Source organism: Cololabis saira, chromosome 17 (genome assembly GCF_033807715.1).
Source record: "Cololabis saira isolate AMF1-May2022 chromosome 17, fColSai1.1, whole genome shotgun sequence".
Taxonomy (NCBI): domain Eukaryota; kingdom Metazoa; phylum Chordata; class Actinopteri; order Beloniformes; family Belonidae; genus Cololabis; species Cololabis saira.
Genome location: NC_084603.1, coordinates 11,461,568 through 11,605,746, shown reverse-complemented (window position 1 = coordinate 11,605,746; position 144,179 = coordinate 11,461,568). Strand labels below are relative to the sequence as shown.

Below are 144,179 nucleotides of genomic sequence, written 5' to 3'. Positions count from 1 at the left end.
TTTTACTTTCGCACTTTGAACGCCACGGTCTCTGAACGTATGAGACACTGGTTTTGTCCCAGTGTGAAGACTGAACCAGGATGAATCTGTCCATTCCGGGTTGAACTTCCCTTTCCACCTGTTAGGCTTCTCATCTCTGTAAGAGTCAAGCTAATTACTTACTAAGTAACTTACTAAGTTTTATTTACATTAATAAGTTGTCAGGACTGCGCGTGTCGGATTTCATCCGAGCCTGATCAGCTGAGCCGGGCAGAACCCGCAGCTCTCTGGCCGCTGCAGCAGAGTCACTTTCCGATGCTTTTGCGAGCCCGAACAACAGTCCAGTCCAGACGACACATCTACATGTAATCCTTCAGCAGTAACGATGGAGCCCACCGCCCGAGCGGCACCGACCTCCCCGGCCGCGCGGACGAGTCAGGATAAATGAGCACGCCGCGCTCGCTCGCTCTGGGCGCAGACCCAAGTAATCGATCCCCGATCCTGGCGGATCTAAACCTACTCTGTGCAAAATGAAGGATTTTCTCTATAAATACACACCATTTCTCTTACTATTACACCTAGAGCTAGCTGAGGGTCTTCTTCTCCTCATTTGGTTGGGAGTTGCTATGCAGTCCCGCGGCCCCCGCGGCCCACATGTACAAAACTGATTTTTTTTCGCGGCCCACTAGATGGCGCTCGCGGCCCAAGTGTGGGCCGCGGCCCTATGGTTAAGAATCACTGAACTAGAGGAATTGTTGATCTCAAACACTAAGGAAACAAATCAAAATACTAAGGCTGCTTTGTAACTGTCCAGGAAATGCAAACTTTTTCGATTGACTCTTGTTTTGATTCTAATTTCTAAATATGCTGTACATAATAGATAATATGCACAAAACCAACCTTCAAGTTTCAGAATCTGCTGCTCTTAAGCTGCTCTTTTACTTTTGTACTCTCAATCTCTGTTGTAATATACTCCAAACGTAAATAAAAGAGGAAGGAGACATCACTCTACACACCGGGATGAGGAATGTTTAAATAAGTCTGTTTTTTACATTTGCCCTTGTGACGTTATTAGTTGAAACAAGTAGCAGAGTCAGGGGATGACTGAGTGGTGCATTCCTAGAAAGCAAACAACAACATGACACTTAGTTGAACTGTAAGATTGCCAGATGCTGAAAGACTGCTTAAAGGCATAAAAGTGTCCTGTCAGGCTGTGAGCAAAGGAGACAAAACGACAGTGTCAGAGAAGAAAGGCATCAACAGTAATGATGTGACACCTGCAGCACGCAGCCAGATTCACCGATTTCACTGGTGCTTTACAAACCGGTGAAGGTTTCCATGAGGGATGCACAAGATTAAGAATCATAGCTTAAAAGGACACGGTTAATTTCCACGTAGTCCCCAAATACCAAAAGAAGGACTGTCCTTTATCATCTGAGCTATGATCACTGCTATAATGATTCAGTCATTCTCAGTATTGTGATTTTTCAGCTTTCATTGTCCCAGGATGTTGATGTGTGATGTCACATGTATTGTTAACACAACCAAAGAAGTGATGTGGATTAAAATGGTTAAAAATCATAGCGTAGCCGATTTTAAACACCAGAAACACTGATTTAAATATCTGTACGAAAGCAAAGAAAAAAACGCATCTTCATTTATCATGAGAAGATTGGGTCCATCAATATCAAGAAGTGTGCTACTGTTCAACCCTGCGTGGTGAAATGAAAAGAAAAACAACATCAGCAATGTTACAAACTACACTTTGCAAGTTGCAGGTTTGGTCCACAGAAAATGACGTGTGGTATGTTGAGCAAGTCAAAGCAATCTGTAGACATTTAGATCCAAAAAACAATAAGCTTCTCAATCAAAAGCCACTGACGCACTGAGGGGCAGGATCCCACCAAACTGCCAATTTGTTACGACGTGTAAAGGAGGTATGAACAAAGATGATACCTATGCCAAGGTGACTTTTCAACAGAAACATTCAAACTAAATGAATAAATCTACTATTTAAAGCTTTTATCTGTCATCATGAGATTTTCACTCACAAATCTGGTTTCCAGGTATAAGCTCATCAAACTTCAGCTTCAAAGATTCAGCTATTTCAGGAATGTTTGAATCCACTTTAAGGCCCCTGGATGTCTTTTAGCATCACGATTCTGAGGAAACGTACAGAAACCTGAAACGTACTGGCAGGACTGAGATGTAATCTGTTCCATCTGAACGGACCCAGCAGCATTAGATGCCATCAGATTGCCTGTTTGGGTATGTGAAGCACACTTTTAAATGCATTCACATGTTTGGATGAGTGAGGGCTCGTTTATAATCCTGTGTGGCAGCCCCTGCCACTTATAAGAAGACATGTTAAAAATTCAACATGTAAAATCATTTATTGCATGATACAAACCTCCATTTCTGTATTTATGATGGCTTAACACCAGCTGACCCTGGTATTTTCACGTCGCTTTCAGTCACAACATCCAGCAAACGAGATCATATTCCTTTTTCCCAATTACCTCTGCAGACCTTGTATCACAGCCCTGATCTTAATTCACAAGGCAAAATATTGCACCCTAGAAAAACCTTAGATGTGGGTGTTTTCTAAAATGGCAATTTCTTAGATTACATGTGGGGTCAATATGTGCAGTGAAAATGCATGAAGACGTAGTCGTGACCACGTATTCCAACACCTGTCATAGGAAGGGTGAAATGGTATGAACTCGCAGATATATAGCGCTACCCACATGTCAGCGTCTGAAAAAGCTTGAGATGAGCTATTTTCTGCAACACTTCTGGCCTGTGGAAAAGACAGTAAAGCAGAGCTGAATTTGTCACGTTTTCTCAAATGCTTTACTGGACTTATTCTTATATTTTCATATGTCTGACAATCTGATTTTGATGCTTTATCTATGTTTTTGTGCTGTTTGTTAGCTTGTATCACTGTTTTCCCACCCTCATTTGATTTCATCTTTGAATCACTGAAGTGTCGTTCCGGATGTGAAGTTGTAGGAGTTGTGGTATGAGACCCGTTTTTGACTTGGATCAAGACACAATCGTCTCAAAATGTTAGGTTGATTACAAGAGTAAAGCTTGATTCTTTTATTTTTGTAAAATTTTGTTTTTGTTTGAGTGAATTGCACCTGATATTCCCAGAAAATGTGCAGAGAATTACTCTTAAAATTAAAAAGTGTTTCTCAGGTAAGTATATACAACAGTGATACATTTATTCTTTATCTTAATCTTTCTTCTTTGATGGAGTTGTAGAAGTATATTTCATGATTATAATTTTTTTAATATTAAGTATAAATAAACTTCATTTGAAGCATTCATTAAATGTGAGCAGAGACTTTGTGCATAAGCAATTCAGTTAAATTTTTCAGCTTTCATTAAAATGTTCTACAAAGCACCAAACATAATCTACTCCAGCCCCAAACCACGCACAGAGTTCGTTTAAGAAAAGAGCCCAGTTAAATATTACTTGTTAATATCATCAGACTTTACAACGTTACGGTCTGTTGCTTTCTCAAAATAGGCAAATGCCTTTAAAACAAATACCTTTTTGAAGATTAGAATACATCAGGAATAAAACACATTTCTCTTAATTGATTGATATTTTGCGTATTTTTTGCTTCGTTTAAAGCAAAACATCCCCTGTCACCATGCATGGTTATATAAGACATAATAAACTCAAGTACAATCTTACTTTTTACTCTTTTTTTCTTTATGCATCTATCTTCATGTCCTTTCACCTCTTGAATGCTTCATTGGACACAGGACACGGCATTAACTGCATTAGTCACCTCTCTCCAGGCCTGTGTCCTGCTGGTCCAGTCACGCCTGCTCAACGGAGAAAGATAAAATATTTTTAGATGCTCCACTTGAGTTGAAAATACCTAAATGTGACCGTTTCTTCTATCTCAGGCACCATGTCCACAGGTAGACGTGCAGTACACGTTAAGGATGGACATGTGGCTCACGTGTTGGTCCCTGAGTTTAACTAAGGAGGGACAGGAGTGCCCTGCCTCTTTTTTCTGTTCAGATGTACTAACACATATTTACGAAGATTTCATGAAAGAGGCCAAGTACCAACAGTTTAGATCATACAGCTGAACACCATTTCCCAAGCTAAAACATCTATAGTTTTAGTCATGTGAGGGTTTTTTAACACTTCCTCCAAGCGTTCTTATATTTATACGACTCTCCCATCACAAAGGGTGACTCAAGTTTTACTTTTCTTTTTCTTTTTTTGTTTGTTTGCTCATTTATAATCTACAAATGTGTTAAATTGCAAAGCAAAGGCATGGATATTTAGCATAAATGGCATAGCCAGGCACATGAATTTCAAGTTCAAGAGCAGGATTTAGAGGTTGTCATAGACTGAGTCAAGTTTTGCTGTTGTTTAAATGCATTACTAATTGTATTTGCAGCGCTCTGAGTCACTACGTTTACCCCCAAACAAGCCTGATACAATTCTCCAGCATGAATGATGTAGATACTATTTTTTTTCTCTTCAAATCCACTGTTATAGTGATGATTATTGTGTGGAAAGGCTAATAAAAGGTTAATTAAAGGGGCAAAGAGAGTATATAGTTATCTTTAATTCAAATTTTAATTTGAGATTTCTATTAGCCTGGCCAGCCATCCCTATTCTGTTCATCTTCAATGCAAATAATCAGTCAATCCCCTGTGGATTCATTTTTGGTTTCAATTCAAAACACTTTATTAATCCCCAAAGGGTAATTACTTAAAGGGACAAGGGGGGGGTCAATTAATTTCCAGGGGACAGTACCATTACCCCCAGACAAATATTACTTAACTCCTCAGAAGATCATGTTTTTGTTTAAATTCAATTACTGTAAGGTTTATGTGATGTCAAGTGCGCCAATTCACTCAGTAACTAATTGCATTTTACGGAGAATGGTGAATAAAAGCCCATTTGTATGCAGTCTCACTATTATCCAGTTCAGTTCAGTTAATAATGTTTGTTTTTAGCTCTTTTATCTGCATGCCAGTGTTAAACTGAAAAACATATGACTAGTTAACTCAAGACAAACATAACTGGTGATGTTAAGTGTGTGTATCTGCAGACTGTCGCTGATAACGTTAAATAGTTTGTACAGTGTCATGAGTATTATTCCAAGGGAATTAAGTAACAGTAAGGCTACTGGGAATACAGTAAGCCTACGGTATATTTGTAGCCATCATGTCCCCAGAGTTGTTAAGTGTGGAGTGTAAATATTTTTATAAAGACACACCGCTTCATGTAACCTCACCCGGCCATTTTGCTGCTTTTTAACCGATTGACCAAATACTTTTAAGCCTCTGAAAATGGACGTTATTTGTTTAAAATGTGTAAATGGTATTAAACATATATTTGAAACGTATTAAATGAAAGCTGAGAGTCTACACTTTACTAACATCTTGATTGTTTAATTTCAAATCCATTGATTGTGAATGTGAGTGTACCCACAAATAACATGATAACTTTCTGTTATCATCCTTTTATCAAAAATAAATAAATAAATAAAATATTCTGCTTGCAAAAAATCAGAGAGAAAACATTTCAAGAACAACCAGAAGAAACTTGGATGTGCAGAGACGGGTTAGGGTCAAGCTGGAAAGCAACACTGAATCCGAGTGCGGTTATTATGGGTCAGGCAGAGCGCATGGATTTGCATGTAGGGACTGAGTGTGAGTTTTGAGGGAGAGCAATACAATACCGGACAGTGAAAACAAGGAATCCTGCTTTCGAAACAGATTAATACTTCCATAAAAGCCCCAAACCTGATCCAGCAAAGCTACCACAAATTTCATTATTCCAAAAGCTCTGCTCTCTTTCTCACAGAACAAGTTCAAACTTGTAACAAACTTAGTTCAGTTAATATTCTATTTGAACTACAAAGGCTTCTTCTGGGGCACATCTCATGTGGGTCAAATGTGTCTTTTCAATGATTCACCAGACTTGCAGGCATCTGCAAACTCTTCTGAATACCACGGATAACACTACACACTCCGGTGGCGACGAGAAGATGAGGTGTTTCCATGTAAGAGCGTAAAAGAAAACTTCATGACGGGGTTGTAATCACTGGTGCATCAACAAGGACCTGTGGTGGGAATAGATCGAAAGAAAATAACATTCATCCATTATCTACACTATCTATCTTACAAAGTGTTCATTTGATGAATAATTCCAGTTGTTATAAGGAGCGTCAAAAGTTTTTACTTTCACACAAATGTTGCAAATATGAACTATTTAACAGGCGATATTTATCTGACAGTAGCTTCAATTATTGTGCCACAACCTCCTAAACTCCCACGGGAGCCGAGGCAGCAGAAATGATTATTTGTTTTCGACAAAGAGTTGATTTGTGCAACGTCAAAACGAGCACTGTTGCATCATTTAGATTACGATGATCGCTGCAGCAGCTCCTTTCACCAAAGTCAGCCAGATTTATGCTCACCAATGCACACAGAGATCATTCACTATTCATGCATTCGACAGTAACTGTCACCATTTCTTTCACATAGCGTTTTTTCAGGGCCGCGAGGCTGATGGAAAGTTTAGTCATTCTAGGAAACTGTTAGGCTGCAAAAAAAAAAAAAATCAAGAAGAATATTGTGTCTGTAATGGCTCTCGCTCACAAAGAATTCGAATTAGATGAAACAGGGATTTCTTTTGACTTGTGCTGTATTTTGATGAGCCCACTACAAAGCCTCATCTTGCCCGAGGCGCAGCTATCTGCCCCTCGAAGAAAAACATCCTGTTCCCTTTCCAAGCGGCAGCTCCAGCGCCCCGAGGCCTCCAGAAGCTCGCTAACCCCCTCAGCAAACACATCCACTGTAACTCCTACAAAGTTAAGGTAAACACCATAAATCCATCTGCCGCTGTTATGATGAATTATAGATAATTGCTGTTTGTTTCTGCTTGTTGTTATTGAAGACCTTTCCAAAATAAAGCGGTAAAGGGAAAACAGCCACAATGGAATCCATTAAACGTTCCCCAGTGGAAACCACACAGCTGCTCTCAACATAGATGTGCTGAGCTAAGGAGACAGGATGGATATTTAAGCTGGCCTACTTTGGTTCTTATCATTTCGGTTTGTCAATTTTAATTGGCTTTCAGCCTGTTTTCTTTGCTGCCGTTGATGGATCGCAAAAAAAAACTTGCAGTCTCTACTTTTCCTTTGTTCTTGAAAGAATTTACCGTATTTTCTTGGCGCTACGGAGGCCGAGCTTTCGTTTTTATCTGGCGTAGGAAAACTTCTGACAGCATCCGAGGAGATTTTTATCATGTCTTCCCAGCAGATATTGTGATTTGCTGTTTATTTTCACCGTGACATTACCTCATTTTGAGCAAATGTGAACTGAGAACTGAGATTTGCTCTAAATGAAATTAGCATTTTTTTGGTGAGTCAGTCAGGTGGTGTATTTTATGAACCGACAGGCATTTCACAGAGTAAGTCCACGCGTCTCAACTACATTATTCATGCGCAGGAATTGTATCAGGTTTGTTTGTATAAAACCCCTTTCATGCAAAAATGATATTCATGAAACTTCTAACTGCCTTAGTTAGTTAATGTTATGCACACACAAACATACACAAATGCACGAGGAGTTGGACGGCCCTCTGAAGTGGAGATGATGTGTGAATCTGGGGCATGCTGTGTGTGATGTTCAGCGCTGATGGGCATTGGCACCACCACCCTCCTAAACCCTTGAGGCATCCCGCAGAGGAGAGAGGAGCTGGCCTGGATAAAATTCACCGTCGAGAGCGACAGTGTTCTGGCTTTAATGTGCATGGGAACACGAGCCATTCAGAAATATCTGGGGGATTTCAGATGTTGGTGTTGTCTTCAAGATTTTCAAATACTTTGGAAAAAATGGGGATAAGCGTATGGGGACTAAGCAAGACCATAGTTAACAAAGACTCGTTTATGACAAAATACATGTAAACTTTTGAAACATGAAAAACTCCATCCATCAATTCATGTACATTTAAATGTATTCTGTTAGTTTATGAGCAAGCATGAGCCCCTCTACAAAACCAGAACTTTGCCGGTCTGGAGCGTTCAGATACATGTAATATAATGACATTAAGGAAAGCCATCAGCAGTGATCGTAGAGAATCAATTGCTGTTGCCCAGCAATGTAGGAAGTACCGTATTTTCTGGACTATAAGCCGCTACTTTTTTCATAGGTTTTGAACTATGCGGCTTATACAAAGGTTGGGCTATTCTGTGGATTTTTCTTCCACCGCTCGGGTCTCCTCCCGGTGGGACATGCCTGGAACACCTCCCTAGGGAGGCGTCCAGGAGGATCCGGTACAGATGCCCAAGCCACCTCGGCTGACTCCTCTCAATGTGGAGGAGCAGCGGCTCGACTCCGAGCTCCTCCCGGGTGACCGAACTCCTCACCCTATCTCTAAGGGAGCGTCCAGCCACCCTGCGGAGGAAACTCATCTCGGCCGCTTGTATCCGCAATCTTGTCCTTTCGGTCACTACCCAAAGTTCATGACCATAGGTGAGGGTAGGGGCGTAGATTGGCCGGTAAATCGAGAGCTTCACCTTTCGACTCAGCTCCTTCTTCACCACGACGGTCCAGTACATCGACCGCATAACTGCGGACGCTGCACCGATCCGCCTGTCAATCTCACGCTCCATTGTTCCCTCACTCGTGAACAAGATCCCGAGATACTTGAACTCCTCCACCTGAGGCAGGACTTCTCCACCCACCCGGAGAAGGCACGCCACCCTTTCCCGGTGGAGAACCATGGCCTCGGTTTTGGAGGTGCTGATTCTCATCCCTGCCGCATCGCACTCGGCCTCAAAACGCCCCAGCACATGCTGAAGGTCCCGGTCCGATGAAGCCAACAGGACAACATCATCTGCAAAAAGCAGAGATGAAATCCCAAACCGAATCCCCTCCGGCCCCTGGCTGCGCCTAGAAATCCTGTCCATAAAAATGATGAACAGGACCGGTGACAAAGGGCAGCCCTGCCGGAGTCCAACATGCACCGGGAACAAGTCTGACTTACTGCCGGCAATGCGAACCAGACTCCTGCGCGGGAAATTCGGGCCCGAATTGCAGCACATTTTGCAGCACACAGCCTGTTCAAGGCAACAGAGAGATACACTAGAGGGCTCATTCTTTTGGGTTTGGAACGCTTCATCTGACATTATTACTAGAAAATTTAAAACGTATACGGATTTTCTTCATAAATTCTGCCTCAATCCGGCCTCAAGCTCCTTTAAGGGAAATTGAAAATCCAGAGAGCTATATCTCAGATTCAACGGGGCTCTGAACTATAGATTTTAAAGTTCAAGACAAGAAGGTAAGAAATAAGGTCAAATAAGGTGAAAATCTCTTCAGGCTAAGAAGAACATGGCAGCATGACGTCAGTTCGGGGAAGTTGCACCTGGACAAACCACAGCACTGGATCAATGTGTTTGTACAAACACCACGTCGAGTTGTTGAGCACATTGATGGAGGGCTGATGATTAGTAGCCTTAGTAAATCAGTAGGTGGATTTGAACTTGTTTGCATACCCCAGTATTTAAACTCAATATGAGGCTCACAGCTATGTTAGAAGCTAAAGAGATGCAGTGAAAACTTATTAAATAAAGTTGGGGGAAGCATTTTCAGCTGCAGAAAATGGGTATCAGCAAAATCGATGTACTGTATTTCTGAGCTAAGTCAAACTGCACCAGGGCTTTCCTGTGAAGTCACAGGCACATTAATGTCTTGTATTTTCTTTAACTGTTGGTATATTGCTTATTTAGTAACTTAACAGTTTTGCAATGAGTCTATTCATCAGTAGTCAAGAGCTGTGTTCTGGTAATGGTCGGGGGAATTTGCCTTTTATCTAAGATTTTTGTTAAATTTGCACAAATGTTACCGCATGGAGGTGATTAACGGATATGAATATTTAATACTGTTTTGACTGATGTGGTTGGGATTTTTAAAGTCAGCTATAATTATGAATTTTCTGACCTTAGCTTCAAGAACAGGGAGTTGCATCGTAGATGGTGATTTGTTTTTTGTTTCTAATTCAGTGTTTTCCCCCTAAGCTTTACTAATCTTTTGCATGTCTGATTTTTCCTGAGAGGTACTGTCACCGATGTCTCTATTGTCATTACAAAATACTCAAATGTACCAGCAAAGTTGCTGCCGGTGAATGACCCTTCCCTAGACCATAACAGATTCATCTGGGAATGAAACATCTGCCTTTAGGCTATATCACAGGTCTGGACAACGGTTTCACCCAAATCTTTAAAGGAAATGCTGCTCGGAAATATTATAATTGATCATTCTGTCCCATTTAGTGCCTTTAGTGACTGCAATGATTTATTATTCAAAATTCTCAGTGTATAATTGTTTCATATTTAAAACTATGACATTTTAAGATCTGTATATTCCTCTGAGTAGTGGTTATGTATCTCTGATGACCTGAGCTGCTGCCCCTCTTCACCGTGACATTTAAGACATTTTAATTTTTAATAAAGTTTTTATTTCCTGGTTAAATTTAAATAACAAAGTCATGCTCTAAAGAAAGTTAGATGGCCATGTGGTTGTAGAATAGAGTTAAAAATGACTTTGTCTGTTTGACGGGCTGACTTGACCTACACTCTGTCAAAGTCTGCAGGAATATTGCATCTTAATAAATAAAAAGTTGCACCGCTCCATCTGCTGCAATCACATAGTTAACAAGAAAAAAATGTTAAAAAAAACCCCATAAATAACAAGCTGTGGCTCTCATGCTGCAAGTCCATTTGGCATAAACTCTGAAAGCTGGTGGAAGCTGTACTTGCTCAATAAATCTGCCCGCAATACACATGGTACCTTCCTCTTTGCTTTCACATTGATTTACGCACATACACGTGTCGTGACACCCTACTATAATTACATACCCTAAGACAAAGCCTTTGGGGATGTTTTTGCAAAGTGTTTGTCTATATGACATCAAATTCTCCCTGAATGAAATTCTCTTCATTTGCTTGTTTTGGTCCTTTTCCAAGCAGAGGGGGCTTTGTTAGCCGTAACAAAACAAAAGATACTCGCAAAAAGAGACAGGTTCGTTTATCCATGCAAGCAATTTAGGCTTGCATGTCTGTCATCCACTTCTGATAGACTTTGTGAGAGACAAGTGAAAGATGATGCCTGCAGGCTGGCCGATGAGGTGCTGGCTGCTCAAAGTACCTGCATGTTCATTATCATATAAAGCAGCAGAAGCCTTGGCTCTACATTCAGGCTCAAGGTTTTTATTGTTTGTGAGGCATCATTAAATATGCATGAATCATAACAGTGATTTACAGATTATTTCCTCTCCATGAATCTTTAATACTTCTTACCATGTCATCTGGCAAGTGATTCACCCCCTCTGTTAATCAGTACAAAAAAAACATGTTGCTTTTTTATCAGCAGCCTGTAGCTTGACTCTGCTCTTTGTAACTTATAAGAGGCCCCTTCTAAGTAGCCTGCTTTAGACACGCTGGATGGTTTTGTCCTTTAAAATAAAAGAACAATTCCTGAATACACATTCTTCATATCAACATAACACACTGAAACATGTCAAGCTGAGGAAGGAAGCAGTTCAGGATTATCCAAATGTTGCTATCTTCAAACCTGCTCTCATGCAAAGATTAACTTGGCAAAGACTGCTCAGCAATATTTCTTGGGAATTCACACTCATCGGTAAGTATTGCTAATCTTCTTATTCCACAGCCAAACTTATTACCTGACTGCTGATATGCTGAATAAACCTCTGCCTGTGTCTCCGCTCGTCTTTCCCCTGAGCATGCATTGGCAGAAGATGCAGTCAGTAATCATTCAGCTGCAGCTGGTGGCACACCATACTGTGCTGTATCCAGGGATTCAATCTCCTACCTGCCATGAATACGCCATCTGAGGCCAGCCACATTCATGCTTTTTACTCTTGTGTCCAGGAGAAGCTTTAGTTGTCTGTTGAAGAAAATATACCTGCAAAAAGGGATAATCCCTCACAGATCAAATATTGAAGGGGAAAAATGCTGAATAAGCTTTTACATCTTACAGTTTTTGTTGGTCATTTAAAATTAGTGTGCAATGCATTGTTTTTTAATTGGGGTATTTTTTTAGTGACTGTTCTGGTATAACGATGGGGACACATTCATCATAAGCATCCTGAGTCAGTGACCCTGGTGAGTCTTCCTCTCATCTGTTATGATGAATGTTCACCGGTGTGTCGCCTGTCTCCTCAACACGTTCAGGATGGATTCAGATCTGATCACTTCAGAATCATACAGCAGTGGTGGACTTGGAGGGCGCCTAATAAATTAATGTTAGCAACCAAGGTGATGACTCATATCATTTTGCATCAGATTCAACAACATAAAGCTATTTCTGTTACAGGTTTATTCTTTTTCCTGTTGTATACACGCTGATTTGTATTCAAGATACTGTACCCTTTGTTATATAAAGTAAAAAAAAAAGGTTTGTGCCTTATCTTCTGAGTCGTGTTATTTTTATTTTTTTCCTGCAAATTACACTGAGGTTCCAGCTACTGCCTGTGGTGACCTTGCTGTTTGCAAGGCATAGTAATGCATTTATGTCACCATAAAGCAGGAGGTTTGGATCCACTCATCCAAAACGCAAATTTGTGTTCTCATTTCGAAGCCAGTTGGGAATGGGCGCTAAATGCTTTACCACTTGTGTTGAGATTTCTCAGGACGCATTTCCATCTAAGCTCTGACTTGCGCCTTTTAGGCCAGCCAGGAGCGCCATATCATTTTTTAAATGTATTTATTTATTTATTAACATACAGGGCAAACAACGACAAAAGACGACATCAGTTTGTGTGTGTGTGTGTGTGTGTGTGTGTGTGTGTGTGTGTGTGTGTGTGTGTGTGTGTGTGTGTGTGTGTGTGTGTGTGTGTGTGTGTGTGTGTGTGTGTGTGTGTGTGTGTGTGTAAATAAGCTGATTAAAGTAGATACATAAATTGAGAATATTAATTCGAGAGTAAATAATTTAAACAAATAAATAATTATCATATAGAGTGGTGTAGCACGATATAATATAAATATAGCATAATAATATAGTAATATCCTAATATAAACTATTTTTTATAAAATATTATAACATATAACCAAATGATATCACCATACTATAATATATAACAATATAATAATACTATAGTTTAACATCCCATGAGATTTCATAACTTAATATAATAATACACTATGAAACAATATATCATGATAATGCCAGGAATGATTATTGGAGTTAGAATTGGTAATTTATGTATTGAAATGAGGGGTGAGGTCAGACCGGGGCGTCAAGGAGCGCCATATCAGTAGTTGAAGTCCCATTTCCCCCCAGTAGAAGTCAACGAAATGTCAGACTGATTTTGAAAGTAAAGCTTTAAAGTGAAAATGTTATGGAGTGTTGCTTGACAAAGCCCACAGTGAATACAGCCCAAAAACTCATCGACTGCCCTCTCCCCTCACTGGAGGACTTACACAACGGCCGCTGTATTAAAAAGGCAAAACATGTCACAAAAGACACTTCTCACCCCAGACACTCACTGTTTATACTGTTGCCCTGAGGTAGACAGTACAGAGCAATAAAAAGAACAACCCATTTAAGAGAGTTTTTATCCTACAGCTGTAACAAAACTTAATCTGCTCAAAAACAAACTGTAACTGATATGAGGGATTGTGTGCATTTGTAGGCTATTGTTAATTATTTATTGGTTTTAATCAGTCATTTGTTTTATTTTATGTTGGGTGTAAATGTTTTATATACTATAGAATTTATCTATTTATTTTTTAGCACCGACTGATGGCACTTTTAATTTCGTTGTTATATAACAATGACAATAAAGATATAATCTAATCTAAAAAAAAAATCTTAAAGGCCCATCTGTGCCTCTCTTTCGTTCAAAATATGAAAATATGGTGATTTGGCGCTGAACGCAGCATCTGCAAAACAAAGTATTTTTTCTTTTCTTTTCCTTTTTGCCCCTGATAATTTAGACGGTTCTCTTCCCAACGGTACATGGCCAAAGTTGTGATGATGAAAAGAGATGCAGCGACACAGGCATCCCTGGTCCGTTTTGTTCCCCTTTGGAAAACAACCGAGCCACTGAAAGCAAAGGCATGAAGAGTGGCCATTAGTAAGCGGACAGCGGAGACACACAGAAGCAAAATAGCATCACACATTCTGCCACTGGGACAGAATTTCAACACTACATTATTCTGTAGAGCTTTTGGATAGCAATAATGTACGTTTGTTTTTCGCTGAGGGTCTCCAGCTGTATCACAGATTTTATGAAAGGGCGGACATAAAAACCATATGCAAAACTCACATTTTAAAAGTACAAAGATAAGATGTTGAAACAGAGAACTTTCATTATTTTAAAATTTGAAAAGACTTGAACTGGAACAGAGTTAACCGTGAACCTAAAACACGTTCTTTCACTGTGATCACTGGTATTAAATACTCAAAGAATCTGAAAGAAAGAAACAGACTAAAAATATCTTTAGAATTCAGACAAAAAGGTGAAAACCATTGCCGAATGGGTCCAACCTTCCTGGCCGCTATAGGCAGCTCATCAACAACAAATCTTGGTGAAAATGACTGCAAGGGCTGAAGGACCCCTCTGAAAACGAGTCTCAGGGATCAGAGTGTTGCTGCGTTCACAAATACGCCACATTTGCTGCAATTCAATTCACGCATCGCTCCTGTCGTGACGTCACAACAGGAGCAGAATCTGAACGGCTCGTAGATCCACATCACACTGGATGGCTCATCCGGGCGGCTGTACAGACACTGCAGAATTTGGTTGCTTTCCTCCTTCTCTGAGTTGGCAGGCTGAGAGGAGACCACTTTATATATGTTAAAGCAAGAAAAAACATGTTTTTCATAATAGGTCCCCTTTAAGCAAAACAATGCCAAACCACATTCTGCAATCTGGATGTCCACACTGGATGTCACTTTGACAAAGTAATGGGATCATTGAAAACATGTAAAATATGTAATATTGCAAGTGTGTATGTTCATGTGAGGTTGGATTAACCTAATTTAATATAAAAATGACCACGTTATTATTATTACTACATAGGACTTTTGAACTGACAGTGCTGGCACTTTCTTTCTCACAGGATTGTGAGACTGCAGCCCTTTTTCCCGGCTGCAGTGAGGGAAGATTCGGATTTTCATCTGAACTTTTAAAAGAGCTCCTCCACCCACTGAGCAGCTCAAAGGTCAGTGTTGCTTCTCCCATCAACACCAGTTTTATATCTGACTCAACTGGGGCTGCGATGGAACCATGCAGCTGTGAAATAATCACTCTGTTGAGATGAGACAAACCACATAAGTGCAGACAGAATCGGGGAAAAAATTGCTTTTTGCCTGGAGCTTCACAGGTTACAATCGGTACTAGTGGCCATGTACAGGTTAAAAGCTGTGCTTCACATCTGTCCATCTACAGTACAGACAGTTATTTTCTTTCCAGATAGCTCCTCCAGATAGCTTTTAAAAACCTGTCAACCTGTAAAATGTATTTTACAATTAAAATACATATAGAAGCAATAAAATGAGCTCCTTATGTTAGTCATGCATATAATTCCTTGGAGGGACTCATTATTTATTCTTTAGTAATAATTTTTACATGACAAGATTCTGACAGAACAGATGGCGGTGACTCTTTCAAAAGCACGTAGCAAAAAAGTGTGCCTACATATAGCAAACTGTACGGAAAGAAAATTGGCAAACCAGCCAAGTTGGGCATCATGTTTTATTCAGTAATACTGAAAAAAGAGAAAGAAAAAAAAAAGCGACCTTGGAATGAAAACATTTTAGTTGAAGAGACAGGGAAACGAGAGGGAGGCGTCTGCAGACACTCTCCTCTTTAAGTCAGCGCAGGGCTGAAGTGCGAGGCACTGATACTGTTCACCCTTCATGTCCAGTAGCCTCCTCCCCCGAGGAGGAGGAGGTTTGGGTGAAGTTGACAGTCCAAGTTGTAAACAAAATGACTTATTTTGCATTTTTCTTCAGCCTTTTCACCATCGGTTTGCCAGCTGAGTGTCTGGTACAACTGAACCGCAGAGACACGGCTCGAAGACTGTACCGTGCAAACCACAGATTTATTGTGTACGGTCAACTTTTTCATGAATTATTCAAGCCACCTTCCTAATCACAGGGTAATCGTGATCCCAACGTCTGACAAGTAATGAATAGCTCCAGGGAGGAAATGACTTCCTGAATAGCTGCAGGTGACACAAGCTGTAATCAAACTGTTTGCTAATAAAATCCAGCACCTATCAGGCACACCCCACTCTTTCTGCTGGGGCTGTAACTTTGTTAAGGGGGAGGATAAAACATCTCCTTTTCATTTTCAATTAAGTATCTGAGACGGTATTGAAGATTAGTAGTAGTGTTTAATTTAATTTGATTTATTTTATTTAATAGGGACAATGCAGGTTTACATGTGATCACATTCACTCATTACAAACAAGCCAATGTGACTGATGTTCTGCATACAGAGAGTATAGCTATTGCTAGTTTCCATCTCCTGTCCCTAGTTAGGCTTTTAGTAAAAGAAAATGAAAGAAAGGAGAAAAAGAATACAAAAATACATTCAATTTTCAACATGCAAAGCTATATCCTATTTACAATTCTCAGCTTGCAAGAGAGCACCCTATTAGCGGTTACAGGTGATTAAAAATGCGTACATTTCTGATTTTGCTTCAACCAGTCTTTGACATTTTTAGTAAAAACCTTAAAATCTTGAGTTGTTTTTATCTCAGTTGGCAGTGTGTTCCACATTTGAGAGCCCTTTATGGAGAACGCTGACTGCCCAAAGGAGGTCTTACGGCGTTCAACCTTACAGTTACCACTTGTTGTTCCCCTGGTGATCCTACCACTATTCTGCCTGCTAACTAACTTACATAAAACATCTGGTGCTAGGTTCTGTAGACACTTAAAAACCAGTTTGAGTGTAGAAAACTTTAAGAAATTATCAAAACTAAGCATGTTGTACTGTTTCAATATGTGACAGTGATGCCATCTCATCGGTTTTTTATCCATTATTTTTAAGGCTTGATTATATAGAGATGAGATAGGCTTAATCACAGTTACACAAGTTTGGCTCCACACTGTAACACAATATGACATATGGGAGAAAATCATTCCATGCATATAAAGCTGTGCTGCTTTATATGAGATCTGATGTCTGATCAATTTAAAACAGTTTAGATTACTTTTTATTGTTTTTGATATTTTTCTTTACATGTTTGAGATTTAAAATGACGTTTGAAGCACGGCTCCATGTGTGATGACATTCCTCCCCCTTTCAGTCCTCCCCTTCTGTGTGGCTCTGGTCTCAGCTCCCATCCTGCTAGGGATGTGCTCAAACTTTGTCTTTTACACTCTGTTGCACTTTATCTGACTAACCTGTATTCTTCTGACACACCGGTGTCTCCCCCTTGCCCTCCATCTCCGTCTGCCTGGGGATCACTGCAGTGGAACCTGCTTTCATCACAGCAGCAAGGGTGATTGATCACCATCCCCGTGACTCCTCTGCTCTTGCTTTCACAGCTTGTTTTTCAGGAGCTGGCATTACGCAGCGCAAAGGCATGACAGACTTTGATTTCATCCCGCTGTTATAATCAAATCTCAGTTGTTACTGGTTACAGGTTTCAACTTGCTCCCTTTGAGGTGAATGACCTTCGCACACCTGTTAATATGAAAGATGAAAGTCAGCTCTTATCGACTGTGACGGCCAGCGAAGTCATCCTTTAGACATAACTGAACCTGTGGATGGATTGATTTTCCTAGAGCATTTCCAGGAGGGAATTTTGACGATATTAACGCACATGCCGCTTCATTAAGGGACATGTTTGGAATATATTGATGGATATATTTATGATCCACAGCAGAGTTTGGACTATCCAGGAGGGCTTCTGGGACGATACCTGGTCTTGACTTCATCAGCGGTGGCCTACTTTCCATCACATAATTGCAGCATGTAAACAAATTGCATCTTGCTCTGACTAACAGGCTGACACTATGAATGATTAGTTAGTTTTGGGAATATAAATGTACCTTAGTAGGTTTAAGGACTTAAGGAGTAAAAATATAATGAGGAGCTATGACTTTAATTAAGGAGGCTGTATTTTGAAGCTTTATCATCAGTTTAGTGATTAAAATTACTGTTTCAACAACATACAGTATGAGGAAAGGCAGAGGTGTCAAGTAACGAAGTACAAATACTTCGTTACCTTACTTAAGTAGAAATTTTGGTTATCTATACTTCACTGGAGTAATTATTTTTCAGACGACTTTTTACTTTTACTCCTTACATTTTCACGCAATTATCTGTACTTTTTACTCCTTACATTTTAAAAACAGCCTTGTTACTCTATTTCATTTCGGCCTTTAAAACAAAACTATCCAGTTAAATTGCTCCATCCAGATAGAGTGAATTTGGTTGTGGTTGTTTCAGATGTTCTTGTCCAGTTTTGTTCTTACATCCGTTCCCTCAGATTCCTGCAACTAAACTTGGATGTACATTCCAATAAAGGTTAGGATAAATGATAACATGCCTCTGAAGTTTGACTTTTTGCACCATTACAATACTTATAGGCAACTAGTCATCATATCTCCTGCTCTCTGAAACACATGTTAATGTTCAATAGTACACATATATGGTTCTTTAATATATTTGCATTATACTAAGATGCATTCATTTTCAATGGCTTTTGTCCTTAATGGCTTTTTTCCCCCTTACATTACTTTTACTTTTATACTTTAAGTAGTTTTGAAACCAGTACTTTTATACTTTTACTTGAGTAAAAAACTTGAGTTGATACTTCAACTTCTACAGGAGTATTTTTAAACTCTAGTATCTATACTTCTACCTGAGTAATGAATGTGAATACTTTTGACACCTCTGAAGAAAGGTATTAATAGTAGGAAAAACTATTTTGGTCTGGTTATATCATCCATGTTAGAACTATAGTAACAGTTTTGGCATCTAAAACTCAGTAAAAGAAAGATGAACGTTTGAAAAAAGCATCTGTAAAAGTGCTTTTATTTCAGCTGATACCCAAAGATTTTTTGCTTCCCCACAAAGTGAAGAAGTGATGGCTGCATACAGTTCGCACATACCTCCACACTTACACAGTTTTGATGTGAAATCCTTTCCACGAGTGTCAGTTTTGGGACTGAAGCATTAAATAATACTCAAGCACTGATGAAATTTCACCTGAGGCAAAGAAATCCATCACAACGTAGTGGTTTGTTTCTTTGGAAATCAATTATACATACAACACTTTTTTTTTCTTTTTTTGTATTGATTTGTTCCCAGGAGTGGCAGCATCATGCAACTACTACTGGCGATTGAGATAATATGTGTGAAGCAGAGGCTTCACATCAGAAATACCAGTATTTGGGTCAGATATTGATGGTGTTGTGTCACTGCAGATTTTAAGGTCTGAAAATAAAATGTGCAGTTATAAAGAAAATCTTCCATTTTCCACCTGCTTCTGATTATATTCATTCAGTTAGCTTCAAGTTCCTCTGACCAGAGACACACTTCTGGGAAGATTAAACATTTTGCCTTTCAAAGAATAATTCTGATTGACTAAATCTGCATTTTTGATCAAATAACGTATCAAAGGTCTGAAATGGAGCACCTCTATTTAAGTATATTTATGTACAAAAATGCACATAAAGGGGTCTTGGACAGGAATATACAGTGCTTGCAATATTGTAAAAGGTGCACAGGTTGGCTGTTATTCTGTAGGCTGGGTGGATTTATGCTGAAAGAGACTGCAGAGTGTGCAACGGCGCTAACTGTGCAGCTAAGCTGTGATAACGAGCATCGGAGATTTGTGTGGATTTCTGGCATTTTTTTCCTCCGTCTTTAAAATAATCAAGCTGCAGCTTCTTGCGCTTTCTGCCAGCTTCTCCTTTCTTGCTTTCCCTTCAGTCTCAATTTCATTGCCTCCATTACAAACACATTCACAGTTCAGTTTAAACATGTTTTATGAAGACTAAATGACTAATGCTGTCAAAACATTAGATTGCAGTGTGATTACTTCTTTCTGTCTTTCATTGCGTACCTTTTTCATTTTCATCATTTTGTTTCCATACCACCAGATCTGACAACGTGTAAATGCCGGTTACTACACGGTTACACAACGCCTGGCAACACATGAACACATTAACAACAAATGTGTGTTCCCAAAGCTGTTAATAAATGCATGACTGCTGTATGCGCATCCACATGACATATGGGCAATAAAAAGAGAAATATGCATGTGCAGTGATTAATAAGATGGATGGTGTTAGAGATTCATAGGCTTCATCGTCACGCTGGCCAGTGAAATATTTTCAGAGGGGCTTTAATGTCTGCTCTTCCTCCGTGTAAAAGCCTATGAAGCCTTGTCTGCTCAGCCTGCTGATTACAATAATAACGTTTTATTGAAGCAGGATACATCTGAGGTTTAATTCTCTGTGCTTACAGACCTCTTGGGAAAGGGTTGTTTTTTCTTTAACAGCTTTTCATGTCACACCGTCTGTCGCCTTGTCATTTATTAGATGCTAATAAACATCAAGGGGGAGGCCACAGCAAGAATGTAATAGTTCATCCTGACAGCTGCATCAGTGTACACAGTTTATGTTGATGAGACGTTAAGTGTTGCCAGGAGAGCAGCAGCAACACTTGTGGTCCTGTCAGGGTCGGGTTTATGTGACACTGTTTTACCAGCACATAAACATTCCTCTCACACCCCTAGAAAATAACTATACTTAACTCAGTATAAGCCTTTTTGTCTCTTACTGTATATCCTGGAAACTTTATATGAATGCATTTTCAACATTTACTTTCTAATGTTTCTTTCTTTGCTGTTTTTTGCAAAGTACGTCTTGACTTTTTGTGTAATGTTTGAATAGCTGGAATCTAGATGATTGCCTGCATAACACTGAGTTAATGTGCGATCTAAAGCACAGATGAGTGTAGCTCCTTCTCACTCATATTAGGAAGAGAACGGGCGCTAAGATACATAAACAAATATTCTATTGATCCCATGAGGGAGATGACAGTGACAGTAATCTTAACAATGTAAGATTTGCAATAAAAAGGATAATTAAAGCTGCAAGCAGCGATGAACGGGCCCTCGCACTCACGGCCACCGCCCCCCATAAGCATATCAGAAATGACACCACCCACGACTTCCTATGTCAAACCATTCAAAAGTTATAGTAGAAAATTGGGACAACCAATCAGAAGAAGGGGCGGGGCTAATTCAGGCCAATGAAGGTCAAGGACTCCATACAGAATCTCATGACACCAACCACGACTCTCTATGTCAAACCATTGAAAAGTTATAGCAGAAAAAAGGGACAACCAATCAGAAGAAGGGGCGGGGCTAATTAAGGCCAACGAAGCTTAAGAACTCATTACAGAGTCCCATGATACCACCCACGACTTCCTATGTCAAACCATTCAAAAGTTATAGCAGAAAAAAGGGACAACCAATCAGAAGAAGGGGTGGGGCTAATTAAGGCCAACGAAGCTTAAGGACTCATTACAGAGTCCCATGACACCACCCACAACTCTCTATGTCAAACCATTCAAAAGTTATGGCAGAGAAAAGTATTCTAGGGGGCGCTGTTGAGCCGTTAGGCCACGCCCATTAATGCAAACCATGAAATATCAAATGTATCGCCAAGTCTGGCTTGCATGCAAAATTTGGTGACTTTTGGAGAACAATCAAATATGGACCAATCACATGAAGGGGGGGGCGCGCCTTTTGGCGTCTAGCGTCGCCACGGTAACAATTTTGAAAGAGAAAAGTAATGCGTGGTGTCGCAGGATGTAGACGCACATTTTGATGTATAACACACCTGGGTGCACGTTACGGTTCGGACTGAATTAACTGCCGAAGGAATGGCATAAATTTCGCCAAAATGACACAATATATTCAAAATGGCCGACATCCTGTTCGGTTTGGGCCATGGCTCCAAGAGACTTTTCTTTAAGTTGTGCCATGATACAGGTGTGTAGCGATTTTCGTGCATGTATGTCAAACCGTATTGTGGGGCTTGAGGCCCAAAGTTTTCCGGGGGGCGCTGTTGAGCCATTTTGCCACGCCCATTAATGCAAACCATGAAATATCAAATTTATCGCCAGGCCTGGCTTGCATGCCAAATTTGGTGCCTTTTGGGGAACTATCAAATATGGACCAATCAGATGAAGGGGGGGAGGGCTTGTTGGCGTCTAGCGTCGCCGCGGTAACACTTTTGAAAGAGAAAAGTAATGCGTGTAGTCGCAGGATGGAGACGCACATTTTGATGTATAACACACCTGGGTGCACGATACGGTTCGGGCTGAATTAATTCTCGAAGGAATGGCATATATTGCTTCAAAATTATGCGATTAATTCAGAATGTTTAAAATGGCCGACTTCCTGTTCGGTTTCGGCCATGGCGCCAAGAGACTTTTCTTTTAGTTGCGACATGATACAGGTGTGTACCTATTTTCGTTCATGTACGTCAAAGCGTATTCTGGGGCTTGAGGCACAACGTTTTTTCTGTCTGAACCAATCAGATGAAGGGTGGGCACGCTTTTTGGCGTCTACCGTCGCCACGGTAACGCTTTTGAAAGAGAAAAGTAATGCGTGTTGTCGCAGGATGGAGACGCACATTTTGATGTATAACACACCTGGGTGCACGTTACGGTTCGGGCTGAATTAACTTTCGAAGGAATGGCATAAATTTCGCCAAAATGACACGACTAATTCAAAATGGCCGACATCCTGTTCGGTTTCGGGCATGACCCCAAGAGACTTTTGTTTAAGTTGTCCCATGATACAGGTGTGTACCGATTTTCGTGCATGTACGTCAAACCGTATCGTGGGGCTTGAGGTACAAAGTTTTCAAGGGGGCGCTGTTGAGCCATTTTACCACGCCCATTAATGCAAACCATTAAATGTGAAATTTTTCGCCAGGCCTGACTTGGGTGCAAAATTTGGTGACTTTTTGGGCACGTTTAGGGGGGCAAAAAGGCCTTCCTTTTGTCAGGAAAATAATAATAATAATTAAAGCTGCAAGCAGCGATGAACGGGCCCTCGCACTCACGGCCGCCGCCCCCCATAAGCATATCAGAAATGACACCACCCACGACTTCCTATGTCAAACCATTCAAAAGTTCTAGCAGAAAAAAGGGACAACCAATCACAAGAAGGGGCGGGGCTAATTCAGGCCAATGAAGGTCAAGGACTCCATACAGAGTCTGATGACACCACCCACGACTCTCCATGTCAAACCATTCAAAAGTTATAGCAGGAAATAGGGACAACCAATCAAAAGAAGGGGCGGGGCTAATTTTCACCAATTATGGTCAAGGACTCAATACCGAGTCCCATGACACCACCCATGACTCTTTATGTCAAACCATTCAAAAGTTATGGCAGAGAAAAGTTTTCCGGGGGGTGCTGTTGAGCCATTTTGCCACGCCCATTAATGCAAACCATGAAATATCAAATTTATCACCAGGCCTGGCTTGCATGCAAAATTTGGTGACTTTTGGAGAACTATCAAATATGGACCAATCAGATTAAGGGGGCACGCTTTTTGGCGTCTAGCATCGCCACAATAACACTTTTGAAAGAGAAAAGTAATGCGCGTAGTCGCAAGATGGAGACGCACATTTTGAGGTATAAGTCACCTGGATGCACGTTACGGTTCGGGCCATATTAATTGCCGAAGGAATGGCATTAATTGCGCCAAAATTACACAATTAATTCAAAATGGCCGACTTCCTGTTCAATTTCGGCCATGGCGCCAAGAGACTTTTCTTTAAGTTGCGACATGATACAGGTGTGTACCGATTTTCGTTCATGTACGTCAAACCGTATTATGGGGCTTGAGGCTCAATGTTTTTTCCCTCTGAACCAATCAGATGAAGGGTGGGCGCACTTTTTGGTGTCTAGCGTTGCCACGGTAACGCTTTTAAATGAGAAAAGTAATGTGCGTCGTTGCAGGACAGGGACGCACATATTGATGTAGAAAAAAAAAAATTGCTGACAAAAAAGTCTGGATAGTGCGGGAATCGAACTCTGATCTCTGACTCCAAAGACGGGAACGCTCTGGCTGAGGTAAGACTCAGCTTCTCATTTCTATTTGACCTACTGACTTAGGAGAGACCAACATATCGATATTTAGTAATGTAAGTCTGGAGCTGTTTTTTCTAATTTTTTTAAATATTTGTAAGTTATAAATATTAGTAAAACCCTACTATTTTAATTATTACTTTTTCTGTAACCATTCTGCCAAGGTTGTAACCGGGCTGAGCTGGGAATATTTCTGACGTCACCACATTACAGGGAGCTGATTGGTCGGGGGGCGGGGCCGTCATCACCCTACTCGCCACTGATTGGTCGGGGGGCGGGGCCGTCATCACCCTACTCGCCACCGTTTGGTCGGGGGGCGGGGCCGTCATCACCCTCCGCGCCACTGATTGGTCGGGAGGCGGGGCCGTCATCACCCTACTCGCCATCGATTGGTCGGGGGGCGGGGCCGGCAGACGTTTGAATCAGGAAGCGGGAGTCAGCGCGAGAGCGACTGGCGGCTCGTGGCGATTTTATTATAAAAAAGGGACAACCAATCAGAAGAAGGGGCGGGCCTAATTCAGGCCAAAGAAGCTCAAGGACTCATTGCAGAGTCCCTTGACACCACCTACGACTTCCTATGTCAAACCATTCAAAGTTTATAGCAGAAAAAAGGGACAACCAATCAGAAGAAGGGGCGGGGCTAATTCAGGCCAATGAAGGTCAAGGACTCCATACAGAATCTGATGACACCACCCACGACTCTCTATGTCAAACCATTCAAAAGTTATGGCAGAGAAAAGTATTCAAGGTGGCGCTGTTGAGCCGTTAGGCCACGCCCATTAATGCAAACCATGAAATATAAAATTTATCACCAGGCCTGGCTTGCATGCAAAATTTGGTGACTTTTGGAGAACTATCAAATATGGACCAATCACATGAAGGGGGGGCGCGCCTTTTGGCGTCTAGCGTCGCCACGGTAACACTTTTGAAAGAGAAAAGTAATGCGTGGTGTCGCAGGATGTAGACGCATATTTTGATGTATAACACACCTGGGTGCACGATACGGTTCGGGCTGAATTAACTCTCGAAGGAATGGCATAAATTTCGCCAAAATGACACAATTTATTCATAATGGCCGACATCCTGTTCGGTTTTGGCCATGGCTCCAAGAGACTTTTCTTTAAGTTGTGCCATGATACAGGTGTGTAGCGATTTTCGTGCATGTACGTCAAACCGTATTGTGGGGCTTGAGGCACAAAGTTTTCCGGGGGGCGCTGTTGAGACATTTTGCCACGCCCATTAATGCAAACCATGAAATATCAAATTTATCTCCAGGCCTGGCTTGCGTGCCAAATTTGGTGCCTTTTGGGGAACTATCAAATATGGACCAATCAGATGAAGGGGGGGTGCGCTTGTTGGCGTCTAGCGTCGCCACGGTAACACTTTCGAAAGAGAAAAGTAATGCGTGTAGTCGCAGGATGGAGACGCACATTTTGATGTATAACACATCTGGGTTCACGATACGGTTCGGGCTGAATTAACTCTCGAAGAATGGCATATATTGCTCCAAAATTACGCAATTAATTCAGAATGTTCAAAATGGCCGACTTCCTGTTCGGTTTCGGCCATGGCGCCAAGAGACTTTTCTTTTAGTTGCGACATAATACAGGAGTGTACCGATTTTCGTTCATGTACGTCAAACCGTATTATGGGGCTTGAGGCACAAAGTTTTTTCTGTCGAACCAATCAGATGAAGGGTGGGCGCGCTTTTTGGCGTCTAGCGTCGCCACGGTAACGCTTTTGAAAGAGAAAAGTAATGCGTGTTGTCGCAGGATGGAGACGCACATTTTGATGTATAACACACTTGGGGGCACGTTACGGTTCGGGCTGAATTAACTTTCGAAGGAATGGCATAAATTTCGCCAAAATGACACGACTAATTCAAAATGGCCTACTTCCTGTTCGGTTTCGGGCATGACGCCAAGAGACTTTTCTTTCAGTTGCGCCATGATACAGGTGTGTACCGATTTTCGTGCATGTACGTCAAACCGTATCGTGGGGCTTGAGGCACAAAGTTTTCAAGGGGGCGCTGTTGAGCCATTTTGCCACGCCCATTAATGGAAACCATTAAATATCAAATTTTTCGCCAGGCCTGACTAGGGTGCAAAATTTGGTGACTTTTTGGGCATGTTAAGGGGGGCAAAAAGGCCTTCACTTTGTCAGGAAAATAATAATAATAATTAAAGCTGCAAGCAGCAATGAACGGGCCCTCGCACTCACGTCAACCGCCCCCCATAAGCATATCAGAAATGACACCACCCACGACTTCCTATGTCAAACCCTTCAAAAGTTATAGCAGAAAAAAGGGACGACCAGTCAGAAGAAGGGGCGGGGCTAATTCAGGGCAAAGAAGATCAAGGACTCATTACAGAGTCCCATGACACCACCCACGACTCTCTATGTCAAAACATTCAAAAGTGATAGCAGAAAATAGGGACAACCAATCAGAAAAAGGGACTGGGCTAATTGTCACCAATTATGGTCAAGGACTCAATGCCGAGTCCCATGACACCACCCACGACTCTCTATGTCAAACCTTTCAAAAGTTATGGCAGAAAAAAGTATTCTAGGGGGCGCTGTTGAGCCGTGAGGACACGCCCATTAATGCAAACCATGAAAAAAAAAATCAGATCACTCAAATGAACGACGATCATACAGTACAGCTGTATCTCATGGTCCAGAATGTATGATATTATATTAATCTATTATACCATATTATATTACATGTTGTTATTTCATATTAGCGTACCCAGTAATATAGCATATTGTATTATTGCATTGTATGTTGCTTCATTTCATATATTTTTGACTGTATTATATTGTAAAATGATATATCATAGCGATTGCATTATTATATAATTTCAATTTATAACACTAATATACAATTCCTCACACACACACTCCTTCCAAATGTTTCTTTTTTTTCTCCATTATGACAATTGTATGCTGTCATCCGTTATGTTTTTTGTTTTTAAGCTTGTTATGTCTGTTATTCAAATATATTAATACATTCATTAATATGCTATACTGTATTTTGTATTGTGTATATTGTGTGTGTGTGTGTGTGTGTATATATATATATATATATATATATATATATATATATATATATATATATATATATATATATATAGTGTGTGTGTGTGTGTGTGTGTGTGTGTGTGTGTGTGTGTATACCTGAAGTGTGACTACCTGCAGAACGTATTTTAGCATGAAAGCTTGCATATTTAACGTACATCAAGCATCCTGTATCATAGCTACATGTCTGCCGTTTGTAACAAAGCAAACCGCGTGAAAATCGGTTGAAAATCAAGTGAGTTATAGTTATTTTACTTATGCAGACACCTCCTTCCACAATAGAAGTGAACGCTCTAGAGTTAAAGCGATACCGATCCAAGATGGCGGCCACGCCCGACGTTCTCAGGCAGTCAATGCGGCGCCTCGACCAAGATGGCGGCCGCGCTGAACATCAGCCCCTCCCCCCGCGGGAGCTGCGCGCGCAAACTCCACTCAAATTCAAAAGTTATGGCAGAAAATCGGGACAACCAATCAGAAGAAGGGGAAAGAGAAAAGTAATGTGCGTCGTCACAGGACAGAGACGAACATTTTGATGTAAAAAAAACACAAAAATTGCTGACAAAAATTTTGGCATATCAAGCCAGGCTTGAACTCTCGACCTCTGGCAGCAAAGACCGCAATAATCTGGCTGAGCTAAGTCTCAGCTTATCCTTTTATTTGACCTACTGGGTTAGGACAGACCAACATAGCGATAAAATGTCTGGAACTTTTTTTTCCTAATTTTTTAAATATTTGTAAGTTATAAATATTAGTAAAACCCTACTATTTAAATTATTACTTTTTTTGTAACCATTCTGCCAAGGTTGTAACCGGGCTGAGCCGGGAATATTTCTGAAGTCACCACATTACAGGGAGCTGATTGGTCGGGGGGCGGGGCCGTCATCACCCTACTCGCCACTGATTGGTCGGGGGGCGGGGCCGTCATCACCCTACTCGCCACTGATTGGTCGGGGGGCGGGGCCGCCATCACCCTACTCGCCACTGATTGGTCAGGGGGCGGGGCCGGCAGACGTTTGAATCAGGAAGCGGGAGTCAGCGCGAGAGCGACTGGCGGCTCGCGGCAATTTTATTATAAAAAAAGGACAACCAATCAGAAGAAGGGGCGGGGCTAATTCAGGCCAATGAAGTTCAAGGACTCCATAAAGAATCTGATGACACCACCCACGACTCTCTATGTCAAACCATTCAAAAGTTATAGCAGAAAATCGGGACAACCAATCAGAAGAAGGGGCGGGGCTAATTAAGGCCAACTAAGCTTAAGGACTCATTACAGAATCCCATGACACCACCCACGACTTCCTATGTCAAACCATTCAAAAGTTATGGCAGATAAAAGTATTCTAGGGGGGGCTGTTGAGCCGTTAGGCCACGCCCATTAATGCAAACCAAGAAATATCAAATTTATCGCCAAGTCTGTCTTGCATGCAAAATTTGGTGACTTTTGGAGAACTATCAAATATGGACCAATCACATGAAGGGGGGGGCGCGCCTTTTGGCGTCTAGCGTCGCCACGGTAACACTTTTGAAAGAGAAAAGTAATGCGTGGTGTCGCAGGATGTAGATGCACATTTTGATGTATAACACACCTGGGTGCACGTTACGGTTCGGGCTGAATTAACTGCCGAAGGAATGGCATAAATTTCGCCAAAATTACACAATTTATTCAAAATGGCCGACATCCTGTTCGGTTTCGGCCATGGCTCCAAGAGACTTTTCTTTAAGTTGTGCCATGATACAGGTGTGTAGCGATTTTCGTGCATGTACGTCTAACCGTATTGTGGGGCTTGAGGCACAAAGTTTTCTGGGGGGCGCTGTTGAGCCATTTTGCCACGCCCATTAATGCAAACCATGAAATATCAAATTTATCACCAGGCCTGGCTTGCATGCCAAATTTGGTGCCTTTTGGGGAACTATCAAATATGGACCAATCAGATGAAGGGGGGGTGCGCTTGTTGGCGTCTAGCGTCGCCACGGTAACACTTTCGAAAGAGAAAAGTAATGCGTGTAGTCGCAGGATGGAGACGCACATTTTGATGTATAACACATCTGGGTTCACGATACGGTTCGGGCTGAATTAACTCTCGAAGGAATGGCATATATTGCTCCAAAATTACGCAATTAATTCAGAATGTTCAAAATGGCCGACTTCCTGTTCGGTTTCGGCCATGGCGCCAAGAGACTTTTCTTTTAGTTGCGACATGATACAGGTGTGTACCGATTTTCGTTCATGTACGTCAAACCGTATTATGGGGCTTGAGGCACAAAGTTTTTTCTGTCGAACCAATCAGATGAAGGGTGGACGCGCTTTTTGGCGTCTAGCACCGCCACGGTAACGCTTTTGAAAGAGAAAAGTAATGCGTGTTGTCGCAGGATGGAGACGCACATTTTTATGTATAACACACTTGGGGGCACGTTACGGTTCGGGCTGAATTAACTTTCGAAGGAATGGCATAAATTTCGCCAAAATGACACGACTAATTCAAAATGGCCGACATCCTGTTCGGTTTCGGGCATGACCCCAAGAGACTTTTGTTTAAGTTGTCCCATGATACAGGTGTGTACTGATTTTCGTGCATGTACGTCAAACCGTATCGTGGGGCTTGAGGCACAAAGTTTTCCGGGGGGCGCTGTTGAGCCATTTTGCCACGCCCATTAATGCAAACCTTTAAATATCAAATTTTTCGCCAGGCCTGACTAGGGTGCAAAATTTGGTGACTTTTTGGGCATGTTAAGGGGGGCAAAAAGGCCTTCACTTTGTCAGGAAAATAATAATAATAATAATAATAATAATAAAAATTCCTGCAAATACAATAGGGCCTTCGCACTGAAGGTGCTCGGGCCCTAATAATAATTAAAGCTGCAAGCAGCAATGAACGGGCCCTCGCACTCACGTCAACCGCCCCCCATAAGCATATCAGAAATGACACCACCCACGACTTCCTATGTCAAACCCTTCAAAAGTTATAGCAGAAAAAAGGGACGACCAGTCAGAAGAAGGGGCGGGGCTAATTCAGGGCAAAGAAGATCAAGGACTCATTACAGAGTCCCATGACACCACCCACGACTCTCTATGTCAAAACATTCAAAAGTGATAGCAGAAAATAGGGACAACCAATCAGAAAAAGGGACTGGGCTAATTGTCACCAATTATGGTCAAGGACTCAATGCCGAGTCCCATGACACCACCCACGACTCTCTATGTCAAACCTTTCAAAAGTTATGGCAGAAAAAAGTATTCTAGGGGGCGCTGTTGAGCCGTGAGGACACGCCCATTAATGCAAACCATGAAAAAAAAAATCAGATCACTCAAATGAACGACGATCATACAGTACAGCTGTATCTCATGGTCCAGAATGTATGATATTATATTAATCTATTATACCATATTATATTACATGTTGTTATTTCATATTAGCGTACCCAGTAATATAGCATATTGTATTATTGCATTGTATGTTGCTTCATTTCATATATTTTTGACTGTATTATATTGTAAAATGATATATCATAGCGATTGCATTATTATATAATTTCAATTTATAACACTAATATACAATTCCTCACACACACACTCCTTCCAAATGTTTCTTTTTTTTCTCCATTATGACAATTGTATGCTGTCATCCGTTATGTTTTTTGTTTTTAAGCTTGTTATGTCTGTTATTCAAATATATTAATACATTCATTAATATGCTATACTGTATTTTGTATTGTGTATATTGTGTGTGTGTGTGTGTGTGTATATATATATATATATATATATATATATATATATATATATATATATATATATATATATATATATAGTGTGTGTGTGTGTGTGTGTGTGTGTGTGTGTGTGTGTGTGTGTATACCTGAAGTGTGACTACCTGCAGAACGTATTTTAGCATGAAAGCTTGCATATTTAACGTACATCAAGCATCCTGTATCATAGCTACATGTCTGCCGTTTGTAACAAAGCAAACCGCGTGAAAATCGGTTGAAAATCAAGTGAGTTATAGTTATTTTACTTATGCAGACACCTCCTTCCACAATAGAAGTGAACGCTCTAGAGTTAAAGCGATACCGATCCAAGATGGCGGCCACGCCCGACGTTCTCAGGCAGTCAATGCGGCGCCTCGACCAAGATGGCGGCCGCGCTGAACATCAGCCCCTCCCCCCGCGGGAGCTGCGCGCGCAAACTCCACTCAAATTCAAAAGTTATGGCAGAAAATCGGGACAACCAATCAGAAGAAGGGGAAAGAGAAAAGTAATGTGCGTCGTCACAGGACAGAGACGAACATTTTGATGTAAAAAAAACACAAAAATTGCTGACAAAAATTTTGGCATATCAAGCCAGGCTTGAACTCTCGACCTCTGGCAGCAAAGACCGCAATAATCTGGCTGAGCTAAGTCTCAGCTTATCCTTTTATTTGACCTACTGGGTTAGGACAGACCAACATAGCGATAAAATGTCTGGAACTTTTTTTTCCTAATTTTTTAAATATTTGTAAGTTATAAATATTAGTAAAACCCTACTATTTAAATTATTACTTTTTTTGTAACCATTCTGCCAAGGTTGTAACCGGGCTGAGCCGGGAATATTTCTGAAGTCACCACATTACAGGGAGCTGATTGGTCGGGGGGCGGGGCCGTCATCACCCTACTCGCCACTGATTGGTCGGGGGGCGGGGCCGTCATCACCCTACTCGCCACTGATTGGTCGGGGGGCGGGGCCGCCATCACCCTACTCGCCACTGATTGGTCAGGGGGCGGGGCCGGCAGACGTTTGAATCAGGAAGCGGGAGTCAGCGCGAGAGCGACTGGCGGCTCGCGGCAATTTTATTATAAAAAAAGGACAACCAATCAGAAGAAGGGGCGGGGCTAATTCAGGCCAATGAAGTTCAAGGACTCCATAAAGAATCTGATGACACCACCCACGACTCTCTATGTCAAACCATTCAAAAGTTATAGCAGAAAATCGGGACAACCAATCAGAAGAAGGGGCGGGGCTAATTAAGGCCAACTAAGCTTAAGGACTCATTACAGAATCCCATGACACCACCCACGACTTCCTATGTCAAACCATTCAAAAGTTATGGCAGATAAAAGTATTCTAGGGGGGGCTGTTGAGCCGTTAGGCCACGCCCATTAATGCAAACCAAGAAATATCAAATTTATCGCCAAGTCTGTCTTGCATGCAAAATTTGGTGACTTTTGGAGAACTATCAAATATGGACCAATCACATGAAGGGGGGGGCGCGCCTTTTGGCGTCTAGCGTCGCCACGGTAACACTTTTGAAAGAGAAAAGTAATGCGTGGTGTCGCAGGATGTAGATGCACATTTTGATGTATAACACACCTGGGTGCACGTTACGGTTCGGGCTGAATTAACTGCCGAAGGAATGGCATAAATTTCGCCAAAATTACACAATTTATTCAAAATGGCCGACATCCTGTTCGGTTTCGGCCATGGCTCCAAGAGACTTTTCTTTAAGTTGTGCCATGATACAGGTGTGTAGCGATTTTCGTGCATGTACGTCTAACCGTATTGTGGGGCTTGAGGCACAAAGTTTTCTGGGGGGCGCTGTTGAGCCATTTTGCCACGCCCATTAATGCAAACCATGAAATATCAAATTTATCACCAGGCCTGGCTTGCATGCCAAATTTGGTGCCTTTTGGGGAACTATCAAATATGGACCAATCAGATGAAGGGGGGGTGCGCTTGTTGGCGTCTAGCGTCGCCACGGTAACACTTTCGAAAGAGAAAAGTAATGCGTGTAGTCGCAGGATGGAGACGCACATTTTGATGTATAACACATCTGGGTTCACGATACGGTTCGGGCTGAATTAACTCTCGAAGGAATGGCATATATTGCTCCAAAATTACGCAATTAATTCAGAATGTTCAAAATGGCCGACTTCCTGTTCGGTTTCGGCCATGGCGCCAAGAGACTTTTCTTTTAGTTGCGACATGATACAGGTGTGTACCGATTTTCGTTCATGTACGTCAAACCGTATTATGGGGCTTGAGGCACAAAGTTTTTTCTGTCGAACCAATCAGATGAAGGGTGGACGCGCTTTTTGGCGTCTAGCACCGCCACGGTAACGCTTTTGAAAGAGAAAAGTAATGCGTGTTGTCGCAGGATGGAGACGCACATTTTTATGTATAACACACTTGGGGGCACGTTACGGTTCGGGCTGAATTAACTTTCGAAGGAATGGCATAAATTTCGCCAAAATGACACGACTAATTCAAAATGGCCGACATCCTGTTCGGTTTCGGGCATGACCCCAAGAGACTTTTGTTTAAGTTGTCCCATGATACAGGTGTGTACTGATTTTCGTGCATGTACGTCAAACCGTATCGTGGGGCTTGAGGCACAAAGTTTTCCGGGGGGCGCTGTTGAGCCATTTTGCCACGCCCATTAATGCAAACCTTTAAATATCAAATTTTTCGCCAGGCCTGACTAGGGTGCAAAATTTGGTGACTTTTTGGGCATGTTAAGGGGGGCAAAAAGGCCTTCACTTTGTCAGGAAAATAATAATAATAATAATAATTAAAGCTGCAAGCAGCGATGAACGGGCCCTCGCACTCACGTCCACCGCCCCCCATAAGCATATCAGAAAATACACCACCCACGACTCTCTATGTCAAACCATTCAAAAGTTATAGCAGAAAAAAGGAACAACCAATCAGAAGAAGGGGCAGGGCAAATTCAGGCCAATGAAGGTCAAGGACTCCATACAGAGTCTGATGACACCACCCACGACTCTCTATGTCAAACCATTCAAAAGTTATAGCAGAAAATCGGGACAACCAATCAGAAGGAGGGGCGGGGCTAATTCAGGCCAATGAAGGTCAAGGACTCCATAAAGAATCTGATGACACCAGCCACGACTCTCTATGTCAAACCATTCCAAAGTTATAGCAGAAAATCGGGACAACCAATCAGAAGAAGGGGCGGGGCTAATTAAGGCCAACGAAGCTTAAGGACTCATTACAGAGTCCCATGACACCACCCACGACTTCCTATGTCAAACCATTAAAAAGTTATAGCAGAAAATCGGGACAACCAATCAGAAGAAGGGGCGGGGCTAATTAAGGCCAACGAAGTTTAAGGACTCATTACAGAGTCCCATGACACCACCCACAACTTCCTATGTCAAACCATTCAAAAGTTATGGCAGAGAAAAGTATTCTAGGGGGCGCTGTTGAGCCGTTAGGCCACGCCCATTAATGCAAACCATGAAATATCAAATTTATCGCCAAGTCTGTCTTGCATGCAAAATTTGGTGACTTTTGGAGAACTATCAAATATGGACCAATCAGATTTCAAAATGGCCGACTTCCTGTTGGGTTTGGGCCATGGCTCCAAGAGACTTTTCTTTAAGTTGCGACATGATACAGGTGTGTACCGATTTTCATGCATGTACGTCAAACCGTATTGTGGGGCTTGAGGCACAAAGTTTTCCGGGGGGCGCTGTTGAGCCATTTTGCCACGCCCATTAATACAAACCATGAAATATCAAATTTATTGCCAGGCCTGCCTTGCATACAAAATTTGGTGACTTTTGGGAAACTATCAAATATGGACCAATCAGATGAAGGGGGGCCGCGCCTTTTGGCGTCTAGCGTCGCCACGGTAACACTTTTGAAAGAGAAAAGTAATGCGCGTAGTCGCAGGATGGAGACGCACATTTTGATGTATAACACATCTGGGTTCACAATACGGTTAGGGCCGTATTAATTCTCGAAGGAATGGCATATATTGCTCCAAAATTACGCGATTAATTCAGAATGTTCAAAATGGCCGACTTCCTGTTCGGTTTCGGCCATGGCACCAAGAGACTTTTCTTTAAGTTGCGACATGATACAGGTGTGTACCGATTTTCGTTCATGTACGTCAAACCGTATTGTGGGGCTTGAGGCGCAAAGTTTTTTCTATCTGAACCGATCGGATGAAGGGTGGGCGCACTTTTTGGCGTCTAGCGTCGCCACGGTAACGCTTTTGAAAGAGAAAAGTAATGCGCGTAGTCGCAGGATGGAGACGCACATTTTGATGTATAACACACCTGGGTGCACGTTACGGTTCGGGCCGTATTAACTGCCGAAGGAAGGCATCAATTTCGCCAAAATGACGCGATTAATTCAAAATGGCCGACTTCCTGTTCGGTTTCTCGACATGACGCCCAGAGACTTTTCTTTAAGTTGTGTACTGATACAGGTGTGTACCGATTTTCGTGCATGTACGACAAACCGCATTGTGGGGCTTGAGGCACAAAGTTTTCAAGGGGGCGCTGTTGAGCCATTTTGCCACGCCCATTAATGCAAACCATTAAATATCAAATTTTTCGCCAGACCTGGCTTGCATGCAAAATTTGGTGACTTTTTGGGCACGTTTAGGGGGGCAAAAAGGCCTTCCTTTTGTCAGAACAATAAGAAGAAGAAGAAGAATAATTCCTGCAATTACAATAGGGCCTTCGCACTGCAAGTGCTCGGGCCCTAATAATAATAAAAATTCCTGCAAATACAATAGGGCCTTCGCACTGAAGGTGCTCGGGCCCTAAAAATTCCTGCAAATACAATAGGGCCTTCGCACTGCAAGTGCTCGGGCCCTAAAAATAACTAAAGTACAACCCAAATAAAAAAGAAATGGAAAATGCAAATGCATAAGAGAGCTTTTTATTTATTTATTGTAAAGTTCTTTCTCACTGCTTATGAGCTCCCACACCTTGTTCAAAGGCTTTATATTCCTACATTCCTTGTAACTAATTTGACTCACATTGGCGAACATGTGCGTTGCTTCAGACCTCTGTGGAGTAGAGCTAAAATATTAGGGGGAAAAAACAACCCTAAAAAGAAAAAAGGACATGATGCATTACAGTAATGTTTTCTGTGAGGAAAAAAGCTGGTTTTGTGTTAGGTCAAGAGCAGGCAACTTTAACACGTAATGAAACTAGTAAAGTAAACTTCTGCAGTTTTAAAAGGGAATATTGTCTTTTTAAAGGAGCATGAGGCTCCTTTTAAGAAATGAGACTCTCTAGCGCCACCCTTCGCCACGAAGGCCGTCGGGGGTACTGCAGCCAACAGTGAAGCTGGCACGGGAGAACGGGGAGAACGCGCATGCAGCGTCATGTGACGTCACATCCGCAGGACAGCGCGGGAAATTCGGCCCCACAATTGCAGCGCATTTTGCAGCACACAGCCTGTTCAAGGCAACGGAGCGATACGCTAGAGGGCTCATTCTTTTTGGTTTGCAACACTTCATCTGACATTATTACTAGAAAACTTAAAACGTATACACATTTTTTTCATAAATCCTGCCTCAATCTGCCTCATGCTCCTTTAAGGGGCACCTCAGTGGTTTACCTCAATTGTCCCCAGACTGGTTACATACTATCAACTCAACTAAATACACAGGGTTAGTTTGTTTCAGTAACCCGACCCTCAAGTAGCCAATGGCTGTTGAGTATCAGCCGTATAGGAACAGAGCTGGGACATTTGTTTCAGCTTCACAGAAAAATTGGATAATTCTAAGAATTGGCAAAAAATTTAAATTTAAATTTGCAAATGAGCAGAACCAAAGGGCCCAGGAAGCTGACTGGAACAGTGCTGCCAAATCCTCAGTAAAGAAAGTACCTTCTGGTTGTCCTAAAAGTTAGTATAGAAGTTGCATAATAATGGTGTCACAATTTAGTTACAATTTGTACGTAATTGTAATGGATGCTGTGGATGAGAGGAATAAAGTTATGGGAGTAAAGAGGGAGTAGAAATACACCCTAAATATGTTGAGAACAGTGTTATTTTCATCAAGGATGAAAAAATTACTTTGTTGACCCACCCACCTTTTTTTGATGGCGATAACGAGACTGTGACAAGCTAAATATGGCTCTTTGATGACTTTAACGTGAAAAGATGTGTGTGACTTTTCATTGACGAGATTGGATAAAACGTTAGAGGGTTGTCTGTCGTCTTCAAAATGCATTTCTGACCCCACGTGACCTGTTTTGTTTACAGCGCCATTTTGGCAGGAAACAGAAGCCTTCGCAAGTCAAAAGTCACGGTGCAATCGTGAATTTCAGAGCGTCCGAGTTTTCTATGCATTTACACCTAAAAGTTAGAGAAAAATATGTTGCTAAACCTGAAAGACTCAATATTACTGACCCTTTCCTTGCTCTGAGAGTCATTTTTAAAAGCATCAAAACTGCAACAGAGCTGCCAGACCTCCAATATCCCACATCTACAACTAACTGATCAACTTTACTTCAAGCTGTAAATATGTCTATTTCAGCTGTAAAGTTGTACTTTTTAACATGGAAGTCAATAAAGATTGACTGGCTTTTAGTGCCAGCCCCCAGTGGTCAGTCATTGAACTGCAATTTGTAGCCTCATGCTTTGTAAGAAAGCTTATTGTTGATTCAGATATTTACTTGTCCCCAGTTGCATCCAGAAGCAAAATAATAATGTGAAAAAAGTAGATAATGGTAAAGTAAACATCTCACCTAATGGTTTATGTATAGCTTGAGTTTTTGATCATATGTCATTTGACCATAACCATATTGTAAGGAGAGCTGCCACAGGCAAAGCAAGGCAAATCTATTTGTAGAGCACAATAAATACACAAGGCAATTCAAAGTATTTTACAGCTACATAAAATCACAAGAAGGAACATTAAATAATTCTATAAAACATAAGAATAATCATGAATGAATTAAGTTAAATTAAAAACAAAGAAATAAGAAAATCCTTTCAGTTGTCATGTGCACAGCTGAAGAGAACTGTACCTCCTGTCCTTGAGATAGGAGTTTAAACCAGTTTATACCAGTTTAAAGCAGTACAAGTGATCCCCACTAGTTTTCTATAGAGATTTATATGTCCATGTATTCAAATAACATATGCGTTTAATTTAAGTTACCTTAAAGATAAAAATCCTTAAAGTGAATTCAATTTAAACTGAACAGAAGATCTATTCAACATTTTTACGGCAAGTAGACACTACTTTTACCAACGAAGCTCAGATGAGCGGATCAAAACCTCAAGAGCAGCTAGAAAGTCAGTAATGAAGTCTGGAATTAAACATACATTATTAACCCAAATACCCCCCCCACACACACAGACACACACACACACACACAGACACACACAGACACACACACACACACACACACACACACACAATGAAGTTTATCCATTGGCAATGTCTCACAAAAGCACTCTCATTTTCACATCCAGCTTTGAACCAAGATGTGCTTCAGCCACCGTTGTTTGCTCTGCAGACATTCAGAGATTCCATGCAATTATAGGGCAACAAAGATTATGATAATTACATTTCTGATGGTGTAAAACATCTTTTCAGTGTAACACCGGACATAGAATTCTTTTGCTTCGGCGTTTCAACGAAATGATGATGCTCACCACAGAACTTCATTTCACTTCTTCACTTCAACACTTCTTCAAGTGTTTCGTTAACTGAGAGCTATTCTCGAGTATGTCCCTCAGTGAAGATGAAATAGATGTTTAACATTAACATGATATAATGCAGCCATTCTGTTAGGTTGCTACTTCATATGCTTCCCATGTGTGCCCAGGCTTAGAAAATGCATTATGGCCCTTAAGAGTTAAGTGTTTATTTCATTAATCTTTTTCGAATTACTCGGTATTCTGTTTTCTTTATGTTAAATAAAATTTAGCCTTGATAAATAATTTGAGAAATGATGCAGCCTGGGCATCAAATGGACTCTCATTTTGCCGTTTAATGGGTGTAATTTATAACCAATTTCCGACTGGAAGAAGTAATATAAATATTGCTGCAAATAGCACAGATGACAGTGCTTTTACCATGAAATTCATTTAGGCTTTTATTAACATAGATATGGCAGATGTTCAATTGTCTGGATGGGAAAAGTAAATCAGGGATATCGTGTAGGGGTTTTTCTGTTCCAAGTGTGATATCATAACTCATTCTGACATCCAGTGCTGCAACCATCAGGCGAGACTGTTTGAAATATGGCGCTGAGCTGTTAGCACATTCTTGAGACACAATTCAATGTCTGGTCCATTCATGTGAGTCTGACATGCTACGTGAGCAGCAGAAGGCCGAAAGTGCTGCTGAGAACTTTTTTCAGCTGCTTTCCGTCTCTTCAGGACCTGATGCACCAACTCGTATCTGCCATATGGGCTGTGATAGTTTAAAAGAACTCAATGAGATTTTTATGGACTTGTCTCTGTTTTATCACCTGTCCTCCCGTGAGCCTGCCGTCCCTGCAGGGCAGGGTGCAGGTGGGATGACAGAAATCAGAGCAGACAGACTCAGTAGGAGATGCTGAAGCTAATCATTAATTCTGTGTGTGAGATAAACCTTTTTGCATATTTGCCACTTCTAAGATAAACAGGATAAACAGGATAACAGGATCTGACAAGTTTTCCGCTACTTAATTATTTTGCGATGTTTTTTGTTGATTTCTTTTGTCAAGTAATTCTGCCTCTCAAGGCGCCACTAAAATCAAATATGTCTAGTTCTCTGCTGATATAAAACGAGTGTTTATATTATTCTAATTCACTTTGCGTGTGTTAGTCATGCTGTTGTAAACCATTTACATCTTATTGAAAATGCAGCTTATATAACTACAGGTATGATTATTTTCTTTTGAGGTGAAAGTGTTGAGGATATTTTTATATAATTATGTGAATATTTTATAATCATCTAACACCTAAGTAAAACATTTAACTAAGACTAATATTAAGAGTGGAGAGAGAGACAGAGAGAGTGGAAAAAAACACTGGCCGGACACACACACACGGGTAAGGGAGGGGGAAGTCCGCTGCACTTGCAAACCTATGACCTTGAGTGAACTGCAAGCGAAGCAAGTGAGAGGCGAAATAATGAAGATGATTGTAAATGAGCACCAAAGCTTCAGGTTCCTATGTGGCAGTTATCTAGCAATGATAAAGGGAACATAAGCAAGAACTTCAAAGTAGTAGGAACAGATGTCTATGATCATTGATGGTGAAAATAATGCATTTATTGTCATATGTCTCTTATCTTCCTATAAAAGCCGTGGGTGCGGAGATAAGTTTTCAGAGTTTTCCTTGGACCGCGGAACATGCGATGCTCTCCTGTGGACGTCTTGTACTTTTTTTGGAATAAAGGACCTCCACAGTATTTGTTGGACGAATGCCAGCCGAAACTTTGACTCCTGTGTTTTCTTCAAGTCCACGGATGAAGGAAAAACTTAGACGATTTGGAATAATGGAAAACTTAGGATTATTGTGGAGATCCCAAAAAGGATTTTCTCTACAAAAGTGATGTCCTGCTTTGTGGTCTTGCTTGTCCAGTTTGCATCGATAAACCTGCACGGCTTAATTTATGGCCAGCCAAGGGATTGCAGATGGAATGAATCTACAATACATCACATTTTAATATGTTCAACACTACACATGATTCCATGTATACAGATAGCTAGAAAAGGAAACCTGATTTATATGGAGCAATTCATACCCACAGGAAGTTGAAATGGGGAATGGATTGCATTTCTATTGCACTTCTCTGTCTCGTGTTGTTTACCTTGAAAAGTAATTTCACACTACAAGCCTTATTCACCACCACACACACATTCAAATAGCCCTTTCTTATCCTGTAAAGAACTATTCTTTTCCATTGAGTCTATGCAGTGTTTTCTCTGTCAAGCACAACCACACACCTCTGAATGTGTCAGGGACAAAATATGGTCCAATGTCTTGTTGCAACAAGCAGAAGGCAAGACCAGATATCAAACCACTATCTTTTCTGTTGGTAGACTGCATAGTTGGTGGAATTTTTATATACCGTAAAAAGAAAATGCATGAAATGGGGTTAAGCCGAAAGAAGACCCCTCGTTTGTTTTGCCACCAGATGCCTTCAAATTATCCAGCCATCATCTATACCTGCCTATCCCAATGCAGGTCACTGGATCTGCTGGAGTCTACCCCCTCTCACACCTACACCCTGGACAAATGAGTCTTCTGCAGGGCCACACACAGACAAACAAATACACATGCATGACCATGCCCATGGTCATGCTTTTGAAGTACCTGTGGAACCCCAACGGAAGCTTGAGGAAAACAGAAAAGGCTGTGAGGTAACAGTGCTGAGCACCAAGCCATAGATCTGTCCCCAAATGACTTCAAACTCCCAATTGTTGAAATATCAACATAAATACAAAGCTAAGAGAAATAAACCACAATGCAATAAAACTGTTTATATAATAATTAAAATAAGGCACACATATGATCAGTTGGTGCTAAAAGCTAAAGAAAAACATACATTTTCAAGAGAGTTCTAAAATGAAGGAGATTGTTAGCAGCTCTGAAATTGAAAAAGTAAACTGCTCCACAGGCGGGCGGCTGAAAGGGAAAATGCCCTGTGACGTCTGTTTTTCAGTCTGGATGCGATACCTTCCAGGAGCAACTTTGAGATGAACTTGTAATAATCCACCTCATAACACTGGCATGGCTATCTAGAAGGTTTGGTTTTCCAAATTTGATATAAAACTCCATTCAGACATGTAAGACATATCTCAGGACTGCACCTTTAAAACCAGCGTGCAACTCAAAGCATGATAAAAGAATGTTGTGGTCAACCGTGTCAAAGGCGGTAGATAAGTCCAACAGCATGCTGGTGCGTGGTGTTAAACACATCTTGCAAAGATGCAGTGGGATGCTACAGACAGTGAGATACTTACACTGCAGGAAAACTTCATCTTTGGTGAAAAAAAGACACCAACTCAAAATTCTCAAAAACTGCAGCAGATACAGAAGAAGCACTGGTAGAAGCAGAGGATCTAATCAAAGAAATCTTTTCTTTGAAAGGTGACTTGAAAGAGCAGTTGAAGGCACAAGACCTTTTGAATCACATAGATGTATAAAGTAATTTATGAGTTTTTCAAAGAAATTGGGGTTTGTGACTATTGTGAGAAAGTCTAGATAAAAAATAGATTTTTGAAGTGTTCAGTGCTCTTGGGTAATCCATTATGGTATTTTAAACTTTTCTAAAGAGGTTTATAAATGATTCTTATTCAGTACACTTTGAATTAAAAACATTTGCAGACTCATCCAGACTGATATTGACATAAAAGTCCCTTGTGTTGAACACACAGTCATTAAAAGCTGCAGTGTAATGTGATGCTGTTAGGAAGTCAATGGTGCACGGGTTAACCTTAGAATCCGGTAGCATAGAGGAGAATAAAACAGCAAAGGCTCAGAAATACATGTGTCATAGCTTGCACTTTTAAATCAAAGGACAACGCCCAGTTTAATGTGCACCCTTCTTCATGAGTCCTAGTTTTACTTAACTTCAGTTGCATTTTTAGGAATTTCTGTTAAACCATTACAAGTCAAGAATGGACAGAATTAATCAGTTCGGCAGAAGGAAAATCGTTTTGGTATTAGACTTTAGATTTTTTTTTCCTTTGCAACTTTAAAATGGTCAAGAAATAACTTTGTAATTAAGAAGAAAATAAATCACTGAGTAGATTGGACTCACTGCCAGCCGGTCTATGTGATCAGCTCTTTTTGTAGGGACTCTTGCTGCATTTTGGACCACTTTAGTAGATCAGTTGGTAGATCAATGTAGTAATCAGTGCAGGTGGAAATAAAGCTTATTTTAAGATGAGGTGAAGTTGATTTAATTATCGCCTGAAGGGGAGATCAGTGCCTATTAGCACACCGAGGATTTAACGGTGTCTTTACTGCGACAGTCACATCAAACCCTTTTCTGTTTTAGTCAAATATGGTCTGTCCTTTTTCTTCCCAACAGTATCATTCGATTCTTTGTTTGGTTCACCTGTGGAAGGTTTTTAAACAACGAGCTATTTGTTTGGTCAATATATTGACGTGGAGATTTAATGGAATCAAGGGAGATGGGGAGGTCGATTGTGTGTCCTCTGTATAGGTATGCAAGGAGATTTAATGCTTAATCCAGCAGGGGCATGTACAGGGGGAACAATAAAATCCTTAGGATTGATGCTGGGGGACATCATAGGTCAACGATGCTCTTCTCTCATTTGATTTGATTCAACTTTATTGTCATAACACATGTAAAATACAGGGTAACAAAGTGCAAAGTTCTTATAGCATAATAGTACCAGTAGCAACAAAGAGGATGTTCTCATGTAGATATGACATAAGCCTTATCATAAATATACATGGGAATCCAACACAGGCCTCCATCTGTGCAGCCCAGTAATGTTTTATGATCAGCTGTGGAAACCTTGAACTGAGATCCAGTAAAACCAGCTCTCTCCCTTTATGGATATCTGTGTGGAAACAGATGGCCTTGACTGCTTTTATAAGCCCTGACTGGACGCTTTGGTTAACAAAAAAACCTTAATGAAAGAGATCAACACCTGACAATTAGGATTTCAAAGATTTTGTTGACAAATAGCTGACTGGGTATGGGTAAGTAATTGATCATAAAGCATAAAGCTTTTTTCAGAAGGGTCTTTATAACCTCCATTTTCAGAAATTTAAGCAATGTGCCAGAGATAGTAAATTAAATATTTACAATTTGAAGAACACCAGTAGCCAGGAGTCCAAAACAGATTTTCAAGACTGAGCAGGCAGAGATTGGCAGGTTGTGGAAGAACTGGGGCTCCGTATCATTTTGTCCAATATTTCAGTGTCTATCAAAATAACGAAAAGAAAAGTAGAGCGCAAGCAGTGAGCAAAGAAAGTAAGGAGGATTGGGTTAAAAATGATCACAACTTTGTTCCCACTAGACATTAATACTTAAGTCTAGTCATCGGATCAGACCAAAGAGCCTATAGTATTATAAAAAGTCAGCTGTCTGAGTTGGTATGTGGTATGATGATTTTTATTTCTTAAGGAGGAAAAACATCTGCCTTTGAAGTACTTACAAAGATTCCACTTATGCTAAAAGGTAGTACACATTTCCACATGCAAACATTTGTATTTTAGAATTTTAATTGAATTTGGTTGAAAGTTGAGGTCAGTGAGTTTGTTTGAATAACTATTCAATGCCATTCACCAATTAAATACTTCACTATGGGTATGAATGCTTTGGATGGATAAAGTGGGCAGTTAGCTACATTCAGAGAAATGCAGGCTTTTCATTTGGTTTTGATGCAACACAAGGTTTGAAGTTGGCCTTCGGGTTTCAGTACAAAACCTTCACCAACATAGCGCTGCTAAGACCCTTTGGCAGAAGCTGAAAGCAGAAAAAGAAGAGAACGAAATAAAGGATTGATTAATGGCCTTTCACTCTGTCAAATAATGCCTGCTTGGTAGCGTAGCCTGACTAACACCATCGTTCCTGCATGGCCAGTGGAGAGCTGAGGTAATTGTGTGAGTGGAGGAGAGACACATACGCCAAGCAGAATGAGAGCCAGATATTTTTTTTCCCTCAGGAGTTGGTAGATATCAGAGCACAAATAAAGCAAAGACAGTGGTGTGTGCCAACTAGAAATTGTTTTTCCACAATTGCAACCTTAGAAAGTGCCCAAAATATGACATTTCACAGACACACGTTTTTGTCCATGTTATGCGCAGCATGCATAAGCCATATCTTTCTTGAGCAACAGATGAAAACACATCTAATCAAAAGAAGAAGAAAGAAAAAAGTAAACTAAGTTCAAACAAGAATTGATTTACTTACAAGAGTTGATTTCCTTACATTTTGACTTGATGAAGAATCATTTCTAACAGATTTGCCTCTACATATTAAATTAAAGTATTTGTATTCAGTGAAAGATAACTAAATTGATCTGACATAATTTTATGACTGAACCAATAAATGCCTAATGTGTTCATTTAACATAGTAAGTAATGGATTATTGTACTTGATTTAATTACGTGGAAATGTGTGCCATGATGAATTATGGTCATCCGACAGATAATTTTTTTGAGTGGTAAAATGTGCTTTAAAGTATGTTAGAATCCATCGGTCATTTGCACTGCTCTTGCAGTATCACAGGTTTTTCTTGTGTCCCCCCTCCAACCAATTCTAGTTAAAAAAATAGAGCTGAGCACAGCAGCATTTCACAACAAACCTATGCGGTACTTTCTACTGGAGCAGTGAAGTCTGCTACGTCTGTGCCAGTGATAGTGGAGGGTGGGCACGGGCTTAAATTTTCCAGTAATGACACTCTGACTCCTTCTTGGAAACATGATCATTGATTTTCCTTTTTGTGTGTCTACTGGCCGCTTTTGTATCTCAGGTTTTACAAGAAAAAAATGTTGTGATACTTAACAAATGAGACCTTAAATATATTGCTATGACACTCCTTGGAGCTTTAATATTAAATGATTCCACAATGTTTCCAATGTTTAATCTTCTCCAATAAAACATTAACAAATATCTAAAGGTTTTATTCTACAATGACTTTAAAGATTAAGACTCATATTTAGAAAATGTGATTTAAGGCTCTAAAAATCTACTTCTTTTCAGTTCTGAAGCACTAATATTTCATTTCATTTTCATTTATTAATTAATTCCAGACATTTCAATTCTTAAAGGGGACCTATTATGGCATCTAATACCTATTTTAAACAGGCCTTGAATGTCTTAAAAACAAGCTTTTGATTGTTTTTGCTAAATAAATTAGAAATTCAGCCTCTGAGCCATGTCTGCAGCATCCCATTCTCTAACCTCATTATCTATGCGGGATTCTGAGTGGGCGGGGAGGCTATGATAATGAGGCTCTGTGCTGATTGGCTACCTGGATACACTGCTACGAAAAGCTCCTGCCGGCAGAGTTAGTTGTGGGCGTGGTTTCACGCATCGGAGGCCAACTGATGTAAATCGCATTTTGGTTACGTAGCGACGGGAGCAGAATCTGAACGGCTCGTAGAAGCCACATCACACTGGACGGCTCATCAGGGCGGCTGTACAGACACTGCAGAATTTGGTTGCTTTCCTCCTTCTCTGAGTTGGCAGGCTGAGGGGAGACATCTTTATATATGTTAAAGCAAGAGAAAATGTGTTTTTCATAATAGGTCCCCTTTAAGCAAACTCATGCTTGGACGTTGCTTCAGTTCTTGGCTGAGTTTATTCCAGACCTTCACGTCACTGACTGAGGTGCACGCACGCACGCACGCACGCACGCACGCACGCACGCACACACGCACGCACACACACACGCACACACGCACGCACACACACACGCACACACACACTGTCACTTAGTATGGTAGTCTCATCTATGGATGAGCCATTTCAAACATGATGAAAAATGCATGGCAGGCCTGCACTAATTACCATTAATGTGACTGCTTCCTGATGCAGAAAACCGCAAGATGAATTTGACACCTTGGATGCAAAGTGAGATATAAGAAGCAGTTTTGGGTCAACCCAAATCCATCAACAAGCATCTCTAAAAAAGGACAGAGGAAGGTGAAATGGTAAAAAAAACCATTAAGTAAAAGTTTGAAAACTTGAAGCACGCTCAGTCTGCAAAAAATAAAAACTAGAAAGGACTTTCTCATCTCTGGCGCTGTACAGGAATTAAGTGGTTCGTAATCTACCTGCAGATCAGGGAACATTCTCAAGCATTCCAGGTACCATTCATTCAAGCCTTTTCATTAAGTGCAGCGTGGGGGTTTTATGGTTTTTCTCTGGGCACTCCGACTTCTCTCCACAACCCAGAGAAGGAGTGTGAGCGTGGATGTTTGCCTTGTCAGCCTGTTTCTACCTGTGATGGACTGGGAACGTGTCCAGGTTGTGATGGGAAGGCAGTTTGTTAACAAATAGGCTATGTGAGAAAAATCACTGAAAACATTCAAAGGTAATGATCCTCAAAGAAAGCATTTGAACTAATTTTCATAACCTCTCTCTACGGTAACAAATGTTATTAAACAAGTTAAGGAGTCTAAAAGGTTTACTATACACATAATGGACAAGAACACACAGTTAAACTGGACACATGCTCTGCCAAGCCATCACTCATCAACAGCTGACTGAACCACATGAGCAAGAGTTAACTGTGAGAAACAACTGTCCAAAGTTAGAAAGCAGAGTTGCATTTAAAAATGCTTCTCAAAGTGTCACTGTGCAAAAAAGAGGCCTCAACTTAACTTTGTCCATAGGCGGTGTCAACATCCCTGGTCCCTGGTGGAAACGTGGTCAGAGAAATTGGTATTCTTAATATTTAATGGGGGGAAAGATGGCTGTGTGCACTGAACCAAAGAGGAAAATAACCACCCAGACTGTTGTCAGCAACAAGTTCAAATGTCACATCAGTAATAGGATGAGGTTTTATCAGTGTATTTGGCAAAGTGATTGACATTTCTATGATGACAGCATGGATACAAAAAAGAACATTGAGATTTTAGATTTTTTTTTCTTTATTGCTTTGAACCTCAGCACCAGAATGATTTTAAATTTTTGTCAGAAAGAATGGTAACATATCAATGTGGCAGCATATTTATTGTTTCTACGTTTTGGAAATGTAATGCAGACCTAATGGTAGAAAAGATATCTATTAACAAATGGAGGTGATGTGATAAAAAAATAAAATGTAGGTTCATTTTCTTAGTAATGTGATAAAAGGTTAAATTAGGCATAACTCTGCTTTTCTTTTAGATTGTTCATGTGATCACAACTTATTCTGATAGGCTATGTTGTTTTTGTGCAGGTGTGTAGCCTATGTGAGGTTGCATCAGCACATAGAGTGAAAAATGTAGTCAAAGTTGCTCGAGGGATTTTGTGAAGCATGTTATGAGCGATTGTTCTATCTCAGATGAAAGAACACATCTATCTTTTTTCCCTGATGAGACAACACAGCATGCCAATCAGAAAATCAGTCATCTCAGACAATATCAACATTAGACTGAAAGCTTAGACTGCATTACACTGCAATGGCTGATACCGTATTTGACTGGATTGATATTTGTGTTTTTGTACATAATAGGGGTGTAACAATATATCGTGCCACAAAATTTCGTGATACAAAAACGTCACAATACGTGTCGTGGAGGTGAAAAAGTGTATCGCGATATTGGAATATTAATATTAATCTATTGTGTTGACTAGTAACGCGCATCCGAAAAAAGAAGAAAGTCAAATCATACATGAGAGAAACTATTCAGTTTGTGGCAAAATATTTCTACTTGTATGAAACTGAAGATGCATAATGCAAACCTGACATTTACTTTTAGTTCAGTTTGTGGAAAATGGTTGGCCTGGCTTTCTCTTTAAAACTTAAACAGTTATAAAGCATTACAAACTGGAACAATAGGGCAAACGCACAGCATTGTTTTGTATTTTGTGTTTTTCAAATAAAAGACCATTTTTTCCAGTCATATGTTCCTCATTCAAGGTTGTTAAAAAAATACTGCTATAATATCGTATTGTATCGTTATCGTGACCTCAATATCGTGTATCGTACCGTATCGTGAGATTAGTGTATCGTTACACCCCTAGTACATAATAATATGTTTTATTTGATTGGTGAAAGGCAGCACGTTGGCTTGCTGGTTAGCACTGTTGCTTCACAGCGAGAAGGTTCCCGGTGTTGTGCCAAAAAGTGATTGCCTGCCAGAATCTGATTTCTGGCCGCGGGGGCACGCACAGCAGCCCGTTGAGCGACAGCGCTAAAACGTCAGATTTTCAGATTATGAAGCTCAAGAATGAGATCAAGTCATATTTAGGCAGAAACAACTTTTCATTAACTGTATTTGGCCTTCAATCAATTTTTGGCAGGTGAAAATGCCTATTTTGTGTTGTAATGGTCCTTTAAAAGAGTTAAAAGCAATCCTGTGAGCTCTAGTGTTTATATTATGAAGCTCAAGAATGAGATTAAATCATATTTAGGTAGAAACAACCTTTCATTAACTGTGTTTGACCTTCAATCAATTTTTGGCAGGTAAAAAGACCCATTTTCAGGGGAGAAATCAGATTCTGGCAGGCAATCACTTTTTGGCACAACACCGGCTTCCTCCCACAGTCCAAAAACATGCATAGTAGGTTAATTGATGTTTCGAAATTACCCGTAGGTAGGGTTGCCACCTTTCAGAAATAGAAATAAGGGACGCCCCGATTTCAGCAGCGCAGGAGCCAAAAAAAAGCCCCAAAACTTCTAAACTGCATAAAAATGTGTTTATTTTACATGAAAAAAACAAAATGCTTTGATTTAAAGTTTAAAGATCTTTAATAGCATTGAACTTGTATGACTGTATAGACATACAACCATACAGCAACTGAAATATCCCCCTATGCTACGTATGTCCACCTCAGCCAGGATATATAATATAGTTACAGGTGAAGAATATGGTGTAAAAGTTAATTTATTTCAATAATTCAACTAGAATATGGTTTAAAAGTTAATTTATTTCAATAATTCAACTAGAATATGGTGTAAAAGTTAATTTATTTCAATAATTCAACTAGAATATGGTTTAAAAGTTAATTTATTTCAATAATTCAACTATGGTGTAAAAGTTAATTTACACAAACAAAGATTTTGCTGGCCTTAATGTTTCCTGTGTTTCATTTTGTTCATTGTTGAATTTAGTGTTGATGTGTGTGTGACAGTGTGTATGGGGCGTTAATAAAAATACAGGACAAATTGCGTCCCGTATTAGTTAAATACGGGACGCAACATTTTTTTCTCAAATAAAGGACAATTCCGTATTTTACGGGACGGGTGGCAACCCTACCCGTAGGTGTGAGTCTGGTTGTCTGTTTCTATATGTGTCTCTGCGATGGACTGGTGACCTGACCAGGATGTACCCCTGTCTCTCGCCTAAATTTAGCTGGGATAGGCTCCAGCAGACCCCGGTGACCCTGCAAAGGAAAAAGCGGGCATAGAAAATGGATGGATGGATGATTGGTGAAATTCAATGGGCAAATCATAGTTTCTGTTGAAAAAAATGAGATCAAAGATTGACTCATTATCTAAATGACTTTAATCAAAATATTAATCTTAAAAATAAGTATAACGAAATATATTTATAAAATAAATGTGAAAACTATCGATTCCTGATTGATTTTGAATGATTGTAGACTTCTGGAACATTATTGCGCCGGAATTTGTTCCTATACGGCACTTCCGTGTGAAACACCGTTTACTTCCTGGTCGGATTCATAACATAGGCGAAACGCAGAAGCTAACTAACTGTGGCAGCCTTTAGTCAGTAAATGTTAATGTAGCATCAATACAAACTAAGAACAATGATTCCGTACACTGTCAACATCAAACTTGCGGCTCGGACGTTAACTGGCACTATCAATTTACAGAATAAAACCGCTGTTGATTGGTGAGTAGTGCATCTTCGTGGCTAGCGTGTTAATTCAGCCTGATTGTGGACGAGACTGACAGCTGATTTATTGTTTTCGAAATAGTTGATTTGCATTGCTGCACGAAAGACGGCAGCAATAACAAAAGATGGCACTGTCCTTATTTCTCATCCAGCATGCATGCAGGGCATCCTGTGTCATGTGATGTGTTTTCTGTCCTGCTGGGGTGATGCAGAACTGACAGCTGAAGAGACTGAGACTGCAGTGGGATTTCACATGTATTGTTGCTTTAAAAACAAAGGCACAAGCCAGTGTTTGGATATAGCCAGTACTCGAGTTGTAAAAAAAAAAAAAAATCGGGGGGGGTGGTGGATTTTATCATATGGGGACAGATAATTTGTGCTGATTACAAATAATATAATATATTACAAATAATAGCACTGACCAAAACACCTGCAGAAATACTGCAGGAATGACAGCAGTTAAATGCAGCCTTCTGTAAGCTATAAATATCCACTGGACTTACATCAAATACATCAAAACACAACAATAAAAAACAGTTTTCTGAACTTATCAATATGACTCTGTCCTTCACAGGATAAGTAAAATGTATCACTGCAAAAACTCAAAATCTTAACAAGAATATTTGTCTTATTTCTAGTTAAAATGTCTCATTTTAGTAAAATAATCTCATTACACTTAAAACAAGACTCATCACTGGAAAAAACAACAATTTTCACCTGTTTCAAGTAGATTCTCACTTGAAATAAGTAGAAAAATCTGCCAGTGGAACAAGATTTTTTTGCTTGTAATAAGAAGATAAATCTTGTCCCACTGGCAGATTTTCCTACTTATTTCAAGTGAAAATGTACTTGAAGTTATTTTTCTGGTGTTATTTTTCTGGTGATGACTCTAAATGTTGAAATGGCAGTAAAACCACATTCATTGATGAAATGACATAAGGGATGGAAAGGGGGGATGGCAGTTTTACTGGGGGGATGATTTGGACCGTTTTTATTTCAGGGGGGATGCCATCCCCCCTCATCCCCCCATCAACTCCAGTACTGGATATAGGACTCTAGAGCCCTGTCTGCAAAGTGGCAAAGTGACAAACGCAATCAAGACAAGGGCAAGATTACTGCTGTATTTTAGAAAGTTTTAAACAACACCTTTTAATTGTTTATATAACTTATAAAGCTACTTTTATTGGACAACCCTTTTCTCAGTTTTGTAAACCTGTGAATCTGTTTTTGCAGATTTATTCAAAACTCCAGTGCAATTCAATGGTTGGTTGTTAAAAAACTAATAAAAAGCAAATGTATTGTGCTAAAACAGTCAAGGTGAAACATAATGTTGACCAATACAAAGCTCTATTCCTTTCAAACTAATTTTTTATAAGAGCAGTAAAAACAAATCATTACTCCAACTGGAATTTTCTAATTTATTTTTCTACATATAAACTTTCCTTCTGTATTTTGATTTTACTGCAAGGTTTATTTGTGCAGTCATGTTTCAGATTTTGTCACTTACTCTTTGCACAAATAAATACTGTATAATTCTTAAATAAGCTTGTGCTTAATGCTGTTAAATTAACACAATCATTTCCCTATTATACTACTCCATCAAATGCATTGTCTTGAGTTCTATGTATTGCACAAACTAATAGGCAAGGCAAGTTTATTTGTATAGCACAATTCAACACAAGTTAATTCAAAGATGGAAGAGCTCGCTGTCCTGAAAATGTACAAAACAGTCAGGGCATCAGTTAAATGTGAGCTCAAAATGATAACAACTTCTCAGCCACAATTCATTTTTCATTTCACAAGTTCCACAAGTCAATATTTTCATCAATTCTGACAATATTTTGGATGCTGTTTGCTATGCATGTGACAATCAGTTTCTAGACTGTATCACAATGGATACTGGAGTGATCATAGAAGCAGGAATTAATACGTGGAATTGTCTGTGGCTCAGCTGTATTGGTCTGCTATAAATGTATTTATGGCAGTGACAAATACACTAATAAGTACAAAGGGTCACAAACCCAAAGGGTTGGGTTTCATAATCTATTAAATTCAAAGATACTTTGTTAATCCCAGAAAGGAAATGCTTTGTGTTTATACTTTTGCTTTTCACCAAATATGTCACTCTGTGTTATAACTAAATACCTGCACCTTGGTCCTGGTTACCCAAAGCAAAGTAATTTATTATTATTTTTTTTTTACTGGCACACTTCATCCTGGAAAGATTGTTTTATGTTCTCCATTTGCACATAGTGTTTGGTCATCGAACAAACACACGATCCTTCCTGGACGTGTGTGCAGCAACAACTGCTTTTCTTTTTTTTTTTTATATATTTTTATCCCGTTTTTTTTTTCCATTTTTACCACCCCGTGCTCTTACCTAAGTGACAGTCCTGGGCATTACCATCCTCTACCAACCCCGGGAGGGCCCTGCACTGAGCTCAGGTCTCCTCCTTAACCTGAGGAGTGAGCAGGCCGCATCTTTTCACCAGACAGGGTGGGGTTTCTCCGGCCGAACGTAGCGCGTGGAAGGATCACGTTATTCCGGCCGGATCCTCCCCACCCCATCTGGCGTCCCGGTTGGCCAGAGGGGGCATGTATAGCCCAGGACTGTGTGCATGTTTTTGTGAGGGTAGCTCACATTAGCTACCCAGGGGAACACGGGAAGAACATACAAACTCCACACAGAAAGATCCTTTCGCCAACCCCACCCATGGTGTGGGCACCGAAGTCATGGGGGAACTAACACGCACTTCAGCGCCCACAGCGCCAGAATCGAACCCAGGACCTTCTTGCTGTGAGACCGCTGCACTACCAGCTGCGCCACCGTGCCCCCAACACACATTCTTTCAACTGCTTTTCTAAGATTATTACTGACAGGTTTCTTCCTTGGCATTGTGTTCAAACACACCTGCATGTTCCAGACCAGAAAACAAAATTTCTGCAATTATAGAGGAATCAAATGTGTTTAATTAGCAGCATGTATCTGCCGCTTATTATCTTAATTGCTTTGGAAGCTGTAAGGGTGTAATTCCAGTTTTTCATTTACCAGGTTACATCCCTTATTTCTTCAAGACAAATAAAACAGATAAATGATCCAGAGTTGATATCAGATAATGAGTTTGAACATGACGGCTGTTTGACTGGAGCTAACAATATGAACAATATGAAATCTGTGGAGACTTCAGTGTGAAAGAAGGAGGCTGTCATCAGGCGGAAAAAGAAGTAAAATTAATCTATAAAAGAGAGCAAACACCTCAGAATGGTACATTCTTTAAGATAAAGAAAGCCCTGGTGAACTCAACATCATCAGAAGGCCTGAAAGACCATGGGAGACCATTTAACATGATCGCAGAATAACTTTTCTTTGGTGAGGAAGGTAGACACTTCTTTACCTACAGTCAAGATGTATGAATGTAAATACAGTGTTTATTAAAAGATGCAAACCACTGGTAAAATTCAGAACAAAATCCAGACTAGACTTTGAGGAAACGTCTAGGAAGCATCCTGTGCTCTGGAATCAGATTCTGCGGACAGAGGAAGCAAGTTAAACTTGCATCAGAATAATGGGAAGACAGAAGTATAGAGAATTAATTTGTCAAACACGGTGGAGGCAGTTTAATTGTATGGGCAATGAGTGGCTGCCAGAATTTAGTGATAACATGGGCTCCGGACCCCGGGGTGTCATTTGACTATGAAAGATTAAAAAAAAAAAATATATATATTATTAAAAATAGTGGTTACATTTTAGAATTATCCCAATTTGTTCAAACACTTGGGGTATTTTACCTAAAAAACATTGATTCCTAAATTGTATATTTTATGTAAAACCTTTTCTATTAAGACTTTGATCAGATCGCTGTCATTTTATTTCAAAACCACAGTGTTGGCAAAAATCATAAAAACTGTTTTTGTCTTTTGACTTAACTCCATCTGTGTATGTGTTAGTGTACCGGTACATACACATTTTTAAAACTTTTCAGGCCACCTGGCAACATTGGATTCCTTTTCATTTGTAGTGGATGGGGCTCTCAGTTCTTTCACAGATTCCTCATATCTTTTCTCATCATGTGTTTCCTTCTTCCTCTTTCATTTGTCTCGTTTTCATATCCTTTAGGGGATGGCAAGGTCTAATAGCTCAAGGATGTCACTCCAGCATTCTCATAATCGATCCAAAAACAGCTCAGACCATCCAGGTGCTGGAAAGGCACAAAGCAAACGTGGTCAAGGTGAGTGGCTGCAATTACAGCCTTTATTTATCCATTCAATAATTGGATTTGATTATTGATCTCCAAAAAGGTAGTGCAGCTTTTGGCTGTTTTTAGTTTTCGCTTTTTTTGGTTACTGTCATGGTTGTTTGAATTTTTGCCTTCAATATTTTGATATAATTTTAATGCAGTTGTTCAGCTTAAATGCATCTCCATCACAGTCTTTCAAAAATTGTTTATAGGTTTGGTTTTACTTGATTATTTGACCTGCAGTTTCAACACTAAAAAATGTAAAATTGATAAACATCAGTAAAGTAAGCTGTTGGAAAAAAGCCAAGATTCACAAATAAAAAATCTACAACACTAAGAATTTGCTGGTTGGTATAACCATTCTAATAATTATACATTGGAAGAATATAATTTTGTTTTTAATGCTTAGTTAACTATTTTACTCTTTCTCTCAAACAAAATCTTGTTTTGCATCCGTAATTACTGTAAGTAAAAACTACTCAGGCAACATAAATAAGTAAGTAAGTAAGTAAATAAATAAATAAGTAAAGTCCCACACTGATTACACATTCACCATGGCACAGTTTCAAGCATTTTATGCAGTATTATTATATTCATTAAATATTTATTTTCATCCAGAGTCTGATTAAATTTTCTTGCATTGATAATGAGTTGGACCATTGCGTGCACTGTTCTCCATCTCATTCAAAAGATTCCCAGGGGGGTTACAGTTTGGACGTTGCAGTAGCCAGTTCATCTTTATAAACGACTTCCTGCGCTCCCCAGATAACTCTTTCACAAATTGAGCCCCACAAATCCTTGCATCGTCATCCTAGAATATGCCCATGCCATTAGAGAAGAAAATAAAATCTGGATGTCAGCTCACCTAACTTTTGGGTGCATGACGTCGTTGACCACCTGAAGCACGACTGGAGCTGGACTCATCAGACCTCATGACTTCTTCAATTTGTTTTCCAGTCCAAACTTTATGCTTTGTGTCAAATTGAAGCCTTTTTGTCTTTTTTTTTTTTTTTTTTTTAATTGATTTAATGATTGATGCATCTTCTTTAGACCACACAGTTCTATAGTATTAATATGATGAACTTTGTACACTTTACACTTACTTTTTACACTACATTACATATTACAGTAGTCCTGTAGTTGATTTTCTTCACTCAGATTATAAACATTTAACTGCACTCTCACAAAGTTTTCTTTTCTGGCTATTTCTAATGATGGATCACTCTTCTTCTTATTGGTTTTGATAATGTGCTGGGTAGTCTTTATCCCAGTTTTAGCAGCTTTAGCTGTTTCCTAAGTTGTTTAGTTTGTTTGGTGGACACCGATAATTTGTCCCTTCTGAAACAGAGTAATGCCTCCGTCCAGCAGACACATCAGCTTTGCCTCGCAGTCCAAAGCAGCTCCTCTGGTACATTTTGCTTCTGCACTGATGCAGAGTCCCACCAAGTGTATGTCACTGTGTGTTTGTGTGTTTTGTTGAATAATGGGTATAATAATGGGCGATAAATTCTGCAGTGATTATCAGTGACTGCGTTCAATCTATGGCTTCCATTCCTCACTCCAAAGTGCACATTAATCTTGTAAAGTGCCGCAGGCACAGCGGCAGGACATTCCTCACCACCCGGCCTGATATAAATAAGCTTGCAGAATCTTTGATAAATAAATAAATGAATGAATAAATAAAGAATTAGCTATAATGAAGGACAAGCCAATTTGGAAACAAATTCATAGAGAGAATCAGTTTATGTAAATATCCGATTCTCTAAAATAACTTTCGGCCAAGTGTCTTTTACAGGAAAAAAACGTCAATGTTATGTGTTTTATTTCGGGCTTGTCTCTTCCCTAAACATCTTGAAAAACCACACTCTGCATTCAGATAAATCTTTTTACTACCAACTCCTTTCAGTGACTTTTCAACAAACTTTCTGTTGACAAATATCAAAGCCGTAACAGCGTTTCTGTAATCTGCCAGAAACTCAGTCAGTGTTTTGTGGTGTTAGGTGAAATGGTCCAGGGAGAACTACTACCACAACCTGAGCTCGCCCTACTGTCTGCGGCTGGCCTCCGGAGATGCATCAGGGAAGATCATAGTGTGGGATGTCGTCAGCGGCACTGCCCACTGCGAGATCCAGGAGCACTCCAAACCTATCCAGGGTAAGGATTTACCTGAAACGGATGTTTTTCACAGCTTATCACAAGAGCAAGACGTTATCTTCGCAGTCCTGCCAAGAACAAATGTTGAGCTGTTACTCTGAGCTGGTTGTTTGTTTTCATTAAGATGCTGTTGTTGCCACTCCTGTTGTACACGATGCCTGTCTTCATCCCTACTTTGTCCCCTCTGTCGTGCTCTTTCCTCCCAGATTTGGAGTGGGTGTGGAATCAGGATGCATCTCGTGACCTCTTGTTAGCCATCCACCCTCCCAACTACATCGTTCTGTGGAACGGGGACACGGGCACCAAGCTTTGGAAGAAGAGCTACGCAGAAAACATCCTCTCCTTTTCCTTTGACCCCTTTGATTCCTCTAACATGGCATGTGAGTGAAGGCAAACACTGCTCAAAAAACGGACATGCACTTATTTTGTATATGGTGTCACTTTTTCTACTTTCTGGCACACATTAGGAGATCTTGGATGCACAGTTTGTCAAATTATGTACTTATTGTCTATGGGAAATGTTTATAACATTGTCTTTTGTGGTGTGGGAATATTTTATTATATATTTTATGTTTCAGTCGGGTCATAAAATTGAACCAAATCATTCTTCTTTTCATCAATATACTATGACCACTCTACAGGAACAGTGTGTAACGGTGTGGAAACCTGGCATAAAAAATCCTCACAATACTCCGTCAATACAGTCAAACATGGTGATGTTTCAAACACTCAGCTAGATTTGATCATATCAGCGTTTTATTAGTTTAGTCCCATAGCTCTATTGTGTGTATGTATCAAAGTAAAATCTGTATAAACTTGTAACATAAAAACATTTTTAAAATGCATATACATTTTTCCTAGTAAAAAAACAACAACATTTCAGATATCCACGGTGACTTTCTTACTATCCTCAGCTGTCATTCATATGGGACAAGTTGCGTCACTTTCGCCATCAAAGATTTGATACAGGCCGCTGGACTTTCTTTCTTTCTTTCTTTCTTTCTTTCTTTCTTTCTTTCTTTCTTTCTTTCTTTCTTTCTTTCTTTCTTTCTTTCTTTCTTTCTTTCTTTCTTTCTTTCTTTCTTTCTTTCTTTCTTTCTTTCTTTCTTTCTTTCTTTCTTTCTTTCTTTCTTTCTTTCTTTCTTTCTTTCTTTCTTTCTTTCTTTCTTTCTTTCTTTCTTTCTTTCTTCAGGATTGAAAGTGAAACAAAATAATAAATAAAAAGTTCAGTTACCTTGTTTCAAACCTTTAACAGTCACCATGACCTGGATGAGTCTACATTAGTGTATCACTTTTGCTGTTGGTGCTTGGTCTTTGATTTTTAGTATCACATATCCAGACTGACTATCTGCAATACCGTATACGGTTGTATTTTGGGCCACCTGAGAAAAACGTGACATGCGGGCTCTAGTTAACTGAAAATTCTCCAGATATCACAACATTTGAACTGGATTACAGAAATACAAGTCAATTCCATTTGTACATAGTGATATCAATATCTGAAATGACAGTTGTGGACCGAAGCACGGTCACTGTGAATATATAAATATACATTTTTTTTTACTGTCAGCTTGTTAAAGTGTCAAGCGCGTTCAGCATCCTTTTGTTTTTCCTTGCCAGTGCTGACCAGTGAAGGAATAGTCTTCATCACAGACTTCACCCACTCTAAACCACCAAGCAGCGCTGGCAAGAAGGTGTACATTGCCAGCCCTCACGCGAGCCCGGCTCACACCAAACCTCCTCCTGCCGCTGCTCCAGCTCCTACCGGTGCCAAAAAAGCCCTTAATAAAGTCAAAGTGCTCATCACCAATGAAAAGCCAACGTAAGTGCCACTTTCTTCTGAAGCTGTAATTAAGGGTGGATATTATGCCTCTCATAGGCCTCTTGACTTACTTTTTTTTTTTTCCCTTGCTCCACTCCTGGTAAACATTGAGCAGTCAAGCTCTGATCATCTGGATGTCATCATTTTCTTTTCTTTTTTTTTTTTTTTTTTTATAATTGAGTTCTTTTAACAGATGGTTGACAACTTAAGATTGATTTACTTTCCCATCAGAGTCTTCATTTTGGTTTATTTATTTATTGATTTTTAGCCTTTATTCGATAATTGAGGAGACCTGTGAAACAGGGAAATGCAGCCAGTTCACAGTCGAGATGCAGATCTCCTGTTTAGGGAACGTTTGCCACTTTAGTCAACGCCCCACCGACTTGTCTTGCTAAATTTAATGTCCACATCCAAATACATCACAACACATTGTATCCCATCTATGCCATGGATGTATGTTTAATCTCTGCCTGTCCTCGCTGATGTCCTCCATTTACAGTAAAAGCCTTGGAAATCTCTCACAGCCTGGTTTGCATTTTAAATTTGCCTCCCTGCAGCTCAAATCCAGCTGCTGATTGAGGGACATTGCCTATATCAAAAATTAATATCTATAACTTTTAAAGAGAAAGAGATGAATACGTTTTAACACATGTAGTATGAGATGTCAGAAAGTCATCTCGTCGTGCTGAACTTCTAATTATGCCTTTAGCCAGAAGTGAAGACAGATGTCAAGTGTTCCCTGATCTTAGATGCATCCATCATCACAGTCATCCCTCAGTTTGATAAGTACTGCTCAGTTTTCAGCGGGCAGTCAAGTATTATACTGCTTTTTTTTTTTTCTTTGCTTCTTCCGAGGAACAGAAAATATATCATATATGACAGTTTGTTTCTTATCTAAACAGCATCTCTGGTACCGGACATATTAACCCTCTGAAACCTGCCACTGGACTGGAGTTAAATCTGTTGTTTTCCAGCATGTTCTTGTCCTCAAAGTTGAAATTGTGTGGTGGGGTAGTACTCTTGGAATGGTCCCACTTGATCTCAGCTAACAATCTCAAAACCTCTTTGTTGTCAGGCACTTATAAAAGTATGAGGTCAAACTGTTCTTTGTAAGTCCCTGTAATAGTTGACCCACCTTTCCAGAGCTGAGTGCTGAATCTCACGGCAGAATGCACAAGCTTGAGGTTGTGCCAGCACTTCCGTATATGATCTTCAGACAGGACATGCTTCCCCATGGTCCGTGTTATATAGAAAAAAGTTTTACCTCCACTTGCGTAGACGAGGTAATCATAGAGAGACACACACACACACACAAAAGGACACTCTATGGACAGGTGCGCCTCTTAGCAAGTTGAAGAGCTGAGGGATGACTGTCATGACACGTCTATTTAGGTGCAAGTGGAACCTCACACTTAGAATCAGATGTCATCTGTCTGAAGCATCAGAGGTGTCCTTGACAGGTATCCTTGTAACAAGCTCGGTTATACAGAGGAAAACGACCAAAAAGGCAGTTTATTTTGATGTGACATCAACACTCATCAGCATTAGGGGTGCAACGATTAGTTGACTTTGTCAACAAAAATCTATAGTAAGAATAGTCACCACGGAACTTAATTGTCGACTATTGCCAGCCAAACAAATGTCCAAAAGAGTTAAGCATCTGTTTTCTCCCTTCTTATCTGTGCTGAGAACGGCATTATGCACAATAGCATTCAGCCTCAATTGTCACCACATGTGTTTTTTAACAGAGTGAGGCACCTTCCTCCCTCCCTTGCTATCTCTGCCGAGGGTTGCATGTGCACAGAAGAGTACAGCGCTGTTAAAATATGTATTTTTCAATGAAGTGTCAGTCTTTCTTGTCTTTTATATTACATTAGCACATCATTTAAACAACCTCATGCTAAATTCAATATTACTATATCCACTTATTTGTAAGTTCGATCCTGTTTGGAGCAGGTGCACAAAACATTTCCCTGTGAATTATAAAACGTATGATAAAGTGATTTGATTTGAATTTAAAGGCTGAGAGCTAAATAAGAGGCATTTAATAAGTAGTTACAGCCCTAATCAACATTAATGATTTTTCCTTCTGTGCTGGATGATATTTTAATGTGTGCTGGAGATAGAGATGCAGGCAAAAGATGTTATTAATTAGTTTATTAATAGTACTATCCCAGAACCTTTCATCATTTTATACTCTGCTTGCAGAGAAGAACATGTTTTGTCATTTGTTTAACTCTTTGTGAAATTTGTTTTGAAGCTGGCTGTTCTTTCAGAGTTTAAATCCCCTGCTGACCCATGGCAGTTTTAACTGCCAGCTCTTTCTGTAGCAGCAACTGACTCGCATACTTTGGCCTTGACAGTATCACTACATAATGTATAGTATGAATCTTGAAAAGGTGCACATAAAGCCAGCTTTGAAGGTTAGCTTTGATGCCAAATCAAGTGAAGGGTCAGGGAAGTAAGGGCCTATTTTTGCAATATGCTTAGGGAATAATTCAATCATTTGTCACTTCATTTAAAAGCAATGTATGGAATCTGCCAAGAAGTAGTGATAGGCTGAAAATAAGTGATAAATAGACATTGTGAAAGGCATTGATTAAGAAAAAAATAGTTTGAAGGGCTGGCCACTTTGCCTCTGAACAGTTTTGACTGTCAAAAAGGGTTATTTATAGCAGTAACACCCATGTTCTTCCACCTACCTACTTCAGATCTAAAAACAAATAGCCAATGAATCTTGTATATATTTTTTTCTGTATTGCATCTTCTGTTCTGTCTTTGTCTTTTCTATTTGTATGTGAGACCTTCCTTCCTTGAATCTTTGTGTAATTAACCTACAGAGTGCTGTATTCTTTCTTTGCATTGGTGTTTTGGCTTTGGTTGTTCATCATGTCTATTGCTATTGTATGTTTCTGACATGGCTGTCAACAGTTGTTGATTGAAGGGGTTATAAACATTACTTTGCCTTTCTGCCATTGTTATCAGAAATGCACTGAAAAGGGTACTAAATCCTGCACATTAGTTCCTCATCAGGGACTAATGTGGCCATCAGACTGCATCCAAACCAGTGCTGTTGTTAAGCTTTCTGTGACAAGCTGTTGTTCTGTTTATTAAAATAACCACAAAAGGTTAGACATTCCTCCATGTCTGTTCTTGTACTTGTGTTGGGCTGCATTGAATTGGATCAGACCGGATACAGCTTAACTGAATTTGATTAAATTGAACTGAACAATGTTCATTCACAGAGGGAAATGTTATTATTGCATTTTGAATTAGAATAAAAAATAAATAATGATTTTCAAGCAGTTGGCAAACTATTGGAAAGTTGGAAGTGCAGCAGAGTGTGGTGTGGCTGAAATCTCCAGCGATTGCTATGATTGCACTGCAGCGCCACATTTGTAGCTTTTAGTAACTAATTTGCTGCTTTGTCTATCGTCTCTTTCTACACATACTTTTTTTTTTTTTTTAGTATGCAGTTTATGTTTTTTTAAGTGTGTTTTAATGAATCACATAGTAATGCATTTCTGAAATTCCTGCCGTGTTTATGTTAGTGCTTCAAGGTCACCCATTTTATTTTCCCCTGATGTCACGTTTCCCGTGATGATCTAAGTATGCAATGGTTTAAGATTTGCTCTGTTTTGAAGGACATGGTTCACAAAGGCTACAGAACATGACATAATTTCTAAAGAAAAGAAAAGATGAGCATTGCCTCATCTTAAGAGGGTCCTAACATGACAAGTTCTGGACCGAGCCTAATCTTTCACTAGTTTTAATTTCAAGATGGTTAGAAGTCAAACTAAGTAATGGACTCTTGCTGATTCACCTCCATGCAACCTGTTTTTGCCCTGATGATTAATTCATCCCCGCTGATCAGTTTCATTAACACTGCAGTCTGATTAACAGATTCACTTAATCCCAGTGATTTATTTTGGTTTAAAAGTGATATGAAAGCCAGGGAGTGCTCACAACCTGACTAAATTAGTTGGCCATGGCTCATTTGTGTTCACAATATAAATGACCGATAGCAATAAACTTAAGAACCTCTTCAGATGGAAAGTAAAAGGTTTGAATGCGTTACTTGGAATTACAACAGCGCTGAGCTGCCTTAACATTGTTCCTCAGATCACTAGAATCTAGGGCTGGGCGATATGGACCAAAAGTCATATCTCAATATTTTCTAGCTGAATGGCGATACTCGATATATATCGATATTTTTTCTGTGCCATAATTGGGGTTTCCCCCAAAGCATTATAGCATAGCATCTCTGTTAGCTTCATTTTTTTCTGAGGCAAACCCTTAAAAAAACAGTCAGTTTTAATACAAAGCCTCGTGCCAAATGTCACACAGGTACCTTTATTAAAAGAGGTTTGCACAATATAAAAATGTAAAAAACAAATGAAATAAAAATAAACTGCCTGCATATATAGAATAAAAATGCTTCTTGGCTAAAATAAAACAAATATCCCTTTCCTGCATAACAATTAAATTCAAATACACTGTGCAATTAAATTAATGTAGACAGTAACAGGCACTTTTCCACTGAGGTTGACAGTTGTGCAAATAACAAAACATTTGTGCAAATCTCAAATAAAACATTCAAGTCAATTTGTCACAAAATAAGCTATATCAAAATCATATTTTTTTTTTTTTTTTTTTTTAATCGATATAAACGATATTGTCTCGTACCATATCGCGTTTGAAAATATATCGATATATATTAAAATCTCGATATATCTAGCCCTCCAGCCCTATTAGAATCTCATTTCTAAAAATATTTTGAAGTGTTAAAGTTCCTTGGTTTTTGAACTGTTTTTTTTTGTATATCGTTGAAATGAGCTGAAACTCTATACTCGCATTTAAAAAAGTGTAATCTTTATAAGGTAGATGTTTTTGTACATCCCCCAGCCAATATGGTCACTGTTGCGCAATATTTAACCTCCGTTCACTTGTATTTAGGTTAAAAACTTTTGTATACATACCTGTTTCTTTATTGAAGAGTCAGATTGGTAAGCAGAATTGATCATAACCTTCATATTATTATCTATAGTTTTTAAAGAGATGCAGCAAAGAGTGGCAGGCTGGGACATTAACTTGGTCCGGCTAACATGACCAGACCCACAGCAACAGAACTGGGATTCATTTATGACAGTAAAGATATCTAGATATTTCAGTTCAGTTTCAGGACATTTTTGAGACGTTCTTGGTTACTATGGTAATAATCAGTTCAATGCTCTGGGTCCTTGAATTCTTGAATTGTGTAGGAATCAGTCATTTTCTAAACATCTTATTTCTTAGAGAATCACAGGTCTTTTCACTGATTCTTTCTTTTCTTTCTGTTTTTTTTTTGTCCTTGGTGGTTCAGACACTTTAGTCCCTATCTTGACTTCAGTAATGGGGTAACAGAATGATTCAGCTCAGCAGCTGCTAAAAGTTCCTCTGTTCAATCAGTTTCATCTATTAGGCCTCCCTCAGATAATACTGATCTCTATTGTGTTATAAAGTTTACCTCTCTTTTATTTCATTTCACTCTGACCATGAGGAATGGAGCTGCTGCAGTGAGTCGTGGCCTCAGTCCCGCTCATAGACTCTGAGAAAAACATCCTCTGTTGCTTTTTAACTGACCTGCAAAGTATTTGTAATCCCTTTGTTGTTACTGTACATGACGATGCCAGACTTTGTGGCTGTCGCAAGTCATGGTGTTTGTCATTAACATAAACACGCATGAAAGGAATAGAAGCAAAAAGCAGCTTTACACGTAAGAATTTCCAAAATTATATAAAAGTCATTTTGATCCTTTCAATACCTGCTTCATTCATCTGCCTTGCATGATTAAACACAGCTCTCTTTCAAGTTCCCCTTTCTTTGTCTGTGCCTTTCAAAGCAGACGTCAGTAATAAGTATTTAATTCAGTCATCTACAAGGCGAGATGAGAGTAAACATTGCATAGATGTCAGAACTGAAACAGTATTAAACTTGTTTCAAAAGTTTTTAATTCAGCATCCAATAGCTGTAAATATTTGCAAATTCCATTTGCATAGAGGCTTCATGCATCAGTCTCTAGGTGGACATCTTATTTATTTGCAAAATAAGACTGACTGGCCTGCTGCCTAAATTTACATTTCAGGTATGCAAACCAAGTCAGTGGTCAGATTTAGGAGATTTTAGGATTTAAAACATTTGTTTTTTCCTTCCTTGATGTTCCATTGCATGCAGAACTTTCTCTGTTAAAGCAAGAACCCGTCACCGACATGAACCTCCTGTTCTAACTGTGTTGTTTCCTCTGGTGTGTGATGCTGTAGTGCAGAGGCGGTGACATTGAACGACTGTCTGCAGTTGTCCTATCTGCCATCCAAAAGGAACCATATGCTGCTGCTTTATCCCAGAGAGATTTTAATCCTGGACCTGGAGCTGAGCCAGACAGTGGGTGTGGTGGCTATCGAGCGCTCTGGTGTGCCCTTCATTCAGGTGAGGGACTGCATATATTATTATTATATCCCTGTTAATCTTGGCAAAATGAGCTTTTGATAAATGTATAAACCTTAAAGGTTGAGATGGTTTTGAATGGGAATGTGATTTTTAGTTTGCAGATTACATACAGTACATATTTACATGCACATTTAGTTTAATCTGTTTCCTAGGGGGTTACGCTGTGCTGAAAAGAAATCTGTAAAATGCAGATAGTTGGTCTGGGCCAGGGGTCGGCAACCCGCGGCTCTGGAGCAGCATGTGGCTCTGGAGCAGCATGTGGCTCTGGAGCAGCAGGAGCTCTTTCATCCTCCTGCCATGACTCATTGTGAATGTGTTTGTTTTGGGATGGGGGGTAGTTTATGCAATTTATTCATTTTTATTTTGGAGGTTGAGATTATTTTGTAACATCAAAATAACGTGTGTTAATATTTTTCATGATGTGCGTCATACCCTGTGTGTCACCTGTTGCCGAACAGGCTTATTTTGAATTTTCAACCCCCGGTAAGCTAACCATGGATAAATCCCAAAAAAGAAAAGTTTCTGATGGAAATAGAAAGTTCGAAGCTTCATGGACAGATTCCTTTGCATTTACTGCTGACGAGGCTGCTTCACCTGTATGCTTAATATGTGGCGACAAATTAGCAAGCAACAAAAAATCAATTGTTGCAAGACATTTCCAGAATAAACACACAGCCTTTGCTGAAAAATACCCAGCTGAAGATGAAGCAGTTTCAGAAACCTGATCAGAGTCAAAGTGGATGAAATCTATAAATTCAAATACTTGGTTTTGTGACAGTGCATAAGATAGTCAGGGATGGGAAGCCGTTCGTATACGGAGAATATATAAGAGAATCGTTCATCAAGGTATCAGAACATCCATTCCTTGACTTCAAAAACAAGAGTGAAATTGTTCACAAAAATTAGAGACATACCTCTGGTAGCAAAAACTGTCAAGGGCAAGACCATAAAAATGGCAGCAACTGTTACCAGACAACAAATTAGGGATATTAGTTCAGCTCCAGCGTACTCAATCGCCTGCGATTAGTCAAAAGACGTAAGTGATATTGAGCTGATAGCACTTCTGTGCAGATATGTAAGCACTTCATGGCCAAACACGGGGGCAGGACGTATGTGAGGCTGGGTTGGATTGTTTAAAATCCAATAAAATAAATACCACCAACCCAGTGTCACTAGCTTCTGATGGGTGTGTATGACCGGAGCACAGAAGGAAAGGAAGCTGCTGACGTTTCACTGCATTCGGCATCAAGAAGTGCGCTCACACATTTCCTTTCAGAATGCACAGAAGTGATGAATCTTGTTATTCAGATATTGAGCAAGATGGTCACAAAAGGATTAAACCACTGACTATTAGAAGATGTTGAAAGTATAAGTTCTGATCTCTTGCTGCACAACAAAGCCTGGTGGCTCTCCAGGGGGGAAGTGCTGAAACGGTTTACTGCATGTCTGAATGACGTGAAAACTTTCCTACAAAGGGAGGGGCTCATCTTTCCTGAGCTGGAACAGGCAGATTGCCTGGAAAAGCTGCACTTCATGGTGGATATGACAGCGCACCTTAACACTCTGAACAGAAGTCGTCAGGGGAAAGGAGGCACAGCCCTGCAGATGCAACATGACAGTGTTTGCCAGGGATGTACAGAGAGGAATACTGTCTCCATTTGAGAGCGTTCAAAGAATCACACAGTCAGATAAATTATGAGCATTTTCATCGCAATGCAGACTGCGTTTGGAGAAAGATTCTGTGAGTTCAGAGAGGAAACAAAACACGTTAACCTTTCCCGTCACTCCGCTTAATGTTGATCCAGCCCTGTTGAACATGGCTGCATTTACAGGTCAATTGGCCATTCTTGCTAAGAAACACAAATGGAGTGATATTGAACGCCTCCCCAAACCGGACAAACTTGTCTTTGAAACATGGAAGGGTATTTCCGACACCTGTGAACATGAAAAATGATGCACTTGGAGTCCTGTCGATCCTTGGATCCACATACTTATGCGAGCAGGTTTTCCAGCATGACCACATAAAAAGCAAACATTGCGCGTGCCTCACAGATGACGGCGTGCAACCCTGCGTGAAGATGAAAGGGCAAGGCCCACAGCCTTGATTTAGATAAGCTGTGAAGTGACGTTCAGGGACAGAAATCTCATGAACCAGGTGATTATTATTATTATTTTGCTCTTTTAACTTAGACCGGTTATAGGGCTGTTCGATTAATCGATTTTAAATCTAAATCGGATTTATTAATCAAGACGATGTTAAAAAAAGGAAAATCAGAAAATGGATTTTCCTTTTTTGCAGCTGGCTGCATTACAGACAGAGCTCGTCTAGTCATCTTTGTTTGGTCAAGAAAATTGTAAATGTTGTCACTTTACTAAACTCAAGGAGGATTTACAGTATGTTTCAATTGCACTTCATTCCCAATAGGGAAATTTGTTTGCTATTTTTCTTTAAAAATAAAGATAAAATATTTGAAACAATTTATTCCATTGTCTTTTGTAGTTTTACCAAAAAAATTGATTTTCAGAGAAAAAAATCTGGATTTTATTTTTGTCCAAAATCGCCCAGCCCTAACCGGTTATACTGTAGTTGGATGATTTTAGAAAGTTGGAGAAGACAGATTTTTCTTTTTATACACTTATTTTATTATTTTCATTTAATTCAACAAGAATAGGAAAGACTCAAACAAACTGTCATTTAATATTTAAGTAAATTTAATGTGCCAGTTTTTGCCAGCAAACTATGGTCCTTATATTTCTTAGCATACATGTTAAGAAACAAAAATATGCAGGATAATCTTCAATTAAGGGGTTAATTTAGGTTTTATGGCTGCAGGTGGGTTTCATGTGGTGGGAAACGGGCTCCTTCAATTTTGAAGGTTGCCTGTCTCCGGTATATGTGATATAAATGATGCCAGGGATGTGTTCTAGTGCTTTCTCACGCTTCCAACATCACAATTTTTCTCTTTCCTCAAACAAACTCGTTGCACAGTTTCTACTTCTACTGCATATCTTGTGCAGGCTATACCAAAACCAGTTATTCTTAATGGGTTATTCCTCCAACAAACCAATTCTACCTGCTGTGAAAAAGATTATTTTCTATATTTTTCTTTCTCATCGAGCTCTGACCACAATACAGCCCTTTAGTAGTTTTGAATTACAGCAAAAATATCTCACCAGCCCACATATCGCCTGACTTTGGTGTTTATTGTTACACTCAGCAGCAAAGCTTACCTTTAGGTGCAAGCTCCCATCCTCCAAAGTCTGGCTTTCTAATAGGAAATTGATGAATTCTGTAGGGGTATTACATCGAGGATTTGTCACAGCTGCAGGACCCATAATGGAACACAAGTTGTGCTCACTGTGCCTCTTCTCCTCACTCTCCGTGTGAAGGAATGATAATTGTGGTGCCTCGACACAGAATAGATGAAGGGATATTATGTTTTTTGCTATGACCCATAGTATGCCTTTTTAAAATAATGATTTTGAATTACATGCCTGGATGTACATGAATGGTCTTTTTGTACCTCAATTCATCCCAGCAGTTATAAGATCTGTTTCACATGTGTGAAATTGCTTTATGCTCTTTTTATATTGTTGTGCATCCATAAATCACACTTTCTTTGGGTTGTCAGTGATCTGGTTTTAATAAATGTTTCTTCACTTTAACTACACAAAAGGTGGACAATGAGCCCTTGTTCTGAAGGAATACACTCTGAAGTGACCCAGAGCTATAAAGTGATGGGGCATTACTCAGCTGCTCAGCCTCCTTCCAGCCAGCATCTCTTTCTAAGCATTATAAAGTGCTTGTCACACGGCCAATTTGCATAACTGATGACGCTGCAGAGCAAAAAGGCCACACGAGGCTGTAGATTTGCTGTCAGATTTGGCAGCCCACATACAGTATACAAATTGTAGTTGCCAGTTTTTCAGATAAATATAGTCCAACTTAAGTGCACTAGACATCTGGTGTAAAGTCATTAAAAAAAATTGAAATGATTAGTTTAAACAGTTTATAGATAAATGTATAGCCCTAGTAATTATTTTATAATTAAACCCGGTCATATAAAGCATTAGACCTTGAATGAAAGTTTACTTTTTTCTCATAATTGCAAAAAAAAAAAAAGAATGTGGTTATACAATGATAAGTTGTATGTGGTATTCAGAAACTAATACCGTGTTGAGAAATGTCTTTACTTGAGGAGTTTAAAAGCCGGTGCTGAGTGGCTGCTCTTCAGCCCCTCCACCTGCACTGCACTGAAGTCGGACACGACTCCTGGATGCTGCAACACATTTAAAAACCCAATGAGATCATCGCTGCTCAAGTTAAAACTTGAAGTGGTGGAACGAAACCAACTCATGAGAGCCAGACAACCTTCAGCCTGGACCCATGCTGTGGCGAGTCGTAACTAGGATCAACATCATATCCTCTGCAAATTTGTGTAAATTAAGTTGGAAGTCAGAAAAAGAAGATAAACGTGCCCAGCAGACCAAATGTCTTGGCTGGCATTAAACAGTATCAGCACCGTAGCAACATATCTACACTTTTGTGTATGTGGCTCACCAAATTTTAGGCAAAGACAAACGTGCGTGAATTAAAAAAAAAAGAAGTAATAGCACAGCCTGCACCTAACATGGACCAGGCAGCCATCTTAGGCCCAATCCCAATACACCCCCTACTTTTCTTCACTAGCCCTCCCTCACTATCACTACCCCTAAAAAAGAAGGGACAGATTTTAGGGCCCTTGAAATCTTCCCAGGGGCCTGTCCCAATACTCCCACTACCCCTACTTTCAGCACCACCACTAATCAGGAAGCTTTCGAGATTTCTGCCTTCCTGCCGGCTCCGGAGCTGATTTATGGTTCCGCGTTAAATCGACGCAGAGCCTACGGCGTAGCCTACGGCGTAGGTCATGTAACCTACGCCGTAGGCTCTGCGTTGGTGTAACGCGGAACCATAAATCAGCCTTTATTCAGGCGTGATCTTCGCAACAATGGGAAAACGAGTGATTATGAAAGTAAAATATATATTTCTCGCTAGAAATGTAATCAAAACGCATTTTTATGCAGAAACTAATTCAAAATATTGATTTTATTCACTAAAAAATAAGAAATGTCCGACATGTTTTTCTTTTTTGATTCAGTCCGCAAATGATGACGAAAAGCATTCTGGGAAATTATTCTGGCCCTAGATCAACTAGTGAAAATCGGAAATCCCTTGATCCGTAGGGACAGATTCATAGCCACTACACTAGTTTTCTTCACTACTCCTAGATGAAAAGAGGAATTCGGACACCACTACCCTCACGGGAATGCGCGAAATTTAGGGGTAGAGATGAAAACTAGGGGTAGTGATAGTATTGGGACTGGGCCTTAATCACTGATCTTGGGATCCTCTTTTGAGTTTGTCTGAGTTGACGGGTTGGAAGTCAAACATCAGAGAGCATTCATCCACATTTGTCCCTCTGGGCCAAGAAAACAGTTGTGATCACACATCATCCCTGTGTCCAGGTGATTCCATGCGCTCAGCGGGACGCCCTGTACTGCCTTCATGAGAACGGTTGTATCACGCTCCGAGTGTGTCGCTCCACAGTTGTTCCAGAAGAAACAGCAGGTATGGAAACGTCACATGAGTGTACCTGCTCACATTCAGCACAAGCTAATTGTAATGTACTCGCATCCCACTCTCATCCTAGTCATCATCTCCTCAGCCAGAAGGGATTTGCACTCAGCACCTATAGCCATGACCTGTGCTGCTCTTGGCATTTAGACTTTTACTGGCTCATTTGTTTTTAACTTAGTCTTTTCTGGCAGGGCCAGTTCATTGAATATTTCTATTGCCTTCGCGTACGCTCTGTGCAATCTCCTTCATGCCTATCTCTCCCAGCTCATTTACTTTTTTAGTGGCATGTCCCTTGGTCTCCATTACCTCATTTACTTTTTTATTTCCTCCCTTTTTCCCTCTTTCCAAACCTCTTTCTCAGTTTTTCATCTTATTTTTCTTACATTCTTCACCTTTGCTTTGGTTTTTCAGATCCTGAACAAAGTGTCCAAGAGCTTGTCTATGACCTGCGCTCTCAATGTGACGCCATACGAGTCACAAAGACGGTCCGACCGTATCGCATGGTCGTCTGCCCTATAAATGAAAACAAGGCTGCCCTGATCGTCAGCGACGGAAGAGTGATGCTCTGGGAACTCAAGGCTCACACCGGCAGGGCTGCTGCCAATCTAAGGTGCACTAAGTAAGGTTTTCCATTATCGATCCCTCAACTGCAGACAATGAAAAAAACCGCAGCAGATAACAGGACCTTCTCCAAAACCCCAGAAGTTACTGGAAACACATTCACAAGAGTAAAATCTATATGAAAAGGAATCACCATATATTTCTCCTTTTATTTAGGTTTTATAGCCTCTAACATTTGCATATTTATTTACACAACTGAAAATGCAAAAGTGCAGCAGATGTCAAGGCTTTTTTTCCCCCTTTCAAACTCCTAGACTTAAAATTCACAACATTTATCCACATAAAATTTGGGAAGCAAAGCCTAGAAAAGAGAAACAAATGATGTATTTAAAGATCTCCTTGGGTGTAATATTGTTAAATTTATACTGTATAATCATGACTTCTGAGTCGATATGACCTAACTAGCCATAAGGAAAACAACTTTGGCTGTGTAGTCCATCTTTCTGCTCTGGTGCCACTATAAATTGTTGCATAATTTACTTGATTATATACCCTTATTATATTCCACCTGCAATATATCTTTGTAATGTAAAAAGGAAAAAAAGTCATATTTGCATAGAGTCTGTGGGCAAGTGGAGCGTTTTGATCAATTTTTTTATTGCATAATCGTCAAGTTGCCCCCACTGGTATCTTTTAATTGTTAACTGCTGGACCCGATTTCCCAGGTGAGTAAACACTTAAGCATTTATGGCTGCAGGACTGACACAGCCCACTACATTTCTCTGGCATTATGTTCATTGTTTGAAGCTGACGAGAATGGTTGCAGCTGCCTGCCGAGTCTTCACTTGATGTAGCCATTTAGATGTCATTAAGTCATTGCAGGGTTCATTGAGTGGACAACTGGACTTTAAAGAGTTGCTTGTTTAAGAGAGATCCTTGGTGCAGACTCCGAGAGAAGCAAGCTAAATTCGTCCATCCGTGTCTCTCCTGTGCGCTCAGTGACAGTAGAACACCTCATGGTTCTTTTAGTGGCATTTTTTGTCATTAGTTGTGAAAACTTCCGCACCCAAGACATGCTGTGCTGGTGTGAGTGTTGCATAGATGTATGATGTGTTCACTGCACCATGAAGTCAAAACAAAACACAACCACACTGAGTAGCATGTAATCAATACAAGACGTAAGAGGAACACTGGATTCCCACCAGTGAGCAATTTATTACAGGCATTATTCATTTATCACTTTCTTTTCAGTGTTTTTTTCAAAAACTAAATTACATTCAAGTAATGCTCTTTCTTTTCCCCTGTGCCAGCTCGGGTCTGTCGCCGCTCTACTCTCCTGTGTCGTTCTGTGGGGCCCCGCTGGGTCCAAACCAGAAAAGGGTTCAGGACCTCTCTCTCAACACCATGATTGGTAAGAGCATCTATATCTCACTCTTCACCATCTGATGAGTCTGCTGAGACACGGTCTCGTGTTTCAGAAGGAAAAATGTCACGTCCACCCCTTATCGTTGAGGCAACTGCTTCCTGATGCTCTTCACTGAAGTATAACTTTCAGTTTTTGAAGGAAATGTGAAAACTCAAAATAAGTGAAGGCTTGTGGGTTTATGGATGTGAGTGTTAGTGTGCACCGGATCTTCTTGTATCTTTCTTTTGAAACTCAGATTTATGTCAGCCTCGGGGCTCCCCGAGTTGCAGCTTTCATGTGTGGCTACTGGTTCCTCTGCACTACACAGGCCAGCATTATTCCCCAGCTCTGCAGCAGCTCTGAGCAGCTCTGCTCAGTCCCATATGTGCTGGGCCATTCCCCTGTTTTTTACATTTTCTTCCAGTTCCATCCTATCCACTTGCTTATTCTGTGATTTAATGTCTTCCTTTCAGTGTATTTACTTTTCAGCTGACTCTATCAGTCTTCTTTCTCAACATTTGTCAATCATCTGAGCTGACAGTCAAACTTGAAGCAATCTGTGACCCTTGAACAGATGAAGCAGTGACAGTCGTGTTCCATGAGAGGGAATATTTTACCATCTCTCACCTGCATTCGCACACACTCTAACAGATTGAAGGCAGATGGTGCCTGCAGCAGTAGCTCTGCCGACACTTGTTTTTGTGAATCTATGTTGCTGGCATGCAGGTTACAAAACATTCAGTGGAAAACTAGTTCGTACACAGATTTCCTGATGAAAAATGAGAGCATCAAACCCACAGAGACAAACCCTGTGTTGTTGTCAAGTCTTGAGTCCTCAGTGTTTAAATCTGAGTCAAAGTCATTAAAATAGAATCTGAGTAGTATCCACTATTGATCCAAGTGTGGTCCGATGAAACAGCTGGCTTTAATTCCAGTTCTTCAGTCAACACCCCCAAGTCCTGCATTCAGGTACTACAATCCTGGAAAAGCATATCCTTGCTAAAAGAATGAGCTGCAATCTAAGAAAGAATATATTTCTACAGCTCTTGTTTTTATTTATTGCCCATGGCAGTCTTTTGCATGATTTTTATTTTATTTTATCTTTTATTTTTGTATTGATTTGTTTGGAGATACTATCTTCATTTCATTTTAGTGGGACTTCAAGCTGCAGTAATGCTTATTTAGAAAGACATTATCCAACATTCCAATATAAAACATCATATTAAAAAAATAAATAAATAAAAATAAAATATATATATATAGCATCCAGTGAAAGCCGAATTGATTTTTTTGAAGATATAACCATTAGAAATTCAAGGCTCTTGCATCCTTTCTACATTATCCAAGTGATTTGACGTAAAAGCCTATATATCCTTTGAAAATATATTCAGTGGAGTTATATGAGAGTGAAGGCCATTGCCATTAAAATATTTTCCTCAGCCTATTTTTTTCTGCCCAGCTTTGCAAACGTTAAAAGAACTGGAGTTTATATTTTGTATTTCATAACTGTTCTAAAGAACTAAGTAAGTAAGTGACGGTTTTTATAGAGCATCTTTCACAGAAGCCAGTCAAAGTGGTTTTGCAATAAAATAAATAAGGTCGGTTAAAGAGAATAATTTCACATTTCTCTTAAAAGCTAAAACATTAAGCTTTTTTCCCTTTTCATATTTTCTTTTAGCCCCTTCTGAGGATACAAACAGGTCTCAGTTTAAGATGATTCACAGCTGCAGAGATAAAGCCACAATGTTTTTCTCATGTAAATTGTAAAAAGGACTTACTTTAAGGTGCTATTTAGTTGTTTGCATTGTTTTTTATTTTCTTTGGGGTGTTTGGTGGCATCATCATTTGGAAGTTGAGTTTGTTCGCAAATATAACTGTAAATATTCATTTACAGCTCGGGTGCATCAGACAAAACTGTCTTGTTTATCCAATTCTAGGCAAATATCAATAGATTTATTCACAGATGGCCAGAACAGAACACAGAAGATAAAGTTATAGTGGGGGGTTAAGATGAAGTTGCGATAGATGAAATTGACCGATTGACAATCAACATCAAGCCACAATGATAGTTTTGTCAAAACGCCACCGGGATAACAAATCACAGCTCCATTTTGAACCTTCTGGTCATTGCGTATCATCCCACTTCCCCACACTCTCCCACAGAGGTGTGCCTCTCAGAAATGATACGTTGATGGATAAATCTAGTCTGATATGGGTCTGTGATGTGATGTCATTCTTTGCTATAGATCTGAACGGTGCACTGATTGATACATCTTCAGACATTAGATTCTCCAAATAAGGACTCAAAGTTGTGATATGCTGCAGTTGTAAACTACCAGATATGTGCTTTCAAACACAAAAGATGTCTTTCCTTCATATGTTCACTTTGTACTTTGATGAAAGATTAAAGCCCTAATCAGAAAACTTTCTTTTTTTTTTATTTGCACCACCAACAAAAGTAACATTTTCCTTATTGTGTGGTTTTCTGACCAGGTCAAACCTTGATAGCTGGTGAGGCTCCTCCTCCATCAACTCACCAACCAGAGGTCCAGTTGAAGTTCCTTCTTACTGGCCTGCTGTCTGGTCTGCCACTGCCACCGTTTGCCATCCGCATGTGTCCACCTCTGACCACTAAAAACATCACCCACTACCAACCCCTGCTGGCTGTCGGTAAGTAAAAATTAACTGTAATGAAACACACCCACAAACAAGACTGTATTCTTTCAGAAACAAGGCAGTACTATTGGCCTGGTCAATAGAAAATGTATTAATAAGCCATTAATGGCCACATCAATTTAGGATAATAGAACCAACACATTATAGATATTAGATCAGTTGCAAAAACAGAATGTAAAAATGCATCACTCTTATTTTAAAGATTTAATGTGTTTTGACTTGCAGTAGAAATCATACTGTAGTAATTATTACACAGTAAAAATTAAAAAGCAGGACTCACTTCACAGCAAACCCGGTGATGATGACTCAAGAAAAAAAATATGTGCATGGGGTACTATTTTATTTTTAAGATATTTTTATTATTTTATTAATTAAGTGATCAATCAATGTTTTGACAAAATTAAAAAAAAAAATCCTTGTGTGTCAGGGCTGAAAGAATGCCCCTGTTTTTCAAGATGACACAATCTTCCTGACATCCTATTGAAATGTTTGCGACATCCTCAGATCAGAGTATCAGAGATGCTTCCCAGCAGCTGTTTTCTCTGTTGTGTTCAGAACTGACAATTTTAAGGGATTGAGTCAGCTCCTTGACTCTGTTTGACCTGACTGCTTCTAGAACGTTCCTCTTTTGGGATCTGCCATACAGCTTTGTGCTCCCCACTTCCAAGGTGCAGCGGAAACAGCAAAATGTGAAGCTGGGAGAGAAAGATGGTTGGTAATTCTACTCTGATCTGGGCCTGTAATGTTGCTGTTCCTGTAAATCTGAACGTTGAACTGAATGACATGCCTGCTGAAACCAACAGACATGGTTGTGTTAGGTCAGAGATTTTTCATTGGTGGTCAGACTATGCATGCTTGTGCATACTAGGGATGGGCGGTATGGACTAAAAAATGTATCACGATAATTTCTGGCATTTATCCCGATAACGATAAAAATTACGATAAAAAAATACCAATTCAACTCCACCTTTTCAACTATAAATCTATCTCGCTCTCAGATCCGCCATGTTTGTTACACAAAAACGTCATCAACGGGAATTTATCTTTCTTTCTTCTTCTTTCTTCTTTCTTTCTTTCTTTCTTTCTTTCTTTCTTTCTTTCTTTCTTTCTTTCTTTCTTTCTTTCTTTCTTTCTTTCTTTCTTTCTTTCTTTCTTTCTTTCTTTCTTTCTTTCTTTCTTTCTTTCTTTCTTTCAGGCTCATTTCCTTCCTTCCTTCCTTCCTTCCTTCCTTCCTTCCTTCCTTCCTTCCTTCCTTCCTTCCTTCCTTCCTTCCTTCCTTCCTTCCTTCCTTCCTTCCTCCTGCTCTCTCCTTCCTTCTTCCCTTCCTCCTTTCTCCCTTCCTTCTCCCCTTTCCTTCCTTGTTTTCTTCCTTCCTTGTTTCCTTCCTTCCTTCCTTCCTTTCTTCCTTCCTTCCTTCCTTCCTTCCTTCCTTCCTTCCTTCCTTCCTTCCTTCCTTCCTTCCTTCCTTCCTTCCTTCCTTCCTTCCTTCCTTCCTTCCTTCCTTCCTTCCTTCCTTCCTTCCTTCCTTCCTTCCTTCCTTCCTTCCTTCCTTCCTTCCTTCCTTCCTTCCTTCCTTCCTTCCTACGTTGTGCGTGGATTTAAAGCAGAACCATAAATCAGCTTTACACAAAAACATCATCAATGGGAATTTATCGTTTTTACCGCGAGATGACAAATTCTTACCGTGGGGAATTTTTTTGACGGTTTATCGTGAATGGTAAAATATCGCCCATTCCTAATGCATACATTATTCATTTATTTATTATTCTTTTTAATATGTCCAATTAAGATACGGATCATGTTCACATTTTCAGTGCAACCCAACAAGCTTCCTTCCTCTGCACGATCATGTTGTATGGATTTAGTGTGTGCGCTTTGATTATTATTGAGTGTTTGTAACATGCAATTACATACAATATCGTGCAGATGTGTGGGTGATTGGTAGAGCTGTCATGAAGCCATTACCAGCTGCTAATTGTGGGTTTTGGTGGTAAAGTTTGGGTCTGGTGGTGTCTGACACATTTTTGGCAAGTTGTACTTTGGGTTATGCTGTTCCAGCTTTCTCTGTGACAGGTAGTGTTTGACCTTCCAGCCTCAAGAAAATGACTAACTTCTTATTTCACCACTTATCGAATTTCGAAAAGCTTGTGGAGTGTACCAGCGAGTGTCGGCTGCATGAAGTGTTCACATTGGTAATTTACCACAACAAAAAATTCTGATATTAGAAGCTTTTTGAAGTTTGGAGACTGAAATCGCACCAATCAGTAGCCTATATTGATAGCTGATGCTGTAACAACATTTTGTATGTAAACTCAGTCGTAATTGGAGTTGTGTGAAAAACTAACCCTGTCCTTACGGCCACAGTATGCTTAGTTGGTTATTAGGAGCCAGAAGCTGCTGATTAAATGCACTCTTGAAACTGTCAGCAGGTGGGTACACCTACAAAACAAGCAATTTTGTCAGTTTGCTGGTCTGAAAGTCTGGTGGGTGTGTTAACACAATGCTAAAGGGGGACAGACATCAACATTTGAGAAGAAACCGTTGCCACCCATCAATCTTGGAAGGGCTATTACCAGACAGTTTGGAGTCAATCATCATTGTACATTACAAAAAAGTTATTTACAAGGGGAAAATAGTGTATGTTGTGTATGTAGCAAGGGTCCAGTCAAAATCCAGACCTCAACCAGTTTGAGATGCTGTGGTGGAAATAGAGCTGTGCATAAACAAATACCTGCAAACTTAGTTGAAGCAATGACAAACAGAAAATGTCTGCTTCAACTTATTGTTGCCAGAGGAGGTTCTGCAGGCTGTTGGGTTGTGCAGTTGCTTTGTTTTACACTTAGTAACTAGACATGGTGTAATTCCTTTCACACTGCGTTTACATAGTAATAAGATGATTTTATTTGTGCCCTAAACCATAAAAACTTTAAACTAAGTGTACTTTATTTTTCAAAATTGTTTGGATTTAACTCTTATATATTCTTTGTTGTTTGATTTCTTTGTTGTTCATTGAATCACTATGAAAGTAATCAAAACAACAAGGCTCTCCACTATTCTCGCTGTTAGAGTTGTGGTTGACTCAAGTATCCACTTGAACTGGAACAGTCGCACTTATAGTCATTCTTTGTGGTGTGCACACCCCGTCACAGCACAGAAAGCATTTTTTACCATTTATCTTTAAAAAAATAAGAGGAAAACATTCAAATGCTTTTTATAACATTGTTGCAAACAAAAGATGTCATAATCTCAATAGGAAAACATTGATAAAATAAATTATATAAAATCGCTGGCAGGTTCATCACAATTAATCAATGCAGCTGTAGAATTACAGAAATAAGTGGTGTTTTTCTATCCTTTTTCTTTTTTTTCTATCCTTTTTCCAACACTGAAGTCACAACTGTCTTGTTTGGTAAAATTTGATTGGTTTTATTTCCCCAGGACGGCAGTAAAAAGAGCCTAAATGAATTCTTTCAGTAGTAGGATAACGTGGGGCCGTCAAGTTGCTGTCAACTTGTCTGGCAGAGAAGTTACAGACTCTGCAAAACAGTGCTAATGGAAGTAATAATAGGAAATAAAATGAAGTCATAACTCAAGTAGAAACTCATACTCTCTCACACCTTGTAGACATCGAAAATGGCATACATTCAGAAACGATTTAATTGTGTAGTTTTCATGACCTAATCTCTCAAAGTGAATGAAGCTCAGCAGCTGCCAGTATTATCAAACTCAAAATCAAGTCCAGCTTTATTTATATAGCACTTTTCATACGATAAAATGCAGCCCAAAGGGCTTGCAGTAAAAAAAATCAAAAAAAGACAAAATATTTATTAGTCAAAGTAAGTTTTAATTTTTTTATTTATTTTTGTGTTGATCTCTCAGAGCTTAATTCAAAGTCATCTCTCTCAAAGTCATGTTTTGAACTTTGACTCCAAGCTAGAAAGATAAAAAGGTCAACAGTTTACCTGAATATATAATTTACAGCTGTGAATTAAGAGGCTTTCTGGCAGAGTAGGAGGCCATCAAATGTGATTTTTGCAATCTTGGCAAGTGATGCAAAAGTTTACGGATTCGATCTGAAGTATCAGTCTCTTTTATTTACAGCCCTGACACAACTGCCTGGCAAACGAGACAAAGAGGCAGGGATAAGGGTGTATTTGATTCAGATTAGTTTTGCATCTCTTCAGAGATGAGTTTTTTCCTTATCAAAGATATGACTAAAAGGTTGCATTTCTCAATTTGAATGTGAATTTAAGATTAGAAAAATATAAGGTTTTGTGTCTCCTTTTTAAAAAAAATGTATTTCCATTTTGCTTTACACGCGCACATGATTGACTTTGATTGACATCTTGGTGCACCGCTGTTACCCAGTGTAGTAAACCTTTAGTTTAGTTGTCAAGCTGAAAAATAGGCCACATCAAGTCCCAATGACGTAGCCCACATAAATTAATCATTCCTCAAAGATGCATTTCCTCCTTCAGACCTCCACAAGCAGATGAATAAGAACACCTTCAACCTACACATCATGCAATGCTTTCATCTGGTTTCTTTGCCTCTCTGATTTCTGCTAAACATTCATAGTGAGGTGCAGATCTTTTAACTTCACAGCACATTATTGTTTAAAGACTGCAGTAGTTATAAGGGACCTTCAGGATCCATCACAGCTGTTCATGTTTTTAAGTCTTTATGTCTTTAAGGCGTCAGAGTGAAGGTTTTCTTTTTTTCCCTCCTCCTTTCATGTGGAAGGCTATCTCTAACTAAAACTCAACTAAAATCGTGTTCCAAAGACCTGTCCTTTTCTTTCAATCAATAAGTTACATGGGCGCTGGTGCAGTAGGAGCCCTTCATGCTGCAGATGGCGTGGGATCGGATCAGCGCAGCTGGTGCTCGGTGGCGTTCTGAATCCAAAATAAGAACGGAGTGATTAAGTTTCCACTGCACATTATTTGCCAAATCCCGGTGCACTTTTTTTGGAGAGGCAAGTGGTTAAACAGCCTCTTGCTGCATCATTGGAAAGTGTATTTTGTCTTGTGAATAGTAAGTTTGTAGGCCTGGATAATTACATTGGGATTTATATGCATAACAGCTTTCCTGTGGGGGAGACAATGACCAGATAATTCCTAAACTGAAGGATGCTCAATTAAAATGCCATCTTGGGACTAGTTTTTGTAAGTCTTAACTTACCCATGCTAGGATAGGCGTGAGAACTTAGCATACATTGCGCTGATAAATCCAGGGAAAATGTGAAACTGAGTAAGTGCAGAGTCCAGATTGAGGATCTGATGAGAGTTGTTCACATTCTAGGCATCTTCTCCTTTTCTCTGCAGTCCTCACGCCTTCTCTTGCCAGGCAACATCAAAGGGGAATTTCAAAGCAACATTTGGGGTTGTATAACCATTGTAATGTCTCAAAGACATGGATGACGGATCGTTCCATTTAGCTACAAATTAAAATAACGGAGTGTAATTTGCTTCTTTGTTTGTCCACTTATAAATTAAGGATCCATTTTTGATGGCTATATATCTGTGGGAACCAGACCAAGTGCCTCATTTGTTTGAATGAGTGGTTTAGATCTTTTTTTCTAAATGTTGTGCTGTACATTATCAGTTTGCGGTACCTCAATTAACTGGAGGGATGCTCCATTCTGCTATGATTGGTTATTTTATCGTCTTTCACGTCCCTTCTTTTTTAGTGTTATGCCACTGTTTGGTTTAAGGTTTTTCTCCGGCCAGGAAGTTTTTACCTGCAATGGTTTATTTAGTTATTGCTCGGGGGTAATGCTCTAGGTTTATGGAAAGCACCTAGAGGCAGCTTGTATTGTAATAGGTGCTACATAAATAAGATTGAATTGAGTACCTGTGTGTGTTTGTGTGTGTATGAGGCGTGCTGCTGGGGTTGGCTTAAGGCAAAGCACGCATGCAGAAAGCTTCAAGCTGCCGTTGGTCGTTTGGAACAGGCTCATGTTCAGCGCTAGTGCTTTATTAATTGAAAAGTTTTCTGGGTTACATTTGCACTTGTCAGTTCCTCAGCCATGCTGTTGATGTTGATTATGCGACAGGTGTTGTTGGATGTGTTGACATGTGTCACTTCCCCTGTTTACAAAGAGTCATAATACCGATCAGCAAATCCAGCGAGATTGGAGTTTGGATTTGTGCTTGTCAGATTCAACCCACTTTATTGGCCTCTGCTTCAGTTGGCATCACGTTTTTGCCTAATGAGTATCTCACTTAAAAGGCAAATACATTCAGTCTCATTTATTCAGTACTAGACAGCGAAATGCTGAAGGAAGGATTTTTTTTTTCTCCCCAAAATTCACCTTGTGCAAGTATTGGAAATGATACCCATTTGGCTGATTATGGAAAAGCTATGTAGGTCGAAATTTCCATCCTTCCACACTTTAGTACCTTCATTAATAATACTTATTCATATACTGTACTTTTTTGTCTTTTATTTGCTTTAATTTGTTACATATATCCACTCCTCCACTGCAGGCCTGCACACATTAAAAGAAAATAGATAAATACAGTGTCGGGATGTGATATATTTGTTCAAACGTCCTTTATTATTCTTCTTATTTTTAAATCTTTTAATGTTGTTTTAATTTAACTTAATATCCCAGCCATTTAGCCATTTTACTGTTAGTAAAATGCATTACTTAGTTATGAAAATGTGTGTGGAACTTAATTTTAGAATGTGAAATGTCATTGTGGATGCTTGTGTAGGTTGAAGTGTGTTTGATTAGGGTACATGCTGTGTGTGAGTGCTGTGACCTTGTTAAAAGTTGGTTACATAACTTTCTTTCCCTTCATTCTTGACTTTGCTCTGATTTTCACATGAACTGAAGATGGGGAATACATTTCCACCTCTAAGGAGTCCAAATGTCTGCTCAGTCTGACAGCTTGTCTTCCTTGACGTTTGAGTTGCACTGCACTAGATAGGACAGGGAAGTTGTTACCATTTTGCGATGTTACCATTTCATCACACAACATTTACGCTGAAAGACCAAGCGATGATGGGTGTCAGGCCTGAAATGGGGGGTTTTCAGGACGAGGCTGTAGGCGGGTGGATCCAGTACTCAAACCTTCTTCTTTTACAACCATTTACCACAGAATATATATTTACTTTGTGATGAGAAGCAGAGAAGCTGACATTGCATCTGAAAAAGGTTAATGTAAGACATAATTTTATATTCATGAATTTAAGTTATATGGATCACGAATACCCCATATCGGTATGTCAGCTCGTTGTGAATGATGTATCGAGATGAAGTGCTGTCTGAGAGACTAGAGATCACAGATGTCCAGCCTGGGCTTGTATCTTTACCATCTTATGATCCAAAAGTCTTCCTGATTCCTTGAAACTCTTCACACATCTGTAGGGCCAAATCAGTACGAAAACGTTTCCCCTCGATAATTCAAGTAGATTGAGCATGTGTCATTACAGGCAGCATAGCGGCATTGCAGAAACATCTGAGTTCCAGGAGCATCATTGGTACGAGCACCGTGTTTTGTGATGCTGGCTTGCCCTTAAACACAGAGCCCTGCACCATTTTACCGTATTTTAGCCTCTTTTTGAGGTGCACAGAGAAGAACAAATGTGCCTCAGAAAGCAATTAAACGAGTAATGGATTTGTTATTCTCAGCCCAGAAATCTGATCTAGACAATATCAGTTAGATTTGTAGTCTGCAAAAAAATCCTTTCAAATCTTTCAGTTTTTAATATGCATTATTTTCTTCATCCTGATATTTATGTGTTTAGTTGAGTTCGACTGAGGATTGTCCAATACTGTCTGCTAAAGCTGGTTGATTGTTGAAATGCTTTTGTTTCTGGGTCAAAGACGTATAAGGCCTTTGAGTAGCCCATTTTTAAAATACTTAAAATAAAGATATTTTTGGCCATTTTCCAAACATTTGAAATGTAGTGTACACATACATGTATGTGAAAACTTCAAACAAAGGTATTTTAGTGTTTTTAAACCTTTAAACCGTCATTTGGGGCGACCATTTATCTCAAAATTAATAGATTTCCATAACAAAATTTATATTTTAATAAGTATCAGTAATTAGATTAACTGTTCAAGAAAGATAGACACATTTTTCCTTTCATTTTTTGAAAACCATTTTTAAATACATTCTATCCATAATGGCAGTGTCACCCTCTTACTTACTCTAAAATTCATAAAACTGATTTAAAATGTGTACAAGGTGTATCCACTTATGCATGCTATACCAATAATTTATATTTGAACCAAAACTGATAGACATTCAATTTTGAATTTGATACAGAATTGCCATTTGTTGGTTACCCCACATGATGCTTTCAAGTTTAATCAAATATAACAGGCTAACAGTTAGCTATATGATCTAAGCTAGCTACTTCTCACCACATATCACTAACAAATTTACCTTCAAAATATAGATTTGTAAATAAAACGAATTATTTACAGTTTTAGGGTGGTCACCCCACATGATATCAAAGTGTGACGTATACACTGCAGCAGTTAGAAAGAGGATTTATTTGTAAAGGAGAGAGAGACTACTGACCTGCAGGTTGTCTCTCTGGGACCCTCATGGAGTAACTGGCTGATGCAACATCCTCTTTGAGATGATTGTCAATATAAAAGTCCCTCAATTGTATTTTTTTCATGGTCGCCCCAGATGATAATTCAGACAATGAACATATTCGGACAAGATTAGTTTGTGTATTATGATTGAAATGTGTGTACAAATGTTCCATAACTTTGTCAATAAATCTAAAACAAGTTTGAAAGTATGCCCAATAGGGAAAGCATTATTTTTAAATTGTTTTAATGTGATTTAAAACCAGTTGTCCAAACAGAAGTCAAGGCCGGACGGTCACCCCACATGATGTTTTCACACTTCAGATGGCAGAAAATGACCAATAACCAACATGTTTAAATAAAATAAGAGTGGGCACATGTAGAAGGAACGTATTAGACATACATGTTATATTTTTTATTCATTTTTATGTTTATTATTAGGTAAAAAGTTCCATCGGACAGAAAAAGTAAGCGTCACGTCTTTGACCCTTCTACTTAATTCGTAAACACCACAGGATTCGTCAGAAAAAATCCTCCTATGATTTGTAGATGGCTTTCTGGTACCCTGAAGGACAGTAATTGGACAATTTCATGATTTATCAGTCAACGTTTGCAGCTAAGGGCATTCACAGTGACAGAAGAAAATGTATTTACATTTACATTTATAAATGACACAATTTAGCCAGTTAATAGCCGGATATCCTCATTGTTCCTGTTCCTCTGGCTGCCATGCGTGCGCGAGACAAAAAGAGGGACCGCTATGTTTGAGTTATCTGCTTTTGTTTGCTTGTTTTTTAATTATTATGATGATCTGGTGTTTTACTCTCTAGCTTCATTGTTGCTGAGACATACCAAACTGTTTCTTTACTCAGATTTACTAGGATTTAACAAGCAACTTCATTTTAAAGATGGACTCACAGCAACTATACTACAAAACTTTTCAAAGGTCTGAACAATCTAAATTTTAAACACCTTTTTTAAGGGTCATGGATACCTCAACCTCCAGGGAGGAGGAGAGGACCATCCAACTTGTAGTTATTAGTTCAAAAGTAGAGAAAGCACATTTTAAAGTGCATTTTTATTTTAAAGTTTTACATATAAGGTGGTAAATCAAATTAAATACCCCAGCAACATCACCCCAAGTTCAAAGCATGCAGTGCTCAGATGAATTCAGACAAAACAGAAAAACCCTGCATCTCAGACTCTCCATGCCTCAGATAGTGTAGTGTGTTTAATATTGAAGTTTATTAAAGTAAAGTTAGAGAGAGACTGAATGGCTTGTTTGGAAGCGTTTCCAGGATGAGGCATATTATTTCTAAAAAGACCATTGCACAGCCAAGGTTTGCAAAGTTGCCTCTAACCTGGTCCAAGAGAACAGGTTTGACCAGAATGTCCAGGGCCACATTTTGTGAAATATGGTGATTTTGCAGAAACGGCATCTGTCAAGTGTAGTGGAACAGAGAAACCTGCCGTCACTGAATCAGCCGTGCACCGTATACCTGAAAGGTTTCTTAACATTTCATATGTGTTGTTTTTATTGTCAATCACATATCAGAGTTTATTTGTAGTTGATTTCTAAGTCACTGCATTATTTTATGTTTTTATTATGTTACAGTTTATGCACCAGAGTCATAGGTTGGGGGTGGGAAAAAGGAGCCTTTATGGTACATTTTTTCAGGCATAAATGTAGCTTATTTTTCTGATGCCTCAGTGCAAAATGCATTAGATATCAATTTACATAAGCGAAAAGAAAAGCTTCTTATCTGGAAATAAAAGTAAGTAAAATAAAGCCTTTACTGTCATTGTACATCCAGTATACAACGAGATTGGGCGTACTCACCATTTGGCGCATTAGCATAAGATAATTTAAAAAACTGAATAGCAGGATAAAAAACAGAATCCAATTTAAATGAAGTAAAAACAGCATATGTATATATACAGTTTGTGTGGGGAGTATTGCGCACGGTTTCACAATATATACAGATTATTAAAGTGACTTGTGATAAAGTGGCACATTAAATTGCACGAAGAAGTGATGATAAAAAAAAGAGACAGTTAAAATTTCTGATGTAGTGCATTTTGTATTCAGAGCAGTGATTGCTCTGGGAAAGAAACTGTCTCCGAGTCCATTTGTTCTGGTCTTGTGAGACCTGTAGCGCCGACCGGAGGGCAACAGGTTGAACAGTTTGTGACCGGGGATGAATGGGTTTCTGACGATGTTGGTCGCTCTGCTGAGGTAGCGGCGCAGCGATGTCGTCCAGGCGGGGGAGAGAGCAGCCAGGGATCTTCTGGGCGGTGTAGTACTCAGGAAGTGCAGTCCCTGCTGGCCCTTTTTCACTAAAACAGCTGAAACTGTTTGAGCCCTACAGGGCTCAAAGTCATCACTCATTCCAGTGATTTAGTTTGTTCAAATAACTTTCGATTTGCTGAAGTATGATTGTCATGCATAGTAGGACATAAAAATTATGCATATGTAGATTTGGTTTGATTTGTTGTCTTTTACTCTGTGAAAAATGTGAGCAAAGGATCGCTTTGTCAAACCTCAGAGTTCCTGATGATGGCAGTTGGCATGGTAAAATCTAATCAGGTGGTGTTTGCAGATGGATGGGGCTTATGTGATGTTTCTAGAAACAAATCAAACAGTGCAGTTTTCTCTAACTGAGAGTTAAAAGGCAGCGGGTTTGTTGTCTGCCTCTACACACACACACACACACACACACACACACACACACACACACACACACACACACACACACACACACACACACACACACACACACACACACACACACACACACACACACACACACACACACACACACACCTTCATCAGTGATTGGGAACATGCCACATTAACACACTTACACTTAGTCTCTGTTCCTGCTGAAGACGTGGTGTTTTGAAGGTATGAAACTGTCGCTTGTATTTGTGTCACTTGTTTTTCTAACGCATGCTTGTCTTTCTCCTCTTCTCAGGCACCAGCAATGGGTCTGTACTTGTCTTCAACCTGACCAGTGGTCTTCTGCACAAGGAACTTAGTGTTCACTCTTGTGAAGTCAGGTAACAGTTTCATTTCTTATAGGTGTTTTTGTACAACAAGAAAGTATTTCAAGGTCAGCATTTTCATTCAGCCAGTTTATACACTTGCTGATATATTCATTACACAACGCACTGAAAACTCTAGTCATGTTGTTTTGAATTGATTTCCTGTTGAGTCTTTTCAGCTCAGAGGTTGTTGAGGCAACAACAATCACATTATAGGTGTGATGTGTCAGCTCTTGTGTGTCAATGACAAATAATTAAGTATATTGCTTTATATGAGTTTATTTTTGAATACCTTCCTAGTAATATTTTACTCAATTGAAAATAAGATGAATATATACAGTACAGAACAAAAGTTTGGACACACTTCCCCATTTGTTTGAATGAGAAGGTGTGTCCAAACCTTTGTTCTGCACTGTATATATAAAGATATAAAATTAAAAGTTATTGTAACCACATAAAACACAGTAGAAAATCATAGAATTCGTGTAGACTTTTAAAAACTGTACGTAAAAAATGTAGTAAGAAAAGTTGTAACAATGCTTGTTGTAACAATGTTTCTTGGCAGTAAATCTTATACCGTTGGAAGCCTGTTTAGATACCACCCCACCCCACCACACCACACTGCCTCCACCTAAAGAGAAAGTTACTCTATCTGTGCAAGAATCAGCACAGTGTTCTCCACGTCTTTTCCCCCCCCCATGATCCAACTGCTGTAGGCAGAATCTGGACTGAACATGATGTTCCTCCACATGTTCAGGTTCCAGCACACATGTTGCAGACACCTGCCAATAGCAGCAGGAAAATAAACAGTTTGACATTGGCAGAGAAGATTCTGCCAATTTTTCATGAGCACAACCCACATACTCAGCTCTGCTGCTCTTCCCACAAATGCATGTTCCTTACAAATGTGTTCAAAAGGGAAATAAGCAGGCTTTCCAGCCGCATAAGATAATGCCAAGAAGCATTGTTGCAACACAGAAACAATCTACTAAACACGAATGTCCTTACTTTTCAGTACTCGAGTTGAGGGGGGATGGCATCCCCCCTGAAATAAAAAAGGTCCAAATCATCCCCCCCTGTAAAACTGCCATCCCCCCTTTCCATCCCATATGTCATTTCATCAATGAATGTGGTTTTACTGCTATTTCAACATTTAGAGTCATCACCAGAAAAATAACACCAGAAAAATAACTTATTTGACAATTTTCACCTGTTTCAAGTAAATTTTCACTTGAAATAAGTAGGAAAATCTGCCAGTGGGACAAGATTTATCTTCTTATTACAAGCAAAAAATCTTGTTCCACTAGGCAGATTTTTCTACTTATTTCAAGTGAAAATCTACTTGAAACAGGTGAAAATTGTTGTTTTTTCCAGTGATGAGTCTTGTTTTAAGTGTAATGAGATTATTTTACTAAAATGAGACATTTTAACTACAAATAAGACAAATATTCTTGTTAAGATTTTGAGTTTTTGCAGTGATCCATTTTACTTATCCTGTGAAGGACAGAGTCATATTGATAAGTTCAGAAAACTGTTTTTTATTGTTGTGTTTTGATGTATTTGATGTAAGCCCAGTGGATATTTAAAGCTTACAGAAGGCTGCATTTAACTGCTGCTTTGTCATTCCTGCAGTATTTCTGCAGGTGTTTTGGTCAGTGCTATTATTTGTAATATATTATATTATTTGTAATCAGCACAAATTATCTGTCCCCATATGATAAAATCCACCATCCCCCCTGATTTTTTTTACAACTCGAGTACTGTATATATATATATACATATATATATATATATATTTTTTTTTTTTTATTATTATTTGGCAGTGTATTTTGGGGCCTTGCCTTTTTTTCTATTTTCACTTTTTTTCTATATCTATGAATGGGGAATTCAGGGGTTTCAGTCACTTGAGGTATACCATAGTGTGCCTTCTGTAAATAGAGGTGGTGATCGTTCTGGGATTTCAAGTGATGCTGATGGCATCTGTTGCTATGCACTATTTTCTGCACAAAATATTGCTCTGCATGTTGTCATAAACAGTGTAGACATGTTCAAATATACGTTTAGTATTGATACCAACACAGTCCGTCATTTAAATTGCCGTCTTTGACATTGGCATGAACCAAATGGTACTATTTCTGTCGTATATTCTTTATGTCTGACCAACATTCTGCGTCTCTTACACAAGCAACACTTATTATTATTCAGCATTGAGAATTGAAAGTGCATATCAGACTGTCACCTGCAGTCGTATTACATTGTGAATTGGAGAAAACTTTGTGCTCTCTGGGCAAGATCAAGTCAGTTGGAACTGATGTCTCCATTGTACATAAAGACACACAGATAATACCGTTATGGGACGAATTTAAATGTTTGCTTATTTGTACCATCCAAATTAGTTTTCCTGCAGCAGTCGCACACATTCAGCCCTTCTTCCCGCACTGTTTCTTTACATAACTGTGGATTGGAGAAAGGTTCGTTGGTGTAAAAGTAGTGTTGAAACTGTACATTTTTGTAACAAGATTTAGCTTCACTCCTTTTAAGCTATTTATTTTTTCCCTTAAAACACTTTTTGAAAATCTTAGTAGCCTTTTGAACACCTACTACTACAACTTTATATAAGACAGTTTCTTAATTACACCCAATTGGAAGCGCAGCCAACTAAGGATTGTCATAGAAACCGTATGTTCATAATATACAGACATCTAAGAGTAGGTATATGTACAGTATGATCTGAGTTTAATACTGCAGTCAGGTTAAGTGAATGATGGAGAAAAAAGGGACTGATGAAAACTGAAAGGGATGTGACAGAGAGAAAAAAAACTGTACCTCATGACCACCATAAATATAATATGACCTCAATGACGTGAACTTTCTGAGTCCCTCCGACATGAGCCTTTGGGTGCTAATTTTTTGAATAGGCCTTGAGGAGTCAAATAAAGCTTTGACATTTACATCAGTTGACCTTCTCTAAAAATGATTTTGATGAAAGCCCCTAGAGGCTCGATTGCTGACGGCTCCAACTTTTGAGGTGCTTAAACTTTCAAACGCTGGTCCTTCCTTTGTTCGGTCTATAATTTTACAAAAAGAAGTAATGATCCCATTGCTCTAGGTCTAGGAAAACCAATCCAATCACAATTCAGTCTCTACGTAATAACTCCATAATAACGGGAAACTCTTGGTGGTTCCCAAACTTGCGTGTCATGTCATCCAGGAACACACTGGATATCCAAGCAGTTGACACAGCCACAAGGCAGGACCTTTGTGCTGGTATTCCAAGCATTTCCTACTTTGAGAAATAGAAACACAAGCTACGCAGAAAAGACTCTTTCTATAAGAGTGAACTTATGGACTCAAATTAAAGCCATAAATATTTTGTATCTGTAAATAAACTTTGTACTTGTAGAAATATTTTGTGCATGTGCAAAAAATATTTGTACTTGCAAAACATATTTGTACTTGTAGAAATATTTTGTGCGTGTGCAAAAAACATTTGTACTTGCAAAAAATATTTGTACTTGTAGAAATATTTTGTGCGTGTGCAAAAAATATTTGTACTTGCAAAAAATATTGGTACTTGTAGAAATATTTTGTGCATGTGCAAAACATTTGTACTTGTAGAAATATTTTGTGCATGTGCAAAAAATATTTGTACTTGTAGAAATATTTTGTGCATGTGTAAAACATTTTTGTAGCTGTGGAATTAATTTGTCTGTGTGCAACATTGGATATACAAAGCTACAAACTTTTTTTTAAAAAGCTACAAACTTTTTTACAACTACGAATTATGGCACCGTTTTGACATGCCAATAATAAGAGCCAATCAGCGATCTTTGGTACGGGTTTCAAAGCGTTTCTGGAGAGCCAATCATCACATTGCATCGCCTACTGAAGTACAAAGTTTATTTACGGATACAAAATATTTATGGCTTTAATTTGAGCCCATATGAACTGGCAGAGTGGCAGAAAACAATTACAATCAAATTACTTTGCAGTGCTCAAATGCAGTGTATGAATACTCATTTATGCGCCGCTGCGTTGTGTCTTTTTACTCTGTGTAAATTACCGTAGGAGAACAGCGGAGGTTTCACGAAGCAAAGGTTTTTTTGTTTTGTGTGGATGTCGTGGAAACTGTGTGAAAAGGGATACTGTTTTTAATCCCACTAATCTGCCACCTGTGGAGAAAGCAACATTACTTTAAATACAGGATCCCCATGATAGTATGTCTAGAGGCCTCTGTTGTAACATACTGAGCCTGAGATGATCATCGGTTCCATGAGCGTGGACGCGTGTAGCAGCTTGTATCTTCACATGTACTTCCCCACTTGTCCCGGCTCAAACCCCCCCCCAAGATACTTCACCACTGCCCTGGCACTCGTAGCTAGATGAGACCCCACTGAGTGGAAGAACAGAGTATTGATGGTAAAAGCACAATCTTTTACTTTGTCATTTCATTTACTTCAACAAGGTTCTTAAATAGAATCAGCTTTGTGTCATGTGTAAGTAAATCAAAAACCAGGGCATTACAAGGATAACATTGGACACTTTTATTTGGTCTTTGTGTGTCTATTTATTTGTGGTCGAAAGAAGACAATGTGTGAGGTTGCTTTTCTCATCAGTCTACTTAAAGTTTGTGAAACTGCAGCTCAGACGTTTATACATGCAGTGCATCCTCCCTGTAAGTTCACATTTAAACAGTTTCTGATCTAAATAGGGAAAAGGATTCGGCCTTGGCCTCTCTTGATTGAAGGGCGGTCAAGAGAGCTAGACATATTTTGACAGGTGCAGTTTCATATCAGTCAGAACTTGCAGACCTGAGTCCAGTCCTGCAGCTCTGTGAACTGTTTGGACCGTAGAGACGGGTGACAGGAGCGGCCAGCCATCAGTCTTCCTCTTTTAAATGAGGAAGAGTCTAGATGTTGTTAGATATCCTGTTTAGGGCAAATGAGTCACGGCCAAATGCTCAACCACAGTCTGTTCAGATCCAGAACAACCAGTAGCACAGCAACTCACAAAGATGTGACTAAGAGCAGGATGGATCATGTAAGCATTGTGTTTTCTGAAAAGTACATGTAATGACAATAATTTGAAATGTTAATGTAGACAAAAAGCCTTTTGTGAACTCCTAAGATCATACATTACACATATAAAGACCACTAAAAGCATGAGGTCATTCAAGGTATCGATCAGGAAAAGCAGATTTCACATCAGGAAATGTTTCATTTCCTTTTAAACAGGCATTTTAATCAGAGAAGTAAAAATCAAAAACAGGACAAGCTATAAACCAATCAAAACAATTGCACTGTTCATTAGTGACAAGGCCATTTAACACAATTGGGAACTATTAACACACATTAAGTAAATGAAACTCATACATTTCTGTCTGACAGAGCGAGTCTTGTGAAAACAAAATTACAAACAATCGTATTAGCACTTCTTGAGTTGTGTTTTATAAATAATTCAGTCCTACCACCTTTTGTATCAACACCACAAACTCAAGTATGCAATTGTTTTTATGTGTTTCTCTTGTTTTCCTTTAGCGCTCACAGCGGACATTATGAGTGGACTACTTTTACTCAGAGAGGTTTTCAGAAATTATCCCAGTGGTAGCGAGAAATCCAGAGGTGACAAAACAATACATCTGTATGTTTGACATTTAATCTATGAGGGATAGCAAAATCGTGAAATCACATTGACGACTGATTGTAATAAAATGGTTCTATTTTAATAATCACATTTTTTTTTCTCCATTTACTCCTTTCAATATGTAGAAAGCCTAAAATACTACTAATTATAGTAGAGTGTTTAGAAGTCTCTACCATTACTTGGCATTGGATATCACAACATTTAAGCAAGTTTTTTTTTTTTTAGAGAAAAATAATGTAAAATGACCTGGTGCACTGGGTCAGATTATTGATCACCTCTATCAGCTTTTCATTCCTTTTCATTTGGCTTAAAAATGAAGTGTGCTTACAGTGACATTGGTGTTAAATTGCTTGCAGACACAAAAACCTGTTTTAACACTTTTTGCCACATAGCAAGCAGAAGAAAACGTGACCATTCAGACCTTTAATACACAGATATTGTTTTGTTTGTTTGAAATTCTTTATTCAGTCACATCACACTACAAGCATTATCAACACAAACATTATCGACAAAATAGTGACTGAAAAGGCACAGGCAGAATCATAGTGCTTATATTAACCCTAACCAACATCCAGCCTCCTTTGTGCTAAATGTGATAAACGTCTAGCATCTTCTTCATTCTGACTGGCTGCTCCTGTCACCTTTCTCTTACATGTTAATACTAAATCTAAACGACTCACAGAGCTGCAAGACTGTTAACAGTTTGGATGATGAGGCGGCCCAGGTCCTGATTGGTATAAAACTCCATTTATCAAAATATGTCCAGCCGTTTTGTCCACTGATGCCCCGCCCCTGAGATGTTGAAGCATAATCCCTTTCCTCTAATGATAACTTTTGTAATTACTTGGGGGGTCAGCAGCTTTGGCTGAGTCACTCCTTTTTTTTATCAGCAGTGGAACTTCCAGATGTTGTCCCAAATGAAACTCTCTTGTGCCTGCTACGTAAAGGAACATTCAGGAGTTAAAACAACCCAAACTCTATTGTTAGATGGTAAGAAAACTTTCCTTGAGAACCAAAATGATAAGAATCAAAGCGGCTTTGAGTGACAATGGAAGTATTTGAGGCAACATGGCCAGTATTGTTGGCACACAGCAAATATGTCACAATAAATTGCTTCTTTGTGTTTCAAATACAGCTCAAAAATGTCTTTCCCCTAAACTACTTCCTCGGCACAAATATCCAACAGTCCCGTGATTTTGTAATCATTCCAGTTCCCTTTCATCTCTTTCTCCAAGTTTTTTGAGTTCCTGAATGAGTTTTCTGATGGAAAGGGATCATTTGTGCATATGTCGCACAGGGAATTTTATTATGTATCAAAGTAAGCACGTCTTGCCGTTACAACAAGTTTAACACTGCTGTAATTCAGACTCAACACATTTTTAAAGATTACTGCTAATCATACAAGTGGGACTGGTTTTTCATGAACCACTTTAACTTCACTTTCAGATAAACCACCTTAATGCCAGATTAGTGGTCGTCCACTGTCTGAAAGGGGTGTAAGACTTAGAAGATGGTGCTACAAGATGGTGTGATTAAAGATGAAGAAAAACAGTGGTAGTAATTCCACCAAAGGATTCTGTTGAGTCCAGATAATTGCAGTGATAATTGTGCCACACCTTAGGCCACTTAGTTTAATTAGACTTTTGTTGCTAAATTTGGATTTAATCAGTTTTTAACTTTGTGTCTTTCGTCTAGTCATTAGTGATAGAAACTTGCCCGATAGCAAATAATGTAACTTCTATTTATAATATATCTGGTTGTTAATGTTGAATGAATTTCAGATAAGGCTTTTGGCTTTTTATTCAAATGGATACAAAAGTATGGTGATGCTTGTTAAACCGTTTTTAATCCTGTAGTCATTACAGATGAATCATTGGTTTTGAAACAAGATACACAATAAAATGTGTAGGAATGTTGATGTCATGTGCCGCAGCCTTGCTGGTGATGTACAGATGCACAAAATGATGGATGTGAAACAAAGCATACCACCTTAAACTGGGGGATGAGAAAGAGACGAAAAATATATATGAGCAACATTTAGTTCACATGGTTCAAGTCGCAATATTGATCATGTTATGGTCCTGAAATCAGAAAATCTGCTCATATTTATCAAGATAAAAGAAGAAAGCTGTTACTTTTCCACCTAATAAGCAACATATCGGCTTTGTTTGAAGCCGTGGAGTGTTTTTGTTTGCAACTTTTATACGATGACACCAGTATTAATTATGAATATTGTCAAACTTAACTTTGCAAAATAAAAATAAAACTGAATATCCATGAAAGTCTCACAGTATTACCCAAAATGGATTGATACAAATAGTCCTTTCCTTGGTGGTTACTTGGATTTTCTGCAGCTGTCAGTCATGACGTCAGACACACTTTCATTATCAAATTACATGAAACAAGAACGATTGGACTGATCTCTGTGATATTGTGGCTCTCATGTCAGAAAAGGGTAACAATCACAATACTGGATACCTTTGTAGCCCCGCTCCCCACATTGCAACTGGTAAACACCAACAAAGAGAAAGCTGTGCTTCATTAAATAGTATCCTCTAAAGAACAGCAAAACTATTTTCACCCGGATTAATTAAGCACAAAATTGAATCAGTTAATGCTGTTAGGAGATTGATTGGGGAGCAAAAGCCATCTATTCAAGCAGAGCTGGGTTTTATTTTAATGAGAGAAGTTGGTATCCATAAATGCAAAACCCAAACTTTAATGAGCTCTTCAACACGGGCAGAGTTCACTAAATTCTAACACATACGTGTATGTTACAGCAATAACGGGCCACGGCTTTGCGGGCTGGATGATGGTGTCTATGAATTAGCTGTAGAGTCAAGGCTCTAAACATCCATCTTCTGTACTGAACCTCGTGTTCACACGCAGCTTATAGGGTTATATTTAATACACATAAACACTCCAACTTTACACCATTATTCACCTTTTCTTCGGCATTTGCTTTCCTTAGATTTGAAGCCCCTCCCTTTGTTGTGGATTTCATCTATTCAAGCAGTCGTGTACCTCAGAGAAGTGCTGTTTGATTATGGCCTACACCTGAAACACCTTGATCAGATTGTCTGCATTCCTTCTTTTTTGAATGTGATCTTGAAGGTGTCTGTTTTCAGGCACGGAGAGAGAGCAGAGGTGCTTTATGGTAATGAGCACTGCAGCCCGTTGCCCCTGCACAGCCTTGCTAAAGGAATCTGGGCTACTTAGCATCTCATTTACATTAGTGGGCAAATCGACTAATTAATCATGTGTCTATTTACCATCCCATCATGATGGAGTTTCCATTCCCTCAGCTGGCCAAGCTTGTCAAATATAACTACATCCCGCACTCTTTAACTTGAACGTTGTGTTTTTACGCCTCCCTAATGGACCGTGCCGAAGGAGTGTGTAGAAATGGAAAGCATTATACCATTTAAGTTATTTCTTGCCAAGATTTGGTAGAGCGTTAAACTGCACATATAACATTCAAGCATTACAACTCCAAATAAGGAAGAAGTTGGAACAAAAATTATCGAAAAAACTCAAAATATTTCATATTTTTTCACATCAACTTCATCTAAATTCTTATCATATGCCCATTCTTGCATTTCAGGCCTAAAATACATTCCAACAGTAAAGCACAGGAAAGCTTTCCCTCTTTGTAATGTTGCTATTCCTTCACACTGAAATTTAAAATACCAAGTGATGACGTTTTTCATGTACAGTATTATTATTTTACCTCATTCTTCCTGCATTCACATCTTACAATCTGCAGCAGTCCATGGTTTACAGTTAATCCTTAGTTTTCAGAAAGGCCCGACCAGTAACCACCTTTTGTCATGCCTTTATAACGCGTGCATGCATGGCTGTCCCTGGGCAGTATGTCGCCCTGAAGGCAGCATATGTCAAATGTCAACGGGCTTGTCCTCCTCCCAGAAGTGTAAATAACTGTTGTCAAGGACACAGATACAATCCCAGACAGTCTGGATGATGATTTTCATGTTTGACCTAGACGGTATCCGCTTCATTTCTTGGACAAAAAATGATCTTGGATGCTAATTCCTTTAACCACAATCCAGGTTTCCACTAATAATACTTCATTCCAGATGCCTCCGAGCCCAAAGACACCGACTCCACATCTAAGAGATTAACATGTGGCTTCTTTTTTCCTTTTTCTTTTCTTTTTCATACATTTTTGCAGCTAAGACTTGTGCCTTTTTGTACTCTTCAATTTCCTACGAACCTTAAAACATATATTGATTTACATTTCCCTGTCCCAATTTCTTTTTTTATCTGAAAACTTGGTGTTTGTGTATGATTTTTTTTTTTTATTCAACAGGGGGATTGAATGGGTGAGTCTCACGAGTTTCCTGTCTTTTGCCACTTCTGCTCCCAACAACATGGGCCTGGTACGCAATGAACTGCAGCATATTGATCTGCCTACTGGTAAGACGCACACACACACACACACACACACACACAAGCACACACACGCACACGCACACAGGTTATCCTTAGATGTATTTGTTGATCTCCTTTACTGCTCAACAACAAAGAGAAGTACCGCTCAAGTCTTTCTCATTCTTAACTTTTTATTCGACATTCCCTGTCGAGGCCATTCTTGAAAAGGGTCGAAACTTTTATTGTCGCCCCCTAGGGGGACACTTAAACATTCTCCAAATTAAAGTGTAATCTAAAAGGTGTTACTGTTAACATCAACGGCTATAAGGCTCAGAAAATGAGATCCTATCCTGAATTTCTGCATGTGTATAGAATTTGTGCACCGGCAGACCAAAGTTGTTTCTACCCCCTCGGGGATGTGGAGATGTATAGTTCCTTTTTATGTGCTGAAGAGAGAGGATTTCCAAGTAACCTGAGGGTAGATGAAGCGTTTGCCATCATGAAAGACAATTACAGGTTGTTTCAGAGGCACCAGGGGATAGTTGGATAGATCAACAGATGCAAAGTTCCAAGGGCGTGGTAATCACTCTCTTCTGTTACAGTTTGTCTTCATAAAGGAAAAGCTGTGTGATATACCTTTATTTTTCTTAGAGACTTAGATCAGTATGACATGATCCAATACACGTGTGGGTTCACCTTTTATGCCTGAAGTGGTGCAAATGTCACATCAACATTGTCAAGATGTGTGGAATATTCTAATTTGAAGACAATATTGATAAACAATTGGGCTAAGACGGCTTACAATAAAAGCAGAAGGCTTGAGTTTAGTTTTTTTTTCTAGTTTGTTCAGAAGATAAGGAAGAAAAATGTTTCCACAGACAGCTTCAGGTACACCACACAGCCTACCTGTCGCCCAGTGTTTAGTGTAGACTGCCCAGGCTCATGTCTCTCATATACCAGTGTCCGTACTTGTTGGGACGGTGAACTGTGCAATACCAGGGCTCGAGTTGAAAAGCAGAACAGTAGCAAAATAGCTCTGTTGCGTTTTAATGAAGATTCATACTAACGTAATCTGTTAATCTGCGGACGTGCTGCTTCGACTGATGGGGTTCTTGAGATAATCTTTAGATAATTGAAACTACAAAAATAAAAAGAAGACTTTTATTTCTTTGCAGATGGTTCTTTTTTCTTGTCACTTCACTTGTTTGTTGTCATCCATTTTTGCGTTCCAGGCCTGCAATTTATTCCAAAACAAGTTGCTTCAGAGGCATTTTTGGCATGCTGTTTTTTTTGTTTTGCACGTGTGTTGTTGGCAGATGACTGTGTTGATGATGTGGTGCAAAAGCAGTGAACATGAAACGCTATGAGGAGCAAAGACAGTCAGAGGATCCCCTGTTTTTGTCACAGGTGTAAGAAAATGATTTAATTGTGTAAAACAATATTTTCCAAAGAAAGATTGGTTGGAATTCGTCCTGACCTGTGTCAGTAGTGACAGTGGAGAATGTTGAAACCCCTTTATGCCGTGGTATCCTCCATGCAAGAGTGCAGTTTAAGAGTTGTGAGGAGTGGTGACGGCACAAAGTGGTAAAATGAGTTATTCTCTCAATTTTGTAGAACATCAAACTTTTTCCTGTTAGAAATGCAAAATTAATTTATATATACCCTGGAAATGAAGTTACGGCAAAACAAAAACAAACCTGAAAACAATGACCTCGTCTGGAACTGAAATTGCTGCTACTCTCTCAAGTCCTTTGAGGCAAGATTTTGTAAGATTGAAAATAAATTTGTTTTTCAAAGGTGAAACAACTGATGGAAGTTGGTCCTAAAAAGCGGCTGTTTGCTTTCCCTTTTAACAGCATAACGTTTATGTGTTGCATTAACACATAAGCACGTTGTCAGCAGCTCATAACTTGGACTTGTCTTTCTGAGACGCTCTCAGGGTCAGTGAGCAGCATAAAGTTCTGGCTGGAGAAACATTTTACAATGCTTCGAGTGCCATGTATTACATTTTGAGCTGTTCTTACAAAATATGTGATGACAGCCTCTGAAATGTGGGAAGCCTTAATTGACTCTCTGCAATCAGGACATGTGGCCACTCCCACTGTGTGGCAGTGAAGAAACAACAGTGGTTCATTAGCTTCAAGTGCACCACAGGTTTCAAAAGTTTTCCATTCACCATATGTTTAGCTGCTCTGTCCCCTCTGGTGTACTCCAAATGCTGTCACCATCACAACTATGTAGGTCATAGTTCCCGTCTTAAGCACCACAGGCAGATCCATGACGAGGCCACTTTAAAGGCCACTTTCCTAATTGTCTTTTGCAGTCAGATCAGCTCTTCCCCGGGTAAATGTGCAGACTGCACCTGAAGGGCGCTCTCGATACTTTGAAGGGGCCACCTTGATGATTTGCATAATTTTGACTTTGGTTAGTAAAAAGTTGCTGATTGAAAGAAGGGGATTCCAGCAGAAAAAATGAGAATGCAAAAGAGAGAGAGGACCAGGACAAGAAAGTGCTTATGGAAAATTGAAAATAGAGATCAATGATTTCACAAGTACGAGGAAACAAATCATCTTTCGTCTCAGATCATCAGCTGCCCTCCATCACAGTCTGTCCTTTCCTCCCTCCCTCCCTTTCTCTCTCTCTCTTTCTCGCATTCAGGCAGATGCTTTGCATTCAGAGGCGACCGGGGAAATGACGAGCCACCCATTGAGATGATTAAAGTGTCTCATCTCAAGTAAGTTGCTTGCTCTTTCCACCCCCGACAAAGCTGAATACCTCCCAACACAAACACGACGCAGGTTCTAACGCTTTAAGTTGGGATGCACAGACAGAACGTTTACCTAACACTTTTTTTTACATTTATCATTTATGCCAAAGCATAAACAGCACATTGCTGTCCTGAGGATGTGTCATCTGTGCAGCTCTTTGGTTTCTCCTTTTTCTAAATGGTTAATTCAGTTTAGATTTTACTGCTCTTTAAATTGTGTTAAACCTAAATGGAAAAAGAAAACCCTGATGGAAATCGGCAAAAAAAATCTATCTGGACTTGGACTTCTGATTTTTTTTTTTTTTTTTTTTTCTTCTTGCTTATAATTGCTGACAGTTGATACTTTTTACTCTGTTGTCAATAGCAACACATGCCAAAGCCATTGAAATCATTATAATCCCTCATCATTCTCTTTTAACGAACTATGTTACAGCATGTTACTGCTTTGATAAAATGCATAAATCATTCACCAGTACGTCTGTAACTCAGTACCAGACTGTCAACATTCGACTCCATACATGATTTTATATTGCTGTACCGCACGGTGTGCAACAGGAAGTATACCCTCATTCAAAGCTAATTTGCAACACCTCAAGGCATTGATGCGGCAAGAACGTAGGCATACAAGCAACTAATTAATAGCTTGTAGAGCACATTTAGCAAGAATTAAACGGAATTAATTGATTTATGACATCCTCGGCCTCTCACATCACTCTGAAGAAATATTTCCCCATACTTCTTTACATAATCAATTCAGTTCAGAGGTTTGCAGGCATTCATTTCTTCTCAAAAGGACCTGCCACATTATTTTAGATGGCAGGTGTCCGCTATATGTGATTTATTGATTACACCTGGTGGATCACATCCACTTTCTATGAAAAGCAATGCGGCATAATCAAGGTCTAGTTGAGCTTGACCAAACTTTATGCACATGAATGCATCCCATGTGAGTATTATTCAATGCATGTCTATGTAGGGGTGTGTATCCACGTGTGAAACTGCTCATGCTATAGTGGACATGCAGCCTTAGACTGGGCTGTTGCATCCCTTCATTCTTTACTTGTTCTGGGTTTCTGGTGAAGATTTGCAGAAATGCTCAGATGCAGTGTCTGATCAGAGGCTTCTTGTGCTTCGCTGCAGTGCAGACCAGCGCAGGACATTGTTCCTGCTCACAACTAGAATATTTTACAATAAGCATCTATACAGTCACTTTGCAATATAATAATTTACTCTCATTATCTTTTTTTCATTTATAATGCAGCAATATAATTTCCCTCGGGCATTGATGGAGTTTCATTGAACTGAATTGAGATGTAAAACATCACAATTAAGAGACAATTAAAAAGGGCTGTTCTCTGTTTTTTTCCCTGGACATTTACTGTGTGCGTCTTTGTTTTCTATTATCAGACAGTACCTGGTGGTGGTGTTCAGAGACAAACCGCTGGAGCTGTGGGATGTCAGGACAGGAACCCTTCTCCGAGAGATGGCCAAGAACTTTCCCACCGTTACTGCACTGGTACCAAATATACGCATCAGTTATTTATATATATATACAGTATATATATGTGTATACCTATACAGAGTACACCCACAAATTCAAGCAATTCTGTAACAAAGAACATTCGATAACTAATGCGACTCATCCAAATTTACTGCTGCATATTTGATCATTTACATTTCTCTTTATTCATTTGATGTCTCACTATGAAACTACTCACCTCCCCCTAGACGTCATTGGAAGCTCAGGTACAATTATTGCGGTCCTGACCTGATGAGGCCTTTATTGAAAGGGACAGCATCCTCCATGTGTACTGGACTTTGGTTACCAACGGGTAGCATCTTTTTACAAATAGCAGAGAATCTGAGCTACTTTTCACCCGTATGTGAGCTGGACAAATAGCCCCGATTGCGCATCCATCAGTCATTTTAGACAAACGTTCATAGCTGATGACAGTAAAATCTGTTAATGCTCTTGGTTGCGTGTCTGTCTGTGGTGTTCTTGTCATCAAAGGAGAAAATGATGAAGAAATGCCTAACAGTTTTGAAATATTTAATATACACGGAAATAGATTTCTTTCTTGCAAAATTACAAAACACAAAAGTTGCAAACCCATTTCAAATTTCAGTAGTTTTCCATCACTTTTCAGTGACCAATAAAATGTAAGTCTCCACTTCCTCACAATCTTGAAAACCCATTTGAAAACCAAATTAAAAGAAGCAAATTGAAAAGTGGTATTGTACTTAAACACTTTTCTTTGTTGGCTTCTTGTCTGGGGCTGATGGTTAAGTTGTCAGAATCCATCATTTATTTACCCTCTATGAATACAACACACAGGAAGAGCTTTGGAAACAAACATCCTTTGTTGACTCTTCTCTTTGGTAATAGACTCTGTACTTTTTCGTTCCTTATCATCCTTGCATTTGAAGGGGCTACTTGAAAGATTAACCTAGACAATTTCCCTCAACCTCAGCAAAGATCGCACAGTGGCTTCATTAGGCCAGAGAAATCTCCATAAAAGAAGAGTTATACCGGACAGACTTTACAGTGGAGCTGTAAAATCGTCTATAGTGCGAATAAAAAGAGCAATAAACTTAATAATACATGCCTGCCTCCCCCAACGTGATATTGCTGTCTCATTTCCATATTGATTACAACCTTGGGCCAAACAGACTTTGAGCCACACTGCACCAAAAAGCTGCAGGTCACAATTCTGCTGTGTTCCTGTGTTTTTTTTCTTTCCCTGTAATTGCTGTTATGTCACCAAATGCTTTTGCATCTTTGTGATTTGTCACCGTGTTTATGTGTCTGTGTTTCACCAGGAATGGTCCCCATCACACAATCTGAAGAGCCTAAAGAAAAAGCAGATGGCAGCGAGGGAGGCCATAGCTCGCCAGACCGTGTCAGATGCTGAGCAGAGTAACATCGAGTCCTCGGTCATCAGGTGCACCCTGAAAACCTTGACAGCGTTGTTCTTGGGCGGCTGTCGTTTGAAAAATCGTATTACCTGTAATCTTATTACCTATTATCGCTTACTTAGTCTTTGCACGATCTTTCGATGCCGAGCAGTCGTTTCTCTGTCTCGACAACTCGCCCAGCACCTGTCGGTAAAAAGCATCCTGGGCGATCATGTTTTATTAGATGTTTGTTTGTTATAATTATTGTAGAAAAGCTCAGTGCCTGGTTTCCCCCACAGCTCCACTCACAGTAGGGAGTTTAAGATGGACCGTTCAATTTTTATTTAATCAGATGAGGGAATTTTACTTCTAATAGTCTACATATCATTCTGATGCACTTTTGGAAATTTCAAGGGTATTGGCTGCCTTTTTATGAGGAATATTTTCTGTCTGACCACTTAAGCACAAAAGTATAAGAGCACCATAAGTCTCCACAAAGGAACTGGATGTCATGAGCATTTCCATCACCTGACCAATGATCCTCATCCCTGATTACAGAGTACTGCAGGGCAGCCAGATCCAGGAAGCCTTTGCTGCTCCAAATGTTTTCCTTTCTAATAATTGAGTTCAGGTAATGATGTATTTTGCCCAATATTTCCAGTACAGGTGGAACCCAGCGAGGGTAGTGAGAAAAATAAAGTAAAGTGCAATTCCAGCTTCTCTCAGGATTTACACCCATCCTAGGCATACTTAATTGCATATAGGATTGTATATTGTTTTCTTTATCTGTTGTTATTATTATTAAAGAGTGTTGCAGTTCAATTTCTTTTATTTTTGTTTGTTTTAGTTATAGTTGCTTTTGCACTATCTGGGCTTGTTGCAGCTCCCATTTCACTGCTATTGTCTGTTGTCAGTGTCACGTGACACATACAATTCTTCTTCTTCTTCTTCTTCCTCCTCTTCTTCTTTTTCCTACATGTTGGCTGGCTCCACCAGGTTACAGCTACTACGTTTGTTGTCATTACATTAAACGGTCTTGAATTGTGCACTAAATTGGCATATCTGTCCTCTACCCTTTCAGTCTTCTGCAAGATGCTGAAAGCAAATCGGAGACCAGCCAGGCCTTCTCAGCCAGAGAGCACTTTGTATTCACTGACACAGACGGGCAGGTCTACCACATCACAGTGGAGGGCAACGCCGTGAAAGATGGTGCACGAATCCCCCCTGATGTGAGTTCTGTATTTTATTTATTTATTTATTTTTACATCTCCTCTTGCTTCATGATTACTTGTACTACTTTAAAGTCATCCACACTGGTCCCTGCACACAGTTTGTCTACCTGCTTCATAGCTTTCTGTTTGCATTTAACAGAGTCATTATGGTTTGCACATTTTTTTTTCTCTTTTTATATTTAGCAGTCAGCAAATTGATTTCTGCCTCAGTCAATTTGGTATTTATCAGATTTTGCTGCTGTCAAGGCTATTAATAAGTGCTTCCTCTGACACTTTAGCTTTAAAGACCACAATCTGTCGGTCTGTCAATTCTTCAGATTAAGAAAACAAATCTAAATGCAACCCCTTTTTCTGTTCCTGGTACAGCATTAGTTCTAAATTTAAGGACTTGTTCATAGATTACTCTTTGCATCTGTGTCTCATCATTTCAGTTAAAGAACCCAAAACACAGGTTTCATCCTGCATAAATAATAAGAGCCATCCCTCCATTTGTGTCCTTCAGGTGGTTTTCTGGTGGGGCATACGTCGGCAATGATAAAGAAACCCACTCCCCAATAAATGTGGCCAACTTGAAGTATCACTCTTAGTTATAAACAGTCAAAGCAAAGGTTCTCCAGTTAGCGGTGCAGGTTCATGCTTGGTTTGTTTTGAGAATGAATAGCCACATGCATTTGTGTGGTTTTAGTTTGAGTTTGTCCCAGATATGGCTGAACTCACCTCGCTGACCTAGAGCGTGACTCGGGCTCTTGAAACGACAAACTGCTGCTGCACACCTAAAAACCTTATATATGGTAGCCAAGCTATTAAATTGCCTTTAGAGCAAAGTGTCAAACGAGCGAGTGGCTAAAGCAAAGTGGCAACATATGACACAGACAGAGTCACTCAATCGTCTCCCTAGTCTCATTGGAGAGTTTTTTTGGCTCACTTTGTCTTCAGGAACTTTGTTAAACTTTTTTGTGCTGAGTCATGATCCGAGGTTGGTAGCACAGTAAAAACAACCCAATTCCATCTCTTACTGCTAATGTTGCGATATTAGTGTTCCACCCTCTTAATTAAAGTGGACGGCATCTGTCTTGTTACAGGCGGTACTTGTTAAGCGAACCCTGTATTGCATATCCTTGTTTTTGATCAGGCACTGGGTGTTTTTGATGTCTCACTACATTTCATCACTCCACAAAGACTCTTGTGGTTTACCTGGGGACTTTAAACCCTTATTTCTGTGATGTGTGCAGATTTTACACTGCCTTCAGGATGATAAAAGGGCCTTCATATCTACATCAGAAAAGTGGGAGAAACTCCTAAAAAGTTTTGTTATTATCACGCAGTGTGGATGAGCTAGCACTTAATGTCTTCACATCAGCATTCTGCCTCGTGGCACAGCCTTGTACTTACAGCCAGATGCTGCGCTTGTTTACCACTCAACAGCCATGGATATTTGAATTTACTGTCGTCTTTTTTGTCTTTATTGAGGTCGAAACATTAAATTCTGGAGCAGAGGATCTTTTATGTTGGTGCATTTGCACCGTATTCACATCATAGTAGTAGTCTGCATTAAAGATGTGACGTGGGAACATAATCACATAATTTTTCATGACATTTATCTCCAGTTATATGGATGATAATCATAGATTTTCGACTGTCAGGTCTGAAGGATCATGCACATTAGAGTACCAGTTATCTCTGCACTCCAAGCAGCAGCAGCACACTAGTAAAACTCATTTTAGACTAAATCTAATAGCTTTGTGTCTGTAAATACTTGAAAATAATCATAAAAGGCATGACACATAAACAAAGACCTCTCCTTACTTTTACCTTCAGAAATTTTCAAATGATCTAAGACGCAGGTGGAACATGTCTATTCTTTCCTTCCTAAGAAAAAATCTCGCAGTGAATAGCTCTTCATTCCCTTCCTCGCAGGGCAGCATGGGTAGTATCGCCTGCATTGCCTGGAAAGGTGACACCCTGGTACTTGGAGATGTGGATGGCAATCTCAACTTCTGGGACCTCAAAGCTCGTTTGTCGAGGTAAATAGTTGAACTCTGAGATGCTAATTTTACTTAATTAATTGATGTATCTGTTACTGTTTTATGTGGAGCTTTAGGACCGTTGGACAAAATGTAGAATCTGAGGAAGTGACTTGAATAGCAAAGTGTGATTAGTTGATGAATTAAACCCAAATAATAAATCGGTCCAGAGCTCGTCATCAGTCGACATTACATCATACTTCATTGTTACGTTACATTATATTTAATAATTTAGCATACGCTTCTGTCCAAAATGACTTACAAAAGGAGGATAGGCCCGCTATTTTGTATAGAAAGCTGAAGTTAGAAATGTTAAGTGCAACTACAGACTGCCAGTGGGTGAGAATGCTAATTACTAGTAACAGTGGAGTGAAAAGGGAGGGAGTAAAGCCTCGTCAAGAGACTGCTGTTTAGGTGCAGGTGAAGAACAACTGGAGAAATTGGCAGTAGAAGAGGAAGAAAGAAATAAAACAGAGGAAGAAGAAGGGTAGGTAAGTGTATGTTAGGAGTAATGTGTGGGTAGAGAAGAGGTATGCTCAGGAGAGATGGGTTTTCAAGAACACTCTTGAAAACAGAGAGGGTCGTCCCTCCTCTGGCAGCACTCGGGAGGATTGTTCCACTGTCCGGGACTACAAATGAAAATAGTCTGGGTTTCCATCTGAGATGGGGGCGGCACTGCCAGACAATGTTGTTGCAGTGGCAGATAATAGAAGAGATAAGCCTCAGTGAGAACATTCAGGTAAGTGCAGACGTGTCTGATCCGCTCTTAATGTCACCTTGAGAGTTTCTGACCTGCCAAGTACAAGTTTACTCACTTCACTCTTTATTCATACTGCGGTTGCTTCATTCTTAATGCAGGTGTTGTGGTGAGGAGTGACTGCTTCTTTAAATATTCAACCGACAACTTCCAGTGGTGCTGCGCCACTCACTCTTTCAGAAATAGTTATAGACAGAGCTGGATAGAGGAGCCAAAAATTGTACTCAAGTAAAAGTACTGTTACTTCAGAATAATATGACTCAAGTAGAAGTAAAAAGTAGTCATCTAAATAATTACTTGAGTAAAAGTAAAAAAGTACTTGGTGAAAAAACTACTCAAGTACTGAGTAACTGTTGAGTAACGATTTATTTTTTAACACAACCATTCAAACAGACAAAGGTACAAAATAATCATCTTCAGGCAAATTAAATCAATAAAATAATAACATAAATTAAAATTAATAAAAATTAAAAATAGCTTAAATTAAAATAGTCTTAAAGTAAATTCAAGTGCTTTAATAAATAATAAAATAATAACAGAATAAAAAAATAAATTAAGCACAAGTAGCATAAAATTTCAAGCCTTTATACTTTTCTTTTTTAACCAGGCCGAACTAGAACAAACCCATGAACTCATAGAAACTCTGTGTGTGTTTGAGTCTGTGTAAATGTGACAAAAACAAACATTTTTCCCAAAGAATCACCCAGTGATGTCATGAGATTGACACGTACGTGGATAAAAGGGATAAAAGAAAAGTAACAGCTCAATGTAGCCTAATGTAGCGGAGTAAGAGGAACAGTTTCTTCTTCACAAATCTACTCAAGTAAAAGTAAAAAGTACAGTGATTCAGAACTACTCCTAAAAGTACATCATTTCCCAAAACTTACTCAAGTAAATGTAACGGAGTAAATGTAACTCGTTACTACCCACCTCTGGTAATAGATTACTCCTTTACACTGCAGCATTCAGAGCAGTGCACATCGGACCTTAAAATGACATACCCTGTCCACGTGGAAATCCAAAAAGTGGAGCAGCTACATCACTAGAGTACACACAAATGTCCCACAATGACAAATACCGTTGATGTTTCCAGGGGAATACCAACGCACCGTGGCTGGGTGAAGAAGATCCGCTTCGCTCCTGGCAAGGGCAACCAAAAGCTGCTGGTCATGTACACGGATGGAGCAGAAGTCTGGGATACCAAAGAGGTGAGCTCCTATGCATCTGCCTTTGGCAACAGGACCACTCTGTAAAGTTTGTTTACACTAGATGCCTCTGACAGTACACCTGCACTTTCTATTTTATTATTATCTATTTACTATCTGCCACAATGCTTGTCAGCTTACTGAGACAACAAAAAGCGCAGCTAAATTTTCAAACGGGTTGTCGATGTCAAAGATAGATCATTTGCTGAATTAAGGAGCAAAAGGTGGAGGAATCCTATCAAAGTGAAACACTGTTTTCTGGATACTGTTCAGTCCATAAATCGGAAAAAGCCAGACAGCAGATGGATGAAGCCGTAAAGGGAAACGAGGAACAGTTTTAGAGCTGGACAGAGAGCCAGGAAGAGGAAGGACCTGGAGGGAGTCTGAGAGAAAAGAGAGAAAATGCAGTGAAGATTTCTGAATTGCCTCAGTGCTTCACTGACAGCTGGGTTACATGGACTGCTGCTTCATAAAAGCCTGGGAGAGTGGGAGGTTTTAGAAAGTATCATCTAAAGGGAATTACTATCGACTGTTCATTGTGTGTGATGTTGTTCTCATCATCGTTCATTGTACTCTAGAAATGCACATTGGCCAGTGTCTGTTATACAACAGCGTTCCCCATTGTGTCTCCTTACCTTTCCATCTGCGCTATCATCTCTTAGTTGTTGCAAACAAACCATTTGAAAAGCATTTAAATTGATCAGATGTAGTGTTTATTTTTGCAGCGGCCTCACAGTAGCTCAGTACAGTAGACACAAGTCAGTTGGTGTGAGATGATGAAATCATTATTGCCTCTTTTCTCAGTTGCTTCTTGCTAGTGATAGTCACAGATGATATACTAATCATGCCACGAGAGGTCATTTCACCCTGCCCAAACCTAAAACCTATGCACTAAAAAGAACAGTAATGTACAGGGCAGTTACTTACTGGAATATACTTCCAGAAAATCTTATTTCAACTAGTGGCAGAGTTGGCTTCAAGAGGAGACTAAGAAAGGAAGTTCAAAAGAAACTGGTTGTTTTAGATTGTGTCTAATGGTTTTAGCTTATTGATTTAATTGAGTTAGGTGTTATATAAATAAACATATTTTCTTGTTCTGCATTTAATTTCAATTTTTAGTATTTTATTTTGCTGAAGTTTTGTGACGTTTCCGGTTATTTTCACTATTTATTTATTTATTTTTACATTTTCTTCTATTGAAATACGTTTTTTTTGTTTTTGTATTTGCCTCATTTAGTATGCACTTATTTATCTTTAGTTGTACTTGGATTTATCTTTTAATCTATCTGTTTTTGGTTGTTATTTGTTTTTTTTTTGTTTTTTTCATTTTTGTTTTTTTCATTTAGGAAAATTAATTTTCTTTTTTTCATTGTTTTCTGCTTATTATTATCTTTAGTTTTTATTTGTTTTTTTGTCTCGTTTTTCTTTTTAGTTGTTGTTCTTTGTACTAGTAGTAGTTGTTCTGTTTAACTAACATTTTATATTGTACTGTAAAAGTTTTATAGAAATGTATATTTGTACTGTTGGACCCCAGCTAATGGGGATCTGAAATAAATAAATAAATAAATTATTGTAAGTAGAAGTTATTAAGGCAACTCCCCTCTACCGCAGGTCCAGATGGTCAGCAGCATGCGCATCGGTCGCAACGTGAACTACCGCATCTTAGACATCGACTGGTGCACGTCAGACAAGGTGGTACTGGCGTCAGACGACGGCTGCATCCGAGTGCTGGAGATGGCAATGAAGTCTGCCAGCTACCGTATGGATGAACAGGACCTGACCGGTGAGCGAGCGAACACAAGGTGTCAGAGCATGAAAGACAACCATTGTAGGGCTTTTTTTGTGGACATCGTGCAATTTTACATGCTGGTACATGTACTTATGTCATTAAAAGCCAAGGTCTCATATGGTGTTGCTGTGTTCTGTTGGGGATTTGAACAGATCCGGTGTGGTGCCCTTACCTGCTGGTTCCCCGAGCTGCTCTCACTCTCAAGGCTTTCCTTCTGCTGCAGCCCTGGTCAGGAACCTTCACCATGGACATCACCCAGGTGTAAGTTTCACCCTGAAAGCAGTTCAGAAAATAGTTCAGACAGAAACATTTTTTTTTTTAAACTAGATATTCTGACCTGACCTGACTGAAGTGTCCATTTATAGCAGCCAGTACATTTATTGTTTTCCAGCCAGATGGCATTAATTATTGAGCACCGTTCCTTTTGGTTAAACTGCTTCTGAACTTATTATTATTGTTCACTGCACAACATAGCGATGAAGAATGAAAGGACGAACAATCCTCTGTACCTTTTCAGTAGTCTGATCATAATGAATCTTTAAAGGATTATTAGCTGCCCTATCTAAGAATGATTATCTTATTAATTTTAAAGAGGCCCTATTTTCAGGTTGATTAAATCAGAACAGAAATGTGATAAAAGAGACTATTCATGCCATTTATTTTAAATGTAGTTTTACTTTGCATTTTCAGGACGCAGGGTCCTTGAAGCAAGCTACAGTTAAACTGTAGTTTTAAGTCATACATAATATTTACACTTGTTTGGAATTGGATCAGACTAAATTAGGATTCATAATACGGTGATGAATCTCAAGCCGTTGATCTGTATAACTGACAGAAGTTACATAGGTCCCTGTAGTTTATGTTAAGTTCTGGCACAACTTCATCCAGCTGAACCTGCTGTGGATGGGACTCCTTCAATATGTGTGGTTTGTGGCCTTCAGCGGGGTCCTTAATTAAAAGGAGATAATTAAATCCACCCTGAAACCTACACCATAAAACCTTTTTTTTTTTTTTTTAAATGAAGGTACATGGTATAACAATATAAAACGAATAGTTTAAAACAGTTCTGAACAAAACACTTAAATGAAAAGCACCCAGTGTCGTTGTTGGTGTTTTATCGTTATTGAATAGCATTCAATTAAGCCGCTGCAATGATCCTGCTGTGGGTCAGTGGGTGAAACACACAGGCTGTAGGCTACTCTGGTGTTTATAGCAGCTGCATGCAGGTACCCTACACATCTGTTTTTATTTTGCTAATAAGATCTCAGCTTGCGTGAGGGGCAGTGTGACACCTCCCTTTTGTTTACCACCACTGGCAGTGGGGAAGGAATAAAATAAACAGAGGTGTCACATTCATTACTCAGGTAGGAGTATATATACTAGAGTTTAAAAATACTCCTGTAGAAGTTGAAGTATCATCTCAAGTTTTTTACTTGAGTAAAAGTATAAAAGTACTGGTTTCAAAACTACTTAAAGTATAAAAGTAAAAGTAATGTAAGGGGGAAAAAGCCATTAAGGACAAAAGCCGTTGAAAATGAATCCATCCTAGTATAATGCAAATATATTAAAGAGCCATGTGTACTATTGAGCATTAACATGTGTTTCAGAGAGCAGAAGATATGATGACTAGTTGCCTATAAGTATTGTAATGGTGCAAAAAGTCAAACTTCAGAGGCATGTTATCATTTATCCTAACCTTTATTGGAATGTACATCCAAGTTTAGTTGCAGGAATCTGAGGGAACGGATGTAAGAACAAAACTGGACAAGAACATCTGAAACACCCACAACCAAATTCACTCTATCCGGATGGAGCAATTTAACTGGATAGTTTTTTTTTAAAGGCCAAAATGAAATAGAGTAATGAGGCTGTTTTTAAAATGTAAAGAGTAAAAAGTACAGATAATTGTGTGAAAATGTAAGGAGTAAAAGTAAAAAGTCGTCTGAAAAATAATTACTCCAGTGAAGTATAGATAACCAAAATTTCTACTTAAGTAAGGTAACGAAGTATTTGTACTTCGTTACTTGACACCTCTGAAAATAAAGCTCTAATATCAGAGCTTTCTTAAAGCACCAGAGCATCTGTTAATAACCGAGCATTCAGGTGAGACGTTAGCATCATTCTCTCACAGCTGCTTTCTCCTGAGCCGTGCAGCTAAATGAGCCGTGTGCACTACCTGATAAATGCCGGGAGACTTTACTAGACACCAGGGGGAGTCTTCCCTTTACAAGCAGGTTTTTTTAGATTCTCATTTATTATTAGGTCAGGTGTTATTTCAGGAGAACATGAAAGGAGCTTCTTGACTTACTTTTCTCCTTCTTTTTCAGAGATTACAATGAAAAAGTTGAGATAAAAGGTCTGATTCAGGAGCAGCTCAACTCGTTGTCCAAGTAAGTTAATATACTGATGCTGTGTATTCTGATGGCATTTAAAACATGGCAACACAGACTAGATACATGAAAGTAGTCAAACAGCACCAGATTGGTATCATTACCTGTGGATGTACTGCAGAGTTTATGTGTTTGTGCCTTTAGAGAGAGTCCTTCCTAGTATGAGTATGAACTCTGCAGGATGATTGATAATAAGAGCAGCCTCACCTGTGCTGCTGTGTTTGCTAAGCGTAATTGGCTCTGGCTGTTTTTTGTTTGTCTGCCTCTGATTGGCTCCCCAGCGATATGAAGAGCGTGCTGCAGGACCCAGAACTCACTCTTCTGCAGCGCTGCCTCCTGGTCTCACGGTGAGTTACAGAGCTGCGTGGCTCTCTCTCATTCAGGTGCAGATTGTACTGTCGTGAGGGATTGTTGGTGCCCATATAAAATACCTTTCTAACACTCAGACAAACACCAAACAACAACTGAGGTTCTATTAACTGAAAAATACATCCTTAAGAAAAGGTATTTTCCATTATTTCCCTCTCCTTCATGATGAAGAATCGAATCCAATTGCATTCAGAATAATAACACACACTCTTGCAGCTATGCAGTGTACTGAAAATAAATATCCAATGTATAATACAATAAAACAGATGTGTATTAATTAATTGAGTATAATTTAGTTCTTAACGATGTCCCGGTAAGGGGGACGGATGACACAGAACTCATTCAAGCCACATTTTTAAAGAATTCCTCTTGAATGATGATGACGTCCAAAACCTCCGATGAATGAAAATCATTTCTGATCTCTCAGGTCGGTTGTGTTGGCTGTAGAAGCACAAAAAAGCAGCCAATGCTGAGCGGGCAACCCGTCGTTGTTCTGACTGGGTGATGCCTGGAGTGATGTGGATTTGTGAATTACCAGTCGATTCTATTGGCTGTGACGACTTAAAAATGTGGCCAATTACCTATTAATATGTCAAACTGCAAAACTTCCACCAGGAGACACACAACACTCATACTGAAACCCCCCAATGTGTAATGTTGGAAAGAAATAATGCATTTAATGATATATTTATCCAATAAAATCATTTGGGACCTTTACAAATCTCAGTTGTGTAGGGATAGCAAAATGTGCCAGAATTGCAAAATCCAATTGGAAAAGGCCTTTTTAAAGGTTATTCTTAAAAAAAAACTCTGTAAAAAAATATTTTATAAAACAGGAAATCAGTCCCAATGCATTGAAATGTTGAGATGTTGCCGTGGTTTCAAGAGTGTTTAGTTCTTTTGCTACATGAATTTAAGAGAAATATGCTCGAAAAGAGTCATTTTTGTCAGATGGGGAGTTTTTTTATTTCTGTGTTTCATCAAAAATAAAACTGGCCTGGTGATAATAATCTCACATGTGTTTATTTTTAGGTTTTTTTTTTATGCTAAAGTAATTAAAGGACAAATTGCAGTTGCTGAGACATATACATATTTTGAATCAGGTGTTGCATTTTCAAGAAAAGGCTACATTTAAAATAAATCAACTTACTGCTTAAAGAATGTGGATTTCAAAGTAGACTAGCTGCCTAGGGCTTACATAAAATTAACCTGGCTTAGCCGCACAATTTTCCATCAACATAGAGGCTAGTTTCCTTGTTTTGGAGAGCGGAGGCAGGCGTGTTCGCCAGCAGACCTCGCAGCCTTGTTGCCACAGTCGGACCTGAATGTTGACATTCAAAGTCACCTTCGATCTCGGTTTCAGGTGAGACCTGCTCTGGAGAAAGGCAGGTAATACATTTTGCTCAGGTTAATGTTTCTGCTGACGGTGTCTCTCCTAGTAGCATTTATGGAGCTGCTATGAGGAGCACCGTCTTCTCAGATAGCTGCAGGCTTGTCTCTCTTGTGGATGGGATTTTTACTCCAGACTGTTTCACTCAGTGCAGTTTTCCTCAAGCTTTTTTAACAGATGTTAATGTTTTCTTTTCAATTCTAATTATCAGCCAGAATAATGAATGTTAATCTTTGCTGTAATTGTTCAGTGTTGCTGTGTTGCTCCTCAAAAAAGAATAGCACGAAGGCTGATCTCATCTCCACCTCAGTTCTCCTTTTAATCTCACAAATCCGCTGAGATGCGATATCTTCACAGGTTTCTCTTATTAATGAAATCATTTATCCAGAAACTCCAAACACCCCTTTTTTGTTTTTCTCTGAATATATTGGCCACATTTCCACAGAGAGCTCGCGATTATGTCTCCTTGACTGGCTGCCCAAGTTTTCATACCATTGTTAATGAAGCAAGGTAGCCTAGCAACAGCTGTGTGCATGTGCACTTACATGAAATGAGACTGAAGGAAGTAGATGATGGAAGAAAAAGATGGAGGAGGCAGAGGGAAGCTCACTGAGAGAGCGAGGCGTGGGCTGGGAGATACGGGAACTGTGGTCATTACTGAGCATACTACTAAAAAGACCAAGTGAGACTGCAGAGTGTCTAATTACTGCAGCCAGAGCACGCCTCACCTTCCTAACCCGGCTGATGCATTGTTGTGATAAACTGCAGGCTGTTCGGAGATGAGTCTGACCTTCACTTCTGGGCAGTGGCGTCCCACTACCTCCAGTCGTTTGCACAGGCTCGTCAGATAAGCGAAGGAAGTGAAGGAGCTCAGCCCTCGCCGCTGCACCATCTGGACATCTGCTACGACGTCCTGTGTGAGAGTTCCTACTTCCAGGTCAGTAAAACGAGACAACGTTCAAGTGTTTCAGCACTTTACCTATGATCACGTGAATAAAAAATACCAACAAATGCATATATGATCATGTACGCAGCTGTAAAAGTCTGAAGAACATTCCCCTCAGCAGCCCCCATCACATTTGCGTAGGCCTGTGTTGAAAAAATCGATTTCCCAATTCTAAATCGATTCGCATATTAATTCCTAAAAATCGATTCATATGTCTAAAGATCGATTTTTTTTTTTAATTTTTTTTGGGGGGGGGTTTCATCATTACATTACAACTTTTGGTTATTTTTTTGTTTATCCCCAAAAAAGGAATGTTTTATTGGACACGAGAATAACTGGTGCCATGTTTTTGCCTTTAAATATGTTTAAAGGTATGAAAAAATTAAAGTGTTAGGTTATAATTGCATAAATTGTCTATATAACGTAGCTTACCACCACCAGAGAGAATGTGTATGAATGAATAATGATTTCTGTAAAGCGCTCTGAGTGCCTTGAAGGGCGCTATATAAATCCAAGTCATTATTATATTTCATTACTTTATATACTGTCTTGGGGTTACATTTGCAAAAAATGATAAAAACAAATGCTCAAAAATTAAAAACCAAAATAGACCGAAAATGGAACAAATAAAAACGGAATGTGGGAAAAAATAAAACCGATTTCATCCGTCTCTGTTTCCTCCCTGGATCCGTTTGGTAATTCTGACCCACGATGTTTCTGAAAGCAGTTCTATCAGCATTCTGGGAGCTGATTGGTCCTTACAGCATCATTAGCTGCTAATACTTGCTGTTTAATCTCAATATAATACTAGTAGTAATATTTTGCATAACTACAGTCATATAATTCATGCAACAGCTCAAAAAACAGTTTTAATAACACTAACCCAAATCAATATCGGAATCGGATCGAATGAAATCTTGATAATCGATTCTGAATCTTAAGAATCGGAATCGAATCGATTCTTGACATTTGAATCGATCCCCAGCCCTACATTTGCGCTCTCATCGCCATCCCCTCTTGCCTCTCCCTAACTGTGAGGTCCAGCATTTAGGAAAGTCACTCGAAATTTTAAGTCTTTGCAATAAAGTCTTTCACTTCATTCCTCGCAACATTGAACTCCCTCGGCGTTATCTCTGAGTGAGTCTAGTCACTTACTTGGAGACTCTTAATTATAAAGAAGGATCTCTCCCCTGCTTGTGCTGTGGTTGTTGCCTAAATCGATGCATGTCCCTGATGACAGATGAACCAGCATCCAAGGCTGTCATAAACAATACCCAGAATCTTTTTTTGTTTAGTTTTGATCAATGCATTCTTTCAGCTTTGAGAAAAGTTTCTTGACAGGATGGGAGGATTCCAAGTTTGTGTTGCTGTTGGTCTTAACCGTTTCTTTCATTGTTTTGTGATGATTATGTGCCACTGTAGAAAATGCTTGGGTAGTTTGAAGGAAGTGTGAAGGGTAATTATAAAGTTTTCCCTCTGTTAAAGTGATGCCTTTTTTTTTCTTTTAATGGTTGCAGCACTTTGGTCCACATTCAGTCTCTATGTAAGGTTTACGAGGAAGAGAAAAGCGTGATTAGTTATCCAAGAAGAGATTTTAGCAGGCAACAAAGCTTCAAGTAGCTAAATGGACTGTCTAATTTCAGCTCGACAAGCTCCAATTAAAAAGGTCTCTGATACGCATGTATTTTTTTTTCTTTTAATGTATTTTCAGCTTTTTTTTAATATAAATTACACTCCCTTCGGTTTTTGTGCAAGTTGTACTGGTTTTTAATGAGGAGCCATGCTGTGATCACAAAGTTAGGACTTCTGAAGAACTACCCAGATATGCTGCGGCAACATTTGGCTCCTGCCATCGTAACACGGCATTAGTGGCAGCAGTTCTGACTGTAATGACTAATATGCAGGGCTATAGTACAGATCACACATCTCTGAAGCTGCTAAACCCATTTAGTAGCTCTACAAGGATTTAAACCCATGACTGTACTTAAAAGTAATATTCATTATGATAGTGCGGGGAAAAAAACGCTTGCGTGATTAATAAAGGTGGAAAGCGTGCACATACAGCCTATGCAAGCGTAATCTCTCTTCCCCTTGGATAATCTTCAGTCTCTTTTATTTTATAAATCTGTATGTCTTTGAAGTGGCGGTTGAGGTTTTCTTGTTACATACCTATCATTTACTGTGTTAAAAAATCCCCATCAGGGAACATGCAATGAGCTAATGAGGAAACGACCACCAGCACCGACAGCCAGTGTAGGAGGCATTGGCACCAGAGAGAGCCTCCTGAATTTTTAAATACATTCTAATTACACTCCCCGTCTCGGGACTGTATTGCTATAATTGTCATTCCCCTCTCTTTTTACTCGTCATTACTCATTTAAAGTCTGCTTCGTGTTATTAGTGCATGGCCTCAGATTTGTTCGTTGTGTCTCACTCTCTCTCACTTGCCCATTTTTCTTCAGAAGGATTATGTAAATTGAAAAGAAAAGAAAAAAAAACACTCATTTGCTGCTCCACTTATTCTGATCAACAGAAGTTCCAGTTGGATCGGGTTCACTTGCAGGAGGTGAAGCGATCCAGTTATGAACACACCAAGAAGTGTGCAGACCAGCTCCTCCTGCTGGGCCAGGTGAGAACTGCACCGCGCACATCGTTGCAGTAGATTTCTTCAGGGAGGTGACAATGAGCCTCCTCTTCATTTGGCTCTGACATTTAAAGTTCCAGCTGAGATGTTTTAGATTGCAAATATATCACTTGGATTAGAAATTAATTTAATATGTGCTTTGCTGCAACATAATTGTCTCTTCCAGACTGATGGATAAGAAGTAGTTGTTTTTGACTCGCTTGCATGCACGTTACCATAAGAATAAATAGATAACGTCAGCTCTAAGCAGAATGAGTGCTGCTTTTCTCTCAGCACCTCGGCCTCGGTGTCGCTGCTCTCACACTAATCACAGGCTGCAATCAGCCGACTGCGAGCTGGAAGTGCAGTCATCCAACACTCGGACAGACAGGAGTCAGCCTGTGCTGACCCCAGCATGAGATTGAGGCGTCATCTACGCCAGATGAAAAGCAAGATAATGACCAGAATTTCCCCTCACATTTCTGTTCGCTCGCTGCGGTTATCTGCCAGAGGTGTTAATGCCTTGTTTCTCTCGGCTAACGCAGCCATTACACTCTCTTCACTTTGTTGTGGCTCTCAGACGGACAGGGCAGTGCAATTACTGCTGGAGACGAGCGCAGACAACTCCAGCTACTACTGTGATTCACTCAAGGCTTGCCTCGTGACCACCATCACCTCCTCGGGCCCCTCGCAGTCTACAATCAAGCTGGTGGCCACCAACATGATTGCTAATGGAAAGCTTGCAGGTAGTGCTATTGTTCATCCTATATACTTCTCTTTCCATAGGCACTTTTAACTAGTTGATCAAATAAAAAGATCCAAATGATGCATACTGCATAAGCACGAGAACTAGTGTAGAAGTAAGTTGTAGGCCTGTGTTGAAAAAATCGATTTCCCAATTCTAAATCGATTCTCATATTAATTCCTGAAAATCGATTCATATGTCTAAAGATCGATTTTTTTATTTTTTTATTATTTTTATTTATTTTTTCTTTTTTTCTTTTATATATTAATGTATTTTTTTTCATCATTACATTACAACTTTTGGTTATTTTTTTGTTTATCCCCAAAAAAGGAATGTTTTGTTGGACACGAGAATAACTGGTGCCATGTTTTTGCCTTTAAATATGTTTAAAGGTATGAAAACATTAAAGTGTTAGGTTATAATTGCATAAATTGTCTATATTTCATTACTTTATATACTGTCTTGGGGTTACATTTGCAAAAAATGCTTAAAAACCAAATGCTCAAAAATTAAAAACCAAAATAGACCGAAAATGGAACAAATAAAAACGGAATGTGAATAAAAAAAATAAAATAAAACCGATTTCATACGTCTCTGTTTGCTGCCCTGGATCTGTTTGGAAATTCTGACCCACACGATGTTTCTGAAAGCAGTTCTATCAGCATTCTGGGAGGGGATTGGTCCTTACAGCATTAGCTGCACTACTGGCTGTTTAATCTCAATATAATACTACCGGTAGTAGTAATATTTTGCATAACTACAGTCATATAATTCATGCAACAGCTCAAAAAACTGTTTTAATAACACTAACCCAAATCGGAATCGAATCAACTCTTCATAATTGATTCTGAATCTTAAGAACCGGAATCGAATCGATTCTTGACATTTGAATCAATCCCCAGCCCTAGTAAGTTGTCTGGGAATTTGAGCAGAACCTCTCAGATCCACACACGTATGTCTAATTTGTCCACTTTGGTTGTGTTTCAGAGGGAGTTCAGTTGCTGTGTTTGATTGACAAGGCAGCGGATGCCTGCCGCTACCTGCAGACGTACGGGGAGTGGAACCGAGCCGCATGGCTTGCAAAGGTAACTCACGCACGACGGCATCAGATACTGCAGTGTTTGGATAGTGTGTAGGTGGTCGGGGACTGGGTTTCGCGATTACTGGGGTTTATAGAAATGAAATAGAGATATAAATATTTGACCAGTTTAAAGTTCCTGGCAGGTGGAACCGCCCAAATGCACCCAGGGAGACACACAGATATTTTTTATTTATTTTTTTATTTCACCTTTATTTAACCAGATAAAAAAGACCCATTGAGGTCAAGACCTCTTTTAAAAGGGTGACCTGGCCAAAGAAGGCAGCAACACACGTCCACAAATAACACACAAATAACAGCAATCACAAAATAAACATTAAAATGAGAGTGCAAACTGTTTAGCAAATAAAGTGCAATAGTGGTGACTTCAGTAATATGTAAAAAAAAACATCTTCAGAAATTAAAGATTAAAGAACACGGGCACATGTAGTTTAAAAACACAGGCACTGCAGAAAGGATTCTCGTTGGCGGTTTTTAAGAAGTAAGCGAAAGGCTTCAAATGAAACGAGTTCAGGCATTTTCAGTTCAAGTTGGAGGTTATTCCACACAGAGGGTGCAGAGAAACTAAAAGCTTTTTTCCCCAAGTTAGTCCGAACACGAGGAACAGCCAGGTGCAAGATGTAATTCGACCTTAAAGCATAATGGCTTTTAGTTCTCTAAAGAAATAAACATAAATAAACAGGAACCAAGCCAAGAAGATAATCACATGTACAAGTGTCCTGGCCGGCCACCGCCATGTTCTTACTGCATAGCTTGCTTTGAAACGCTACATGCACGTTCCCGGGTCTCATGTACGGCTGTCGGGGCTTGCAGGTGCGCCTGAACCCGGCAGAAGGCTCCGACGTGCTGAAGCGCTGGGCAGAACAGCTGTGCTCCCCGCAGGTCAACCAGAAGTCCAAAGCCATCCTGGTGCTGCTGTCCCTGGGCTGCTTCTACAAAGTAGGGGAGATGCTCCACAGGTAAGACCCAGCTGGGTGCTCACCCTGAAATAAAACCCCCTCACAAGTTCGTATAGTTCTCCTATTCATTGATTTCGGCTTCCCTCTTTGTAAGATCCATGTCAAAATCCAAAGACGTTTAAGTTAAATTCATGCAGAAACATAAATTCTTAACGCTGTCAAGGCGCCCTGTAAGCCTACTGCCAAATGTAGACTCTGAAATGTATTATTCCCTTGATATTTGTGGATATTAAAGTTTAAAAAAAAAAGAGTTCATTCTCTAATTTAATATTCTCTTTTATTAGACTGTCAAAATGTATTTTACGTGATGATTCACCCTGTGACTTAAATACCAAAGTCTCCTTCAATTTCTTTCTGTGCTTTTCTTCAGTATAGCGTCAAGATTTTACATATCAGGGTGTAACAGACAACACATGATTCTTACCAGCTTCTAAAAGAGGTAAAAGCAACCTTGAGGGAGGTGTTAGGCATCATGTGTTGTATTTACATCATTTAGGAGCTGATGAGGACAAAAACAATTATATCTAGAGAAATAAAACTTTGCAATTGGGAGAAAGTTGACTTCTTTTCACGTGATTGTAAGCGTGGCAGCTTCTGGTGTGGACTGATCACTGTCTCTTACCTCAGTATCAGTGACGTGCGGTGAGGTTCATGGTTGGTGAGGCACTGACTCCTTTAGTGTCAGATTTACAAATATATAAACCAAAAAGGGAAAAGGGTAGCTTATTCAATTGGCTACTGGTTATTTCATATCTCATCAGCATTTTTCACACAAAAAACACTCGGGCACACACACGCGCCGCGCGCACACACGGTACATATTACAGATACGTAAAGGTAAGAAAAAATTTGCATTTGCTCTACACCCTCCATGTATAGGCCGTCGCAATTTTATAATTCATACAACATAAATGAGACAATAGACTGGTGTACAAAACCACAGATTTAAATTTTGACCTTTAGTGAAATATTCAGTTGTTTTTAAAACGTTTAATTCTGATACTTTAATCAATTTACAGATTGATGAACAAAAAGCATGAAAAGAAAAACAAAGAATATTTTATTTTAGGCCAACATTTAGCTTTTGAAATATTCTATTGTATTTTTCTTAGTCTAATCTCTTTTTTTATAAGATTTAAATTAAAAGTGTTTGTACCTGTGGACTCACGTACGCCCCCTTCAGTGCGGCAGAGTATTGTCTGCCTCACCCTGTGCCTTTTTCACTGCGGTTTTATTTCCCATCAGCAAAACTAAATATGTCACTAACAAACATTAAACTTTAATGGTTAAAGACATTAGCCAGACTGTGTAAAATCAGGTCAAATAAACGTATCTGCAAACATTATATTGGCGACATGCAGAGATACGGCAGCCAGCACGCGCCAATTGCATGTATCAACACAGTTTGTGATGGATTGCGCAATCAGAGGCTCGGCTCGGCTCGTTGCTGCCGCACCTCACGTTCCTGCCCCGTATTTGAACAGGAAATAGACAAATTCAGCGATTTTGACTATAAAAGATTTTCGAAATTGCATACATAAACATCAGTGGACAAATATTAATATAAATTTGATGTTATAATTATTTATTCTTTTACTTGTCATGATGGCAGGCGAGGCTCTGCCTCACCTGCCTCCCCTGACCGCACGTCCCTGCTCAGCATTAATGCGCTACGGGTGTATCGGTACGCCTTCACGCTCCTGGCAGAAGCTCTCTGGGGGCTTTGACATTTATCAGCACGCTAGGGTTGATGTATATGCTTTAGGATCACAGATCCTTTGTTCTAACCTTTTCCTGCCTCTGTCCTTTTTTCCTATCTCTCCATCTCCTGGACAGTATGAGGCACTTTGATCGCGCCGCCCTCTTTATCGAGGCCTGTTTGAAGTACGGAGTTATGGAGGCCAACGACTCTTCCAATATCCTTTTTTTTTTAAATCATGAATATGCTCTGATGCTCACTTACAGACAGAGTTGGCTCCACTTCTAAGTCTATCCTTTTTATGTCACAGACACAAATCTGATAACTGTGAGATTTTCCTGGATGAAGGTCACTTTAACAAGTCTCAAGAGCATTTACAGCCGTGTTACCAACACACGTTGTATAGTTACTGGGTGAAATGGTGATAGTCTGTGTTTTTTTCAGTGTCAGAAAAAGCCATGAGGGAGACCTGAGCTTTGTTGGCCGGTGTCGTACTGTCCCATCTCTCTGTTCATGTTAGAGATTATCCAGGGCCCCAACGAGATGAGAATTGCATATATTAGTCCTAAAAAATAGGTCCTTTTTGTTAGTTCTCAAAGGCTCAAAACAAGGCAACTGGACTTCCCTCTGTTTTGTTCCATTTGCCACGTTTTCAACCTTTGCGGTACCACAACCTGGACGACGGAGAGGCTACTCCAGCCTGAGTCCTGCTATTTGATGGAAATTATTTTCAAATGTCTTAGAAATTTTTTGTCATATTCATCATTTTAATCTCACACATACATGCAATGACCAAAAAAAAAAAAAAGAGGCTGCAATCCTCCTTGAAACCATATTTCATGCAGAAATGAGAGCATGCAGCATTCGGCAGTAAATACCTCAGTTGAAGATCAATAAAAGCAAATGGAGGTAATACTGGTTTATTATTAGTGTCTACAGAGATACCCGAGACTGCAATTACTTAATTACAGACGCGGGTGTCTGCAGAGATTATCTTCATCAACAAATCAGTCGCGCAGTGTGAGAGAGGCTGCATGCATGCATGAGTCCTCGGTACTGCAGCACTGCAACGTCATGTTCTTCCAAGTTCTCCTTGACGCACGTTTGCACATAAACTCATCGAGGCTGCATTTCTGGACTACGCTCGGCTGCTGCGCTCGCTGGGTTTGAGGGAGGGCGCCGCTCTGTGGGCGTCGCGGGCTGGCAGCGCCGGCGAGCAGCTGATGGAGGAGCTGTTTCGAGGAGAGGGAAGTGCGCCAGAGGCCATTCTGGACGAAAAGGAAGTAGAGCTCGGAGAGGAGAGTGCAGAGTGATGAAAGGATGAAAGGAAAGGAGGAGCTGCTCCTCTCTGAGTGTCGGGGGTCAGTGATGTCAGGGATGTCAGGGATGCAGCAGTCAACCATCAGAACTGAACTCTGTCGGCATCCAGGAGAATTATGGTCATCGTCTCCACATCAAGAGAAGAGAGTTAGAGGGGTTAACTTTCTGTGATGTTGTCGTTGGAGACCCGTGTCTGTGGCTGTAATGACGTTGATGTGTTGTAATCAGTGCGTGTTCGTGATTACGTGGTCGTGCATGAAACAACCCCAACACAAACACTTGATCTTTCTATTTCCACCCAAAACGTTAGCAGTTATCAGTTTGTGTTGCCTTGTGAATTCCAACACTTAGCATTTTCAGTTTTACTTGTTAAGCACGATTTTGTCAGTAGGAAATGTGGCTCTAAGAATTTACGCCCCCAAAATAATCTCCCTTGTTCATTTAAAAAAGTCATTATGAAAGGGCAGCGATGGCGAGCGCACGCTTGAATCTCAAGATCTGACCTTTTGCACCGAGAAGACTACAGCTCGAGTAAAACGTACTCAAGTACCCATCTCACAGAGACATACCAATCTGCACAGACGCATCAGTATCTGTCCCAGACATGAAATCCTCCGCGGGAAGCCCATCTAGTGACGGACGGGCTTCTCCACCTGTAATCCCTGAACAGCAGTTAAATCATAAACTCTATTATCTCTCCTCTAACTGGAGACAGAAGGATCTGAGCGCTGCCGCGTTATAAGTAATGACATTTAATCATCCCAGAGAGTTGAACTGATACTATCTTCGTCCATCCATTCCAGTTATCAAGAAGTGATTTTTAATTTGTTACTTTCATGAATATTTACTTGACTCTGTACTTTGCCGTTTACCTAAAGAAGTTGTGTGTCTAGTGCTCGTGGCAATCACCAAACCTGGCCCTCTGAACCTGCCTGACACCTGTCCTTTCCTCTTCCCCTCAGTTTTATATCATAAACATGTCCTGCTCATCTAAATCCCCTGTGACTTTGGTGAGTGTGTGTTTAGCTGCTTTGTGATGTGTCAGGCCGTCCTGAAACGGGAGAGTGAGTCCATCAACGGAGACCCAAGTTCAGCGCCGTTTCCAGCCTCTGTTATGGTTAACAACCCCCGATACTGTCGCTATGGCAACCCAGGCCTATTTTAAGGGGCTTCATGTTGTTCCTATACGTACCCTTTTGCACGTTACCCTGGTAAAAGAGACGGCGAGGAGTCGCACAACCCAGCAGATGATTAGCCGTAGTCAGGTTGATGCTGCGCGTCCTCCTTCGGTCATGTCAGTGTTGTGTACGGCCGTGCCTCCTAATGATTACGCTCTACTTTAATTAACGCACAATGCTGAAAGTCCAGTTATGCAGACATGCCTTTAACTGTTTTCAAAGAAGGCAAATCTTTATTTTTCTCTTCCATCATTCTTTGTTTACACTGTGATCTTAGATCTTAAAGCTTCAAGCTGTGTTTAAAACAGAAAGAAGATATCTGTATATATGGCTGGCAATAAATTCCAATCGTGTGTGTGTATGTTTTGAGTGTGTTATTTCCAGAGGTGTCAAAAGTATTCACATTCATTACTCAGGTAGAAGTATAGATACTAGAGTTTAAAAATACTCCTGTAGAAGTTGAAGTATCAACTCAAGTTTTTTACTCAAGTAAAAGTATAAAAGTACTGGTTTCAAAACTACTTAAAGTGTAAAAGTAAAAGTAATGTAAGGGGGGAAAAGCCATTAAGGACAAAAGCCATTGAAAATGAATGCATCTTAGTATAATGCAAATATATTAAAGAAGCATATATGTGTACTATTGAGCATTAACATGTGTTTCAGAGAGCAGGAGATATGATGACTAGTTGCCTATAAGTATTGTAATGGTGCAAAAAGTCAAACTTCAGAGGCATGTTATCATTTATCCTAACCTTTATTGGAATGTACATCCAAGTTTAGTTGCAGGAATCTGAGGGAACGGATGTAAGAACAAAACTGGACAAGAACATCTGAAACAACCACAACCAAATTCACTCTATCCGGATGGAGCAATTTAACTGGATAGTTTTTTTTTAAAGGCCGAAATGAAATAGAGTAACAAGGCTGTTTTTAAAATGTAAGGAGTAAAAAGTACAGATAATTGCGTGAAAATGTAAGGAGTAAAAGTAAAAAGTCGTCTGAAAAATAATTACTCCAGTGAAGTATAGATAACCAAAATTTCTACTTAAGTAAGGTAACGAAGTATTTGTACTTTGTTACTTGACACCTCTGGTTATTTCCAGTCTTAAGGTCTCGACACAAGAGGGCGCTTTAGTCTCTCAAAGCAGGCAAAGGCTCCTCCACCGCTCGGCTGTTTAATTGCCAGCCCTTTTGTGAAAGATGTTTTATTAAGTGTTCTTTTTTAATGATCCCATTTTAATTTCTACCCAGGTAGACTGAATGTTCATTCATTTATCAAACTGTCTCCGACGTGAATCGGCCCCTGCATGGGCCACTTCCGCAATTAATTACCTCTTTTCTGCTCAGGAGGAGGGCCAACAGCTGGCCTCAGCTCGCTGCCCAGGTCTAACCGTTTTCACTCTTTTCATCGCCTCAGATTTATTCATTCACGTGTATTCTGTTTCTTCCCTCTCTCAGCCACAAAGGGGAGAAAAACAGTACGGAGCACACAGGCCTCACAAATGACTTGCTTGTGTTCCTTTAATGGCCTGATGAATGAGAGCCGGAGAGCCGTTGGGGCCAGGTCATCAGTATGCGGGGCCTGGAGACGGCTCCGCGGCCCCGCACCTCTGCTCGTACGTAACCTACCACCCAGAGAGCTCTGTCAACAACCCCCATCCACCTACCCTCACTTGTATCGTCTTTTCCAGGCTTTTTCCGGTTTTCTTGCCCCCCCCAAACCTCGAAAGAAAAGAAAATGGCAGAATGGCACCCATACTGCACCATCTCTGCTAATTTCCTGGAAGGCTTGCCTCCATCTGCCGCCTGGCTTTCACCTCTCCGTGCCTGCCTCCTCCTGAAATAAGATGCAAAGCAGTGTCAGAAACACAAGATTAAGTGTGTTAAGAGCCAGAGCCGAGAGGAGCATTTATGTTCTCTTCAATGGCTGGAAATCACCGGCCTTCACTAATTCACGCACAGGAGGGGGGGGATTAACAGCCGGCTCCAAATCAATCTTGTATGGTAGTAGCCGCTGAACTGGGCCAGTGTGTGCAGCGAGCGGGCACAGCCAGCGCTGCATGCTCTGTGTGCTATAGACTGGTGAAGTGCAGCAGGTCGCCCGGTTCCCATGAGCGCGTTCTGCTCGGCTGCTGACGGATAGCCGTGTCCAGGGCGGGCGAGTCCGAGCCTGCTCGCAAAACTTACTGAGAAACAATCAACCCTCTCCCTTGTTTTTGTGAGATATTTTACTTTTCTGTTTCCCCCGCCTTCTCTCTCGGGGTCACCAGTCGGTTCATCACTCCCTCCTCCTCCCAGCTGCTGCACCAGGTAGTCATTTGGAAATGACTTGAGGGGCTGCTTCAATCACCGTATTTGTTCACCTATATTGTATTCAGAAGTGTCTTTTTTATCGCGTTGAAGGCAAGCCAATGCAAAGTTTATTTGTATAGCACGATTGATTTATTTATTTTTTTTCGGTCCATTTAGATACAACATAATACAACATAAAAAAAGGTCCAATATTTTAAGTGGCACCGAAAAGGTATAGGCTGAAGCCAAGGCGTATTATGCCTACCCTTTTATGAACCTCGACCTCGTTTTATACAAAACAAAACTAATAATTTGGGTTCAAACATTGAAAAAGAATGGATATATTGGACAAGTAACAGAGGTATCTAGACAAGAAGCAAAGACAAAAAAACAAAGACAAAAACAAAACAAAAAACATACTATAAATTGCAAGGAGTGATAAATTAAGTGGTTCTTGGCAAGAGACTACAGCGCGGAGAGCAGAGGTTAGGGTGTGTAAAAAAAACAGGGACCTGGTATGATGTGGTGTTGCTTCACCAACTCCTCGGTTAAACGGCCGCGGAGAGCGGTCGTGCAAACACTTGCTACTAATTGCTACGATCATGGTATATTATCATATCAATGTTTTATATTTATTTAATATTTTATTTTTGAACTTATTTTTGTATTTGGTTACAGTAGTGCATAGTTTTAGTTCATTTACTAAATTATTCCATAGCTGGACCCCCTTTATTGATACACAGTTACTCTTCGTATTGGTCCGTACACCCATTTTCTTAAAGATACATGACCCACTAAGTGGATATTTGTACTCCCTAACTTCAAACAGCTCCTCCATTCAGGGTGGGAGTATATTATTGTGTGCCTTGTACATGATTAAAACTGAATTAATGTCCACAGTGTATTAATGTCCACAATTCAACACAAGGTAATTCAAAGTGCTTTACATCAACATTAAAAACGGTAAGAGACAAACGGTAAATAACAAATAAGAAAAGGGGAAAGAACAAGTTATTAAAAAATAAGGGCAGTAGAGTACAGCAAGTAAGTATTTAATTTAAGAGTAGCTTCAGTAAACAGTAATGTTTTTATCCTGATTTAAAGGATCTACAGTTGGAGCAGACCTCAGGTCTACAGGAAGTTTGTTCCACCGATGAGGAGCAGAATAACTGAACGCTGCTAAGGCTGGGCAATATATCGAGTATACTCGATGTATCTCGGCTTCTACTCTGTGCAATGTACAAAATGACTATATCGTGAATATTCGAGTATACGTTGTCACGCATTTGCTTTTAGCCGTGGGCATTAAATTACAGGCTTTTCTCACTCTCTCGTCTCATCTCTCCTTCTCAGAGAGATAAAACAAGCGCACCTACTGTAGTTACATACATGTACGTCAGTCAGGTGCGTGCATCATCATATGCCCAGCAGAAAGGTAGCGGCAGCAGGTGTCGCCGCTGCTGTCCGGGACCGCCGGTGACTTCCACCTAACTTTCCCAAACTCGGCCTGTTTGCGCCGTGAGCTCATCCGCCCGGTTGCTACGCGGGACGGACTCTTTTCAAAGCAAACGGGGACGGTTTAGTAAAGACGGGAGGGGATGTTTTCTCCTTGCACGACGCGCACGGCTCTCCGGAAAGCCGAGGAGCCGCTCAGTGCAACACGCGTCCGCGCACAGCGAGCCGCCGAGCCCTTCTCTTCCAGAGCTGAGAAATGTCACCTAGTGTTGCTTAAATGTGGCCACATGAAATCAATCACTATCATCGAAACAAAGTCAAACAAGAATATATGACGTCATTTCTAAAAGTAAGTGAAAGTGATGCAAAGTAAAGGAGGAGAGGATGAAACATTGCAGTCCCTACACCTACAATTAGTCTTAATATAAAGGCCCCTCCTGCTCAGAGCAGCTCATCCTGGTAAAACCAGGTAAAACCAGGACCAGAAGATGTTCTTAGCAGATGTTCTTCAGACGGGGAGTCAGAGAGATGCAACTTGCTCTTTCTGTTTTGAAATGACACTTTTTATGTTGGTGCCACTCACTGCTTAGTAACTGTTTAATAAATACAGTTTTGGTAAATTTGACTTATTCCTCCTTTTTGCATGAAAGTTTAAAATTAGCATATATTAATGCAGTATGAACAAGAATGTTTTAATGTAGACATATAGAATCATCATAACGGGGTGATTGTATGCATCAAAGTGTTAATTCAAGGCTAAGGCAAAATATCGAGATATATATCATGTATTGTGATATTAAAAATATAAATATAAAAATATAATATAAAAATATCGAGATATTAATAAAAGGCCATATCGCCCAGCCCTAACGCTGCCTCACCTTGCTTGGTTCTGGTTCTTGGGAACCACAACAAACCAGATCCAGATGAACCTCAGGGGTCTGGGAGCTTCATAGGAACTAACAGATCAAGCATGTACTGTATGTATTAAACTCTATCCTTTTACTCACTGGAAGCCAGTGTAGTGATTTCATGACCGGTGTAATGTGGTCCAGTTTCCTGGTGTTTGTAGATAAAATAAAGCAGCATTCTCCTCACATGTTTCTTGCCACTGACTTTTCTCTACAGTTTATTTTTTTTTTTTAATTCCCAGTCTGAAACTGGAGCCACACATGAGGGCCATATCCCTTTCTGTCACACAATCCCCCCTCCTACACCATTACTCCTCGCCCAGGTCTGCGGGTATCCAGCAGCCTCCTCTCCGATTGGTTAGATGTGATTTGCCTCTTCTATTGGTCAGCTTCCTGGTGTTTACAGACTGTGGCTGCAGAGCGATGCCGGGGCCCATGCGGGGTGACGCTCCTCCGACTCCAGGTGATGTTTAGCTTAATCTGATCCCATTTAGACGACTGCCGCAGTGCTCAGCAGACCCTGGCCTCACTTAACCACAACATCACACTTCCCCCTTTCAGGAGAGACGTGAGCACCAGAGTACAGTGGGGAGACGGAGGACGAGAGGCAACCCCGGACCCGCATGGTGGAACGACAGGATCTCTGGAACACTGACACGATAAACTCTTATCAAACCCTGCTGATGACTTGTAGGCGGGTTAATCTTTAAAAGAAAACTAGTAACTCTAAAACAAGTCTTTTGTGGTTTCCTTGTGTGAAAACTTGCACTCAGGTCAATTGTTGGATGTACGAGGAGAAAAGAAAATACAATTCAAGCAGCGATGAACGGGCCCTCGCACCCTTGTGCACGTTCAGGCTGCAGTGGAAGCGCTTGTGTGACTTTTATGTAGATTCTTCAAGCCTGGACATTTAGCAGATGACACCAGCCACGACTCTCTATATCAAACCATTCAAAAGTCATGGCAGGAAATAGGAACTATCAGATATCAACCAATCAGATGAAGGGGCGGGGCTAATTTGCAGCAATTATGTTCAAGGACTCAATACCGAGTCCGATGACACCACCCACAAGTCTTTATGTCAAACCATTCAAAAGTTATGGCAGAAAATAGGGACTATCAAATATGGACCAATCACATGAAGGGGGGGCGCGCTTTTTGGCGTCTATCGTCGCCACGGTAACGCTTTTGACTGAGAAAAGTGATGCGCTTCGTCGCAGGATGGAGACGCACATTTTGATGTATAACACACCTGGGTGCATGTTACGGTTCGGGCCGTATTAACTGCCGAAGGAATGGCGTAAATTGCGCCAAAATTACACGATGAATTCAAAATGGCCGACTTCCTGTTTGGTTTCGGCCATGGCGCCAAGAGACTTTTCTTTAAGTTGCGACATGATACAGGTGTGTACCGATTTTGGTGCATGTACGTCAAACCGTATTGTGGGGCTTGAGGCACAAATTTTTCTAGGGGGCGCTGTTGAGCCATTAGGCCACGCCCATTAATGCAGACCATTAAATATCAAATTTTTCACCAGACCTGACTTGCGTGCAAAATTTGGTGACTTTTGGGGCACGTTTAGGGGGGTAAAAAGGCCCTCCTTTCGCCAGAAAAATAAAAAGAAAGAAAGAAAAAATAATTCCTACTGATACAATAGGGCCTTCGCACTGTGAGTGCTCGGGCCCTAATAATGGCATTGTCTGTAAATGTGATCGCGGTCTTCAAGCTCCTGCTGATGTAGATGACGAATGATTGTGACTGTAGTTGGGATGTTCGGGCTTTAACCTGACACACCTGTCACTGGGAGAAATCTCCAGGAAGTGTACCTGGCGGCGGAAATCCTTGCTGCTATGTCAACAGGCCAAACACACACAGTTGAAAGATCTTTGTTGACAAATCTGAAACCACATCCATTCTCTCTATGGATGTATATGTGCTATGATTAAATGACAAATAGATACCGTGTGAGGATCCTTTCAAAGGAGAACAAGCAGCTAGACAATAATGTGCTGAGAGATGGGAAAAAGAGGGGGCTTAAAGATACATGCAACAAAACATTAGCTATATGAGCGAGGAGACGGTTTAAAGCCGGGACCATTATGTGTCCTGGCGGAGGAGCCGGGGGGATCTGTTTGACCCCACGATGTGGGCGCAGTACTGGAGTTGAGGGAGGATGAGGGGGGATGGCATCCCCCCTGAAATAAAAACGGTCAAAATCACCCCCCCTGTAAAACTGCCATCCTCCCTTTCCATCCCTTATGTCATTTCATCAATGAATGTGGTTTTACTGCTATTTCAACAATTAGAGTCATCACCAGAAAAATAACACCAGAAAAATAACTTATGTGACAATTTTCACCTGTTTCAAGTAAATTTTCACTTGAAATAAGTAGGAAAATCTGCCAGTGGGACAAGATTTATCTTCTTATTACAAGCAAAAAAATCTTGTTCCACTGGCAGATTTTTTTACTTATTTTAAGTGAAAATCTACTTGAAACAGGTGAAAATGGTTGTTTTTGAGTCTTGTCTTAAATTAGATTTTTTTTGACTAAAAATTAGACATTGATCGATTTCACTAGTTATTATACACTGCAAAAACTCAAAATCTTAACAAGAATATTTGTCTTATTTCTAGTTAAAATGTCTAATTTTTAGTAAAAAAAAATCTCATTACATTTAAGACAAGACTCAAAAACAACCATTTTCACCTGTTTCAAGTAGATTTTCACTTAAAATAAGTGGAAAAATCTGCCAGTGGAACAAGATGTTTTTGCTTGTAATGAGAAGATAAATCTTGTTCCACTGGCAGATTTTTCTACTTATTTCAAGTGAAAATCTACTTGAAACAGGTGAAAATTGTTGTTTTTTTCCAGTGATGACTCTGGTTTTAAGTGTAATGAGATTTTTTTTACTAAAATGAGACATTTTAACTTGAAATAGGACAAATATTCTTGTTAAGATTTTGAGTTTTTGCAGTGATCCATTTTACTTATCCTGTGAAGGACAGAGTCATATTGATAAGTTCAGAAAAGTGTTTTTTATTGTTGTGTTTGATGTATTTGATGTAAGCCCAGTGGATATTTAAAGCTTACAGAAGGCTGCATTTAACTGCTGCTATGTCATTCCTGCAGTATTTCTGCAGGTGTTTTGGTCACTGCTATTATTTGTAATATATTATATTATTTGTAATCAGCACAAATGATCTGTCCCCATATGATAAAATCCACCATCCCCCCTGATTTTTTTTTTACAACTCGAGTACTGTGTAGGCGTATGTATTTTTAATGTTTCACTGGCGAGCCATGAGGTATTAGAGATGCCACAGATGCCCCTGCCACGGTGGGGCCCTCCCCGGGCTAATTGCCATCGCTTTTGGAGAGATTAGAGCAGAGGGAAGGCAGGGATGATTAAGAAGGAAATGGTCTTTTATGAGCTGCTGTGCTGGAAGCCAGCCGGGCCCAGGGCTGCAGAGACAGGAGGTGTTGCCTTTCAACAGCAGGCGCTGGGAGCCAGGAGAGGATGTAAAGGATACCTGTGCTGCAGCTGACCCACTTCCTGTATTGTGGGTCGTCCATACGTGCGTGCACGTGAGACTGTGTGAGGCTCAGTGTGTGTGTGTGTGTGTGTGTCCGTGAACACGTGCATGACTGTACGGAGGGATCCCCCGTTCTGCTGCCTTGGCCTCTTTCCTGTGAGCGACCGAGCTGCTGTGTTTGGGTCTCTCGTGGAGGTACATGTTTTCTTTTCTGCTCAAGCGGACTGTGCTGGTTTCCTCTCCGTGCAGTCTGGCCAGAGACACTGGACTGGTGTGTGGAGAGCTGCGACGCGGGGGGAAGTGGGGTTGGTGGTCTGTTGTGCTGCGGCCCGCCGAGGCCGTCTCTCCTGGGGGAAAGCACGCGCTGCCGGCTCGGCCTTTCTCTAGTGATTTTATAAGGAAAACATCTTCTGTGTCGTTCAGTTGAGAGGGTAATCAATAACAGAGTGCTCTTAAAAATGTACATGCTGGAGTTTATTGCAGTATCTAATAGGAATGGGCGATATTTTACCGTTCACGATAAACCGTCAAAAAAATTCCACACGGTAAGAATTTGTCATCTCACGGTAAAAACGATAAATTCCCCTTGATGACGTTTTTGTGTAAAACTGATTTATGGTTCTGCGTTAAATCCACGCACAACGTACGCGAGTGAAGGAAGGAAGGAAGGAAGGAAGGAAGGAAGGAAGGAAGGAAGGAAGGAAGGAAGGAAGGAAGGAAGGAAGGAAGGAAGGAAGGAAGGAAGGAAGGAAGGAAGGAAGGAAGGAAGGAAGGAAGGAAGGAAAAGAGTCTGAAAGAAAGAAAGAAAGGAAATGAGTCTGAAAGAAAGAAAGAAAGAAAGAAAGAAAGAAAGAAAGAAAGAAAGAAAGAAAGAAAGAAAGAAAGAAAAAGGAAAACGAAAGAAAAGAAAGAGGAAAGAGAAAGGAAAGAAGAAATGAGAAGAAAGAAAGAAAGAAAGAAAGAAAGAAAGAAAGAAAGAAGAAAGAAAGAAAGAAAGAAAGAAAGAAAGAAATGAAGAAGAAAGAAAGAAAGAAAGAAGAAAGAAAGAAAGAAAGAAAGAAAAGAAAGAAAGAAAGAAAGAAAGAAAGAAAGAAAGAAAGAAAAGAATATGAAAGAAAGAAAGAAAGAAAGAAAGAAAGAAAAGAATGAGTCTGAAAGAAAGAAAGAAAGAAAGAAAGAAAAAAGAAATGAGTCTGAAAGAAAGAAGAAAGAAAGAAGAAAAAGAAATGAGTCTGAAAGAAAGAAAGAAAGAAAGAAAGAAAAAAAGAAATGAGTCTGAAAGAAAGAAAGAAAGAAAGAAAGAAAAAAGAAATGAGTCTGAAAGAAAGAAGAAAAGAAAGAAAGAAAGAAAGAAAGAAAGAAAGAAAGAAAGAAGAAAGAAAGAAAGAAAGAAAGAAAGAAAGAAAGAAAGAAAGAAAGAAAGAAAGAAAGAAAAGAAATGAGTCTGAAAGAAAGAAAGAAAAGAAAAGAAATGAGTCTGAAAGAAAGAAAGAAAAGAAAGAAATGAGTCTGAAAGAAAGAAAGAAAGAAAGAAAGAGAGTCTGAAAGAAAGAAAGAAAGAAAGAAAGAAAGAAAGAAAGAAAGAAAGAAAAGAAATGAGTCTGAAAGAAAGAAAGAAAAGAAAAGAAATGAGTCTGAAAGAAAGAAAGAAAAGAAAAGAAATGAGTCTGAAAGAAAGAAAGAAAGAAAGAAAGAGAGTCTGAAAGAAAGAAAGAAAGAAAGAAAGAAAGAAAGAAAGAAAGAAAGAAAGAAAGAAAGAAAGAAAGAAAGAAAGAAAGAAAGAAAGAAAGAAAGAAAGAAAGAAAGAAAGAAAAGAAATGAGTCTGAAAGAAAGAAAGAAAAGAAAAGAAATGAGTCTGAAAGAAAGAAAGAAAAGAAAAGAAATGAGTCTGAAAGAAAGAAAGAAAGAAAGAAAGAGAGTCTGAAAGAAAGAAAGAAAGAAAGAGAGTCTGAAAGAAAGAAAGAAAGAAAAGAAATTAGTCTTAAAGAAAGAAAGAAAGAAAGAAAGAAAGAAAGAAAGAAAGAAAGAAAGAAAGAAAAGAAATGAGTCTGAAAGAAAGAGAAAGAAAGAAAGAAAGAAAGAAAGAAAGAAAGAAAGAGAAAGAAAGAAAGAAAGAAAGAAAGAAAGAGAAAGAAAGAAAGAAAAGAAATGAGTCTGAAAGAAAGAGAAAGAAAGAAAGAAAGAAAGAAAAGAAATGAGTCTGAAAGAAAGAAAGAAAAAAAAGAAAGAAAGAAAGAAAGAAAGAAAGAAAGAAAGAAAGAAAGAAAGAAAGAAAGAAAGAAAGAAAGAAAGAAAGAAAGAAAGAAAGAAAGAAAGAAAGAAAGAAAGAAAGAAAGAAAGATTTATAGTTAAAAAGGTGGAGTTGAATTGGTATTCTTTTTATCGTCATTTTTATCCTTATCGGGATAAATGCCAGAAATGATTGTGATAAAGTTTTTAGTCCATACCGCCCATCCCTAGTATCTAATATAAGTCTGCAAATGTTTGTTAAATGCATGAACCTTGTCGGTCAGAAATAAGTCTCTTCTACATTTCAGATTAATTTGATTACATGTAGGAGACCAGTTCACTGCCAGAGTGATCTCAGGAGTCTTTGCAGATAGTGTAAATGAATTAGTACAATTAGATCGAGTTATAATCCTGTTATATTCCAATTAACTCCAGCTCACAATCCAGGCCAATTCAGTCTCCTTGATGTGCCATTTACACTTTTGAAATATACTGCATTGTTTCAAAGTTGAAATAAGGTTTCTCAAAACACAAGAGTAAATCACTAGTTCTGTTTGCAAAAGATTTAAAAAGGCCAAAGTAGTTCATGTTTGATAATTCATGTACCTCAGTATTAGCAGCAGGACTGATACGTTGGTCATCTGTCCACTAGGGGGCAGCAGAGGTCTGTGCGTCCTGACAAAACCCCACTGAATATTCAAGCTGCAAGACTTTCTCCAGACCATTTTTAGATGAGCTGTATGTAAGATTACAAATGCATAAAATCTACTTAGAGTACATAAGTAATTAGAGATGTAAAAATGCATCTGAGTGCTCAGGAATTCCATCAGCTGCAGAGAGGCAGCAGCTTTTTCCAAATTCCTCCTCATTAATGAAATGCTGTTTAATTCATGTCATTGATTCAGTCGCTTGGGTCATTTCCATACGTCACCTGGGACACTAAGCCTGCGGAAAAAAGAGTCACATTCAACAGCGTGTCTCCTGCTGACTGAGTTGTGTGTCAGGGGGTCGTGGAGCAACGGAGCGCCAACAACCACAAGCTGCGGGTCCATTTCATAACAGCTCTTTGTGTTTGTGTGTGACGGCGCCACGTTCCCCTCCTATCACCCAGACAATCTTACACTCGCACTGCAGCGTGTTGCCTAATCTGGGAATCACTGCGGCAGTTAGTCCACACAACGGACCCCGGTGCAGGGAGAGCTTTGCAGCTTCACCTTGGGCCCGAGTCTCAGGCGCGATTGTCTTTGAGGCGACTTTGACTGATATTTGATGCAACACAGCTGGAAGACTTGCTGGCATCCTGGAAATGTATGACATCAGACTAGACTGAAGTCTGAAAGACAGGGAGAAGAAAGAGAGGCAGGAGTTTAAAGTGATGAGGAGACGGGTGGGGGCCCGGATGACAGGAGAGGTGGAGGGAGGGGCCGGCCGGCCGGGCTGCTGACACTGTTTTGTAGGAGTTATGTAGATGTAATCCCCTCTGATGGGCCGGTCAAGCTGCCTGCTGAATCCCGGAGCAGCAGTCAGCTGTGAGCGCACACACACAGGAACACATTACTCACACCAACATGTCCAACTAACTTTTTGTGCGCCTATCTGGCTGCTCTGTGCACATGTGTGTGCACCGGGCCCCCTTCTCCCAAACTGGAAGGGCCCATGAAAGGAACAAAGGGTAGATTTTCCTCTTTCTTTAAGCGCCGAGGGCCGGCCCGCGGAGGGAAGAGAGATGGATCTTCTCCAAATGCCACCATGGGTGCACTAATGCCGGCTTTGTTCACCACAGTAATTCTATTATGGTAATGTAGGATGAATCCCAGCTTTCTTCCCATTCTTGCACCATCCCGGCCTGTGCTCACACTCGCACCGCAGAGCGTCCAGCTCCACACAACAGCAGTGAAGTGGACCCTGAAAGATTAGATGAAAAAGTCCAACTGCGCATCTTTATGAATGCGTCAAGCACTTCCAATCCATCAGTTTTAGTGTAGGAAGCACTAATAGCAGCCCTCTTGAATCTCTTGCTCAGTATGTCGACCTGTTCAAAGGTAATTGCACGTTGAAGATTGCCTTACAGCACCTAAATGAGTTTTTGCAGTGATTGATCCGGTGTTTTCTGGCCCGGTGTCAAAAAAAATGGGCTTTGAGGAAAATGAAAATGTAAAAAAAGGGACATTTTTTAAGCAGCAGACTCTAAAGAAGAGGCTTCTTTTGCTCAAACACAAACATGGCATGAACAGCGCCTCCCCAAGGTGCTGTCCCTCAGTGTTGAGGCTTTCATATTTCAAGTTTCATTTCATTTCATTTCATTTATTCCATTCATGGTATATATTCTTAATAATGTTGTACAAAATTCCATGAAGTACACGTTATCAACATGTAAGAAAAGGAGCAGGAAGAAGAAAACTTATGATACCTGCCCCTCTCTCTTAATACAATTAACGTTGACTTACTGAACACCAATCTATCTATACACATATTTATAACAAGAAAACAAACAAAAATACCACTCTTCTATCTATTTTTTTCTCTTTCTCCTTCTTCTTTTTTGTAGGCACTTATCTTTTCTTTTTTAAACATTTTCTTAAGCTGATACAAACTTGTGCAACTTTTCAGTTCCTTGCTTTGTCCTTGCCATATTTTTACACCTGTAACAGAAATACACATTTGTTTTATGTTTAGCCTTGCAAAAGTATGTTTGAAATCAAGTCTAAGTCTGTTGTCCTCATCCTCCAATCTGAACAAATTTTGTAACTGTTCTGGTAACAATCTATTTTTTGCTTTAAACGTTATTTTTAAAGTTTGAAGTTCAACTATATCCGCCATTTTCAACAAACCTGACAAAATAAATAATCTGTTTGATGGTTCTCTGAAGCCTACCCTGTGAATGACTCTCACTGCTCTTTTCTGTAGCACAAACAGAGGAGAGATGTTACTTACATAGGTATTACCCCACACTTCCACACAATCATTTAGATATGGCAAGATAAATGTACAATAGAGAGTTCTTAGTGTGTTAGTATTCAAAATAAACTTAACCTTATTCAAAATATATATACTCTTCGCCACCTTGGCTTTTACATATGCTAGTTTAGTTAGTTCAGAACCTCCTATGAGAGCCTTTGCCTGATCGGTAGGTCCTTGTTTGACATCGGTGACAAATACAAGAATGATACAGTGCCGTCAATTAAGTCGAAGCTAAGGTATGGCAAGGTTACGAGTCACAGAACTTAACTAGAATATCAATCAACACGTCCAGCAAGTACTCATCACAGAAGTCTGATATGTAGCTTATCTGTGTGGTCAAGAAAAGTGGAACTTTTTCAAATGCAGTCTCGCTCACTGCAAAAACTCAAAATCTTACCAGGACATTTGTCTTATTTCTAGTTAAAATGTCTAATTTTTAGTAAAAAAAATCTCATTACACTTAGACAAGAGTCATCACCAGAAAAATAACTTGTTATTTGACCATTTTCACCTGTTTCAAGTAAATTTTCACTTGAAATAAGTAGAAAAATCTGCCAGTGGGACAAGATTCATCTTCTCATTACAAGCAAAAACATCTCGTTCCACTGGCAGATTTTTCCACTTATTTTAAGTGAAAATCTACTTGAAACAGGTGAAAATGGTTGTTTTTGAGTCTTGTCTTAAATGTAATGAGATTTTTTTTTACTAAAAATTAGACATTTTAACTAGAAATAAGACAAATATTCTTGTTAAGATTTTGAGTTTTTATAATAACTAGTGAAATCGATCATGTTGTTCTGATTTGCATTTGTAGTTATTCTATATGTATTAAGTAATAGAATAATCAATACAAAGAGACACAGAGTAATTCCATAAATGTATTTAAAAAACAAACATTTACATTTTCCCTTGAAGCCAAGGTGTGGCGGCTGGTGTACCTTGCCATACCCAATTGACGCCCCTGGAATGACACAATGAAGGAAAATGACAGGAGAGATTGGCGAGGATTCGGACACCATCCTCGGCACGACTCTGCCATCGTGCCGTCCTCCGGGACTTGTTCTGCCTGCAGTCCCAGAGGCAGGAGAGGGTGTGGGAGGCTGCCAGACCGGGCCCTCAGGCCATACAATGACTCGCTACATATCCAGTAATCTTCCCTCCACTGGGACTGGCCTCTTTTTTTTATTTTTTTTCTCATCTGGGCACCACTTCACTGTTATACCCATCGGCCCCGTGGGAGCCCCTAATCCCCTCGGCCTGGGAACAACTCCAACTCGCAGTTCCTTAAAAATGTCTCAGTTTGTGCATTATTAGACGCCATGAATTACACTTGAACATATGTAGGGAAAACACGGCAAACGGCAAACATGGCAGTGATAAATCTGAAATAATGAAATGGGGCTTTAAGTGGAACCAGGAGGGCTGCTCTGACCCACAATCACAGAAACCCGATAGGCCTGCAGAGCTGCTGGAGGCAGGTCTCCTCGTAAAGCCCGGTCCCCAACCGTACAACAATATGGAGCTCATTGGTGCTCGGGGAGATCTGCACATTCCTGGCTTTCAGAGCATTATGGTAGGACAGTATGTTGGACAAGGTGTTACTCAAAGTAAAACATATAATCCAAGTCCAGTTGGCAGTGCATTAGCTTTATTTTTTATCCCTCAGCCTTTCATGAAGAGTTATGGTCCTGTAATGGGTGTAAGTGATGGCCAGTCAAGGTGGAGCTAACAAACGGGGGGCTGTTTAGCTTTGAACTCCTTATAACTTATACTACTCCAGACAGGATGAATACATTACTTAACCAAGACAAATGTCCTGCTGTCGTCATGCGAAAAAACCTCATTGTTATGCCTCTTCGCATAGCGATACGAGGCAAAGCTAGATGAAGAGCTGTAATTTCCTGCATGTGTTGCAGCTTTTGAGCGCGCTCTGAGGCCCCGGCGCGAGCGGCCGCTCCGCCGCCGTGACGGACGGACGGCTCGGCCTGACGGATAGCCGCGCTCTCCTCGTCAGGGGTGGACAGAGTACTCGACCCCAGTACTTGAGTAAGAGTACAAATACTACTGGTCAAAATTTACTCCGTTACAAGTAAAAGTAGCTCAGTCAAAATATTACTCCAGTAAGAGTAGAAAAGTACTTGCTTTTAAAGGTACTTAAGTATCCAAAAGTAAATGCTTTTAAATTTAAAATTTAAAAGTAAAACTAAGAGTAAGAGTAAATTTCTTATTTTCCACATCAGTAAATTACTATATTTTTTCTAAATTAATTTAAGGATCTTTTAACTCTTGTTTCTGAGAATTAACTCTTTGAAACCAGCTGCACTGATGTGCTGCTTTTAGAACCACAATGTTATATAAAACCTGCAGAAACACCAAAAACAAATCAAATGAATGGGATCATAAGAGGACAGCAGATGATGCAGAGTTTATTAACAATCATGAACTGAAACCAAATGAACCTGACAAATGCAGGCTACTTTGGCGGTATCGTTTTGAGGAGGCTTGACGTATTTCCACTTTACGTACATCCCAGTGGAGAGCGTGCACTGTGATAGGTCTCCTCCTTTGACAAAAACAGCTTGTGTCCAATAGGATTTTAGGGAAGAAGAAAAAAGAGCAGACCTGAAAGTAACGAGTACTTTTCAGCCTTCCTAGAAATTTACTTGAGTAAAAGTAAAAATATTTGTCTTGGAAATGTATTCAAGTAAGAGTAATAAGTACCAAAGAAATCTAATACTCAAGTAAAGTACAAATCCTCTGGATATGTACTTAAGTACAGTACTCAAGTAAATTTACTCCGTTACTGTCCACCAGTGCTCCTCGTAAAGGCGGCAGAAATTCCTGGCTGCTAAAATCAAATGTTTGGATTAATTGGTGTTTGTATGCGTCAGAGAGCAGGGTCAGAGTAGAGCCCGACTGGCCCCGCCACAGAGAGGCCAGCTAATAAAGCAGGCAGTGGAAGGGGGGGGGGGGGGGGGGTGAAAGAATGCATCTCGTCTTTCACCCCCCCCTCTGCACTGCTGGTCCGCGGGTTGTCATCGAGGGTGAATTAGTTTTATGCCGGGGCGAATGCAACCAATAAAAGCTCCATCCAATGGTCAGACTCTTCTCCCCCCCTCCCCGCTCCCCAAACCCCCCGCCTGTGAGTGGAAATTGCATTGGCCATGGTTTAGCAGACGCATGCAACTCGGGTTTCAATCCTTTTGAAGTTTTCATCGTCAATAAATTGCCAGATCAAGCAGATTAGTTAAGTGTATTTTGGCTTCTTTTCACAGCTGGATGACCTTTATACGTGTGTGTGCGTATGTGTGTGTGTATGTGTGTGTGTGTGTGTAAAGAAGATGATGTGGTTGTTTTTGTAGACTTCACTTTCTTTTTTTCCAGAGCAGGTCACTGACCTCTGTGTGTTCAGCGAAAACTATTGAGCGGCTGAAATGCCGTCAGTTTAAACTGTTAGTAGTGTCATGCCCGGTGTGTTCGTTCCTTTAGGCTTTAAGGAGAGCCTTTGCAGAAGCAGCAGGTTTCAGCAAAAAGCTGCAACCATCCCGACGTTTGTCACAGTTGCTTTGAAGGATGGAACTGTCGTCGGATGAGAGGGCTTCAAAGCTCCTGTGAGAGGCTGCAGATGCCGCACCAATCGTGATCAGATCAGCACATCACGGCGACACGGCTCTCCTGCAGACTTTGACGGTCCCGTTGGGAAAAGGAACAGCCCGTTCTTCAGGGTAACAGCTCCGCTTTATTCAAACCAGAGCTCAGTCTCTCGGGCCCGACTGCTTTTTCCCAAGCCTTTTTCTCTGGAGGAGTGGTGGAAGGGGGAGGTGTCCGGGCCGATAACCCCTCTCCGTCACCCTGACACGGGAACGGAGGGGTCTCACAGCGAGGTCTCAGAGGTTCCACCCAACAGAGCGGTCACCCAAAGCGAGCAGTTTGAGGAGGAGGAGGAGGAGGAGGAGGAGGAGGAGGAAGAAGAGGAGGAGGGAGGCGTTGATTAAGAGCTGGAGTGAATGATGGAGGTGTAGCTCAGTTATCTGCTTGACCATATGTTTAACAGACACTTTCTTTCTCTGGCAATCATTCACCCTGTCTTGTGATATCAGTTTTACTGTGGCGCCAACTTGTTATCAGGACTCTGATGGAGCCCTACGGATTTGTGTACATGTGGGTTATCATAAATGTGCATTACTACATACCTCTTGTATGACTCCGCCGAGCTGCATAGATAAGCTTAGGATAAAGCATGACGTATTTACAATTTATGTAGGCTTTGTTGTTTCAGCATTTCTCTCATCGCCGCTGGAGAAACGGAGAGGCTAATCAATGCAAACACAGGGGTGGATTCCCACACATAGGAGAGGATTACATACTTGCAGCTACTTTGATATATTTAGATATATGTGGAGCACAAATGAGGTAGAGGTGAGCTTCGGTGAAGAACACCATCTGTCTCCTTTTTTCCATCCCAACACCTAAGAGAGGAAGACGGAGAAAGAGACTGACAGAAGTGTGAGTCCTGTGGAATCCAGGGAGTGACTTCACAACAAATTTCCCAACGAGGAATGAGGGAATACCTTAATGTGAAGCAGCCATGAGGGGGCCGGGGAAGCGCAGCTGGACGGCAGCAGCGCGGCCCCAGCACCACGGAGAGGGACGCGCCGCTGCGGCCGGCTCTGCTCCTGCAAATTAGCTCTCGCAATGAAGCAGTGTTGCCAACTCCTCAGTAAGGAAAGTAGCTATTGGCTGTCCCAAAAGTCGCTAGAAGTCGCTAAATGACGTCATCGCATAATTTGCATAATTGGCAATTTGCATATAACTGTAATGGACGCTGTAGGAGAGAGGAATAACGTCGTGGGAGAGACAAAAGTGAGTAAAAAACACCCTAAATATGTTTAGAACTACAAATGTACAAAAATAATTTCAACATTAACAACATTTAATGATTTTAATGCTTTGTCTAGATCCACATTACACACATCAGTTTTGTCCTGTATTGTTAAATGTTATAACAGCAAATTTAATCAAAAGATTGTTATGTAGGGTGAAATTGCTAGCTCTACAACCAACCCTCCTCCTTTATCCGGGCTTGGGACCGGCAAAGTAACCCAAAAGAAAAAAGAAACGTTTACATTTACCTCCCGCTCTGCAAGCCAGCGGCGGCTTTGCACAAGCGGATTTCATTTGCAGTCTGGACGGTAGGGTTGCCACCCGTCCCGTAAAATACGGAATTGTCCTTTATTTGAGAAAAAACGTTGCGTCCCGTATTGAACTAATACGGGACGCGATTTGTACCGTATTTTCATTAACGCCCCATACACACGTCTGTCACACTCACACACATCAACACTAAATTGATCAATAATCAATTCAATTGATCAATTCCATCATCCAAATTATGACAAATAAAGGTTCAACATATCATGCTTTGCATGTAATAAGACTAGGTAATATATTAGTTTCACCTTTTAAGTTGAATTATTGAAATAAATTAACTTTTACACCAAATTCTAGTTGAATTATTGAAATAGATTCACTTTTACACCAAATTCTAGTTGAATTATTGAAATAGATTAACTTTTACACCATATTCTAGTTGAATTATTGAAATAGATTAACTTTTACACCATATTCTAGTTGAATTATTGAAATAGATTAACTTTTACACCAAATTCTAGTTGAATTATTGAAATAGATTAACTTTTACACCATATTCTAGTTGAATTATTGAAATAGATTAACTTTTACACCATATTCTAGTTGAATTATTGAAATAAGTTTACTTTTACACCATATTCTAGTTGAATTATTGAAATAAATTAACTTTTACACCAAATTCTAGTTGAATTATTGAAATAGATTAACTTTTACACCATATTCTAGTTGAATTATTGAAATAAGTTTACTTTTACACCATATTCTTCACCTGTAGCAATATTCTACACCTTGGCTGTGGTGGACATACCTAGCATAGGCAGCTATTTCAGCTGCTATATGGTTGGCTGTCTGTACAGTCATGCAAGTTCAATGCTATTAAAGAACACGTTTTTTCATATAAAATAAACACATTTTTATGCAGTTTAGAAGTTTTGGGGCTTTTTTTTTTGGCTCCTGCGCTGCTGAAATCGGGGCGTCCCTTATTTCTATTTCTGAAAGGGGGCAACCCTACTGGACGTGGAGTGGTGAGGGTCTCCTCTCTGATCTGCTCTGCCCACCAGATACTGTAAGTCTCCAATAACACCAGAAAAAGTCGCTAAATTTGTTGCTAGTCGCTTTTTTGAAAAAAAAAAGTTGCTATAGGGGTCTGAAAAGTCGCTAAATCTAGCGACAAAGTCGCTAAGTTGGCAACACTGCAATGAACTG

At 39.8% G+C, this 144,179-nt stretch overlaps 1 protein-coding gene across 2 annotated transcripts; it reads left to right on the top strand.

Annotated features, from left to right (window-relative positions):
- Positions 1–50,254: 50,254 nt before the first annotated feature.
- Positions 50,255–124,994, top strand: wdr11 (WD repeat domain 11). Of its 2 annotated transcripts, XM_061745058.1 has the most exons (29): positions 50,255–50,448; positions 54,569–54,680; positions 56,690–56,843; positions 57,050–57,223; positions 58,464–58,665; positions 64,965–65,130; positions 70,660–70,762; positions 71,183–71,381; positions 72,643–72,743; positions 75,231–75,407; positions 86,946–87,030; positions 96,989–97,095; positions 99,709–99,784; positions 101,225–101,333; positions 102,638–102,759; positions 103,794–103,941; positions 105,862–105,968; positions 107,819–107,933; positions 109,542–109,713; positions 109,872–109,980; positions 112,047–112,109; positions 112,391–112,456; positions 114,637–114,805; positions 117,348–117,443; positions 118,018–118,183; positions 119,170–119,267; positions 120,095–120,240; positions 122,077–122,156; positions 123,050–124,994. In XM_061745058.1, the coding sequence occupies exons 1-29, from the start codon at positions 50,363–50,365 to the stop codon at positions 123,250–123,252; spliced, it is 3,711 nt and encodes a 1,236-aa protein (XP_061601042.1). In that variant the 5' UTR covers positions 50,255–50,362; the 3' UTR covers positions 123,253–124,994. The 2 variants fall into 2 exon arrangements, with proteins under 2 accessions (XP_061601042.1, XP_061601041.1); XM_061745057.1 differs by lacking the exon at positions 123,050–124,994 and having other exon boundaries at positions 71,183–71,390; positions 122,077–122,604.
- The last annotated feature ends 19,185 nt before the right edge of the window (positions 124,995–144,179 follow it).

Bases quoted from the DNA above. Each gene is read 5' to 3' on its own strand.
- wdr11 (XM_061745058.1), top strand. From the start codon at position 50,363: ATGATTCCGTACACTGTCAACATCAAACTTGCGGCTCGGACGTTAACT. The intron at 71,382-72,642 runs GTGCACTAAGTA...CCCCTGTGCCAG, and splicing joins AGGGCTGCTGCCAATCTAAG to CTCGGGTCTGTCGCCGCTCT. The intron at 112,110-112,390 runs GTAAGTTAATAT...TTGGCTCCCCAG, and splicing joins CAGCTCAACTCGTTGTCCAA to CGATATGAAGAGCGTGCTGC.